At 37.7% G+C, this 137,675-nt stretch overlaps 1 protein-coding gene across 1 annotated transcript; it reads right to left on the reverse strand.

Moving 5' to 3' along the window:
- Positions 1 to 22,645: 22,645 nt before the first annotated feature.
- LOC139735737 (complement factor H-like) lies at positions 22,646 to 112,098 on the reverse strand. The gene is made up of 21 exons (XM_071646485.1): positions 111,901 to 112,098; positions 105,754 to 105,957; positions 96,378 to 96,587; positions 93,920 to 94,126; positions 88,762 to 88,980; positions 87,585 to 87,806; positions 86,894 to 87,103; positions 85,384 to 85,596; positions 80,976 to 81,203; positions 74,924 to 75,136; positions 72,920 to 73,150; positions 69,608 to 69,808; positions 69,059 to 69,256; positions 66,423 to 66,635; positions 65,475 to 65,696; positions 61,999 to 62,186; positions 43,063 to 43,165; positions 33,864 to 34,061; positions 30,746 to 30,931; positions 26,860 to 27,114; positions 22,646 to 25,296 (listed from the first exon to the last, which is right to left on the reverse strand). The coding sequence occupies exons 1-21, from the start codon at positions 111,968 to 111,970 to the stop codon at positions 24,968 to 24,970; spliced, it is 4,320 nt and encodes a 1,439-aa protein (XP_071502586.1). The 5' UTR covers positions 111,971 to 112,098; the 3' UTR covers positions 22,646 to 24,967.
- Positions 112,099 to 137,675: the final 25,577 nt, after the last annotated feature.

Here is a 137,675-nt window from a genome sequence, read left to right on the forward strand (position 1 = left end):
AAGGCTCAGTTGAACATTGAGGCAATTCCTCTTACAAAAATTAGTTTTTAGTACATAATTATCGTGTTTCAGTTATGAGTGACGCATTAAAATATCAATTTTCTGACATTTTGAGGTCATTGACCTCTGGAGGTCATCAGAGGTCAAAGATAGAAACCTGACAGGGCTCTGTGGAATATAAAGACAATTTCACTGTGACAAAAATTAAGTTTTAGTACATCATTACTGTGTTTTATCATTAACCAATGATGCAAAATATCAATTTTCTGACATTTTGAGGTCATTGACCTCTGGAGGTCATCAGAGGTCAAAGGTAGAAACCTGTCAGGGCTCTGTGGAACATAAAGACAATTTCACTGTGACAAAAATTAAGTTTTAGTACATCATTACTGTGTTTATCATTAACCAATGACGCAAAATATCAATTTTCTTAGATTTTGAGGTCATTGACCTCTAGAGGTCATCAGAGGTCAATTCAGACTTACCTCCCGATCTTAAAATTAATCTTATAGCATGTACTAACAATGGTGAAAGTTTCATGCCTTAGTCAAATTTTGCACAATTCTTCGGCTTATCTGCTCTACTATAATACAGGGGCCGCGGAACGTTTTTAAGTTTTGTTGTTGTTGTTGTTGTTGTTTTTTTTTTTTTGGGGGGGGGGAATACCCTCACAATATTTTCATGTGTGATGTTTTATGTGAAATTCGAAAAGAAAAAAAAAAACACACACACAAATGTTATTTTTAGGTAATACAAGTAAAAGCATGTTACCATGCCAAAATATATCTGAGGTTTCATCTTTTCTTTTTTTATTTCGGGTGGTTTTAAGGCAGGTTGTATATTCATACAGCTGAAATATGAGATTTTTATCATTTCTGGATGTACATGCGAAATGATTTAAGAAATTGTGAGAGCATGACAAGTCAACTTGCTGATATGAATATTCATAACGACTGGTCAAGAAATGTGTTTCCGAAAAATATGTGCAATTTCCAAATGTCAAATCTTATTTATTTCATTTCATTTTCATTTCATTTTTGTTTCATTTCCGGCCAAAGCATATAATATGACAATTTTATATACACAAATTAAGTACAATGTAACTTTTACATTTCCAAATGAAATTTGGATACACGTCCTTTGTTTACATGAATCAATAGAAATACTAGTTAAAGAAATACATGGACAAAATGTGACTGAATCATAACAAAGAAAAGGTCGGAAATGGAGGGGACTGCTATAAAGCTAAGCTTGTAGAATGCAGTCCCCTCGTGAGTCGTGAAAATTATAGTAATGATGCATTGAGACAATTTGACATTTCTTATCCGATTTTTGTCAGTTTTGTATCATTCTGTACTGAGGAAATATTCTTATCCTTCTTTTGAAGATTATTCAATTTTTTAGGTGGATTTCCTCTTTAAGACCATCGTCGAAAAGTCAACTATAGTTGTGCGAAATAATAAGACGGGTGAAATTTGCATGATATGCAACTTAGTTCCCACCATGATAGAAAATGATAAATGATGATTCAACTTCTACATCCTGTGAGGGTTTTGAGATATTCAAAATGGCCACCAAATCTAGGGTTTTCATATCAAAATACCAATGTATTTCAAGCCAGTGATATTAAGTATTTCAAGTATTTCAAGCCAGTGAGCTATCACCGAGATTTATTACTGCCACTGTTTTTTTTTTCTCATAGAAATGACTTCATAAAGCAGAAACTCTTATTTTTCTCAGGTTGTCACAAGGAAATAGATGCTAATTTATACGGGTTGGTTTTGTCTACCAGAAAAGATAGCTATAAATCTAGCAAGTTCATCTACTTTGCATACGGTATATATACATATATACATATATATATATATATATATATATATATATATACATACACACACACACATATATATATACATATATATGAAGGGTTTGTTTGCAAAAACCGATAAGTCCATTTTTGAAGATTTTGAAGTACGATCTCTGTCATAAAGTACAAAATGATACCTTTTAGATGATATATTGGTCACTACATATAAAGGTATATTTTTGAAGTTATGGTTAAAAGAAGCAAAAATTTTCTTATTATTCTCCTTATTTTTCTTAAACTTTAATGGCAAATATCTCCATTTGGCAAATATGGACTTATCGGTTTTTGCAAACAAACTCTTCATATATATATATATATATATATATATATATATATATTTGGACACATTGTGGATTTAATATCTGTAGTTAATTATGTATACTGATTTTATGTCTATGTCTATGTCTATGTTGTTGGTACTTTTCTGTTCCCATGGCTGCAAAAATACACGTCTATTTTCATTAGTACTCGAACACCAAGAAATTCAACCATATCTGTCTATAACATGTTTGATGAGGTAACATCTCAAGCTTCTCATGAAGCTTCTCAGTTTCCTTTTAGTCAACTCGACGATATAAGTTTTCTCAATGAATTTCAAACTCACACAATAGATCTAGATCGACTGCCAAACCTACAGTTCAATCCCTTTTCTGTATCTGATGGCTTGTTTGGGAGCGATGACCTAGATCCGGATAGGAAATTTGTTCTTAGTAATTTCGAAAATTCTAGTCGTTACTATGAACTCGAAAACTTTGCCAGTCGATTTAGCTCTTCAAAGAATGATACCTTTTCATGTATACATTTTAACTCTAGAAGTCTTCCAAAACATTTAGAGTCTATTACAGACATATTACATTCACTTGACTTTCCGTTTGATGTTATAGGGTTTTCTGAAACATGGCTGAAAGACACAAGTCCACCTGTAAACATACCAGGTTATACCATACTGTGTAAAAATAGAAGTAATAGAACAGGTGGAGGTGTCGCACTTTGTAAAATGAGAGATCCGATCTGCTGCTCCCAAGTAATTTGTGTTGTGATTCATTGTTCATTGAAATTAACTCTCCACAGGAAAGGAGTATATTGGTCGGCACTGTCTATAAACCTCCGAATGTAAATATCACACGATTTAATGAGGCTTTTTCTACATTGTTATGTGATCTTGTCAGAGAAAATAAAAAGATTTATACAATGGGTGATTTGAACATTGATCTTCTGAAATTTAATACACATTCAAATATTCAAGATTTTATGCATTCCCTGTCAAGTAATTGTTGTTTACCTTTGATATTTAGGCCAACACGCATTAGGCCTACTAGAACTTCTGCAAGTTTACTTGACAATATTTTCACCAACCAATTTGATTTACCTATTGAGAGTGGTATTCTATACTCCGATACAACTGATCATTTACCAGTTTTTCAGATAACATCTCTCAAATGTAAATCTAATAAAAGTAGTGAAGATGTGTATTATAGATGTATTACAAAAGACAGAATAATTTCATTCAGAAATGCCCTATACAGGATGCGTGGGGGGGGGGGGGCATCCCACGAGACCGACACCCACGAGTCATACGGTCCACGAGACCGACATCAATAATAGGTCCATGAGTCATACAGCCCACGAGTTATACGGCTCAGGAGTCATACAGCCCATGACTTCGACACTACGCACAAAAGGCTCATGAGACCGACACTAAGCAATAAAGGCTCATGAGACCGACACTAAGTAAAGAAAGCCCACGAGACCGACAGTAGGCAAAAAAGGCCCACGAGACCGACAATAAGCTAAAAAGGCTCACGAGACCGACACTAAGCAAAGGAAGCCCACGAGACCGACAGTAGGCAAAGAAGGCCCACGAGACCGACAGGATAAACAGCGCCATCTACATGTCAATCACCTGCGCAGGGTGTTCCATGAACGGAAAAATAACATACTGGCGGGTGTAATTTCGTAACGCTATCAATTGAAAGATGGTGACCGTCTACATAATTATGAACGTCATCAAATATGTATTTCTACATACTTCTAGGGAGGGGGGGGGGCAAGTGTGTCAGGAAGCGACATTGTTATCAAGTAGAAAAATTGAATTGTATTCTTCATGCCACCGCTCCCTCCCCTCCCCCCCCCCCAAAAAAATAGAAGAATTAGTATTCTTCACCCCCCCCCCCAAAAAAGAGACAAAAACACAAATGAATTTTACAGAGGACAATAACGATGTATGAATTAGTTTTAGAGTATTGATAATGCCATCATGCTATTTTTAATAGGCTTTCCCAGTTTTTAGCTTCAAAATGGACAAGATATAAATTTTAACTCTTCTCTTTCCCTGTTCACTAGTTACTTATTCTATTTTAGATATTCTACCCTCCTGCTTTGACGTTTTGCAGTAAGATCTATTTGTAATCTTCTCTGTAACTATAATGTAATTCTACTGATTAAAACGTTTTATGTCGCAGGGATTCACCTCAATTTTGTGGCTTGTGTTATTCTCCTCGGAACAGTACATTTTATCGTGAAATACAATAGCTGTTTTCATGGATGCATCTGTTTGTTTTTTCCGAATCCCTAACGCTACCCTAAGAGATGATTACGTTATTTTTCATTTTTGATTGATACTAAATCAACACCCTCGCAGGTTTATTGTAGAAAGATCTGTTACACACTTTTACTGAACTTTGTTCATTTTTTTTCACAACACACACCCATGCAAACACAATTAAAGATCCTGATCATTTCGGGGGGGGGGGGGGGGGGGGGGGGGGGGCAACTGATGGGGTAACACCCTGCCGGAGATGGCAACTCTTCTTTTCCACCTCTCATATCTTCCTATGTTATTATCAGGACACCTTATACAATTTATTGGTCTATAGGTGGCGCTGTTCATCCTGTCGGTCTCGTGGGCCTTCTTTGCTTAGTGTCGGTCTCGTGAACCTCTTTTGCGTAATGTCGGTCTCGTGAGCCTTGTATGCGTAGCGTCGGTCTCGTGGACCTTTTAAGCGAAGTGTCGGTCTCGTGGGCTTTGTTTGCTTACTGTCGGTCTCATGAGCCTTTTGTGCGTAGTGTCGGTCTCGTGAGCCGTATAACTCCTGGGATTATTTTACTTGATGTCGAACTCGTAGGCTTTATTCACTCAGTGTCGAACTCGTGGGCTGTATAACTGGTGGGCTGTATGACTTGTGAGCTGTATAACTTGTGGGCTGTATGACTCGTGGGTGTCGGTCTCGTGACGTGCACCCGATGCGTGTTGGGATGATATTAAAGAAACTGATGATATTGATATAGCTTATAATACGTTTGAATTAAGATTACGTGGTTTTTTTATTATGATGCATATTTCCCTTTTCAACGTATCTTCTAAAAAGAGACGACTGAAGCCATGGATGACTGATTGTCTATTGAAATTCGTACGATATAAAAATAAATCATATAAGATTTTTTTTTTAGATAAAGGTACGCTTGGTAGCGAGATTAAGTATAAAAGTGTTCGTAATATATTGAATTTTTTATTACGAGAGGCTAAGAAGAACTATTTTGTTCATTTATTCAGTATAAATCTGATATTAAAAACACATGGAATGTTATTAATTCATTGTTACCATTTAAACAGGGCAGGGATGGGGATATTAAACTGAAAAATAATGGTCAGATTATTGACAGCTGTGAAGGTGTAGCTGAAAGTTTCAACTCCTTTTTTGCTGGCATCGGGCCAAAGCTTGAGAGATTATTACCTGAAAATCATGGGAACTTCCGGTAATATCTCCGCACACCTGTACATGCAACAGTGTTTTTATATCCAGTAACTGAAAACGAAATTTGTGATATTGAGAAATCGTTTCAGAACGGTAAATCGTCTGGTGTTAATGACTTTAAACCTTGTGTTATCAAAAATGTTATATCATTTTTAAGTGAACCACTTTGTTACATTTTCAATATGTCTTTGAGTAAAGGTGTTTTCCCTGACAAATTAAAGGTAGGAAAATTAACCCCCGTATTTAAAAGTGGAGATAAAACTGAAATAAGTAATTATAGATCTATATCGGTTCTTTCATGTTTTAATAAAATACTTGAAAAATTATATTTACACGGGCTTTGAAATTTATTGATAAAAATAAAATATTAAGTAATAGTCCATATGGTTTCCGACAAAAATTCTCTACATCTTTAGCCTTAATTGATTTAACAAATAAGATTGTTGATGCCTTTGAACATGATAACATGTACACGTTGGGAGTGTTCATCTTGACTATACTGCAATTCCCTTCTTGTTGGTCTCCCTGCTTCAAGTACTGCACCACTTCAAAGAATTCAAAATACAGCTGCTAGGCTTGTGACCCTTACAAAAAGATCTGACCACATTACTCCAGTTCTCCAATCCCTCCACTGGCTCCCCATCCATCTACGTATCACTTTTAAAATCCTCCTTATTGTTTACAAGATATGCAATAATCTTGCCCCATCTTATCTTAAAGATTTAATTTCCTTCCGCTCCTCCACTTCAACCCGTTCTCTCCGTTCTTCCTCTACTCTCCAATTATTACGTGGTCCCCGCACCTGTACACGTTATGGTGATAGGGCCTTTTCAGTTATTTCTCCACTTCTTTGGAATAAACTCCCTTTTTATATTCGTAAAGCTGAAAATGTTGATATGTTTAAGTAATTGTTGAAAACTCATCTGTTTACACAACCTTAATTTTGCTGCTGTTGTTGTTGCTGTCGTTATTATGTACATAATGCTGTATTTTGTTTTTACGTTATATATATTTTTCCCCGATTTGATGCGCTTAGAAACATCAGTATTAAGCGCTATATAAATGTCATTCATTATCATTATCATTATCATTATCATTATCATTATCAAAGGCTTTTGATACTCTTAACCATGATATTCTGCTTTCTAAGTTACATCATTATGGTTTTCGAGGTACTGCCCATAGTTGGTTTTCTAGCTATCTAAAAGATCGTTATCAATGTACTAAATATAATTCTGTTGTTTCACAACTCAGTAAAGTTCAGTGTGGTGTTCCTCAGGGTTCACTACTTGTCCCCCTTCTTTTTATATTATATATAAATGATATGGATACTGTTTCTAATAAGCTTTCTTTTATATTATACGCTGGTGATACAAATATTTTTTCATGTGGTAAAAAAATGGATATCCTATGTAATGAAGTCAATAGTGAACTTCAAAAGGTATGTGATTGGTTTCAAGCTAATAGGTTATCTTTGAATAGTAAAAAATGTAATTATATTCTTTTCAATAACAGGAAAAAAGTTGATGTAAGAAATGTTAATATTTACTTAAAAAATGATGCAATTCCTAAAGTTGATAAAACAAAGTTTTTAGGTGTATTTATTGATTCCAAGTTATCCTGGAAATTTCATATTGCAGAAGTTGAGCGAAAAGTGACAAAAAAATATTGGTATTATTCGTAAATTTGCATATTTTTTTGCCTGTAAACATACAACGTATGCTTTATTGCACACTTATTTTACCTTACCTGACGTAGTGCAACATTGTCTGGGGAAATACATTTGAATCAAATTTGAAACGATTACAGGTTTATCAAAATCATATCATTAGATATTTATGTAATGTACGAAATATAGGTCCTGGTGGTGCTCGAACAGATACATTGTTTAATGAGTTAAAGTTGCTGCATTTAAAAGATATCAATACACTCCAATTGGGTTTATTTATGTATTTAGTGTACAAATAATCTTCTCTCTGATCATCTATGTCACTTATTTGAAGAAAACTCGGAATATCACAAGTACGAAACCAGATCATTTTCACTAATTCACATTCCAAAACATAAAAAAAGTCTCATTCCAACACAGAGTGCGTTTTTCTGGTCCCAAGGTCTGGAATAATCTCCCAGCTCATTTAAAATCTGTACCTTCTTTTAGTCTATTCAAATGCCACTATAAATCGTCTTTCTTTTTGGAATGACGGACTTCTTGTTGTTGCGGTCAAGTTTGTTCTCTGGGGGCCTGGCAGTGCTTGGTGTCGAGTTATTTTAGTAACCCGTGCACTATCATGGCATTTCAATGCTTGGAATCCACTTTGCACACACCAGTTGTTGTTGTGTTGAACAGGCCTCGTGTGAGCTTTCAGGTTGCTATGAGGAACAACTTTTGTTAAAATGATATGCATAAGATTTAAATTGTAAAGCGGTCTATCCAGTAAGTAAGAGTGTATTTTATTCATTGTTGTTACATCTGTGCAGATGTTTCACATTACTTGAAGTTATAAATATTCAACGTTTAACTATGATATATGCAACTTTTGCTATAGGCTGTAGCTTGTCACATATTAGCTGTGTTCAGACGGAGGCGGTTTTGGTCGGAGTAACTTCAGAGGAAGGGTTGGAGGAAGCTTGGTCGAAGTAACTTCGGAGGATAGGTCGGAGTAATGCCCGTCTGAACAAGGTCGTAAGGCATGTAAGTTCATAGATACTCCGAGGGCTTGTCCGCACGGGCAATTTACTCCGACCGGCTAGTCGTGGTAGCGAGATACTCCTGAGAAAACTCAAGAGTATCTCGTTTGGAGGAAGAGGTCGTGGTAAGTTCCTCCGATCGGAGGAAGTTACCACGACCTTGTTCAGACGGGCACTACTCCGACCTATCCTCCGAAGTTACTCCGACCAAGCTTCCTCCAACCCTTCCTCTGAAGTTACTCCGACCAAAACCGCCTCCGCTGAACACAGCTAATATGTGACAAGCTACAGCCTATAGCAAAAGTTGCATATATCATAGTTAAACGTTGAATATTTATAACTTCAAGTAATGTGAAACATCTGCACAGATGTAACAACAATGAATAAAATACACTCCTACTTACTGGATAGACCGCTTTACAATTTAAATCTTATGCATATCATTTTAACAAAAGTTGATCCTAGCAACCTGAAAGCTCACACGAGGCCTGTTCAACACAACAACAACTGGTGTGTGCAAAGTGGATTCCAAGCATTGAAATGCCATGATAGTGCACGGGTTACTAAAATAACTCGACACCAAGCACTGCCAGGCCCCCAGAGAACAAACTTGACCGCAACAACAAAAAGTCCGTCATTCCAAAAAGAAAGACGATTTATAGTGGCATTTGAATAGACTAAAAGAAGGTACAGATTTTAAAGGACAAGTCCACCTTCATATACATAAGGATTGAGAGAATGCAGCAATATTAGTAGAACACATCAGTGAAAGTTTGAGGAAAATTGGACAATTCGTTCAAAAGTTACGAATATTTTAAGTATCTGCACAGTCACTGCTGGAAGAGAAGACTACTACAGTGTATGATGTCACATGCGTACAACTATATAAGGAAAATAAAAAGAGAATTTGACAAAACTTTACTTTTTGAATAAAGTGCACATTTCTTCGACTTGCTACTGACCTATATAAGGGTAATATTATTCCCCCTGCCTTCTGAAAGAGAGAAGTCAAGTGTTCTTTTGTTATGCGAGAAAAATGGAAATATGTTGAATTTTCTTTATTCTTTCTTTATATCGTTGTACTCATGTGACATCACAAGCTATAGTAGTCTTTTCATCCAGCCGTGACTGAGCAGAAACTTCACAAATTCATAACTTTTTAACGGATTGTCCGATTCTGCTCAAACTCTCACTGATGTGTTCTACTAATGTTGCTGCATTCACTCAACCCACATGTCTATGAAGGTGAACTTGTCCTTTAAATGAGCTGGGAGATTATTCCAGACCTGTTTAATAATAGGACAGTAGGATGTTTTAAAACATTCATCAGTATCATGTTACGATGTAACTTGTGTGTGAATGTGTTGGTGTAGAGTTCGCCCGTTTTCAAGGGCAAATTCAGCCTTAATTCATACCTAGCATAAAGCAGTTGCCTGAGAGTTTGCCTATGAAAATCACACAAAGAAGCTGCACACAAAATTTGCCCACAGAAAATAGATAGGTAACTTCTTTTTTTCTTTTTCCTGTTAGAATTATCATTTTCAAGTGTGAGCTTAGACTCTAGTTCAATCTATACGCTCACTTGCTATACAGCTCATCTGATTGATATACCCGTGTTGTTTTTCATTCAAACTGACCGAGCCGCAAGATATTTTCCCGTACTCAATTGAGTCTCTTTTATTCCTTTTTTTCTTTCTTCATCCCTTCACCTGTATGTGAAACATTATGGTGTTATACTGTGTAAATCCCTCGTGAAGTCAGTCAGCCTTTCTCCATGGATTTAATCACCCATGACCGTGTTTGCACTGTGTACACAAATCTGTTTACATTGTGACACCCAAGTGTAATATACACATGTGGTGACTGGGTACGTCACACATACCAGTGGAAGGCTATCAACTCAGTACGAAATTTCATGGATGCTAATGGTAGATTGGATATCGTTTCGACTGATTACAAGAGATAACCGGTATTTTAAAAAATATTCAACGTAATGTTATTAATAGGATAGTAGGATATTTTAAAACATTCAATCAGTACCACGTTGTGACCGTGTGTGTGTTGACGAATGGTTTGCCCACTTTTCATGGGCATAAACCCGGCGCTAATACATACATTAACGTAAAGCATTTATCAATATTATGATAATGGGCTTGCCCATGAAGACGGGCAAAGCAGCTGCACACAGAGTTTGCCCACGGGAAATAAGTATATAACTCTTTTCTTTCCCATTCCTGCTAAAACATCATTTACAAACGTGTGCTCAGATTAGACTTCAAACTACGCTTATATATAGTTGCTAAGAAGAAGCTTATTGGATTAATATACCTGTGTTGTTGTTCTGTCAAACTGAACGAGCCACTCTCAATATTGCAAGTTATGAAGTCTCTAGTTTTTTCTTTTCATTGATTAACACACGTCGAGATCAATTTCCTTTCCAGATGTGTATTTACAAGAGATAACCGGTATTCAAAATTTGTAACATGATCCTATTACTAGGATAAACAAAGTAGGATATTTTAAAACATTCAATCAGTATCATGTTACGTTGTAACTGGTGTGTGTTTTGGCACAGATTTTTGCCTACTTTTCATGATCAAAGTCAGCGCTTAAACATTCACAACAAAAAGCAGTTACCTGCATATGATAAAGAAATTGCCTATGAAAACGGGCAAAGCAGCTGCACACAGAATTTGCCCACAGAAAACAAGTATGTAACTCCTTTTTTCTTTTCCTGTTTGGATATCATATTCAGGTGTGTGCTTAGACTCGAGTTCAAACTACGCTCTGACCGAGCCGCTCTCAATATCGCAAGTTATTTCCCCATACTCAATTAAGTTCTTTTCTTTTTTTCATACCTTCACCTGTATGTGAAACATTATGGTGTTATACTGTGTAAATTCCTCGTGATGTCAGTCAGCCTTTATCCATGGATTGAATTGCCCATGACCGTGTTTGCACTGTGAACACAAAACTGTTTATGCTACATTGTGACACCCAAGTGTAATATACACATGTGGTGACTGGGTACGTCACACATACCAGTGGAAGGCTTCATCAACTCAGTACGAAATTTCATGGATGCTAATGGTAGATTGGATATCGTTTCGACTGATTACAAGAGATAACCGGTATTTAAAGAAATATTAAACATAATGTTATTAATAGGATAGTAGGATATTTTAAAACATTCAATCAATACTATGTTGTATTAACATTATGATAATGGGCTTGCCCATGTAAACGGGCAAAGTAGCTGCACACAGAGATTGCCCACGGGAAATAAGTATATAACTATTTTCTTTCTCTTTCCTGCTAGAATATCATTTACAAACGTGTGCTTAGATTAGACTTCAAACCACGCTCATTTGCTATTAAAGATGAAGCTCATTTGATTGATATATACATGTGTTGTTGTTCTGTCAAACTGAACGAGCCTCTCTCAATATTGCAAGTTATGAAGTCTCTAGTTTTTTTTTTCTTTTCATTTGATTAACTCACGTCGAGATTAATTTCCTTTTCTGATGTGTCTTTACAAGAGATAACCGGTATTCAAAATTTGTAACATGATCCTATCATCAGGATAGTAGGATATTTTAAAACATTCAATCAGTATCATGTTACGTTGTAACTGGTGTGTGTTTTGGCACAGATGATTTTTGCCTACTGTTCATGATCAAAGTCAGCGCTTAAACATTCACAACAAAAATCAATTACCTACATATACACAGAGTTTGCCCATGAAAACGGGCAAGGCAGCTGCACACAGAGTTTGCCCACGGAAAACAAGTATGTAACTCCTTTTTTTTTTTCTTTTCCTGTTTGGATATCATTTTCAGGTGTGTGCTTAGACTCGAGTTCAAACTACGCTCTGACCGAGCCGCTCTCAATATCGCAAGTTATTTCCCCATACTCAATTAAGTTCTTTTCTTTTTTTCATACCTTCACCTGTATGTGAAACATTATGGTGTTATACTGTGTAAATTCCTCGTGATGTCAGTCAGCCTTTCTCCATGGATTGAATTGCTCATTACTGTGTTTGCACTGTGTACACAAAACTGTTTATGCTACATTGTGATACATTCCAAACACAAAGCAGTTGTCAGCATATGATAAAGAGTTTGCCTACGAAAACGGGCAGGTCAGCTGCACACAGAGTTTGTCCACGGAAAATAAGACTTAGTAGGTAATTCTTTTTTCCCATTCTCCCTGTTGGAATATCATTTTCAGGTGTGTGCTTAGACTCGAGCTCAAACCACGCTCACTTGCTAAGATGAACCTCATTTGATTAATACACTTGCGTTGTTGTTCTTCACTCAACTGAACGAACCACCCTTAATACCACAAGTTATGAAGCCCTTTAATGTTTTTATTTTTTTTAAATTCCTTCATCTGTATGTGAAATAGTATGATGGTAGAGAGTTGAGTAATGAATTTAAACACAAACTATAAATAATATAAAAGTGTTTAATTGATTTATCGTCTGTTGGGAGTGGGTGGGGCGTTGGGTTGTTTTGAACACTATGAGTTTTGTGACAGCTTAGCGCCCTTGTCGTTCTCAACGGGCGATATCAAAGGGTCATTGTTTTCCTCATTTGTATAGTATTTGTTTATGCAGGAATAATGTACATTCTTTATGATTTACAGTCTGTAACTTCCCTTTGGATTGAAAAACACATGCCTTAATGTCTGTGTTATATTGGGTCAGTTCTTTATAATGCCAGTCTGAAATTTCTTCTTGAATTGTATCATCCATGACCGCGTTTTACTGTACACAAAGCTGTGATACGCTTCTATAGTGACACCAAAGTGTAATTCACAGGTGATGACTATAAATATCATACATACCAGTGTATTTCTTTAACTCAGTATGAAATTTCACAGACGCTCATGGTAAATTGGACATTGTCTGTCCTTATCACTAGAGGTAAGCGGGAGTCAAAATTTCGTAACATGACGTTTTATAACAGGATAGTAGGATGATTTAAAACATACTTGTTTATACGGTGTACACAGAGCTGCATATTATGGTACTTGTGACACCTAGGTGTAATACATAGGTAATGATTGTGTTCTATTGTTTCATTAATGCAGTCCGAAGCGTGGCGCCTCCCTGTCACGTGGTTGTTAGTTGGCGCCTTTATTGAGGTACTGCTTGGCGGTCTCCTGCCTCATCGGCGGGGCGTGGCAGAGGGCACCATGCTGGTGGTTACTGACCTACGTTTCCCTATACAATTAACTCACTTTTTCTCATTCCTTCATCTGCGCGTTTATACTGTGTACACAAAGCTGAATATGCTGTATTTGTGACACCCAAGTGTAATACACAGGTGATGATTGCGTTCTATTGTTTCATTGTATATTGCAGTCCGAAGCATGGCGCCTCCCCGTCACGTGGTTGTTTGTTGGCGCCTTCATTGAGGTACTGCTTGGCGATCCCTTGCCTCACCGGCGGGGCGTGGCAGGGGGCGCCATGCTGGTGGTTATTGACCGTTCGCGCTGTGACCATACAATGGTGGGCATTCACCCATTCGCATTCAACCAGTGTTGTATCTATGTCATCCCATGCACATAAATTTGTGAATGTAAATCATTCAATTCAAGATGTCTGCATCTGGTATAGGAGAGGTGTTTTATTTTTTTCCTCTTTTTTTTTCTATCACTCTCTGAAAATGGTTAATGTAATACTCATAAATGTCAAGGGACATTTTACCTAGTTTATTTTTTTCTTTTTCCTTCTGTAACCTGATTTCTTAACTGGTGTATTCTAATTCCTATTATATAGTAGAGCAAGGCTGAAGACGCTCTTAGATAATTGTTAATACGTTATTCTGTAATATATGTGGTACCTCGTGTATGGGATTAATGTTACATTGACTCTGTTTCCAACTAAGATGTAGCATTTTCTTTTTTTTTAGTCTCGTACATCACAGACATTCTAGATGTCAAAATCCCCTGTGCTGCACTCGACAGGTGCCCTCGTGGACACAAGCAATGGCAATCACGCTCACCCTGTACTACACAATCCAATAGACACTGCATTCAATTCAATTACTGATGATGATTTTTTCGATACGGTAGGACCTTCTTTGGCAGAAAGAGAAGTAAATATTGATCAAAATAATATGTTTTTCGATAATTGTGTTTCAGATAGTTTTAATACATTGTCGAAAGAATTTCATTATGACTTTGATATAGAAAACCAATTGCAAAACCCATCTTCGGAATATCTTACTCTCAACCAGTTTAATAATGTTGTCAAGGAATATGATCACACCATTTTTTCACTCATACATCTTAATATTAGGAGTATTAATAAACATTTTGAAGAACTGAGGTTACTTTTAGATGATCCCATCAGGAAAAAATTTTCGATAATAGGTTTAACCGAAACCTGGCTTTCCAATGATTTAAGTCTTCCTTTCGCCCTCGACGGATATGATTTTGTAGTTAATAACAGGCAAATTAGGGCGGGTGGGGGCGTTGCTTTATATGTTTCACAAAAGTATGATTATATAGTTCGTGAAGAGCTCAACTGTATGACTGAAGTTATTGAATCTCTTTTCATTGAAATTACAGTCCCTGGCAGTAGAAATATAATCATAGGTGTAATGTATAGACCACCCAGTGCGAATATGAAATCATTTTTGGAATATTTTGCGAATCTAATGAAGGATCCAGTTTTTATTCATAAAAAATGTTTCATAATGGGAGATTTTAATATAGATTTATTGAAACAAAATACAATCTCACAAGATTTTATGGAAATATTTCTATCTGCTTCTTTCTTACCTTTGATATCTAAGCCCACGCGTATAGTTAATGAATCCGCCTCCCTTATTGATAATATTTTTTCTAATATTCTGCCGTCTCCTGATTCTCTTATATTACTTTCAGATATTACAGATCACTTCCCCATTTCGACTAGTTTCTTTTTAAATGACATCATTGATAATAAATCTAGTTTTTTATTTAGACGAAGAATTACACATGAAAATGTAGCCAGTCTGGGTGCTAGTTTAGACAGGACAGACTGGTCGTCTATTTTTGACTCAAATGATGTGAATTTGTCATTTGAATATTTTATGCATATTTTTACTCAACTCTTGGACATTCATATTCCAAAACGAAGAGAAAGTCACCCAACTATAAAAAGGTACCTAGGTTACCGTGGATTTCTAAGTCACTTTTGCGTTCAATAAATAGAAAGAATAATTTATATTACAAATTTAAAATGAAACCTACTGAGCAATCAAAACTGAAATATACTAGTTATAAAAATACTTTGACGAAAATTATACGTATTGAAAAGAAAAAATATTATACTAAGCAGTTACAATTTTATAAGCATGATATGCAAAATACATGGAAAGTTTTAAAGCAAGCAATGAATATATCAAATAACAAGTCGAATATTACTAAAATTAGATCTGATGATAAAATTCATGAAGATCCCCATTATATTTGTAATATTCTCAATAATTACTTTTCTTCCATTGGGGAAAATCTTGCAAGCAAAATTCCATCTTCAAATAAACATTTTTCTGAATTTTTAGGTCCACCAAATTTAAACTCAATGTTTTTTAGTCCAACATATAGTCAGGAGATAATCAATATTGTTTCTGATTTTCGTTCCAAAAAAAGTGCTGGACACGATGACATCAGTAATTTTCTGCTGAAGGGGGTAATATCTTCAATTGCGGATCCTTTATCTCATATATTCAATTTATCTCTTTTTTATGGTATTGTTCCTGAAAGTATGAAAATAGCAAAAGTCATCCCTTTGTTTAAAAAAGGTGACAAATTAGATGTTAATAATTATAGACCAATTTCTTTGTTATGTACATTGTCCAAATTTCTTGAAAAAATTGTTTACAAAAGAACTCTTACTTTTTTGAAATTCATTAATATACTCTCAAATACTCAGTTTGGTTTTAGAGAAAAACATAGCACCTCACATGCATTATTGAGTTTTGTTGAAAAAGTAGCACATGCTATCGACAAATCTTCACATCTCATAGGTTTGTTCCTGGACTTCTCCAAGGCCTTTGACACCATTAATCATGATATTTTACTTAATAAACTGCAACATTACGGAGTCCGTGGGAAGGCCTTGGAGTGGTTCAGGAGCTACCTCTTGAACAGGAAGCAATATGTCTCTTTAAATGGTTGCAATTCACAAATGTTAAATGTTAAATGTGGGGTCCCACAGGGAAGTTTATTAGGTCCGCTTCTGTTTCTTATATATATGAATGATTTCTGTAAATCATCAGATATTCTTTCTTTCATTCTCTTTGCGGATGATTCAAATTTGTTTTTTTCGCATAATAATCCTTTTACCCTAGTAAAGACATTAAATTTTGAATTAGAAAAAGTTGCTCAATGGATAAAGGCTAATAAATTATCTCTCAATCTTCAAAAAACAAAATATATGCTTTTCAGCAACTCCATTGAGGCACTACCTGCTGATATTATTTTTGATGGCACACCACTGGAAAATGTTTCTTATATCAAATTTCTGGGAATAACAGTTGATAATAAGTTTTCATGGAAATTTCATATTGATAGTATATGTAAGATTATTTCTCGAAACATCGGTATAATCAACAAGATTAAATTTTGTCTTCCTTTGTCGTCCCTGCTTACATTATATTCATCCCTCATATTGCCTTATTTAAATTACGGTATTCTTGTATGGGGAAATACATATCAAACTCTTTTGGATAAATTACTTCTGCTACAAAAGAAGTCACTGCGTATTATATGTCACACTGCATATTTGTCTCATACTGATCCGTTATTTTTTGAAAATAAAATATTTAAAATTAAAGATTTGTATTTGTTTAATTTAGGACAATTTATGTATAATTACAATAAAAACAATCTTCCATATATATTTGAATCAATGTTTTCAAAAAATCAATCTGTTCATAATTATCCTACAAGGCAATCCAACGAATTTCATTTACCATTTTTTAGGACTTTGCTGGCTCAGCAAACCTTCATCTACGAGGGGCCTAAGTATTGGAACTCACTTCCCAACGACATAATAACAGCACAAACTTTGAATTCTTTTAAGAACAAATTAAAATTCTTTCTGTTGAAATCTTATGATATACAACCAAATTAGTTTCGGTTTCATTCTCTCAATCAAGTCGTTTGTTTGTTTGTTTGTTTGTTTTTATAAGTATTAAGATATCACACAGAAATCATCTTTTAAGGAAAACAATCTGTCTAACATAAGTTTACCTCAGATATTTATTTTATTGTACCAGTAACAGTGAGTCTATTCTCTTTCTCTTTTTTTCTTATACCCGTTCCTATGCATTCATACCGGCATATGCACCCAATCAATCGCAATTTCAAACCAGGGAGCGTTGTATTGTTTTGTTATTGCATTTTAATCATGAAGTACAGTATGCTTGTGTCCACGATGGCGCGTGTTGTACCATAGTCTCATTTCCCCCTTTTTTGATCTTTTTTTTTTCTTCTTCTTTTTTTCCCCTTCCTAAGTTAATTTCATGTCAGTTGACATTGGTTTCTTTGACTTTGTGTACGTATTTTTTGAGGGTCCCATACCCTACAAGCAAGCTTTGCTTTTTAAGTGGGACCCTCCATTTCCATTCTAATCTTTGTATTAGGTATATACCTTAGAAACGAAATTCTGTTGTTACTCGTGACCACTTGTACGTTTTCTTTGAAATTGTTATAAATTTGTTCTGTAAATGTATTGTATATATTTTTTTCTGTTTATTCAATGGAAATGGAAATAAAAATTGAATTGAATTGAATTGAATTGACCTTGGGACCAGAAAAACGCACTCTGTGTTGGAATGAGACTTTTTTTATGTTTTGGAATGTGAATTAGTGAAAATGATCTGGTTTCATACTTGTGATATTCCGAGTTTTCTTCAAATAAGTGACATAGATGATCAGGGAGAAGATTATTTGTACACTAAATACATAAATAAACCCAATTGGAGTGTATTGATATCTTTTAAATGCAGCAACTTTAACTCATTAAACGATGTATCTGTTCGAGCACCACCAGGACCTATATTTCGTACATTACATAAATATCTAATGATATGATTTTGATAAACCTGTAATCGTTTCAAATTTGATTCAAATGTATTTCCCCAGACAATGTTGCACTACGTCAGGTAAGGTAAAATAAGTGTGCAATAAAGCATACGTTGTATGTTTACAGGCAAAAAATATGCAAATTTACGAATAATACCAATATTTTTCTGTCACTTTTCGCTCAACTTCTGCAATATGAAATTTCCAGGATAACTTGGAATCAATAAATACACCTAAAAACTTTGTTTTATCAACTTTAGGAATTGCATCATTTTTTAAGTAAATATTAACATTTCTTACATCAACTTTTTTCCTGTTATTGAAAAGAATATAATTACATTTTTTACTATTCAAAGATAACCTATTAGCTTGAAACCAATCACATACCTTTTGAAGTTCACTATTGACTTCATTACACAGGATATCCATTTTTTTACCACATGAAAAAATATTTGTATCACCAGCGTATAATATAAAAGAAAGCTTATTAGAAACAGTATCCATATCATTTATATATAATATAAAAAGAAGGGGGCCAAGTAGTGAACCCTGAGGAACACCACACTGAACTTTACTGAGTTGTGAAACAACAGAATTATATTTAGTACATTGATAACGATCTTTTAGATAGCTAGAAAACCAACTATGGGCAGTACCTCGAAAACCATAATGATGTAACTTAGAAAGCAGAATATCATGGTTAAGAGTATCGAAAGCCTTTGATAATGATAATGATAATGATAATGATAATGAATGACATTTATATAGCGCTTAATACTGATGTTTCTAAGCGCATCAAATCGGGGAAAAAATATATATAACGTAAAAACAAAATACAGCATTATGTACATAATAACGACAGCAACAACAACAGCAGCAAAATTAAGGTTGTGTAAACAGATGAGTTTTCAACAATTACTTAAACATATCAACATTTTCAACTTTACGAATATAAAAAGGGAGTTTATTCCAAAGAAGTGGGGAAATAACTGAAAAGGCCCTATCACCATAACGTGTACAGGTGCGGGGACCACGTAATAATTGGAGAGTAGAGGAAGAACGGAGAGAAAGGGTTGAAGTGGAGGAGCGGAAGGAAATTAAATCTTTAAGATAAGATGGGGCAAGATTATTGCATATCTTGTAAACAATAAGGAGGATTTTAAAAGTGATACGTAGATGGATGGGGAGCCAGTGGAGGGATTGGAGAACTGGAGTAATGTGGTCAGATCTTTTTGTAAGGGTCACAAGCCTAGCAGCTGTATTTTGAATTCTTTGAAGTGGTGCAGTACTTGAAGCAGGGAGACCAACAAGAAGGGAATTGCAGTATAGTCAAGATGAACACTCCCAACGTGTACATGTTATCATGTTCAAAGGCATCAACAATCTTATTTGTTACATCAATTAAGGCTAAAGATGTAGAGAATTTTTGTCGGAACCCATATTGACTATTACTTAATATTTTCTGAACATAGCTAATATCTCTCTCTGAGGAATATCTCATTTCAATATTGCCATGTCTATTTACGATCCAGTTGGAACCAGTGCATTTCATTCATTGTCTTGTTTACATCTGTGCAGAGGTTTCATATCATTGGCAGTTATAAAATAGGCAACGGATAATTCAGGTGTAATTATATGCGACATTTGCCATAGCCTGTAGCTCGTCACATATTTTCATACTCACTGTTGTCTCTGTTAGACTACAATATCTCCCTTTGAGGCATATCTCATTTCAATATTGCCATGGGAACTATTATTATGTTTTTGTTGCTTTTTGTGTTTGTGTTTGTGATGTAATGTATTTTGTAAGGTAGCTCACCACAAGCTCTGCTTTTTTGAGGTTCTGCCTTTCTTTACAATAATTTCATGCATGTGATTTCCTACATGAAAAAGATGGAAAATAAATGTTTCACAAACTTAAACTTGAACTTGAACTTGAATGTATCTAAGTATTGAAAACGTTTGCCCTAAAGTGAGAGGGAGATTGGAAGCGAAGTGATACAGCCTACAATATTCGTATTTGTACATATTTCAATTGAGTGAATTTGTGAAGTCAAACATAAATGATTAAGAATGACAGTCACAGTGGTAATATATAGGGGCCTACTAAAATGTCCCATAATATAAGCCCCATCAAGGGTATTTAAACGCATGTTGGAATGGGTGGTATGAATTAGCATCATCTCTATGAGACAAAACACTGACACGTTGAAGACGAAGAGATAACTAAAGTTTTATCAAATCATTCTGTGAATTTGACTGCACATTCATGAATTGGAAAAACAAAAGTATAAAAATGACCGGGAAAATTTAAAGTAAAACGCATGAAACAGGCGGGTCTTGTCAACATTCTAAGATAGTTAAATGCATTTAAACCAAGCTCTTTATTGAAATCGTTGATGAGGGTATTACGTATTAAATTGTGTGAACAAAATGCATCTGTAACGATAGCAAATAATATGAAACTGAGAAGATGTGACCCAAATGACCATGTCATAATTACACGCACACACATACAGAATACAGACACAGACACACACACACACATATTATATACATATATATATATATATATATATATATATATATATATATATAAATATATATATATATATATATAATCAGAAAAAGGACTATACAACCAGTCCTATATATAATAGAACATGTAGAACCCTGCATGGGGCACACCAGGTGATGAAACACCAGGGCCCTGTTGCATAAATCCCTTACCGCTGGAGTTACCGCTCCTTTCTAGAGGTATAGTCTTCAAATTAGTGGTAAATTTTATAATCCTTGATGCTGATTGGCTGTGATGCCTAATCTTGACGGTAGTTACCATTGAAATTCAATGATAAGTTTTATGCAACGGGCCCCAGAGCGGGAAGAGACTAGATTTTAAAATGCCTCCCGATGATCCCACTAGAATAATCACCGAAGGCTGATCTCTCTCTCTCTCTCTCTCTCTCTCTCTTTTTTTTTTTGGGGGGGGGGGGAGTAGGAATATAAAAAAGAGGTCAAAGGGTTAACATGCAAACGAGGGTGTCTTGGCATCTGTAAGTTAATGTGGAAAGACCTGTTGCACACTTTTACTGAATTTTGTTCACTTTTTTTTTTTCACAAACACATATCCACGCAAACACAATTAAAGATCCTGATCATTTCAGGGGGTGGTGGCAACTGATGGGGTAACACCCTGGCAACTCTTCATTTCCATCTCTCATATCTTCGTTATTATCAGGACACCCTATACAATTTATTGGTCTATTGGTGGCGCTGTTCATCCTGTCGGTCCAGTGCCGTATGTGTCGGTCCAGTGCCGCTATACGGCACTGTGTCGGTCTCGAGGGCCTTCTTTGCTTATACCCCTTTCAGGTAATCGCGGTTCAATTATCCGCATCCAAATAATGCGGATGAAGTAATCAAAATCGCGTTCATATATCCCATGAAGTGCGCACTACTTTTACGAGCGCCCGTTCATATAATGGTGCGAAAGACGGGAGTAATTTTGTCATGGTTACTGCGCACGCCTCTATATGACGTAATGTTTCCGGTGATATATCCTCAAGCGCGCGCGGGACGGGACTCACGTTATACGTGTATGCACAGCTCTCGCTCAAGCTCAATCAGCGGTTGTGCGGGAAATCGAGTGACCTTTGACCGAGCTGTGGAATGTTAGTGCGCATAAGTCGTAAAACGCGTTCATGTATTCTCGATCAACTCCTCATGATGCTGCAATAATGCGGATAATAGCAGCATCAAAATAATGCGCACTTTTTTACTCCTCTCCCGTTCATGTAATCAAAATTTTACGACTTAGTACTCCTATTATCCGCATCCACGATTACCTGAAAGGGGTGTTAGTGTCGGTCTCGTGAACCTCTTTTGCGTAATGTCGGTCTCGTGGGCTTTGTTTGCTTAGTGTCGGTCTCATGAGCTTTTTGTGCGTAGTGTCGGTCTCGTGAGTCGTATAACTCCTGGGCTTATTTTCTTTGATGTCGAACTCGTGGGCTTTATTTACTCAGTGTCTAACTCGTGGGCTGTATAACTGGTGGGCTGTATGACTTGTGAGCTGTATGACTCGTTGGCTGTATGACTTGTGAGCTGTATGACTCGTGGGCTGTATGACTTGTGAGCTGTATAAACTTGTGGGCTGTATGACTCATGGGCTGTATGACTTGTAAGCTGTATGACTCGTGGGTGTCGGTCTTGTGACGTGCACCCATAAAACAAACATAAATTATGGAGGCAAAAATCTAGTTGTAACGGATCGAAAGCAACGAATGTTTATTGGGAGGCTACATCGTTCATCATCGAAACAGTCACACATTTCGATCATGATAAATTCAGCTAGACTGGAGCAACTTACGAAGGCTATTTCATGTGAAATACATAGCATGACTGTTAATTTAATTCAAGATCATACACGACATAATTCTTACACCTTAGTCTACTGGCATATCTACCATAAACATAGAACAAGTTAGCACGCATGACTCTAAAGTATAAATATTATTCGTTCAGTTACTTGTGAAGAATGTAAATTGTCTGCTGACATGATTACAACAAAAATATGATTATTGTCAAAAAGGGCTGACAGAGTACATTTATGCAAGCATTACAAACACAGGAAGAAACAGATATAAATCTAACCGCTAATCGAATAAACTATGGAAACAGCATCTTCGCTTCCGCATATGTACTTATAGTAACAATGAAATTTAACGATACTATAGAAAACGTCTTCGCAAGTGACCTTTTCATCTAAGTAATTATAAATATAAGACTAAAATCCTTGAATTTTTACAGGAACTATCGCCTAAAATTTATGGATTATGTTACTGTTTTCGCTTTAATGATAAAAATCATGAGATATAAAGAGAAAATGGACACCACCCATTATCACGTTCATGGTAAAATAGATACGTGTTTCTATGTGTTGCAGTAACCATGATGATGTAACTGTATAAAATGTTATAGTTACTACACTTCTAGCGCCTTTTTTGTAAGAAAAATTATCAACACTTCACGAATTTACCTTCTAATGGTAGGTAGGTACTCATAAAGAGATCCAGACATTGAGCTTGCATGTCAGATCACATAGGCCCATTCTTTACTATGATGACATAAGACGCAGTCCTCAACTTTCTGATGCTTTTACTCTAAGCCTAAAGGAGTTCCTGGTTAGTGCATGTCTCATTTTTAATTTTGACCCCTACACCACAGACTTTGAAATAACATGGACATGTGTTGCGATCAAGAATTCCTTCTTGAAGCATGTCATTTTGTTCTTGTATTATGAATGTTGAGGAAATGCATGAAGAGATTTTGCTAAACAGTGTTGATGAATGACTTACACCTGTACGTTCTAATTTAGCCTGAAACTCATACATTGTCCTGACATAATTCAGATTCTCATAGTTGCTCGAGACTTCTTTACGTTTTAAAATCAGTGGCAAATACAAAGACATTCTCATTTGACCTTTGTTCTGCACATGCGCAAATCACAACCGTGAACTCCCTTATTGCATGGAGACGCGGCACACCACTCATTGGTATGCCTCTAACATGCACTGTCAAGCATGACTGTTGTTGACTGACAACGTATCACTTATAATAACGTACCAACTTATAGTAAATATACGTTACCCCCTCATTAACGCGTAGCCTACTTCTGTATAATGAACACTGGAATCGGGGTATTCATGACATTGACCCAGGTAAAGTTATCTTTTATTACTTTCATTAGTATCCTTTGTCACTATAGTTGCTGTCGCATACACTCTCAGAATATTGTTGTCAATGACTGTCATAGTCGATAATTTGAAGAGATTCAAGACATATGTTTAAAAGCCCCTAAAACAAAAACAATAAATTACGGCTTGAGTGTTATCTCACGAAGGGCATGCGTTTTGTCGAGGAAAAAAAAAGTTGGAGGAGGGAATGACATTAAACCAACAACAACAACAACAAAAACAACTCTCCCAGATAAAAAGATGGTTTCTTACGGTTCAGGACTTATAAACTCATCAATTTGATCATTATATCTTTCTTGTGAAGGCAAATTAGCAGCTGTGTACAAGAATAAGTAAATCATATTAGCTGTGTACAAGAATAAGTAAATCATATTAATGACAAATTAGAAAACATTAGTTTTGAAGAGGTCTTTAGTTGTAACGTCTGTAATTATTCACTGACACAATATTACAAATTACATTTCTTTGAAGCACTAAACTGATTCTAATTCACCGAGAGAGGCTAATAGATATAAGTTGCAAACTTTAATGAATAATAATCGGCATTTTACACCAATTTATTACAAACGTCACCAAAATATCTCATAATGAGCACCAAAGAAATGGTGGGGGAAGAAAATATATATATATATATTTTTTGTAATTGCATGCTACACAAAATTATCGGGCAACCTTTCGAATTTATCGCTGGCAATGCATAGTATAGGACGCATTAACCCATCGTCCCCCCTCCCCCCGATAAACCAAGAAGGACGATATTACATTGGTCAATGGATGGTTGCCGATGGTTGTGTGGTGCCACCTTTTTATTGTGTAGTTTCTCAACTCTCAGTGGTTACTTCCCAGTGAGAATCAGTGGGGAAGTTATCCCAAAGATCTGTAGTGGTATCCCAAAACAAATTACCCTCACTGCCTCCGCCATTAGCTGTTGCTTGTGGAGTCCTGGTCGCTTCGACTGATGCCGCAGCGCCAGTTACTTCCTGGGTTGGTTCGCCGCCGTCGCCTTGAGGAGGAGTTTGCTGATGAGCAACCGTGGGCGTTCTCGATGTATGCTGACCTTCGGTAACTGTACTATCACCCCAGGAGAAGGAGCCGGATTCCCAGTTTGAATAATCGTTGATCCTGTCTACTTCTTCACCCTCGGGCAAACCTTCGTCACAAAACACGTATTTTGACAAAGAGCATAAGCAGTATTTTTTTAAAGTAAGAACGACGACGATAGTTCGAAATGAAGCAAATATTCGAAATAATCCATGGTGATATCATGATAACTAATATTAAATTAGATTGTCTCCAACTTGCTACACAGCGACAAGATAATACAATTACCTAAACCCTGCCATCAATACATTTTGTAAAGATAAGAGGAGACGCTATAACACATGAATAATAATAAATTTTAAAAAAGAGTGTTTACTTCCAAAAGGCGCTAAATCCATTGAAAACTGATAGATACATATAGCACCTTTTGGAATTTTCAAATACAAAATGAAACTTTATGGGTAGTAATTATTTGCAAAGAGCTGACATTTTAATATTTTTCGAAACTTCTTCATTATTTTGAGGGCAATGAGAACGGTATTTCTTTCATGCCTGCAAAAGCAGCCAAATCCTTTTTTTTTTTCTTTCTTTTTTGTGGGGGTGGTGGGGGAGGGGGATGAGGCTTCAATTTCAAAGATATTTTGAGTATTGACTATTTGTTTTTATCTTCACTTGGACAAGGAATTTAATGAAAATAAATAACTTCATGAATGCATAAATATCATAGAATCAAAATGCGAGGAAGCGGACTATAGTTGGGGGGAAAACACAACTTACATAATGATTTTCTGTTTGGAAAGAACAAGTAATACGAGAAATACATGTATCTGTTAACTCATATTTGTCTTTATTTACAGCTAAAATGGGAAAATTACACATTCTAACTTTTTCATACTTTTTCATATTTGTTGTGCCAAATATACTTATATACATTTGTACATTGAATTGCATAGGCAGGTTTATGTCAAACAACAGTAATGACAGCAAGCGTTTGTAATTGCATAAAAAAAGAAAACAGTAACGCAACATTTTAAAGTTCCATGACATGTTTCCCCGAATGGTCATTTTTTTTTGCAACTACATAAAAGTATGCAAATTAGCCTATGTTGTATGATGAAATCAAATCGGTTTATTCACAAAAAAGTATCATAAAAACCAAGTCAGTCGATTCTGAGCAACATATAATCTATCCAGCCTTGTGGTAATTGTCAGGTGATTGCGACAAGATAAAACTTTGATGCAAACATTTATTTTAATCCAAAAATTTATCAATGGATTTTTCTGTAGATTTGTGGGACACGTGTGTAATAGCTATGATATCATACCACCATGTGATCTGACATGTGCTGCTAGAATAGGGAGGTTAGATACCTGCCTGTCTAGAATTACTAATATCCGTTGCAAGAACGTTACGTAAACAGTTCCGATCTTTATTATTTTAGGTTCAATTTGATGTGTCTGTCGGAGTGAGATTATTGACGTCGATTTGAACGCTGTGTTGACTGTACCTAAATGTTGGGTTTTAACAACCAGCCCTGGTATGAAAATTGGTATGAAATACATTCTAGACTAACAGACACGTGTATGTTCCTATGGCTCTAGATAAGAATTTACATTCGGTGATGTTCCAACTAATTTGTAAAGAGAGCAATGGTTTCTTTTTCAGACTCACCATAGATACAGACCGCATTGTCAGCAGCAACTTCAACAATGAGACGGAGCAGGCACGCCCTGGCTTTCAGTTGGCAAACACTGGTGTAGTTTCTACCGTCTGTTCCACAAATGACGCCAGCGTCAGGCTCGTACGGACAATCAAACGGATTGATGCAGGTACATGCGGCCTCTCCCGAGTACAGAACCGTGCACTTCTTCCATGAGTCCTCGCATGTCACAGATTCGCACGGCGAGCGGGGACGAACCGGTACAGCTTAAAATCAAACATAGATGTCAAAAACACACGTCAAAAAGAAACAAAAATAATTAAGATGTATGAGAAAGCTTTCTTTTTATATAATGCTTTGAATCACTAGTTGATGTGTGGAGAGAATATGGAGCGAATAGCAATCAGCTTCACGTGAAAAATATTCTGCGTGTTAAAGGAAGACTTGTTTGCTTGTTTGCATGAACATGGGTTTATAAGAAGGCAACTATTTAGGGAGTCAATAGCATGAGGGAAAATGTAAGACATGTGTATTAATCCGTATAATCTTTGGTCGGGAAGTGGGTCGCCTCTTCACTTGTTCCAATGGTATCATATAATACATAATAGAATTACGATATTCACACAAAATAATGTATGATTCATGACAAATCTAAACAGATTTTGCAATGCTCATCATGCCCAAAATCTGCTTTGAAATTAATGCATTTTCATTTTCTTAATGTAATTTTTTCTCGCAAATAAAGGAACACCGAGTCATCGTGGCTTGCTGATAATAAGGCTACTTTATTTTTTCTCATCTTATATCACGAAAGTAAATGTGTAGGCCTTTATATGTATGCACACATATGTATATTTTATGTATGTATCTACACTGTGTATATATTTATATGTACAATTATAAGAAGAATGAGTCTCAAATACGCCATCTGTACATCCAACAAGAAGGTTTTTATTCACAAAATTTTCAACTTGCCTGGGGCCTTTAATTCGTAAGTGTAGTGTAGTAAAATGATTAGTCTTTTCAAACATGGATCATAACAACATAACACCGTAACAATGCTCTGTGCGTATATATATGTATGTATGTATGTATATATATATATATATATATATATATATATACACTTGGTGATACTATCCTTCTATGAAGAGTGCTCGATATCCTCAAAGGAAGAGCTTTAGACAGAATTATTGCAACAAGTTCACTCGGTTGACATCAGGTACATCCGTATTTTATTGCTACTCGGAGTTTCATGCCACCTTCATTTAGGGTCAATCATCAGGCAATGATTGAATGAATCATTGCCTGATGATTGCCCCTAAATGAAGGTGGCATGAAACTCCGAGTAGCAATAAAATACGGATGAACCTGATGTCAACCGAGTGAACTTGTTGCAATACTTCTGTCTATATATATATATATATATATATATTAGTCAATGGGAGGATTGTGAAATGATAACGTCACAATATACAACGAACGACGAGGGGGGGGGGGGGGGGTTTACTGCGGGGGCTCGCCCGCCCCCCCCCCCCCACTTCTTTGTACCATACAAAGGAATATATAAGGTGTCCTGAAGAAACCTGTAAGTGGCAGCAGAAGTTGCGCTGAAGGCCATATGTATGTGATATATATATATATATATATATATATATATATATATATATATATGACAGCAAATCTTGCACATATAGACGTGGCTGGTGTTGGGTAGCACCCCTTTAATCATCAAGCTTTCGGGCGAAATGCCCTTCTTCAGGATCTACACAGTCAATGACATCAACGTATAAATAAAATCAACCTAGGCATAAAATCATACTAAACTTAACTAATCTTATATATCATACATTTCAAAATATACTCAACATAAAACATACCTCAATTCAGCGCATTTTGTAACAATAAACAAACCAACATACTATTACTAAATACAATCTTAAAACAAAACTTACTGTGTTGGTGCTGAGTGTGGTCTTGTAATGTTGTCTGTGTGAAAATTATGGAAAATTATGCAACTCACGAAAATGTAACCTTCACCAACACATCGTAGAAACTACAACATTCCAAAGCTCAACCACAGGTAGACAATTCAAGATCTCCTCACACATCAACTGCAAATCCACATGCGTCATATACCTCCTAACATGCTCGCTCTGTCATAAACAGTACGTCGGGAAAACAGAAACAACACTGAACACAAGAATCAACAACACACTATCAGAAATACGTAACTACCACAACCCACATCACAAAACACTCCCATACACCAAACATTTCAACCTACCCTCACACTCATTATCCAACCTACAACTTACAGCCATCGAAGCTATCGAGAGCAAATCACATACGACAACACTACACTAAGTTAAAGACCCTCCACCCAAACGGAATTAACATGGAATCTTAATGTCACCTCCTCACTTCTCCACAACTGATTGTCAGAAATTGATATATATGAGTAATTGTAGAAACAAATGTAAGTATGTATGTCTGTATATATATTATGTTTTGCAGCTGATTATTTGAATTATTGGGAAGTATTGAATAGATGTATGAAGGTGTATTATATAGAGATAGATGAGAAGAGATTAATTGAATATTAGTGTATAAAAATGTTATCTTTTGAGATGATTAGAATATTTGTTAGATTATTTGAATGTTAGTATATAATAAATATGTTATTGTTTGAGATGGTTAGAATATTTTTTAGTTAGATAGAATTGTAAGTAGTGATTGATGTAAATGTAGGTAGATATATAATAGGTAATGTAATAATGGTATATGTATTTTTGGGAAGGTTGAATTGTTGTTAAAGTAATGTGGGTTTAGGTATTTGGATAAATAGATTCATGTGTATGAATTATTTATGTACGCGGATGTGTTTGTTTGTATGTATTATAAGAAGTGTATTAATATGTAGAAATTGTAATTGTAATTTGGAAGTTTTTATATATTGTTGGATGATGAAAAAATTTGAGTATTGGTAGTTTATGATTGATTAAATGAAAACGAGCCTTAGTACAGAAACGCCCCCCCCCCCCATATACACAAACACATATAAGATACACCCGATCATAACTTTCACACAGACATTACAAGACCACACTCAGCACCAACACAGTAAGTTTTGTTTTGAGATTGTATTTAGTAACAGTATGTTGGTTTGTTTTTTGTTATAAAATGCGCTGACTTGAGGTATGTTTTATGTTGAGTATATTTTGAAATGTATAATATATAAGGTTAGTTAAGTTTAGTATGATTTTACATCTAGGTTGATTTTGCCTATACGTTGTTGTCATTGACTGTGTAGATCCTGAAGAAGGGCATTTCGCCCGAAAGCTTGATGATTAAAGGGGTGCTACCCAACACCAGCCACGTCTATATGTGCAAGATTTGCTGTCAATAGATTTACTGTCCGTGCACCGCCCCGCCATGTTGCGGTTAAGTCCTTTGATGTCAGTATATATATATATATATATGAAGAGTTTGTTTGCAAAAACCGATAAGTCCATATTTGCCAAATGGAGATATTTGCAATTAAAGGTCAAGAAAAATAAAGAGAATAATATTTTGCTTTTTTGCTAGTTCATGAAATCCGGAAGTGGACTTATCGGTTTTTGCCCCCTTCATATATATATATATATATTTATTTTTTTATTTTTTGCTAGTTCATGAAATCCGCTCCGTCGACCCTGCAACGTGCATGGTAAATAGTGGAGCTACTGTGTTTAAAGTCCGATTTAAATCCGAAATAACAAGCTCTTCGGGCCATAGATTTTGTTGAGCAGGGTTATACGACAATTACAATTTACGTGAAATTGGCAGATTTCTCATGATATTCATGCAGCGATATCCTCTTTACTATTTTGATTTTGATTTTGATTTTGCACATACCTTCACAAATTGGAAAATCGTCCGACCACTGAGCGTTACTTTCACATGCTCGCTCGTTGCTTAGGCCGACCAGATAGTAGCCCGAGTTGCAAAAGAATTCCAGTCGTGCGCCAATTAATCGTCTGCTGCTCGTCACCACGTGTATTCGTCCATTAGAGGGTACCACCGGCTCGGGACACATATAGGCTGTGATATGGAAAACGGAAACCAGCAATGCAGAATTCGTGCTTAATGATGGCAGAAAACATGTAACTACTACACTGCAAAAAGTCCGGTGTTGAATATGAAACACCGAGCTGGTGTTAAATTCCCGGTGCTCATTCATGGTGTTAGATTAACACCTCCGGGTGTCATTTCAAAATATAAAATTTTTGAATAGTTTCTTAGTTACTGCACTTATTTTTAATTTTGAACTTCAACAAGACGATAAAGAATTTTCCGATAAAGTACTTGATTTTTGAAAAAAAAAATGTGTAAACACATTTACACCACAGTAACACCAGTTGGTGTGGTCTCCTATTGAAGCTGGACGGGTTTTATACCATTGAAATTAACACCACCAATATCAAATCAACACCATGCGGTGTCATTATTGAATTAAATCTAGCGCAGTGTCAAAAATATCACCAGCCAGTGTCAAATTAACACCACGAAGTGCCAGGTGAACGCTTTTTAACACCGTCACAATATATTTTCTACACCTGTGGGTGTGGTCCTCTATTGAAGCTTGATCGGTGTTAGATTTAACACCTACAAGTATGGTGTTAAATCTAACACCGATGTTTTTACAGTGAAGAAAGTGTCATTAAATGATAAAGAACGTATCCAACAAGGTTAATGTGTGCGCTTTTGAGTGGAGACATCAATATACACATGGACAGCTTTCAAATTTCGAAGTCAGTTAAATTTTCTTCATTTACTGCCGGAGACATGAAATGGGAACAAATTTTTTCACTTCGTTTTGCATGTGTCAGATATATCATTTTATTATCTGTAAGTTTGGCTTTAATTGTTGAATTAAAGTAATGGACTGAGATGATGACATTGAGAGACTATTAGGCATTAGGTAAACTGTCACTTTACAGTGCACAATAGTGGTGTAGACCTAATTAACATTCAGAGAAACTGATACACGAAATTTCTTCCAATAAGGAAGGGAACGAATGTCGCGATAAACTAAAGCAAGCTAAGGTACCGTGTTTTTTTTTTTAACTTTCTTTTGTTCAGTTTTGTTTGTTTCTTAGAAAAGTAGGACGAGATGAAATTGATGTAGAAATTGCGTTCCTTTACGTCAATTGTAATACATTGATTTATTTTTTTCTCTTCTCTCCTCTATCTGTGGTTTGATGAGGGCGGGCTTTATCACTCCAGGGGGTGTTTCATCAACGCTTGTCAGCGCCGACAACTGTCGCCGCTGACCAATTTCAGCAAAATCCTTGGTTTTGATCGGCTGAGATGCTCTGGTCACTGACTGTTACTATGGTGATTCAAGTTGTCAGCGCCGACAAACGTTGATGAAACACTCCCCCCCCCCCCCCCCCCCCGGATTTGGGCTATAAAGGTGGTTACAATCTCATTTATCATGTATGCAATTTCCCGTAATTCCAATTCAAGGTCGTGTATTGAATGGCTTTAGACTATGTCATCTCGGGCTACATGTTCCATCTTTACACCTGTTTATCTTGCATGACAGACTGTTCTCAATTCACCAATGCATGAAGGCCTGCATCGTTCTTCATTACATTGTACACTCTTAAAACAGCCGAGTCAGAACTGACCCGGAACTGGGTCCGTTGGGGTCACACACTGTTCCGGGTCAAAAATGACTTGGAATTTGGTCATGAAGACTCCGAATGGGGTCACCCTGACCCAATTCATGACTCTGAATGGGTCATATCTGACCCCATTCCTTGTCATTTCTGACCCGGAACGATGTGTGACCCCAACGGTCCCAGTTCCGGGTCAGTTCTGACTCGGATGTTTTAAGAATGTATACTGATGTAATAATGAATGTGGCCCGACTTCTCTACCACCTTGCCTGAGTACCTTGTTTTGGCTACCTGAGATTTTCGGGATTAGTAGATAGGATATCGGCCACTCGACCCACATGACTTGTCTCGCTCTTCTCCCATCCCTGTGTCTCATCTCGCTTGTTTTCCTGTGTACATTCTCTTTAGATAAGGCCATTTGATATTAAACAGATGTCCAGTCATGTAAAGTCCTGAAGAATCAAACTTATTTTGTACGTGTTGACTGCCAGTCCTCAATAACACACATAAGTCGATGTATACTCCGTACACTATTCGTCTGCAGTTCTATTCACGTTATTATAAGATCCCTTATTTTGTCGTATATATTGCACTGAAGAATGGGTCATCCACCACATGCAACAACCATAATAATGTCTTATTGTTTTATTCAGCAACGCAGGTTTTCTCGGTTTATATTGAAAAATTGAGAAAACTTTATATACCTGTAATTTTTTTCTGGAAGCGAATCAATTGACATATTAAAATGATATCATATGATCTTAAATGACATCAGTGATATCAAATGAAATAAATACTATCAAATATCAAACGATTTTATGATATAAATGATATCAAATGATATGAACGTTATGAAATGATATCAATTATATCAAATGATATCAAATGATTTAAATATCAATATTGCAAGAAATCATTTCCCTTGATCTTATCTCTATAAAGCAGGACATACATGTATTCCTACTCTCCCTGTCCGCTTCTGGCGGAGAGAGGCGTGGTTAAAATCGTGGCAGGGTTAATAGGGACAAGACGGTTCGTTACACTATGCGTAAGATAACAAGAATTATACTATGTGCTAGTATTTGAATAGGTTTTGACTATTTGTTTGAATGTGCGTAAACATATGTTTATCTTTATAATATGTGTGCTGAATTACTTAGTAAAATACTCGCATGAGTGTGTGTGTGTGTGTCCCACTCCACCAACTTTGCCTTCATGGAGTACAGGGTTCACATCTCACCTAACCATAAACATGTGATAAAGACACCATGGAAATAAAAATGATGCTCCTAATGTAGTGAGTTAACAGATATCTCCCTACCACCCCAAATCAGGAACCAGATGCTCACGTTCGCATTGAGGTATCTCATCCGACCACCGGCCCAGGACACATGTATGATAAGGCGTGTAGACTCGAGATAGTGGTAAGCGGTATTCGTCGTCACACTCGAATGTGATTCGCTGTATGATAGGGTAGCGACCAGGAATCCACTCGAATGATTTCACTACACGGCCATGATTGATAACTGGTTCCGGACAGTACAGCTCTGTAGGAAGAAATGGAAGGAAAATAAGGAAATGTATTAACGTCTAGCAAAATGATAGTCAAGTTTCTCGTCATGACATTGTTTCCACTCAAATCATTACTCATACGTTTTAGATCAAAGTTGTTGATAACTTGCTATATATTTTATTATAAGGAGTGTTCACAAATGATTAAGATGACCCTGAGGTTAAAGGAAATCCAAACGAAAAGAGAAATGTGGATTGAGTGAAAGCAGCACTGAGCAACACTATAGTAGAACACATCCCTGAAAGTTTGAGGAAAATCGGACAATTGATGGAAACGTTATGAATTTTAAAGTTTTGTCTAACCGCTTTCAGGAAGCAAGGGGGATATTGCTTTACCCTTAACATATTATGTCAATATCAAGTTGATGTAATGTGCAATTTTCATGAAAAATGATTTGTGTGTGTGTGTGTGTGGAATTCCCTGTATATCTTCTTTATATTGTTGTCCACACATGACGCCATAGTCTCCTCATCAAGCAGTTCCAACACCAAAACCATCCAGCGATGACGTCCTATTCTTGAAATCCACCTACACAAAGTATTAAAAATCCCCAACTTTTGCAAAGATTGTCCAAATTACGTCAAATTTCACTGTTTCCTAATATTTTTTTTTGCGCTTACCTATTCCATATTTACGCTAAGGGGGGGGGGGGGGGGGAGGGGGATTCCCGCTTAAATAATAGTAATTTTATTGGAGATATTTCCTAATACACACTATCATCACAGTTTGTCTGCTACTATACGATGTATATTTAAGCTCCTTGTACTCATCGTTCTGTTCTGCACTTTGTAGTGTGGTTACATATCCTGATTCCACTATCTCATTGTTTTTACGACGTTTATTGGCGTTTATTGGGCATTTTAAATCAAAATTCTAGGGAAATAGATATCACTGTGAAGTACTATATGATTATAAAATGCGGGGGTACATTATGTGACGGTGTGAGATCCTCGGCGAGGGAGTGAAGCGAGGCAATTATTGGCAGCGAGCACCAGGCACAACTGCTATCATTACTGGCAGCAACATCAGGAGAATTGCATAGCAATTAATATGGGAGCGGGCGAAGCGAGCGAGCTTGAAAATTTTGACATTCTACAGTCCAAAAACTGCCGTTTGTAGCTATATTTTTTCGCTATGGAAATTATGGGGGGGGGGGGGGGCGAACCGGGCGCAACTGCTGGCAACTACTGGCAGCAACATGAGGAGAATGGCATAACGATTTGCGAGCGAACGGAGCAAGCGAGCTTGAAAATGTAGACTTTTTACAGTCCCCAAACTGCTGTTTATAGCTATATTTTTTCGCTGTGGAAATTAAGGGGGACGCACCGGGCGCAACTGCTGGCAATTACTGACATCAACATCAGGAGAATGGCGTAACGATTAAATGCGAGAGAGCGAAGCGAGCGAGCTTGAAAATTTTGACATTTTACAGTCCCAAAACTGCCGTTTGTAGCTCTTTTTCTCGCTTTGGAAATTAAAGGGCGCGCACCAGGCGCAACTGCTGGCAATTACTGGCAGTAACATCAGGAGAATGATATAGCGATTAAATGCGAGCGAGCGAGCTTGAAAATTTTGACATTATTTTTACAGTCCCAAAACTGCTGTTTGTAGCTATATTTTTTTCGCTGTGGAAATTAAGGCGGACGCACCGGGCGCAACTGCTGGCAATTACTGGCATCAACATCAGGAGAATGGCATAGCGATTAAATGCAAGCGAGCGTAGCGAGCGAGCTTGAAAATTTTGACATTACAGTCCCGAAACTGCTGTTTGTAGCTATATTTTTTCGCTTTGGAAATTAAGGGGGGCACGCCGGGCGCAATTAACTGCTGGCAATTACTGGCATCAACATCAGGAGAATGGCATAACGATTAAATGGAAGAGCTAGCGAAGCGAGCGAGATTAAAAATTTTGACATTTTATAGTCCAAAAAGCTACCGTTTGTAGCTGTATTTTTTCGCTTTGGAAATTAAGTCGGGGGGCGCAACTGCTGGCAATTACTGGCAGTAACATCAGTAGAATGGCATGGCGATTAAATGCGAGAGTGCTAGCGGAGCGAGCGAGCTTGAAAATTTTGACATTTTGCAGTCCAAAAACTGCCGTTTGTAGCTATATTTTTTCGCTTTGGAAATTAAGGGGGGGGGGGGTGGCGCCCGGTGCGTCCCCCCTGGAACCGCCACTGGTAGTCAAGGGTGTCGGTTTATGTTCATGATCGGGGGAGGTATGACCAGCAAGGGGGCGTCGATGTGACCAAGCGGGGGAAAGATGTCCAAATCTGCACTTTAGAGCATCCCCTCATTGTTTGTGTTTGTGTGTGTGTGTGTTTTGTATACATGGAAAATTAAGGAAATAGGCCAGGTCAAGTCTTATTATTGTAAATTCAAGGCATTTTAATATAAGACTTATATGTAAAGCACAACTGCAAAGTCAATGATCTAGCTTTGATATAGCGAAGCGTTAGGTATAACAAAGGTGTACATTCTACATCTCATTGCGCAACATTGCAGAGACTCTTTTTGCAGTTCGGATGTTCTGAGTACACTGCGCACACAACGGCGTAGCCAGGATTTCATCTTGGGGGGGGGGGGGGCGGTTAGTCTGCGAGGGAGCGAAGCGACCGAGCCCGAGCGAGCGGAGCGAGCTAGGGGGGGGGGAGGGTGTGGGAGGGGGGTAAAGGGTACAATTTGATGCATGTTTTTGCGCGTTTTATCGACGTGAAACAGTCCCACTTGTTTATGGTAGCAGTTTATTTTGATGTGTAAAATGGCATAATTTAGATATACTTCTTGTATTAATTCTTTTCACTGAATATCATGAACGCGACTGAACCCGAGCGAGCGGAGCGAGCGAGGGGGTAGGGGAGGGTGTGGGAGGGGGGTGTCCGCCCTCCCACGGTAAGAACTTTTTGCATTTTGATGTTGCAAATGGTGCAATTTGATGCATGTTTTTGCGCGTTCTATCGACGTGAAACAGTCCCACTTGTTTAAGGTAGCAGTATATTTTAGTGTAGACTATTATTGAACAATTTGCCTATAAAATGGTATAATTTAGATACACTTCTTGTATTAATTCTTTTCACTGAATATCATGAACGCGACTGAACCCGAGCGAGCGGAGCGAGCGAGGGGGTAGGGGAGGGTGTGGGAGAGGGGTGTCCCCCCTCCCACAGTAAGAACTTTTTGCATTTTGATGTTGCAAATGGTGCAATTTGATGCATGTTTTTGCGCGTTTTATCGACGTGAAACAGTCCCGTTTGTTTAAGGTAGCAGTATATTTTAGTGTAGATTATTATTGAACAATTTGCCTATAAAATGATATAATTTAAATACACTTCTTGTATTGATTCTTTTCACTGAATATCATGAACGCGACTGAACCCGAGCGAGCGGAGCGAGCGAAAGGGGAGGAGAGGGTGTGGGAGGGGGGTGTCCCCCCTCCCACGGTAAGAACTTTTTGCATTTTGATGTTGCAAATGGTGCAATTTGATGCATGTTTTTGCGCGTTTTATCGACGTGAAACAGTCCCGTTTGTTTAAGGTAGCAGTATATTTTAGTGTAGATTATTATTGAACAATTTGCCTATAAAATGATATAATTTAAATACACTTCTTGTATTAATTCTTTTCAATGAATATCATGAACGCGACTGACCCCGAGGGAGTGGAGCGAGCGAGGGGGTAGGGGAGGGTGTTGGAGGGGGGTGTCCCCCCTCCCACGGTGAGAACTTTTTGCATTTTGATGTTGCAAATGGTGCAATTTGATGCATGTTTTTGCGTGTTTTAACGAGTTGAAACAGTCCCACTTGTTTAAGGTTGCAGTATATTTTAGTGTAGATTATTATTGAACAATTTGCCTATAAAATGGTATAATTTAAAACACATGCACTAGTCTTCTTGTATTAATTCTTACACTGAATATCATGAACGCTGTCTGTTCAGCAATCAAACAGAAAAAGCATGCACACGAGGGTGTCGGATAGGGGCATATCCCCTCCCACACGAAGGTGATTTTGCGTTTTCAGACCTGAAATTCAGCGATCTGGTGCAAATTTTTGGTGCAATACTTTTTTATCGAAGTGTTAAAATCACGGAATTTAGCTCTTATTCCGAAAGTGCACCATCTGTGTGTATGTATAAAGTCTAGTGAGGTAGAGCTTAAGAGCTTAAAGGGGATGGCTAGTAACCGATCAGTGGGAATCAGTGGGAATGCTGAGGGATGATTGTTCCAATCCTTGTGGGATTTATTTAAGAGTACATTATATATCTACTGTTGTGTGAAAATTATTTGCTTCAGAATGGTCTCATATTCAAGTAATGTGCAGATTAATGCTCCGTCACTGACCAGGGACGCCTACCTGGAAACATTAAACTGCACATTACTTGAATATGAGACCATTCTGAAGCAAATAATTTTCACACAAGAATAGATATATAGTGTACTCTTAAATGAATCCCACAAGGATTGGAACAATCATCCTCCAGCATTCCCACTGATTCCCACTGATCAGTTACTAGCCATCCCCTTTAAGGGAAGGGGGATTCCCCCTCCCGCTTGCGGAGCTTTTGTGTTTTTAGAATTGAAATAAAGCGATTTGGGTATGTAGCCACAGTCTACTTCTATGTAGGCGGGGGGGGGGGGGGGGGCGAGTGTTATCTCCACCCTTCCCTTCCGATGGAGCTTTTGCCTTTTTAAGGTTGAAATTGAGATATCTCGTATACGCATATTTGACGGAATCAACATTTGGGAAATCACACACACACACACACACAAAAAAAAAAAAACTGATGGGGGGGGGGGGTGAGGGAGGAAAGGGTCGATTAAAAGGGGAAATTCCCCTTATACATGCTATGAGGGAACCTTGAGTTTTCGGAATATAAGTGATAAGTCTTGTGCACTCAGAATTATTCATAATTTTTTGTAAATCTAAAAAGTGTACTTAGCTAGGGAAAGAGGCACAGAGGGGGAGGGTATCCCCCTCCCAAGCACGAGAGATTTTGCATATTTTGAATTGAAATTCAACGATCTGGTGCACACTTGGAGTGAAATACTAAAAAGAAAAATATCTTATTTGATGAAAGGTTGCAAAGGACACCCGCTTCATGTGCATGCATATACAGTATACACGCATTTTTTTTTCCGCCTCCAAAATCCCCGGTCCAAATCTTAGGGGGGGGGGGGGGGCGACCGCCCCCATCGCCCCCCCCCCCCTGGCTACGCCAGTGTGCGCACATCCTGCTTATATTCAGAAAACTTTTTTTTTTCTGTAAAAAAGCAAGAAAATCTCATCTCGGGAATCATTGGGGGAGGGGGAAGGCAAAATTATAATATGCTTGGCCCTCCAACAATTTTATAAGGCTAAGGCTCGCACTGGGTTTCGCATCTTCAATTTGGATTGGTCAGAAATAAATTGCAGTAGTAGACACTACATCCTTGCAGCACACATACACGTACACGCAAACGTTAACGTGCTCCGTACCGTACGATAGTAGGGCCTACTGTACGGTCGATAAATAGTGAACACTGCAAGATTAAATCAGTGCTGCCAGAGCCCGGGGTGCGTTGTTTTTTTCCCACGAATTTCTTGTCCCTGGTGGAGAATTAAAAGAAAATAATAAAAAGAAATAAAAAAAAAAATCATTTAGCGTCCGGCGTTGAGGTCGCTCGCAGACTGATTTTTTTCTCTTTTTTTTTTTTGTGGTCTGAAGGGGGGGGGGGGGGTGCGTTCGCACCCAACGCACCCCCCTGGTGACGCCCATGGGATTATGCTTTTGGACAAAACACGTTTGTTCCATTCTTATTAACAATTCATATTTGACATGTATGATGTCCTCACACGCAGTCGTACTGTGCATTTCAAGAATGTGCATTTAAACAAGTAGTCAAGGCGCTAATTCCTGTAAGGGGCTTAATTAAGGAGTTCGTTCAACCCACAACGCAGAAAAGGTTTGACCAGACAGGGTGGTAGATGGGACCTCCATGAACATCCCCAGGTAGTATGTGGTTCCAAATTGTGGTATCAGTAGAATTTTACAGGCCACTTTTCATCATTATTTGTTGGAACAAACGTAAGAGAGTCTGCGCACGCCAAGACTACTACACGCACCACTGCACACTGCTACAGGCGCCAGCGCCAGTGCTGCGGGTAGTAGTCTTAGCACACGCAGACTTTTTGTTCGACAAACAAATGTTTTTGCCTGCAAACTAACTTTTCACGCCAAGCTGGGGTCGGTGTAGTGTAGTTTCTAGCCGTTTTTATTTCGTCTTTGTATAGTTCTCCGAGTTGAAGCAGCCCGCTGTATTGCGCTATTAAAGCCGAGTGAGGGCACATACCCAGTGATTGCGACGCCTGAACCGTTTTTTGTTGTTGTTGTCGCAATCACTGGGTATGTGCCCTCACTCGGCTTTAATAGCGCAATACAGCGGGCTTCTGCAATCTGCACAATACACAAGCTGCAACTCAGAGAAATAAAGACGAATAAAAAACGGCTAGAAATTAGACTAGGGTCGGTGACGCTTGTCGCTATTGGGGCACTGAAATGACAAAATTATCACAGTTTTTGCATATATTTCATGAAGAATTCATCAAAACTCCATAAAACTATATGTACATGTTGCTAGTGATGTCAGCAATACAGTGGGATACATTGTAAGGTATAATATTGTGCATGGTTACCATGGTAACCGGATGCCTACAGGTGATTGGTAATCCCCCCAATGCCTCCTACTGCTACAAACTTTAATATCTTTTTTCATTTTAGAGATGCAATAAGAAAAAAAAAATTATTGATCATAGTTTAAAAAAAGTTTTCTCCTATTGCCATGGCAACCAGTATTATCCAATCAGGACTCCGCTGTCAATAACTTAAAAACTAAAGCCCATAGTTTAAAAAAGCTCAATAAGAATGTCCTTCCTTCTGCATAAGTGTACCACATAATCATGTGAAGAATATATTGAAGCATTCTCAAGTTACAGCAAAATTTGTAAACACAGGCATAATAAACGGCCATTGAAAGAAAGATATCATTTTCGAATAGTAAAATGCATGAAAAAGTTGCATCCGTCGTACTTTCAACACAAATTTGACTTCAAAGTATAGGCAAATGTAGTTTTTAGTAATGTATGGACACAAATTTCCCTTAAAAATATAGGTGATTACAGAGAGCAAAGCCAATTATATTCTAATGTTAGCTCTTTTGAGTATTTACAGAGCAATGGTTATTCGAAACAATCCTGGAAAAGAGCAGAGGAAAGCAATTGATTGTTCATGTTCTTAAAGGAAGTTTATTGAAGAATGCAGATAAATTCCTTTCTAAAGAAGGAATATACACGTACGCTGTATTATCCATCAAAGAATTAAGCGTACAATTGTGTTTGTTAGCTATTGTAAAAAAATGATAGAATAAAATGAAAAATCATGATATGTAAATTTGTATCAAAACGTCCAGTAATGAATTAATGCTAAGGAGAGAATGAGGGCAAAATCTTGGGCGTCCTTTCCCTTTTATCTAGGCTAATTTTATAGTGTTGAGGTAGGTACTTTAAGATCCGATCTACAATGGGTGATGTGCACGAAAGGCAAAAGAAACAAACCTGTCTAGATTCCAGATATTTTATTTATTTATTTATTTATTTATTTATTATTATTATTATTTTTTTTACCATGGTAACCATGCACAATATTATACCTTACACTGTATCCCATTGTATTGCTGACATCTCTCGCAACATGTACATATATAGTTTTATGGCGTTTTGATGAATTCTTCATGAAATAAATGCAAAAACTGTGATAATTTTGTCATTTTCAGTGCCCCAATAGAGACAAGCGTCACCGACCCTAGTCTAATTTCTAGCCGTTTTTATTTCGTCTTTATTTCTCTGAGTTGCAGCTTGTGTATTGTGCAGAAGCCCGCTGTATTGCGCTAAGCCGAGTGAGGGCGCATATCCAGTGATTGCGACAAAAAACGGTTCGGGCGTCGTAATCACTGGGTATGCGCTCTCACTCGGCTTGCTTCAACTCGGAGAAATAAAGATGAAATAAAAACGGCTAGAAACTACACTACACCGACCCCAGCTTGGCATGAAAAGTTAGTTTGCAGGCAAAAACCCTTGTTTGAAAAAGTCTGCGTGTGCTAAGACTACTACACGCACCACTGGTACTGGCGCCTGTAGTAGTGCTAGTGGTGCGTGTAGTAGTCTTAGCGTGCGCAGACTCTTTTTCGAAGAATAAGGTCTTTTCGCAACTAAAATGGCCTGTAAAATTGTATTGATACCACAATTTGGAATCACATACTACCAAGGGGTGTTTCAGAAGGTCCAACCGACCGCCCCATGCAGTCAAACCTTTTCTGCGGGGTGGGTTGAACGAAGTCAGTTTTTCTGGGTCCCTGCGCCTTGACTAAAGAGAGTTGCGGGAGAACCACATACATCAAACTAGAATTGCAGGACTTATTTTGAGGGCATATTATTATAATAAACACACACACACACACACACACACACACACACACGCACACACACACACAATTGTATAAATCTGTGTTATCATAATTATGTGTGTGTGAATGTTGGTTTTTTTTTTCTCGGGTGTTTCTTTTCCCTTTGAGTCGCCTTTTCGTAACACGGTTAGACTTTAATAGATTTTGCATGAGTTGGCTAAAGACAAATATACCTATGTCAATGCGTTTTGATATTCATAAATTAAGCAAAAAACAGTGTACGTCTGGTCCGTATGATAGTTAGCCATCCCCATTCTTGGACAGAGGGAAACTCTTTGTCGGTGCTCAGTTTCATTGTGCACATGATATACTCTTTGTCACCACTTTCACGCGTTGCGAGATTTTTTTTTTTTGCTTTTTTTTTAAGTCTTCATCAGCAATTAAAAGCAAGCAGAATAAATGCTGCTACACACAGACACACAGACACACATGCTCTCGCACACAGAAAAGTTGAAAGTAACTATGAAAGATGCATATACCATTGAAGAGTACTTCGACTGTATGGGAACTGCCACTACGCGTACATGTGAAGTTTCCCGAATCCCTCCAAGTGGGCGATCGCAAGATGATCTCTCGTTGATTCTACACGTGAGGGATATTGGATGAAAACATTCGAAGCACTTGATATAGGAGGTGAGCCATTCAGAAAGATGTCAGGCACTTCTACTGTCAAAAAAAGAATTGTCTTCTCATTTCCCTTTAATAAACGCGCACACACACACACACAAACAATATAATAAAATTATATATATATATATATATATATATATATATATATATATATATGTCACCGACGGGACAAATAGGCGTCCACTCGGTATTTAAGTACATACAAAAGAAATATAAATATCAAAGTGGGAGAGCAATTTTCTAAATCTGTTGTTCAAATAAGAAGACTGGGGGAGAAAGAACGACGCATTATTAGCAATTCTTTTAAATTGAATAGTCAATTTATTTATTTATTTATTTTTTAGATCTGAATAACAATTACAAACAATATAGTGTTGGAATACAAGAATACAAAGAATGAAATTAAAATTTAAACCTAAAACAACGCAACACTGTGTTCAAGGTAGAGAGCTAAACCATCTCCATCGTGATCCAAGCGTTAAAACAGGAGACAGACAACAAAGTCCTGACAAACTCCGTGATGGCGAGAGTATGCCTCAGCCACCGATATTAACTGGTGTTCAATGTGGATTAATTATCCACAAAACAAGCGAGAGTGCGGGGTGTCCGGTAACGTTGGACTCGGATCAGCTCAGTGGATGAAAGCGTTCTTTTGTTATGATTTCTTCTATGACAACAACAAACGATTGCGCATGCGCATTATCAAAAATACACAGAAATAAGCAGTAAAGGGGGCATACGTGTTGAAATATTTTGTATCATAATATATATATATATATATATATATATATATATATATATATATAAATATATATATATATATATATAGAGAGAGAGAGAGAGAGAGAGAGAGAGGGAGAGAGAGGGAGAATTGTTAGAAGATGCTTCGGCAACGTAGATGTGTTGAAGCAATGAAAGGAGTGAAACAGTGAAAATCGATAGTGAAACTATACCCATCTTTTTTAACAACCCAGTGACTGAATAAAATTTCTATGTTGGTTGCAAAAAAAAATTACCTAAAGGGGCGATCACACATCACACATTGCCGGTTTAGATGGCGGTTCATGGCGGTTCTCAAACCGCCGTGTACCGTGTCCCAACGGTGGCGGAAAGCACTTAAACGCGATGTGACAATATATGTTCTCAACACGTTTTGAACACGGCGCTAACGCGGATTGGTGCGGTAGTAACACGGATCTCCCCGAAAGGTGGAGGAGTCCATACTATAAGCCCTTGTAGTTGAATGCAATGAGAGCCCTTTCACTCGTCTTCGATGGGTTACAACAAGGAGGTATTGGTTTGTTAGGTACACACAATTCAAAAGAAATAGCGAAACGTTGTAACACCCTGTGTATTTACAGATTGACATAAGTGATGCAATAAGCCATTGTCTTCAGGTTTTAACATGCTTTTTTTTCTCTTTTCACTTGTAAAATATCTGTAACTGTTATAAAAAAAGACATACATGTCAAAGCAGAATTCAACATAATTTACAAATTTCCTGTTCATTTGCACGTATTAATACATATCAAGTGATGTAGAAGTATTCGCTTGTTTTAACATCTCTCTCTTTTTTTTCCTTTCATAATTACGTTTTCACAGTCATAATATTTATCTATCATCTAAGGTGCGATCAGACATCGCCGGTTTAGATGGCGGTCCATGGCGGTTCGGTAAATCGCCGTGCTCCGCCAAATACCGTGTTCACACCGCACACAAACCCTGGTCATCCGCCATAGACCTCGAGAACCGTGGAGAACCGCCAGAAAAATTAAACATGTTTAATTTTTCGTGGCGGTCTTGGCGGTTTGAAATGGACCATATTCAAAACGCCGTCCACCGTGTAAAGAACGGCTCCTCCGTGTTTGCACCGCAAGATCCGTGATAATATCGTGTCAACACCGCCATAACTTTTCATGCAAAAACAAATGTTGAACTTAAAAGAGAATAATGCCTCCGGCGACAGGCAAGTGGCGGAGCAATAAAGAATGGGAAAAGGTAAAGATAAACCCATAATACTAGATCGGGTAAATATTATATTGAATGCTAAAGTTTCATTACTTTTTTATTTCAACACATATAGAGTAAAACAGAAAATTTGATATTCAAAAATTTGGTAGGTTTGTTGAATAGTACATCAGTTACTTTAAAAGGCGTGTTCATAATTTTGTTAAAGCTTGATAGCTTAAAAGATGGCCAGCTGCGTAAACCTGTAACACAGAAGACTTATGTAAATATGTTGGCTTCTGTTTCTTGATTGCCTCTTTGTAAGTGTACATGTTGATACAGATGGGAAAAACGATATTGAAACTTGAAAAAAACCCCACTATTATTATGTTACGTGAACCTGTAAATAAATAGGAAACTATGTAGATATACAATATTCTTCTTTGACACGTATGTCATTTTATTGACTGTTGTTAAAGATAATTTATGTGAAAACTTGATTAAGAAAGGAAAAAAGATAGATGTTGAAACAAGCAAGTACTTCTACATCACTTGATATAAACCTGCAAATGAACAGGAAATTTGTAAACTATGTTGGATTCTGCTTCGCATGTATGTCTTTTTATTAACAGTTATTACAAATATTATAAAAAATTAACAGAGAGAGAGAAAAAAAAAGCATGTTGAAACTTGAAGACAATGGCTTAATTGCATCACTTTTGTCAATCTGTAAATACACAGGTTGTTACAACGTTTCGCAATTTCTTTTGATTGTGTGTACCTAACAAAGCAATACCACCTTGCTGTAACACGTTGAAGACGAGTGAAAGGGCTCTGATTACATCCAACTACAAGGGCGTGGTATGAACTCCTCCACCTTTGGGGAGATCCGTGTTACTACCGCGCCAGTCCGCGTTAGCGACGTGTCAGAACGTGTTCAGAAGGTAGTCACGTCGCGTTAAAAGTGCTTTCCGCCATCGTTGGGACACGGTTCACGGCGGTTTGAGAACCGCCATGAACCGGCAACTAGACCGGCGATGTGTGATCGCCCCTTAAAGCGGCGATGTGTGATCGCACCTTAAGGGCGCGTTTACATGTTTGGATAGAAACATTGGTTTCAAACCGTGTTTTGTGGTCTTGATTTTGCCATTAACGGTAGTCATGGTTACAAAGACGCTTTTGAAACATTGCTTTGAAACACGTTGTGAATGTGTGGTTCAAAATCGTTTCACAAGAAACGATGATTTGCAAGTCTTATAAAACGCAGCCGTGATTATATTTCGGTTTTTGGAGGAGCTGAGAATAATGAGATGAACAATAATGACGCGATCCGTGTAAATAACACGTGCAAATAACGAACTTGGAACGTTTCAAGAACGTTCAGAAAACGTCCAAATGTTAGCTGGGTATGCATGCTGTAAAACCCGCCGCACACTATACGACTCGCGTGTATCCGGGCAATTACCCCCAGAGGGCAATTACCCCCGGCTAAATATTGGTTAGTGGTAAGGTTTGAGTAAAGATTAGGGTTAGGTTTAGGGTTAGGAGCTTTGGAGGGTTAGGAATAGGTTCAGGATTAGGATTAGGATTAGGACCAGGGGAGGGTCCGGGGTAATTGCCTAGGGGGTAATTGCCCTAGACCCGACTCACGACTATACGACCTTATGACCAAGAGGCTAGGTCGTATGACCTGGTAACACACACTATATATCATACGACCTGACTTACAACTAGGCTTACGGCTGTTTTGACTTTAGTAGGCATCTATGAGTATGGAAGCGCACGCAGTGCGCGTTGCGTTCGCTTCTGTACTCTTCACTTACGACCGGTGGTTATACGTAGAAACTCAACATGTCAAATCTTTACAACTGGCACTAAGACTCAGTCGTAGGACTGAAACTGGCAAGGCTGGTGACGTCAACCGGTCGGATCGTTTAGTGTGCGGCCGATTTTTGGCGCTCGATTTCCCAACATAAATGCCTTTTGTTACGTCCGCAATATTCAGTTCCGCGTCGCGTCTCGCCCTAGCAGCAACAAAAGCACGCACTTTAGCGCGCGTAACTATGACCCCCCCCCCAAAAAAATGATAATAATAATAATAATGCGCATATTAAACTCCTTTAGAAGTTCATCAGATCCTACCTGCCAAAATATCGAAAATCCTTCATAAAATCCCCAAAAATTCATGGATCACTACCAAAATTTAATTATTCGTTACTGGTGTCATTCTCAATCTTTCATGTAAGTGTCGTCCAAATCCGTTCACAACTTTTTTAGCTATTTTGCACACGGAAAAACAAATCCTACAATTTATATAACACCCTTATCCTTCCGCGTATGTCTTATGGACTAGGGGTGGTATTCTAAAATCCTTCCTAGTAAGAGTATTTCTTCCTAAGTCAGGATTTTTCCTAAGTGGTATTCCGAAAATCTTCCTAAGTTTCTTCCTAATTTTTGTTCCCCTAAACTTAGAAACTTCGGGAGATATATAAATGTGGATGAGATATACACATTTCTGACTTAGGACGAAGTAAGATTAGAATTCTAGAATGGACTTAGGAAAGAATTTTAGGAAGATTATGTAGGAAAGCCCCACTCCTGTCCTGGTTGGTTTGCAGATATATTTACGTCTTATAGTCGACAGTTTGCACCAGAACAAGACGTGAAATAAGACTTCATATTCTGAATCTTTATGACGTTTTAATGGAAGTCATATTCACGTCATATATTAGTCTACAGTTTGTACCAGCACGAGATGGAAAATAAAACGTCATATCCTGACGTCTGTATGACCTCTTATTGGTTTAAAAATGACGTCATTATGACGTCTTTACGACGAGATTTTTGCGTTCACATCAGTAAAAATCACGTCATATTCACTTTTTTTTTTTGGTCGTGTTGCCGTCATCCCAGCTAACATTTGGACGTTTTCTGAACGTTCTTGAAACGTTCCAAGTTCGTTATTTGCACGTTTTGTCAAAACGTTTTCAGAACGCCTTTTTTGTGGAAGGTTTTCGACGTATTTAAAACGTTTCAAATGGACGTTATAACATTGCTTTTTAAACGTTGAAGAAAACAATTCAGAACCTTTCTGAATTTTTAAGGTCCTGCAGCAGAAAACCTTTTGGACGTTATAGACGTCGGTAAAACCTTTTAGGAATATTCAAAACGTTCTGTGGACGTTCTGCGGACGTCCAGAAAACCTTTGGAAAACCGTGTAGAGCATTCAAAAAACGTTTCAAAAACGTCTAAAAATCTTATGATCTGTTCCAGAACGTTTAGAGAAGCTTTCATATCCGCCTACAATGTCCAGAAAATCTTAAAAGAACGTCTAATGTTTATTTGTTATTGGGCATTTGAAAAAAAAAGTATAGTTATGAAATTATGCAGGCACAATCTTGGATTAATGTACTCTAATCCTATATAATCGTATCCTAACCTGTTCCAAATGTCCTGCCACCTATGCCTATACTATATACATTCTATTCCCAACTGATGAATCTGTATTCTTTTATATACCAGCAAATGTTGTAATGCACGAAGACATGGTAATTAAAATTAAATCACACACACCTTAATTAGGCCTATTAACATATGAAAATACCGCTTCATAACACAATTTGAAATTGGAATAACTGAACAATAACGTAGGTACAATTGTTAACGCAGAAAGTTTGATACCAGCATAAATCTTTAGATTTCAATGTCTTCTATCTTTTTCAACTAGTTTTCAAATGTTATGTTTTCTTAATTGAATATTCATAAATAGGTATAACATTCATAACGAACTAAATAAACTTTTTTAAACGTTCATTAAAGATGTACTCTATGTCTACGTCCTATTTCTAACTACAATCACAATGCATCGCATGGTTTATATACAAGATTCCATTCTTTCCTGGCCAGCTGAAATATGAAAATATATCCTGAAACACTAGTTGACGTTTGAATAATGAATATCACAATAAAGTATACAATTTCTTACACATTTTAAGTTTGAAATCAATAAGAATACCTTCTAGGTTAAAGGGGATGGCTAGTAACCGATCAGTGGGAATCAGTGGGAATGCTGAGGGATGATTGTTCCAATCCTTGTGGGATTAATTTAAGAGTACATTATATATCTACTGTTGTGTGAAAATTATTTGCTTCAGAACGGTCTCATATTCAAGTAATGTGCAGATTAATGCCCCGTCACTGACCAGGGACGCTTACCTGGAAACATTAAACTGCACATTACTTGAATATGAGACCATTCTGAAGCAAATAATTTTCACACAAGAATAGATATATAGTGTACTCTTAAATGAATCCCACAAGGATTGGAACAATCATCCTCCAGCATTACGTATTCATAGACGTCATTTTTACCTCCGCCAAGGGAGGAGGTTATGTTTTCGTTACCGTTGGTTTGTTCGTTAGTTCGTTCGTTCGTTCGTTCGTTTGTCCGTGTGCAAAATAACTCAAAAAGTAGTTAACGGATTGGGATGAAACTTGCAGGAAAGGTCAAGAATGACACGAGTAATAAACGATTAACTTTTGGAAGTGATCCGATAATTTTGGGGGAATTTATGAAGGATTTTGATATTTTGGCAGGTAGGGTCAATGAACTTGGGAGTTCAGGCTGTGCGTATTTGAGGTTTGCATGCGCGCACTAAAGTGCGTGCTGCTCTAGTTTCTGTTGGGGAGAGGCGCGCCGCGCATCTGAGGGTTTATGACGTAACAAAGGCTTCTATATTGGGAAATCGGGCGATTTTTCAGTGGGTGAAAATCACTTATCTCTATGGAAGAGCAAGATCATTAGTGGAAAGTAACTGCTTGGCGGAGGTCTGCGCTCTCTGAGTGCTTCTCTAGTTATGTCATATATTTACGTTTTTTGACAACAGTTTTCACCAGCGCAAAAGGTGAAATAAGACGTCATATTTTGACGTCTTTTTGACGTATTTTTGTCACTTTCCTACGAAAAAAAAAACCCCCGAATAGTAAGTGTCAAACGTCATATTTAGCCCGATCCATAATGCACAACCAATGATGATGTAATGTCAGCCATTGGAATATGTAAATGACCTATCCTACATACCCTAGTATTCTAGACTCTATGTCTACGTCCTATTTCTAACCTCAATCACAATGCATCACATGGGTTGTATACAAGATTCCATTCCATTCAGGCCAGCTGAAATATGAAAATATATCCTGAAACACTAGTTGACGTTTGAATAATGAATATCACAATAAAGTATACAATTTCTTACACATTTTAAGTTTGAAATCAATAAGAATACCTTCTAGGTTAATGTATTTACTTATTGTCACTAGCGTTTTGATATTAGATCATCTCTCATGAATATTCATGATCGATATAGAACCTAAACCTATGTCGACTTTTGATGACTTTATGACGTTTTAACAGTCAGGGAGACTACCTATTTTGAGGGAAGATTGAAATCCCCCAAAAGAGGGAACATTGAACCGCGAGTAGATGTTACGTAACGGAGCGACGCGATATGGTCAGAGCGAACCGTTACAGATGTTCTTTTTCCAGTCGCTATGAGAATAATTCACCGAGAGGGAGAGAGAGAAACACGTACACACACGCGAGCGTACACACACGGAGGGTCATCCGCATCGAGTTGGGTAGTCTGGCTTCCAGACCCTCTGCCCATACTATTTCGCTATCCATGATATTAACGCCCTCAACGTCGAAAACTAGTATAGTTTAAGTTGATTTTCTCGCGCAGAGGGTCTGGAAGCATTCGTCTTGGAGTTAATGGATTCCGCCCGATTTTGGGCGGAATCCATAAATCTGTCAGCACTCCCGTCCTCTGAAGCGCGAAATTCGAATTATCCTGCTCAGCGTGTTATCAGAGCCGGGTGGTGGGAGGACTCTCCCTACTACCTGTGAGTTGGCATTGCGGCGTGTGTGTACCAATGGTGTGGATGCTGTATACTGTAGTATGCAGGATGAGGGTGATGGTATACATTCAGGGAGGCGTATGATTCTACCTCTCTGCACACGAACATTCGGACTTTTCTAAGATCTAAAGTAAGGTCGGATGGAAGAATCGGTATTCGTAGACAGTGTGTACTCCATGATGTGTATTCCTAAAAGTTTTCGATGTTTTTGATTGTTACTCACGTTTTTTCCTGTTTACTACTATAGATGCGCACAATGGTCAAGTGAACTATGTTTCCAATAAAATTAAAGCAGACCATTTTGTGTCATTGTGTCTATCGACGAAATCAAAAATCACATATCCTTGTTACTTATGTTATAAGCTCAATGAGGAATAGGTGTCCAAGGAAGATTTTTTTTTGTTTGTTTCTTCATTTGTGCTAGGTTGTTTTTTTTTTCAACTAATGTAGGGCCTATAGTGCAATACAATCAGTAAAGTTAACAATTGCGAACCACATTTCCCTTCCTTCCTTTACAAAGTATCTCAATCACAGTATTTTAATGCATAACCATCTGAGTCGTTTTCTCGTTTCCACCATGTTGTCTAATGGATTTCTTTTGTAGGCTCGACTTGGGGAAAACCAGCAACATTTTTTTTTAACCTTTTTTTTTTTAGTAGGCCTTATGAGTATGAATGTAAAAACCGGTCTAATTTGACTACTAGTATACTGAATCCTACAAATAAAGCAAAATTCACGGATCTTTGACCGATGAAAAAATACAAAATGGATGCATATTTTGATAGAAACTGGCAATTTCAGATACACATTTTTTTTTTTCTATATGTGATATTGAGTTCACTTCAATGATTTAATCTTAAAGGGTGTGTACAGTTCTGGTCGTGGTGAGGATATAGCTTTTAACGTTTTGCGAGATATTCAGAAACCTTCTAAGTTCTAAGGGGTATCAAAAGTTTATTCGATGAAAATCGGTTTTGAAATGGCCGAGATAACCAAAAACAAGGTGAAACAAAGAGATCCTAATAAAGTTGTGGCATGTCGCCTTTTATTATTAGCACTTTTTTTTTGGATATCTCAGCCATTTGAAAACCAATTTTCATCAAATAAACATTGAATCCTTCTTAAAATTACATGCTCTTTCATATTTCATAAGAGGCTTTTCATTATCTCACTTAGGAATGTTCAAAAGATGAATGCCCACCTCAACCAGTACTGTACAGTCCCATTATAGGTGCTATAGACGTGAAATGCAATCATCAGCTCAATGTAAATGAACATTATCTGAGGTCCCAAATCTTTCCGACATTCATCAATGTGCGAATTGTTGCTCAAATATCCAAATGAACAGCATCAACAGTGAAGTATTTTAATTTGTTGCTTTTTTTTGGGGGGGGGGGGAAGGGGGGATGGTTTGGGTTTTTCAGAGAGAAACAAGTTAACAATTCATGTAGACATTATTTGTTGTTGTTGATGTTGTTTTAAAGAACGAAAGAAGAGAGAGAGAAAATGGGGCCCTATACAAATAATTTGCCCCGACAGCACTTAACAAAAAACAAACATTATAAATCTTAGAGAGATATAATTATTGTTCTCATGATATCAATGATCATTTTCGACGAACAATGAAAACTCTAAAGAGGTTTCCCAAATCAGGTATCCGGAATTGTGAGTTTCAAAATCAGGCATCTTTGTGGATGAAAAAATTGAGGCCCTCTAAAAAAGCAAAACAACAACAACAACAACAACAACAAAACCCTGCAAGTATAATAGACTTGATTGTGGCGATATTGATTGATGCACAACGCCTTCCGCTGTATTTGTTCGTATAACGTTAAACTCATAAGAGTCAGAACGATGAGATACATTACAAAAACACACACAATTTCTCCATCTGAAAAGCATAGTGCTTCCACATGCTCTGTAAAATATGTTGATGACAAGCTATTATTATTGCATAAGGCAGGCTAATATTCGGAGAAGAGCTATGATTCAATATGACCTGTGCACGGGAAAAATATAAAAAAAATTTATTCAAGCTAAAAGTATCTGAATTGGACATATTATATTCTTTAAATTTTTGTCAACATACGTATAATTCTCATTGTTATAATTCGTTACGTTCCGAACAAAGTTCGCTAATGCGAATGATTAAGTTCATTATTCCGAAAGTTTGTCAGTGCTAAAATGTAATAAGTTTCGTGAATCAAAAATGTATGATTAATCCCAAAATGAATGCAGAGTCGTAATTCTTCAGAAGGTTTGTTGATCAGATCATGTTTTTCGGAATGACGAACATTATTCAATATCATCAGATGATATTGAATAATGTTCCTTATTCCGAAAAACTTAATTGGGTTCTTTATTCCAAAGTTTCGTTTATCCCAAAATGAATGAAGGGTCGTTATTCCAAAGGCGCGTCAATCTGGTGATGAAATAGGATTCGTAATTCCGAAAATAAAATATGTTTTATTTTTCAGCGAAATGCGGTGAAATGAAATGAAACGCAATGAAATTTAAGGGAAGAGCGCTGGAATACAATTGGAATTTTGGATTGCATTATTGATAGCAAACGAATATTTCCTCTTTCTCCTCCGTATCCCACCTTTCCCATATACTCTATAGCCAACATCGTCATCGGGATGAACCATTCTTTGCCACATTCACCATTCAATTATCGGAATCAGGAATGTAACAACATCAATATTTACAAAAGGTCACACAAGTGCTCGGTTTTCCCACCTCCCTGGTTATACCACCTATGTGGCCTACATGCTTACATCCTATAAGGTCCAAGGAGCATGTCAACTAAAGACATGCATATGGTGAAATGGAGAAGTTTGTCGTCGAGGGATTAAAAAGCAAAAATTACAGGATGTAGACCAAAATTAATAATTGGTTGTGGTGTGCCATATAGGACCGAACTTATTTCTGTTCTCTACTTATCTACACTCAATTTTCATTTTGCATTGAATGAGGTAATAAAAGCAGCCAACTTGCGTTGCTTCTTATATATAGAAATTAAAAAAAAACAATTAATAGTCTTACGATGGGGTGATAATTGTCTCTAAACATATCATTTGCCATAAACTTGGCACCTGTTTATTTTATAGAAAGTTTATTATGATTAACTAATATGGACGGGTCTCTGAGCATATGAAAAACAATGAAAAAAAAAGTACATGAGCATCTTTTGAGAATTTGAATTGAGGCAAAATATTCCACAAAACCGATACTTTCCTATATAATACAAGTGATAAATCTGCAATAAGCCGAAAAAATATTTGAGTTACATGGACAAATCTATATCAAATGCTAGAGCTTGTCATATCTTAATTATGTGAATACAAAAACTGTAAGTCAGAGTCTATTATTGTTTGTAACGTTTGGCCGTTAATTTTGTTGCATGATGACCTTGGGAAATGAAGTCTTTCAGCTGAAAATATCCAAAACCAAGCTGCAATGATAATTCATTATGATTGCACTGTATACGTCCACTTGATATATGCCAGCAATGAACCATGTTAATTGCGACTTAAACTAAATAGTTAGTATTCCTTCTTGCATATATACCCATGGATGTTCTTAGCAAAACAAAGCTTTTTAAGGGGGGGGGGGGGGGGGGGGGGCATAATTGCCCCGAAGCGCATCATGCTTCAAACAATGGCCTTCTGTCAAAGAAATATTTTTTTAATTATTTGTTTCATTATACAGTCATAACCACTTCAGACAAGGTTTTTATCATCAAGTGACTTTACGAAAAATAAATTGGAAATGAATAGATGTGGCTCTTATCGCGCGTTCTTTTAAAAACTGGTCCCCCTATAGATGCTATAATTGCTAAATGAATGGATGTTGGAGCATATAGTGGTAAGAAGTGACCTTGTACGGCTATCAAGCGGGCTATTTCAAGGGATAGAAGATGGTGTATGAAGACATCTTATGTTGAGGGGCCACAATACCCCAGCTCACCTATATATGCAAGTGTACTTCATTTTTCTTGTGTGGGTTCATACATATCCCGATGTTATTATCTTGGTGATTATCATATGTGTGAGATGAAGAAATACTAGTAAACAATATCGTTATATATTTAAGTTTAGTCAGTTGCCGCAATGTTTCCACGAGAGGGACACAATATTATGAAAACAAGAACTGATCGGAAGAGCACGTTGCTAATCATCTGTTTCTTTTTTATTCACTAGCTGCTATTAAAGGACAAGTTCACCTTCATAAACATAAGGATTGAGAGAATGTAGTAATATTAGTAGAACACATCATTGAAAGTTTGAGGAAAATCAGACAATCCGTTCAAAAGTTGAAGTTTTTGTGCAGTACCCGCTGGATGAGAAGACTACTGCAGTGTATGAATAACTTAGATGTCACATGCGTACAACAATATAAGGAAAATATAAAGAGAATTTCACAAAATTCCATCTTTTGAAAAAAGTACACATTCCCCTGACTCGTTACCGATAAATGTTATGGGTAATATTATTCCCCCTGTCTTTAGAAAGAGGCAAGTCAATTGCTCTTTTATTATGCGAAAAAAGTGAAAATATGTTGAATTTTCTTTTATATTCTCTTTATACTGTTGTACGCATATGACTCACAAGCTGTAGTAGTCTCCTCATCCAGCGGTTCCAACACAAAAATTTAAAAAATTCATAATTAACTTTTGCATCGATTGTCCAATTTTCCTCAAACTTTCACTGATGTGTTCTACTAAAATTGTTGCATTTTCTCAATCCTTATGTTTATGAAGGTGAACTTGTCCTTTAAGTTATAGAAAGAAGGGTCTCAACTGAACGTATTCATCAGCAAACACGAACGTAAAAAATACATGTACATAGAATAATACATTAGGGCCTATATATCACATGGGCCGCCCACCCACAACTCATCTCCACATACAAAGTTTTTACAAAAAATTTTGCACAATACTCCGCTGCACTTTTTTTTTTCGACTTCATTTTTTCGCTCTTTGGATGCCATGTGTCTTGGGCATGGTGTATAGCTCCGTGCATAGTGTGGATATAGTGACTAAATAGGCCCTATCAGAAACAGGATTATCGCACCAGAAAACCTTTCCATGCAGTAAACAGTGCATGGAAATACTCCACGGACAGTGGATGCATGCATGTAATGTATATGGAGAGTGTCCTTGGGACCTCTGGGTGAGGATGCAGGGGTCACTAACGTGACCTCTTCCTTATTACGTAATGACAGAATGATCGCCCTCGCTCACTGGGGGTAAATTTAGGCTCCTCCCACTTGAAGCGAATGTGCCCAGACCCTTTGCCTTCGGCAAAGGCGGCGACTTCGTCGCGGGGCGGCGACTTCGTCGCCGCGGAGTCCAGTTGGCAAAGGGTCTGGAAACCAGACTACGAGTTGGGGGACGGATCGTTGTGTGTAGCTATTTTTAGCGCTCCTCTCTCTCCCCCTCTCTCCCCCTCTCTCCTCCATCGTTCTGTTGCTGCGTACCCGTGATCAGTGATGATGCTGATAAGCAAAATCCCCAATCACTTACCTTTCGCGACCCCCATGGCAGAAAAAACAAAACAGCAAGTGAATTGACCATGCACATCGACATTGTGTTGTTGGAAGGCGGAGCATGGTCGTGCAGACCTATGTTTTGATCGAAGTTAGAGCACGAGGAAGAGACATGCAAGTTTGAAGAACAACAAAAACCTTCACAAGACAAGACTAATAGTGAGAGGTAATTATCATCTATTAACTCTATTTCAATTTCAACTATTTTAGTTAAAAGCCTTTAAAAGCATATGTGATTGTGACGTGTTGATCAAACATTTCTAGAGACAAAGTGAGGGTGGATGTCGCAATATAGTTCCCTGGTTCATTACCGTGATAGTGTACGTGTGATGTTGCGATGATCTAGATGAGGTAACCTTGTGGTTGCATGAGGCTTGTAACTTTTAACCCAGTGAGCATGATCGCAAGAGAGCAAGAAAGTATGAGGACACTGGTGGTCATGTAGCAAAAGAAAGAACCCCGGAGCTCCGGCGGTCCGCAGTTGACGTTCGACGGCTGTGCGAGAGCTCCAGCGTCATGCAACCTATTAGAACACCTACGGTGGCGGTCCTCTCTTGCTCTTTTCATTCGGACATTCCACAGAAATACGGGCAAACCAGGAGTTTAGGGGACCGGACTATCTAAGTTCAATACCAGTTCTCACCAATTCTTGATCATTTGACGAAAAAATAACTGAATTGTTGATAGAAATATCGGCAAAAGCATGACAGGCTACCACAATTCCCACAGACGTTGAAGCTCAGCGGTAACAGCGCTCACGTACGCACGGTACGTGCGTGCACTGTGTTAACGCGATTCGTGCATAGCGCATTGCAGACACACACACAGTCCGTCCCTGTGTTTCGTTGAATAAGAACGCCTTGAAAGAAACTATGACACGGAGATTCAAAAAATACACTTTGGATTCGCGTTTTCATCCTTCAATTACAAATTTTCCTCACTATATGTGAATATTGATTTTTGGAGGAGATAAACTTTATTTATTCATCTTTCATTGGGTGAAATTTTAATATCAACATTAAATGAGGATTTTTTAAGGTGAATTTTTAAAGACATGCATGTCAAAACGATGCAGTGATAGCCATTGACTTTGTACGCGTCGAGCTTCGGCCAGAGACTGCGGAAAGGTCATGAATAATTCATTAAGTCCAACTTTCCCGATTTTTCGCGAATATCTCCATTCCCTAAAAATCGGCTGTTTCCCTGACTGTTTAATGACGTCTTTATGACCAAAACACACGCATTTAGACAGGTAAAACTCATGTCTTATGGAAACATGAAAGTTAGCCAACAGCAACAGCAGTGACGCTTCAACTGGAATCACATTGATTTTTGTTATTTGTCCATGGTCTCTGAATGAAATTGCATGATCGATATAAGAACCAACAGAAATTACGTTCAAACTGAAAACTCGCCCTTTATTTACGCACACACACACACACAAGTTAATTTCATTTCTTTTCATTATCTTATTGTCCATAAAATGGAAAGTCGTTATTTTAAAGCGGCATACATATAAATACACATACATCAAGCACACATTTCAAAATAGACACAGAAGATAACAACAAACATGTCATTAGTTTATATATAAATAACACAGAATAAAAACTTATTGTTATGATATAAAAACAGTTATACAATGAAATAAAAAAAGATAAGGCTTGTAAAGTATGTACACAAAATATTGACATGTCATCCTATGAAAATTTGGAACATTGACAACACTGTCAATAAAACTACCTGCATAAAATTTCCCATGAATCTCAATGACAAATTTGAGTAAAATGAGAAAGTGGCTTTCGCTTTCGATTCTATATCTTAGTATTCCAGTTCATTAAATAATCTATGATGAAATAAACTGGTGAATCTGCCACTTTTGACCAGTACCGTGCTCAGAGTCCATCTGGTATGAATTTGCCCATTTTGGTCTGTTTGATTGCTTCAAGGAGTCAACTGGTATGCTATTTAGTGTGCCAGTCCGTTACCTTGTTTTCAAAGGCGAATCAAATAGTAAATATGTAATTTCTTTCCAGCCGATTGCAATTGATATCGAACAATATTTTTATATTGTATAGAAATGACGTAAAAACATGCCATAGTCTTAACGATCAAAGAGTAAAAAAAGCAAAAAAAAAAACACACCAAAGAAAACACATCTTACTTTTGACTAAATTAGTCGTAAATAATTGGTTGAATAATTGACGTAAACCTTCCGCAAAATATGATCATGAATGTAACTAGAAGAAAGTGGTTGTTTAATTCAAGATGTCATATATATTGATTTTACTCACAAATCCGTGGCTAATATAACTTAATGAACATGTCACAAAACTGACGTGAACTATACGTCATCAATACGTCACTGATATGACGTGATAAACACGTCACCAAACTGACGTGAAATTTACGTCATAAATATATCGCTAACATGACGTGATGAGCACGTCACAAAACTGACGTGAAATCTACGTCATAAAAACATCCCTAATATAACGTGATGAACACGTCACAAAACTGACGTGAAATCTATGTCATAAATACGTCGCTAATATGACGTGATGAAAGCGTCACTGAAATGACGTGAACTATACGTCATTAATACGTCGCTAATATAAAGCGATCCTAAATAGTCATGAAACTTACATGAAATTTACGTCATAAATACATCACTAATATGACGTGATGTAAACCTCACAAAACTGACATGAAATTTATGTCATAAATACATTGATAATAATGACGTAACGAACACGTCACAAAACTGACATAAAATTTATGTCATAAATACGTCGCTTATATGACGTGATGAAAACGTCACTGAAATGACGTGAACTATACGTCATTAATACGTCGCTAATATGACGCGAGCCTAAATAGTCTTGAAACTGACATGAATTTTATGTCATAAATACGTCGCTAACACGACGTGATGAAAACGGTGACAAGACTGACGTGAAATTTACGTGTTAAATACATCCATAATATGATGTGATGCACACGTCACAAAACTGAAGTAAAATATACGTCATAAATACATCGCTAACATGACGTGATGAACACGTCACAAAACTGACAAGAAATTTACGTCATAAATAAATCACTAATATGACGTGATGAACACGTCACAAACCTTACATGAAATCTATGTCATAAATACGTCGCTAATATGACGTGATGAAAACGTCACTGAGATGACGTGAACTATACGTCATTAATACGTCGCTAATATGACGCGATCCTAAATAGTCATGAAACTGACATGAGATTTACCTCATAAATACATTACTAATATGACGTGATGTACACCTCAAAAAATGACATGAAATTTAAGTCACAAATACATTGATAATATGACGTGATGAACACGTCACAAAACTGACGTGAAATTTACGTCATGTAAAAACTTTGCTGATATGACGTGATGCACACGTCACAAAACTGACGGGAGCTATACGTCATTAATACGTCGCTAATATGACGTAATAAACACGTCACAAAACTGACGTGAAATTTACGTTATAAATACATCACTAATATGACGTGATGAACACGTCACAAAACTGACATGAAATTTATGTCACAAATACATTGATAATATGACGTGATGAACACGTCACAAAACTGACGTGAAATTTACGTCATGTAAAAACTTTGCTAATAGGCCTATGACGTTATGCACACGTCACAAAACTGACATGAAATCTATGTCATAAATACGTCGCTAATATGACGTGATGAAAACGTCACTGAAATGACGTGAACTATATGTCATTAATACGTCGCTAATATGACGCGATCCTAAATAGTCATGAAACTGACATGAATTTTACGTCATAAATACGTCGCTAACATGACGTGATGAAAACGTCACTGAAATGACGTGAACTATACGTCATTAATACGTCGCTAATATGACGCGATCCTAAATAGTCATGGAACTGACATGAGATTTACGTCATAAATATATCACTGTAATATGACGTGATGTACACCTCACAAAGCCGACATGAAATTTATGTCACAAATACATTCATTGATAATATGATGTGATGAACACGTCACAAAATTGACGTGAAATTCACGTCATGTAAAAACTTTGCTAATATGACGTTATGAACACGTCACAAAACTGACAAGAAATTTATGTCATAAATACGTCGCTAATATGACGTGATGAAAACGTCACTGAAATGACGTGAACTATACGTCATTAATACGTCGCTGATATGACGTGATCCTAAATAGTCATGAAACTGACATGAATTTTACGTCATAAATACGTCGCTAACATGACGTGATGAAAACGGTAACAAAACTGACGAGATGAAAACGTCACAAAACTGACATGAAATTTACGTTATAAACACATCAATAATATGACGTGATGCACACGTCACAAAACTGACGTGAAATTTACGTCATAAATACGTCGCGAACATGACGTGATAAGTACGTCGAGTAGCTGAGGTGAAGCTTACGTCATAAATACATGGCTTATATGACTTGATGAATACGTCACAAAACTGCATGTGACACAAATTGTCGCCCCCTGAAACAGGCGACAATTTGTGCATGGAGGTGACGGCACAAATTGTCGCCCATCACAAATTGTCGTCTGGCGACAATTTGTGATGAGGGCTGACGGCACAAATTGTCGCCAAACAAACCACTACCACTACACAACCACCACACATGCACAGTTTCTACATATTGTATTATTATACTCCAAACACACACACACACACACACACACACACGCAGCTATGCGCAAACGTGTACATAAGTCATATAATACGCACGTACAAATCATACACAGCACATACCATGCAGCCCCCCCCCCCCCCACACACACACATACGCAAAACTTACCCGCCATACCCACCCAACCAAAGCCTAACACCGGAGCAACCACCCCAACCATACAAATCACAGTGCATGGCCGACGGCAATTTGTGCAGCTACGTTTCATTTTGCCAGCACAAATTGTCGCCATCGAAGTCAAAAATTGGGAACTGCACAAGCATCACGAACTGTCGCCAGGTAACAATTTATGCAGGGGCGACAATTTGTTCCACCAACTCCGTCACAAATAGTTGCCCCGAGCTGGGGGCAACAATTTGTGACGGGGCGACAATTTGTGCCGTAACATACGTAAATTATGCGTCATAAATACGTCGCTATTAAACATGATTTGATAAAAACGTCGTAAAAACTGACGTGCCACTTGCGTCCTTACGCAAAATTTGACTATTTCTTATTATGATTCTTGGTATGGAAATTAGATGACGATTTACCAGCCATTGAGTTATTACCAGAACAGCCATTTCAATGGAGAGAAAAACTACTACTAGATTACTTTTATTCCTTACCTGCGTTGTATTTACGCCTGATGCTGTGATAACCGGTGGTGGCCATGTCCATCTCTTATACGGGCAAAAGACCCTGAGTCTGTCACCCCAATTACTGCCAGGCTTGTTGGTAGGGAATACTACCACAGTTCCGTTTGATGCCACTTCGCGCTGCAAACCGCGGAATAGGACGTGAGACGCAACATTCACTGGCAAGATGAACAGGTAGAGAAAACGAAAATCGAAACAAACTCCAAGGATTCGCAATATTTGTAGTAGAGATCCACTATCGCACATACTACGAAGGGCCACGTTTCTTGCAGACTTTACTTATCCTTGGTTTGGCGTCATGTATCATGATAACAACTATTGCCAATATTATGATAACATAGGTTTTCCCGGTCAATTTCATACCTTTGTCACTCAAATTCATTAATGTGCATTCAAATTCACACAGCGCAAGCACGCGAAAATTTTCGGGCATTCAAAATTCAGAATCCGAGCGATCAATTTCATTTATGGGCGTTCCATTTCGTTTTCTTGAAATCAAATTCACGATTGGGCGTTCAATTTCAAAATGCAAGCACCGACTTTCCTACTCATGCATTCAAATTCATGCGATAGTCACGTGATAGTCCCAATGAGCTTGTTTGGAGCGTTCAAATTCATTTTTAGGCCATCAAGTTCCTACTTCGTGCAATCAATTTAGCGAGGAAAATGGAGTAGACTTTTAAGAAAGGAAAAAGGGCCAACACAACCAATGAAGGCTTGCATAATATTATAATGTAATTATGATTGTTTACAGGTTCTACATTGTTCTCTGTTCATGTATTCTTTGCTTTTCATCTCAATAGATTTCAATTTGTAATGTCCAATCAGCAGTGCATCCAAACAACACAACGACAATTTAATCATTTCTTGATGATACTGCGTGCTGACAATGCCCCAATACCAACCACATAATGACAATTCATCAATTTAAAGACAAACTGACACACAATGATCTCACATAGTCCCGCAAAAGTAAATCAATAAGACAGCAATGCACAACAAACAAGACGTATAAAATGTTCATATATCAGTTTCAATATAGTCGAAATTGTTTTTTCCTCGAAAGTATCAACCAGCTTGACATGAATTTGAATGCTCATAGATGAAATGCGTGCTCCTCTCTTAAATTTAAATGCCCCGATAGTAAATTTGAATGTTCCAATAGTGAATTTGAATGCTCCGACAGTGAATTTGAATGCTCGGATAGTGAATTCGAATGACCGGATTTTGAATTTGATTGCTGATTCAGTGCTGCGAGCGTGGAAATTCGTGAAATCGAATGCTCGGAATAGGAACTTGAATGACAAAAGTATAAAATTGACCGGGAAAACCTATAGTAACGTATTTTTTTTTTCACTGTTGTTATCATCAAAGCCGATTTCAAACAGCTACAGCAGTTATAAGACTTCAAGTAATCACTTTATCTTTGAGGTACTTTGACTATTAAATTCAACTATGTCGTCACATGCACCAAATTGATCAGCAACCCTTTTTCATTACTGGATTATACATAACAGTGATGCCAAGGGAAATTTGAGAGATGTCTTATGTAGACAGTAATGAACTATTAATTTCTCGTTCATTTTTTTTGTCTTATTGACGCAAAGACTGAGTATGTACATAACCGAAACTTGCTGTAATGTATGGAAAACATTTAGACGGAAAGGTTTAGTTTAAACAATATTTCCACATAATCAGTATTGATAAACATTGGAAAATATGGAACTGAATGGCAGTATTGAAATTGGGGGAAAATACATGGCAATTCAATGTAAAAAGCTTTATTAAAAAGTATCCAAAGAAACGGAACTTAAAGTTGATTAGTGAAGGGATGAGGAGAAGCCCTAGGAATTATTTTATAAATGCAGCAAAACAAAGTCTAAATGCAGCAGACTTGATAATGGAACTTAGTGTGTTAAACAAAGGCTCATTAAAGATTATACACGAAATGAAGCCCTGTCGGGCATTGTGGAGAACATTAATTGATGAATATTGTCCAGCAGTTTATTGGGATGTAATGATGTATAGGAATCTGGTTCTTATATATTTTTTTCTTCTGGTCACCAATTTGAGTTACGACAACCGCTTCTATACAGTGCATTCCCGTTACAACGAACACGGTTATAAGACATTTTCGTCATAACGAAGTAAAAATTAAGGTCCCAAAATTATCGTCATTAAAGTCGATAAGGAAATTCGTTATAACGAAATCTTTTCCGAGAGTCACAGATAAAAAAAACCCCAAGATAACTGTGCTACGTTATAACGAAAATCAAAAACAGCTTACGAAAAATGCATAGTGGAACAAGCGTTTGCAAGAGCGTCTCTGCAAGGCAGGACGGAGACTCTTCACATCACTCTTGCGTGTACTCTCCGTGTGCCACGCACCGTTTCTGAGGAGAACTTTCATTTAATACCGTAATACGTTACTCCAAAAAATGAAGTAAGATTCACTGTTTTGAAAGTTCATTATTACGAAAAACGTAAATTCAAATATACCTTGACGTTCGTTTATTCGAAAATGAATAGGGTACGTCATTACATACACAGTAGCGTTATCCAAAAGGTTCCTTATTCGTGAAGTTCGCTATACTCTGGCGATGAAAATAAAGGTTGTTATTACCGTTAAGCAGAAAATCTTCGTTATTCCAAATATTCCTCAATGGGAACATGTAATAACGTTTGTCACTCACAAAGTGTAACAAAATGATTTTTGTATACAAATTTGTATACAAACAAAAATTTGGAATTACAAACCTTATCGTCTTTGGATAAACAAACCTACGAAATAACGAACCTCATTTCATTTTCGGATAAACGATCCTTCGGAACAACGAACCTCTTTTATTTTGGGATTAACAAACCTTATTCAATTTTTAGATCAATTAACCAATCGTCGGAACAACAAAGCTTAATTTCATTTAATGAATAAACAACTTTCGAAATAACGAATCTTCGAAAGAATGAAGCTTCAGAATAACGAACCTTATTTCATTTTCGGATTCCAGAACCTTCGAAATTAAGAATCCTGGGAATGGCGAACCTCTGAATAAGAATCGTTTGTAACGACGGACTTTAGAATTACGACCTTTGGAATAAAGAACTCTAAACGAATCAAAAACAATCACTTTTTATGCGTGTATTTTCAAATTAGGCATGAAATAACAAATTTATGCTCCCTTAAATATAATGTTTAAACAAAATTAATGAGATAGCATCACGTTTTACATAGCTTTCCAGCGTATGATGAGCATTTAATACACAACATAGCCCTACAATATGCGCATATGTGAGTGTTTTCACAATTATATTGTATTTGTTCGGTCATGCCGAGATTCCGTTATGACAAAACAAACCTGACCGTCCCGAGGATTTCGTTTATAACGGGAGTGCACTGTACGCAGTAACTCGCATACAGAATAAATTGTTTCCTGCTATTAAGTTACCACATCTCGGTGCTTCCCCGAGCCACTCTCCAAAGTCGCATTGCCTGCGGGAGTCACCGAGCAGTCGAGCTTTTCCTGGGTCAGGGCACCGGGCCACCAGGAAGGATCCACCGGGGACCGAATCACCTTGTTGGAGCTCTCTGGTCTCTTCACCATTCAGAAAGAATTTCATTTGGATATCGCCTTCACTCTCCGGCACCGTGCAGGGTTCCTGTTGTCTCACTGTCAAAGAGAGGGAGAGAGTCTTACCTTTGATACAATCAATCCTGTCAACACTGTGGTGCTGTAACACCAGGAATTAAGACTTGTTATCATAAAGCCGTACAAGTAGCTAACTGTGAATCTTTTTAAATGTAAATATCTTGTGCTCATTTTCTTTAAGATATGAAACTTTCAGGAGATAAAAATATGTTTCGATAATTTGGAACGAAAAGAAAAGAGTACCGACAGCAGTACGGAAAATGTCCACCATGAGAATACAATTGATCAGTGAATGCAGTCAAGATGTTCATCATTTTGAATAATAAGCCTTCTGTATTATTATGTTGAATCAAAACATCAAAGTAGCATGCTTTGGAACAATAAAAACAAACAAACATTGAAAACAAAGCCGCACAATTCGAGGTTCGAGAAGTAAGAATTTTGTTCTTATACAAGTTTCCGTATTGCTTCAAAATTTAATTTCTTCGCCTTTCTGTATAGAAGTTTGTTCGCATCAGAGGAACCATCAGCTCACAAATTGCATTATAGACTCTGCCTCCCTTGACAACATAGATATATCTTTAAACAAAGGAACTTATTTCGCGCAACTTTTCAACTGGCAGTCAATCGAATTGTTCCTAAACACAAGTTTGAAGCCTTAATTATAGTGTATCTAGTATCTCAATGCCTTGCCGGGGACGAAAAGAACAGAATAAAATGATATTTCCTTCATTTTCGTAGTCTCACCACACGCTGGCCATGGTTGGTTCCAATTGCCGTTCTCACACGTCGGCCTCACGAATGGTTCTGCAAGATAGCCGGGATTGCACGTGACGGACACTCTCAGCCTGGTGTTGTGCGCGTAATTCCCGTCCCAGACGCCGCCAATAGTTCCCCGTAGAATATCAATGGTGTACTCCCCGTTCTCAGTGGTAACTGGAATACACCGTCTCACATCCACTACGGGAATAATTGGCAGTCAGTAAAAGAATGAGGTAACCTAATACCAAATCATGTTATTATAAATATTTAATGTTCTTGTCCCTGTTCTTCTTGTGTTTCCAGTATTCCATACTACTATATGACAATGCCATACTTAGTTTTGCCGATCACCGTACAGGACAGGTACCCCACCCACCCAGACAGTTACCTCCGGCTATAATAGTGGTTAGTGATGAGGTTAGAGTAAAGATAGGGTTAGGGTTAGGTTTAGGGTTAGAGTTTGGGTTAGGGTTAGGATTTGGGGATCAGGATTAGGATAAGGGTTAGGGTTAGGGGATTGGTCTCAGGTAATATTGCCCAGAGGGTAATTGCCCCAGCACCATGAATGATAATCAGATACGTTATACGAACATCTACAACTTCTCCTACGTTTTTTTTTCTTTTTTTCTTTCTTTCTTTCAGTCTAGCATACCCACATGTACATTTTTTTTTTTGTAAGAGAGAGAGAGAGAGAAGAAAAAAAATACCCAGGCCATCACTAGTCCTATAAGGGCTCAAATAAGGGCTCATATAAGGGGTCATACAGAATCCCTATATAATGGTCCATTACAGCTCTAGATACATACTCCTTAATGTACAAGATACAAGATTCGCTAAATTTTGCAAAACAGTTCTTGATCAATTGATTTGAATATGTAAGTATAAAATTTAATGAGTGAGCTACTGATGTCATCACCTTACAATTCAACATTTGATTACGCTAAACAATATGATGATATTTGTATTTTCTGCTATAAAGGTTTTAAACAATGTTACTCCTGCGTGGTTGAATAACTTCAAAGCATATATCAGTCAGATACTCTATCAGGATTTGTGAGTAGAACATAATTGCTTTTGCAATTTAACATGTTATATGCCAACTGTGTGGCAAGTTGTGAGGGTGTGGTATCATCAATTCACCACTAACATATCCATATCGACTTTTCCAGAAATGAAATTTAGCAAACATCGATAATTATATAGCTTTTTAATTTTCCTTCAATTTTGATCAACCTTTATGGTTTATATTGTTGAGCTCAGGGATTTTCACGCTTTCTTTAAGACTAACTTAAAACTGCTTTACTAGTTTTCTTTTTGAACAAACAGATGTTACTCATCCCCCTCTCCCCCTTAAAAAAAAGCAAAAACAAAATCTAGGAGATAACCTCCATACCAAGACATCATGCAATGTTTTCTTCGCTACAGGGGGAAGATATTCACAGTGGTTTAGCACTTAAAACGTTTTAAATAACAGCCTATATTAACCCTTTCTGTGCCGGGGAAAGAGTAGAATGTGCACAAATTCCACGCACAAACCTTTGGACATAAAGAAATAAATGTGACACAGAAAGGATTAAAGATTTATTCTACACGTTTACATTCGATTTGATTATTTCGAGCGTCATCTGAGTAAAGCTGCAAAATGATCTACGCTGCATTGCAGTTGAGCACGGAGCTAACTTTTGTAAGCTCTGAGGTTATCGTGTTATAGTTATCGTTCCCACACCATGCACACAATTACGTTTCTTTGTTTTCGAGTGTTCTGTCACTACAAAACAACAACAACAACAACATCAAACCCCCCGTTCTGGGATTACCTTCAGGGCCGGCGGAACGTTTTCAAAAGTGTGGGGGCCCACTTCCGGGTTTCAAGAGCTAACAAGCAAAAAAGAAAAAAAAAGGTCCTCAGGTCCCCTTTCCCCTTCCATTTCAGGGTTTCTTCATCTGACAAGCAAAAAAAAAAAAAGTGGAAAAACATAACCTTTCCGCGCTCACTTTTCAAGATCTTTATCTATTTACTTACGTACTTGCACTTACGTACTTCCGGGTTAAAAAAGTGTGGGGGCCCAAAGTGATGACACCTTATGTATTCCTTTGTATGGTGCACAAAAAGTGTGGGGGCCCGAGCCCCCACGGCCCCCACGGTTCCGCCGGCCATGGCCTTTATATGAATGACTTGAAAATTTCATGCACTAGCCAGGTGAAGGATTTTTTTTTAACTAACCGTTGGGAATCTCATTCCAAGACTTGTAAGGGTTAAAATAATCATTCGAATGTTCATATTATTATCGCGCTCTATCCACTGTTCTGAAGAACTTCTCCAAATGCCAGCAAAAGCTTGCAAATCCAATCATATGTGATTATACTTCTCTTTTTAAGAGAAGAAGTTTAATTTTATTGCGCTATATTCTTCTGGAATTATTGTAATTTTCTTTCGTGTTCATCGAGCCGTCTTTACCATTTTCATCTTTGCGTGACAATTAAGAAAGGCTAATTAAGATTGCAAATACATTTCACATGGCACGGTTTCTACACAGGCCCTCTTCATTGTAGAATACAAATATAAAAGAAATCAACAATTAACATTTTTTTTTTTTTTAGTTCTGTATATCGATAATTACCACACTGAGGCCAGGAAACAGACCAGTCGCCATTTCTGCAAACTATGTTCACCGGCTGAGGAGGGTGTGGGCGATATCCATCGTCACATGTCACTGAAACTCTGACTTCCGTTCCATGGGGGTAACCGTCCTCCGATACCGGGTTAACCGTGTAGCTACCCCATCGAACGACTCGTGATGAACATGGTCTAGCCTCAACTGTTGCAGGAGGCAAATATGAAAGTAAGTTGGAGATAGCTGCATACCAATTTAACACGCTATCTGATAAAGTAGTGACAGACACGCATATGTTGATAGCCATAATCACGTAAGTTAACTATTAACCGTAAATTCCTGTTCTTTTGATGAATTACGTAATTTGGCGTTACCTTGGAGCTCTTTCAGCTTTAACCATCATCTTCATTCTTGTATTTATGAAATTTCCTTCTTTTTTTTCTCCACCCTGTTTTCTTGACCCTTTGTTTTCTTTGAGTTTCTTTTACAAAAAAACAAAAACACCAAATCGTTATCAAAAGTCCATGGCACAGATATTGACCAAAGCTGATGTACCACATATAGGCCAGGACTCAGACCAGTGTCCATCGTCACACTCCGTCCTCACAGGTTCCTCGGGAAGAAAGCCCGATGGGCAGGTGACTTCGATCACGCTGCCATGCCGATACTCCCCATTGGTACCAGACAGAGAAGAAGCGATGTCATTCTGTGGCTGCACGGTAGAGCCACTCCGTCGCGAACATCGTGCCAGCTCAACTGAAAGGAGAAAGAAAAATAACATGAGTGTGAACTACAAATTATGATATTTTTTTGTATCTACAATATTGTTTGAAGATGTGTGTTTCTAAACACCTTAATGATGGTTTTAATAATATAATCCTGGGAGCTGGGATGGCCTCTGCTCCAGGGGTCCTATCGGGACTCTCTTCATCCTTACATACTTGACACTCTGACACTCTGCCTCAGCTCGAAGGATAACTGAAATCTCTAGGATAGCGGATAAATCTCGCTAAAGAGACAAGTTCAACCAGATACATGTTGCCTCTTGATTGAATGTAGCAATGACTACCGATATATAATTGGTGAGCTGTTGATGTCATCACCTTATTTTTCGTTACAAAATCGTGCAAGAGAAAATGACATTTTTTTTTGCTATAAAAGTGGAAAACTTAATGTTTATATGAATCGCCTCTTTTAGAAAGCAGGAGGAACAATATCACCCACAGCATATTGTATCAGTAGCAAGTCGTGAGAATGTGTACTTTTCCTTAAAAAAAGAAATTATGTGGAATTCTTTTTATGTCGTCTTTATATCGTTGAACATACTATACAATGTGGGTGGCATCACGAACTTCAGTAGTCTTCTAATTCAGCGATTGTAGCGAAGAACTTAGTCATAATTTTTGAACGGATTGTTAGATATCCCTCAAACTTTCACGGGATTGTTTTCTGCTGATATTGCTGCAGTCACCTAATCCACACTAAACAATTTTAGTGAACTTATCCTTTCAGGGAAGAACTCTAGGCTGAGTAATGGGTGTGCTACAAGGATTTGGCCACCATGACGTTAGTTACAACGTTACTGATGTTAATTTTCTGTGAAGACCGATCTAACGTTGCGACATAAGACATACAATTGCAACTAAGTGACGGGAGAAAATATCATCCCGTTCTCTGCGAATGAAGTTATCAGTTCATCCTGCAAATTGGCCAATTTTTCTATAATTGCTACCTCCACCAACCGTGGTATCATGGGTGATGTTCATGGAAATGACTTCCCAATTATCTCAATTAAGAAAACAACAATAACAACAAAAGAACAGTGAGTAATTATTTCTTTATTGATTCTCCCAGGCAATCATCGAAAAGGCACCAATAAAAGAAACAACAACCATTTTACGACTATCGCTTTGAATTTCTTAGATGTATTCCACTTTCTGTGAACATTATCGAAGTGAAAACCTCACTGTAATCACATTCTCTGTCACTTCCCGCGCTAGGCAACGCACTGCCTCTCTTGAGTCCAATGCATTGATATGCATGTTATAGGCCTACCATGAAGCATTGGATGCCGCATCCCAAGATGAATATACATTTATAATGTCGACAATAAGAATTACCACATGTGTGCGTACACGAAAAGTATTTTGCATGCTGGTCCTTTTCCAATCAACTCTTGCATGAGCCTGAAGTAATTTGTCACAAGACAAAATCATGAAACATGGCGTGGTTGGACACGACGGAATGCCTGATCATTAAAAACAGGTTCATAACCCACTAGAATGGGGAAACACGCATCAAATATTATTAGCTAGGGCTTTACTGTTACAAAAGAAGGCACTTCGAATCTTTCGTAATGCCGCTAGTGGCCGTCATACAGCTTCTTTGTTTTTTGAAAATAAGATTTTGAAAACTAAAGATTTGTTTATATTTCATTTAGGACAATTTATGCATAGTTATAATAATAACTGTTTCCGCTTATTACATTTGATTCCATGTTTCCTCGAACCTGACATACCACAGCTACCCAACAAGACAGTCTAATGAATTTCATTTGCCCCTGCTTAGAACTGTGTTAGCTCAGCAGACATTTATTTATACAGGTCCAAGATTCTGGAACTCCCTTATTCCAGACATAAGAAACGCTCCTTCTTTGTATTCGTTAAAAAAATTGAAATCACACCTCTTTAAAGGGTGTGTACAGTTCTGGTCGAGGTGAGGATTTAGCTTTTGACATTTTGCGAGGTATTCAGAAACCACTCTATGAGATGTCAAAGAGCATGCAATTATAAGGGGTATCAAAAGTTTATTTGATGAAAATCGATTTTGAAGTGGCCGAGATATCCAAAAACAAGGCGAAACAAAGAGATCCTAATAAAGTTGTGGCCTGTAGCCTTTTTTATTATCACGTTTTTGATATCTCAGCCATTTGAAAACCAATTTTCATCAAAATAAACGTTGAATACTTCTCAAAATTACATGCTCTTTCATATTTCATAAGAGGTTTCTCATTATCTCACTTTGGAATGTAAAACACCTCAACCAGTACTGTACAGTCTTATGATATAACAAAAAGAAACTAAGTTTGTTTGTCTATATTTTTTAAGCACGTAGGTTTTGTAAACACCACAATGCTATTGATTCTTCTTAGACACTTCATATTGCTTATTTTATTGCAAACTTGTATACTATTATACGTGCCTTCACAGAACAGATAATAATTGATGTTCCGCTATCAGCAATTCCATTTCTCTGTGTCACTTTCTCGGTCGCTTTCAACGCTCTTAACTTCTAATATGGCTAATAGTCTCTGTGGGCTTGATCTTTAACGTATCGATTGATCTCGGCTATCTATTTGTAATTGTTTCGTCTCTTTACTTCTATTTTTGTTTCCTCTCCCCCCCCCCCTTCCCCTTCTTTTCTTATTTCCCGCACACATGTAGTAAAGTTATTCACCTATTTTTTCCCCATATGAGGTCCCTACATAGTATAAGCACATTCTTTTGAGTGGGTACCCCCACTTTTTTTTTCTCACAGAATGTATAAATATCTTAGTATGAAAAATGTCTCTCACTTTGTAATGACTACTGACAAATGTTATTCTTCGCTATCCATGTATCACTCCTTCAAACGCATGTCGAACTTATACTTTTCTTACATTCTATTGAAAGAAGTGAAAATAAAACCTTTGAATTGAATTGAAATTGACTATAGTGAATGTGTCCATGTATAGTCATTCACACAATTACAACCCCCCCCCCCCCCCCCCCCCCGCTACTTGAATTCAAGTGCAAACACATTTCCATATCTCGGAAACATTTTATTAAGTTTGGAATTCTGTAAAACAAAATTAATCATCTCTCTTACCGCACGTCGGCCACGGTGGCGACCAATCACCGTCTTGACATAACACCTGCACCCTGCCCTGACTTTGAGTGGATTGAGGGCGATAACCTTCGTTGCACTCGATGCTGACCCAGCGGTCTTCGTCATGTCTGTACCCTTGAGCCGAAGGTGCTTGTTCGTACCACGCATATCTCGAGGTCGCAACACTGTACATTCCAGTAGATGTCATGCGAGGCATGCATCTCAAAATCACTACAAAACATACAAAAACAAAAAAGCAATACAATGGAGAAATCAACTGAAATGAACGTGAAAGGAATGCTTTCATAACATCAAACATATGGATACTTTGAGACGATGGTGTTTTTTTTTTTTTTGTTTTACCCAACATTCTCATTTAACCGCTTGGAGGACCAAGTGGAAAGAACAGATGAGTGGATGGTTGAGAAAACGCACTGGAAATTAACACACACACACACACACACACACACACACACAAAATGCGCATGATGAAGGAGGTGGACAGAGAAAGTGAGAGAAAGTACGTGTGTGTGTGTATGTGTGTGTGTGTGTGTTTTTTTGTGTTTGTTTGTATAACAGAGTACTCTCTGGATAGTACTTACAAAAAAAATGTGTAGTTCACAATTTGGTCCTCTACTTGTCGAGATTATTGTAGGTGATATTCTTATCATAATTGATTATTGTTTATCTGTTTATTGTGTTATACCTAATAATTGTTATTTGTCATTAGACCAAAATCTTATCGTTATAGAGATCTATAAAATCCCAAACACAGAAAGCTTTAGAATTTGTCTTAACTATTCAAACGGGGTAGAGATACCTTCAGTAATGAGTGAGAAGAGACTGAAGTGAATTCGGCTGCCTTAGATCCTCTCTTTAACGAAAGCCAGTGCCTTGGATCATTTTTTTTTCCTCCAGGAATATCGGAAACATTCCTCGCGCCTTTTTATGTATTATTTTAAGGCCAGGAGACAGTCTCATCAAGATCCAAAAATTAACCCACTTCTTACGAAATTGTTCAATCCTTGTAGACATGACTGATCTTATTGCGCAGGATCAATTACGTGACCGTTTACAGAGGACTCATACCAGACGATATGACATGACTATAATATACTCATAAGAGACGTTTTTAATACCTCTTCCTGTCATCTTGCAGATAGTGAACCTTGCCATATTTTGTCTGAATGAATTTAGATACTTTGCTATATTCCATCACATCCTTCAATTCTTCATACAGTGCCATGTACTGTGACACCCTTCCTGTGGCGGATCCAGGCGAGGCGCACCGGGCACGTCCCCCTTTATTCATTTGTGTGTGTTTGTGTGTGTGTGTGTGTGTGTGTGTGTGTGTGTGTGTTAAAAAAAGATATAAGAATTAAAAAGAAAATGGGATGGGTGCGTGCACCCTCCTTTTATTTTTGTAAAGGCGTCCCCTCTTTTAACTTCTTGTATCCGCCCCTGTCCTTCTGTCAGAAGTACTTCGCGGATGCTCCGCTATTTTTTTTTTCTATTTTTCTATTACTCAAAAGGTCCAAATCAGTCTTGAGTGCAGGTGTGGGTTATAATGTTGTAGTGAATTTAGCATTGTGTTTTCAATTAGAATGTACAGGGTGTAGGCATTGAAATGTACTTCGCATAACAGTCCTTAATCTCTACCCACTGTATACTGTGAGAAATATAGCCCCTCGGTGATTAACCGAACGTGATTATAATTCAATATCATCAACTATATGTACAATTCTGTGCTTCTTTTGACGTAGAATATGAATCAAAGTAAGATATGCATATTTGGAACATAAATTTATGAACGTTTCCAGGGAGTTATATTTGCAATCAGCTGCTATATAGAGAAGTAATTAAATTTACAATTGGGAGAACCATTTTCAAAGTTACCAAATATCAATACAACCCATATACCATCTTCAGTGACTTGATGTTAAACAAAACAACCCCAAAGAGTTGTCCAAAGTCCCTGACATAGAAAGGGTCAAACTGACTCACCACATCTTGGCCAGGACCCAGACCACTGCCCATCGTTACAGACCATCCTGACCCGGTCTTTGGGAGCATAGCCAAATGAGCACGTGACATCGATCTCGCTGCCATGTCGATAGTCCTCCCAGGTACCAGACCGAGAAGAAGCAATGACGTTTCGTGTCAGCACAGTGATGCCACTTGTTTGTTCATTTTGTTGCGAACATCGTGCAAGCTCAACTGAAAGAGAGAAAACGATTCTGATCAATAGATTGTAATATTGTATTGATAATATGTCTTGGTTTAGAAGGAATCATCCCAGGAGCTAGACGTCACGAGTCATATGGTCCACGAGCTAGACGACCACGAGTCATACGGTCCACGAGCTAGACGACCACGAGTCATACAGTCCACGAGCTAGACATTGAAAAAAAAGTCCATGAGTCATATACCCACCAGTCATAACGCCCACGAACTACACACCAAGCAGGCCTACAACATTCCCACTATAGCTAGGACACTAGGTAAAACAGGTTCATGATCTAGACACTATTTGTGGCAAGTAAGGCCAACGAGCTCATATAGGCAAAAAAAAAAAGGTTCACGAGACACAACTTATATTAAAGACACTCAGTCGTGGCGAGTGGTTTGTGCGGCACGGAGACGAACGCAACACGCTGCCTCCTCCATTCTGTATCAAATGTAGTGACCCCCGAATGAGAATAGCGCTGGCTCAATGGGTCAGCGAAAGTACGGTAGGCTACAAGAGAGCTCCCTGTGCTTATCTCCTAACCCAAAATGGCTGTCAAAGCGAGCCACGAGAGCTTCCGAATGGACGCACACTCTCAGTGCGCATGCACATGAAGAGAGGCCGAAAGAGCCACGCGTCTTCTGGCCTCTCTCCTCCAATCACCGCAGCTCGCGGTGACAATATTTGTGTATGATGCGTACACGCACACACACACACGCCGCAGCGTCTTCTCTCCTCTCTCCTCCAATCACCGTAGCTCGCGGTGACAATGTTTGTGTATGATGCCTACACACACACGCACACACACACACTTGTCTCAGTGGTAGCATTGCGCAATTGCATGCACAAACTTCGGTCGTTCGGAGTTTACGTACCATTAGGGATGGCGATCGGCTGCCTTTAAACCTCGTGATGTCATGTCGAGCTCGTATTTGTATAGTGTCGAATTCATGGACCTTATATTTGCATAGTGTCTGTTGCTCGTGGACATTACAGCTCGTGGGCCTATCTTAGTTGATGTCGAGCTCGTGGGCCTCATTCTCTGCGGCCTCGTCTTAACCAATGAGTATAGAAGCTACGTAGTGCGCTCCTACCCATGGAGCGTTCTCTGGTGTAGCGGTACATAGCGTTCCGCGGCCTATTTTACTTTTAAAAAATGGACAAAAACTTATCGTTCTGGCGCAGAACAATATCGGCCGCCACTAATAACGACAGTTGATAATACCGCGGCAGATTTTGTCCAAGCTGTAAGCACTACTTAAGTGTATTGCTGATTTTTTTTTTGTTCTCTCTCTCTCTCCCTCCTCCCTCCCTCTCTCTGCCACACTCACGTGGTGATGGTCAGTGACTGTCAGACAGTGGTTCCGAGGGTTAGAAACCAGAGGAAAGAAGCACATGCTGGTGAAGCGCCTGTTCCGATATGATTTTCTCACCACGATTTGACAATTTCCACAGATCGGGAAAGATCACGTAATAAATGAGCTGATCTGGACACAGTACGATGTTAGAACGTTCTAAGAACGCCATATTTACGACAAGCCATGCTTGCTACGCTCTTACTGCGATGATCGGGAATGCGACACTATATAATCTCTCCCGCTGCATTTACGCTTTAGAACGATGCAACTACACTGTTAATGCGATGTTGCCGATGTTATCTGATCTATGCACGCTTTATTTACGCTCTGAACGATGTACACGATCTTATCACGCTGTTCCCCCGTCCAGAGAGCTGAAAAGTGCCAGATGAGCCCCGAAATACCCCGATTCGACTGCCGAGCATCAGTCTGTCAACTTGTTAGCATGCAGAACCAAGGAGACTTACTGTTGACCTCGGAGATCCTCCGAAACTCAGCAGTTCTTCAGCAGCAATTTATTATTAATCAAATACGTGCTGAATTCCTCGCTTTTATAGTCTGTCTTTTTTCCTGTTGTACATTATTACACCTTCAAAAGTATATCATGCCCTCTTCTTCCTCCTCTGCTAGCACCACGTACAGTCTCTCTTTCTTCACCTTGGGGGAGCTGCTTTTCTGCTTTCTCTTCTTCTTTGTCTTCAACTCTTCTTCTTCTTCGTGCAAACTTTACTCTCCTTCTCCTTCATATTCTGCCTCGACAGGTGCAGCGACAACGTCCTCCTCCTCCACAACAGTTTTCCTTTCGATCTCTTTGATTTTCTTCTGGCAGACATTTTGACTGCAAATTTTTCAGCGTTTCGGCTGTGTCCCTTTGAGAGCGGCGAGAGCGGAAGACGCGCAGTAGCGGGACCACATCGGTGTCTTATAGTTTACTTTCCCAATCTGTACCAACAAATACGCTCAGAACGAATATATAACGCCTATCCCCCTGTGTTTACATACTCATCATGATCTCCCCTCCACTATGATCTTGCTTCACGACTTAAAATGGGACAATTCTCTTCGGGGAGATCGGAAAAAAATTTTTTGAACATGTTCAAAGTTTGTTCCCAATCTGAAAAGATGCCCACTTTAACCCCGATCCCCAAAGGCTGCTGCTACGATGTTTCCGATTTAAACCGATCCCTGTACGTTTGTGCCGTGTGTGTGTGTGTGTGAGTTTTTTTTTACATCTTTCCCGGACTTGATTGTAATAGTTTTATTTTTCCATAAACTTGTGATGTATAAACGTTTCATTAAATTCAGTAAGGTTTTAGAAAAAACTTATTTACAAGAGAATGATCAATTTTTCGAAGGTACATGAAGTTTTTACGAATTCTCAGTTTGTTTTTCGCGAAAAACATAGTACTTCGCATGCTCTTTTACATTTCATTGATAGAGTAGTTCATGCAATTGATAATCATCCTCATTTAGTTAGTATTTTCTTGGACTTCTCCAAGGCCTTCGACACCATCAATCACGACATTTTACTTTATAAGTTATCGCATTATGGAATACGTGGGAAGGCCTTGGAGTGGTTCAAGAGTTATTTAGTTGACAGAAAACAATTTGTTACAATCAAAAATAATGATTCAGTTATCAGAGAAGTCAAATGTGGAGTCCCACAGGGAAGTCTTCCAGGGCCGTTACTGTTCATTATTTAAATATAAATGATTTTTGTCGTGCATCTGATGATCTCTCTTTTATTCATTTTGCAGATGATACAAATGTATTTTTTGGCCATAATGATATTGATTTTCTCGCTCACAAAATCAATAGCGAATTGAATAAAGTGACAAACTGGGTCAGAGCTAATAAGTTATCACTCAATGCTCAACGAAATATATGATTTTTTGTAATACTGTTGACAGTTTAAACACAAATATAATCTTAGATGATTCTCATCTACAAGGAGTATCAAATATTAAATTCTTGGGGGTTATTGTAGATGATAAACTTTCCTGAAAATTACATGTTGATAATGTTTGCAACATAATATCGCGTAATATAGGTGTTATGAATAGATCAAAATTTTATATTCCACAAAAAAAACATTACTTATAATGTTATATTCGTCGTTAATATTGCCTCATTTGAATTATGGAGTTTTAGTTTGGGGCAACACGATTCAGAATTTACTTGAAAGAGTGTCCCTCTTGCAAAAGAAAGCCCTCCGCGTTATCTGCCATTCCCCTGTACGTTCTCATACAAATACGTTGTTTGCCTCTAACAAGCTCTTAAAAATTAAAGATCTGTTTTTGTATAATTTAGGGCAATTTATGTACAAGTATAGCAACAATTTGCTTCCGTCCATTTTTTATTCTATGTTCCTCAAAAATCAATCATTTCTCATGAATATCCCACGAGGCGTTCCAATGAATTTCATTTACCCCTTTTACGAACGATCCTTGCTAAAAACACACTTATTTAAATAGGCCCAAATTATTGGAATTCTTTGAATCATGATATAAAAAACGCCCCATCCAGATATTCTCTCAGGAGGAATCTGAAGTCCTTTCTATTGCAATCGTATGACTCTGCAGCTCTGAACTAGCCATTTGGTCTTCTTTCTCACATACAGACTTACTCACTTTTTCTCCTCTTTGAAGAATAAATTGTAATCTTCTGGATGTCTGTTGTCATCTATGCTATTGCTCAAAGTGTCAAAGAGTAGAATTTCCTTCTGTTACTCCTGTCCATACGTCCTTCTATTTCATTGTTTTTTCTCTTTTCAGGCATTACAATATCACTTTTTTTTTTCTCCACAACTATCATATGTTTCTCTTGGCATGCTTCTGCGAAAGATCGCTGTCTCCGTTGTGCGTTTTTATTTGCTATTTTGTCTTCTGTCTGTTAGTCTTGTCTATTCCGTTTTGTTTCCGTACAGCCTTTCCTTCAGTAGTTGTTTTGTTGTCTAGTCCTGTTTCATGCTTGTTCGCGTTGTTAGTCTTGTCCATTCCGTTTTGTCCCGTACATCCTTTTCTTCAGCATCTGCTTTGTTGTCTAGTCTTGTTTCATGTTTGTTCGCGCCTATGAAAGTAGTGTTAATTATCTGTGAATCTAATTCTCAGTGGGCTTCCAAATTTCTTCCTCTTCTTCCTTCTTTCCTTTTGTATTTATGATGCTCCAATTAATATTCCCATCGATGTTTTTTTTTAGAGGGCCCCACATTCTACAACCTCTGTCTTTTTAGTGGGTCTCTCCATTTTTCGCACTTTAAGCAAGGTTATACTTGTACTTCGTTTCGACCACTTCTGTTTTCTTTTTTTCTACAATGTATGATTACTATAAGGTCCTCAATTATTGTACAGTCTTTTCATTGCATAACCTTCTGTTTACCTTATTCTCTGTTGTAAAAGAATTGTAACATATATGTTTTGTCGAAAAATGAAATAAACTCTGAATCGAATTGAAAAAAAAAAATGTTTATTATACAGTATTAGTCTGGGTGCCAAAGGCTGAACCTTGTGTTACCGTTCACCTAATGTTTTTTTTTAATGCTTTTACCCTATTTCGGGGGTGCTGAATCCGAATCTGGATAATGCAACTCTTACATCCTTGAGGGTGTTAAGATATTCAAGATGCCCGCAAAAATGGCCGCCCAAGCCGGAAATCCCCATGTATTTCTTTCTATACATAAATGGAGAGTAATTGAAATCAATTGATTATTCTACCCTATTTCAAGGGTGCTGAATCCGAATCTGGCTGTGACCTTGGGGATTCTGGAGGATTTTGAGATATTCAAGATGACCACCAAAATGGCCGACCAAACCGGAAATTCATATGTATTTCCTTCTTAATGGTGAGTAATTGAAAACAATTGATAGTTCTAAGCTATTTCGACGGTGCTAAATCCGAATCTGGACGATGCAACTCATGCGTCGTTAAAGGGGTCTGAGATAGATGACCGCCAAAATGGCCGCCAAAATCGATAATTCCCATGTATTTCCTTCTAAATGATGAGAAAACCTCATTGTGATCTCTGTCACTTCCCGCGCTAGGCAATGCCCTGCTTCTCTTGAGCCCAAATAATTGACATGGATGATATAGGCCTACCATGAAGCATCAGAAGTAATCCAAGATGAAATATAAATCAATTTTGTCGCCAATAAAAATTACATGTGTGCGTACAGGAAAAGTGAATTGAAAAAAAAAATGCATGCTGGTCCTTTTCCAGTCAACTCTTGCATGAGCCTGAAGTGATTTGTCACAAGACAAAATCATGAAACATCGTGTGGTTTGGACACGAAGGAATGCCTGATCATAACCGACTACAGTGAATGTGTCCATATACAGTATAATGTGGTCATTCATACAATTACAACCCCCTCCTTTGCTACTTGAACACAAGTGTGCGCACACATTTTATCCATATCTCTGAAACCTTATATTCCGATTGACAATCTGTAAGACATATACGCCTCTCTCTTACCGCACGTCGGCCATGGTTGCGACCAATCACCGTCTTGGCATGACACCAGCGTCCTCTGACTTTGGTAGGATTGAGAGCGATAACCTGCGTTGCACTCGATGTTGACCCCAAAGGCTACACCATGTGTGTACCCTTCAGCCAAAGGTGTACTTCGGGAGTATAGAGATGTCAAAGATGAAATGCTGTAGTGTCCAGTAGGTGTTGTGGGAGGCATGCATTTCAAAATCTCTGCAAAACATACAGAAACAAAAGGTGTACTACAAATGGCCAGAAATTACTGAAATGAACATGGAAGGAATCCTTCCATAACACCAAACATGAATATTTGGAATCGATTTGTTTGTTTGTTTGTTTGTTTGTTGTTGTTGTTTGCTTAATTGTTTGTTTTGCCAAACATTTTAGTTCAAGTGCTTGAAGAACCGAGTGGGAAAGAAATTAGAAAACTAAATGCAAATGATGAAGAAGGTGGAGAGAGAGAGAGTATGTGTGTGTGTGTGTGTGTGTGTGCGTTTGTGTGTTTATGTATTTGAATGACAATAATTATGCTCTGTAGATTCTTCTTTCAAAAATTAATGCGTAGTTCAGAGTTTGGTTCTCTACTTGTCGATGTTATTCTAGATGACATTCTCATAAACTATTGTTTGATAATTTCCTTTTTGTTTTTAGACAACATCTTGTCGCTATTAAAGTATAAATTCTCAAACACATTATGCTTTAGAATTTGTCCTAGTTTTGTGAGCACATCAGTAGCATTGGTGATGGAAATATGTGAAAGTGATCTTGTAGTTGTGGTTGAGACCGAACTTCAGATTTCTAATATAAGTATAGCATTTTGTTAGATAATGAGAAAACTCTTATAAAATGTGAGAGAGCATGTAATTTCCACAGGAATTCAATGCTTATTTGCTAAAAATTGGTTTTGAAATGGCTGGGATAGCTAAAACAGAGCAATGATAATGGAAGGTGGGGTCCACCCTTTACTACGATGGCTTTGTTTTTACCATGGACCCCTAGGGTCCACGGTTTTATTTTATGTCTGGATTTCTCAGTTATTACAACAACAACAAAAAACGATTTTCATCGAATAAACTTTGAATTCCTTTAAGAATGGTATGCTTTGAACTAGGTTTCTTGGTATCTCACAAAAGGTTAAAAGCCCAATCATCTCCACCAATCCTGTACCATCTTATTAATGAATTTTTAGATGGCCAAGTTATAGATACCTTCAGTAATAAGTGGAAAGAGACTGCAGTGAATTCGTAGGCCTGAAATCCACTCTAACAGAAAAAAAAAACACGATTCCTTGGATCACTTTTCTGTAGGATTATCGGAAACATTCATCATACTATTTTTTTTGTTTCAAGACCAGGAGATACATCAAGAAACCAAAATTAGAATACTTCTTACGAAATTTCCTGTGTTTTTTTGTTGTTGCTTGCTTGATTGTTTGTTTTGTCATACATTTTAGTTTAAGTGCTTGAAGGACCGAGTGGGAAAGACCAGGGGTGGAAGACGGAGAAAATCCACTCTTTTAGAAATTAGAAAAATAAATGCAAATGATGAAGGAGGTGGAGAGAGAGAGAGAGAGCGAGAGAGAGAGAGTGTGTGTGTGTGTGTGTGTGCGTTTGTGTGTTTATGCATTTGAATGACAATAATCATGCTCTTTAGCTTTATTTTTGCAATTTAATTCATGTTTTTATTGTGTTAAATTTGTTTTTTTTTTCGTATTACATGGAACAGCGCTTATGAAAAGCAAGCATGAATTACAACTTGTTCATTTTTGCAATTTTTACTATTGTGCCTTTGAAAAGTAAAACGAAGGTGTTCACTCATGCGTAAAGTCTACCTTCTCATTGAAATTCCATCTTGATTAGCTGATGATTGGCTACCTAAATTACTTTTTATATGATAATACATTAACTTTCAGCCAAATATTTTATGAGAAATATAAACTTGAAAAAGTGCTTAGGGCCTACTTTCTTTTCTTTTCTTTCTGTTTGTTTTTGCTGAGTGTAATATAATGATAAGAGACGTTATGAATACGACCTCCAGATAATGAAACTTGCCATGTTTGCAAAGTCATCTCATTTTGCCTGAATGAATGTAGATACTCTGCTATATTCCATGACATCCTGCAATTCGCTATCCAGTGTCATGTAAGTGACACCCTTCCTGTGGCGGATCCAGGCGGGGCGCACCGGGCACGTTCCGCTTTATTTTTTTTTTTGTTAAAACAAAAAATATAAGAAGTAAAAAAAAAAATGGGATGGGTGCGTGCTCGGAGCACCCTCCTTTTAGTTTTGTAAAGGCGTCCCCTCTTTTAACTTCCTGGATCCGCCCCTGTCCTTCTGTCTGAAGTACTTCGCGGATGCTTCTCTAATTTTTTTTTTTTTTTTTTTTTTTTTTTTTTTTTTGCTTTCTATTACTCAACGTGCCAAAATTAGGCTGGAGTGGAAGTCTGGCTCTACTGTTCTAGTGAATTTCACTCTGTGTCTTCAATAAGGTTGTTCAGGGTTTAGGTCTTGAAATGTACTGCGCATAACTAGTCCTCAATATCTACCCACTATTATATACTGTGAGAAATATGATCACTCGGTGATTAAGCGAACGTGGTTATTATGCAATATCATCAAATATATGTGACCGTGCACCACAAAACGAACAAAAAGTCGCACCCCTTGATTTTACGTGAGGACTCAAAAAAGGTGAAATGGGTCAACCAAGTCAATATTAAGTTTTTCATATTTTCTGAAAGAACTACTAGTACCCTTCTTCTACATTATTCTTATAAGTTTGGGATCATAACAATGAATAGGAAAGTGCATTTTCAGCTGTTTTTCTAAGGCCCTTTTTTTGTAGAGTAGCGAGATCAGGTATGTCTTAGAGGCCCCTTTTCATTTCTTGATAATCTTTTGCACACTCTTCACTTTCAAGTTTGATAACTTTTGAAGGGATAATACTACTGCTTTGAAAGTTGGCATTAATCATGGACAGAATGTGTTGATAGAGCATGCTCAATTTCAACTTAACCGTAACTAGGCCGGGGGGGGGGGGCCTCCGAGCCCCCCCCCCCCCCCCCCCCCCCCCCGCGACGTTTCGCGCGATGTATCACAATCGCAAAAAGCTATCGCCACGACGTTTCATAACTTTTTTCTTTTGAGTCTCCCGCATCTTTTGACACCAAATTTGCGACTCCCGGGCGCGCGGTTTCGAAGTTACGCATAAATGTGTACATGCATGTGAGACCAAAAATTGCTCAAAATCGTGAATTTGTGTACAATTTCAATGCAAACTGTACTTACGGGCAAATTTCATAAAAGCATGACTATTTTGGTGTTTTATTGATTAAAATCAATGAATAACATATTTTCTTGTTTGGAGCGATGTCGCGGACAAATTTCATCGAAAAAACAATGAAAAACATAAAGTTGAAAAAACAAAGAAATACATAAGAAATAAAAAACAATAAAATACTTAAGATTTTTTCTGATATCACAACTTTTTTATTACATTTGCTAAGGACACTAAAAAGAATATTTACACAAAAAATGTGCCTGTTTTGAGCTTTATTTTGTGATTTATACCAAATAGTCTGATTTCATGCATCATTATGCATAAATTAGCATGATCAATAGCATAAATGATAATTTTTTTGAAAAATTAACTTCATGGTATTTTAGATTACATCATAGGCAATGTGTGCCAATTTTCATCGAGATCGCGCGGTCGACGGCCGAGATCTGGGGGGGGGGGGGGGCCTGGGAGCCCCCCCCCCCCCCCCCTCCCCGGCTCTATCAACTACCTAAATAGCCCGGCCTAGTTAGGGTTAATTTGATAATCTGTTCATTGTTGTTTCTCCAGTGGTTTACATCCTGTTTTTTGTCCGATTCATCACACAGCTAGCACGATTTGGAAGAGATTATTAAAGCGCTTGAATAGACAGATAGACCATGTATTTCAGAGCCATTTTTCTCGGTTCACACATTTCCAGAGTGTGTGCTATCTTTCCAATATTTAGAAAGGTTAGGAGAGTCCATTTCAATTGACCTATACATCATTTTAAAGCTTAGAGTCTGCTCTGCCCTTAACTAAAAATCCATTTCTGGTGACTTTTCGTTGGTTTTGAGATGCAGGGTCAAATAATATGTACTTCCACTTTTGACGTAGAACATGAATCAAAGTAAGATATGCATATTTGGAACATAAACATATGAACGTTTCCAGGGAGTTATATTTGCAATCAGCTGCTATATCAAGAAGTACTTAAATTTACAATTGGGAGAACCATTTTCAAAGTTACCAAATATCAATACAACCCATATACCATTCTTCAGTGACTTGATATTAAACAAACCACCCCAAAGAGTTGTCCAAAGTCCCTGACATAGAAAGGGTCAAACTGACTCACCACATCTTGGCCAGGACCCAGACCACTGCCCATCGTTACAGACTATCCTGACCCGGTCTTTGGGAGTATAGCCAAATGAGCACGTGACTTCGATCTCGCTGCCGTGCCGATAGTCCTCCCAGGTACCAGACCGAGAAGAAGCTATGACGTTTCGTGTCAGCACAGTGATGCCACTTGTTTGTTCATTTTGTCGCGAACATCGTGCCAGCTCAACTAAAAGGAGAGAAAACGATTAAGAAAGCGATTATGATTATTTATAATGTAATTTGAGTATTTTCATGTCGTATATGAAGATAGATATGTCTTGGTTAGCAGGAATCATTACACGAGCTTGATACCCACGAGTCATATGGTCCACGAGCTAGTCACCCACGAGTCATATGGTCCACGAGCTAGACATTAGTAAAAAAAAAAAAGTCCATAAATCGTATTATATCCACAAGTCATACAGCCTACGAGCTAGACACCAAGTATAAGCCTACAACGTACATTCCCGATCTAGCTACACACTGGGTAAAACAGGCTCATGATCTAGACACTATTTGTGGCAAGTAAGGCCAACGAGCTCATGACTCATTTAGGCAAAAAAGAAAAGGTTCTCGAGATCCACACAACTTATATTAAACCCCGTGATGTCATGTCGAGCTCGTGTTTGTATAGTGTCGAACTCATGGACTTTATGTTTGCATAGTGTCTGTTGCTCGTGGACATTACAGCTCGTATGCTTATCTTAGTTGATGTCGAGCTCGTGGGCCTCGTTCTCTGCAGGTGCTCTAATTCTACGTCTTTCTGAAAAAGAGTTTTACAGTTCATTCGGACAGTGAAGATTGCCTTGGTGCTTCAGAGTTCTTTTTTTTTGTGGTGGTGTAAAAGAACAGGGAAGTATTGGAAGGTAGAGCCAGAGGAATTACCCTGATGTGGGGTCCGATCTCTTTATAACGAGGTTCCACTGTCCCTTGAACGTCAAATTTCATTTATACTATTATGTTTGATATGGGTATATGTGAACAAATCGGCTTGTCTTGCCTTCCCAATTACCTTCTCTTCTTTTTTTTTTTCTACCCTTCACATTCCCCCTCGTTTTCTCTCTTTCCTTCACCCCCTTTACTGGAAACATATGTGTGTATGTTTCCGTGTGTGTGTGTGTGTGTGTGTGTGTATCTTCTTGTAAAATTTGAGTCATACACAGTATAAATATATAATTTTGTATGTGAATTTGTGAAATTATATTTGATATGTAAATATATATGTATACATTATATATATATATATATATATATATATATATATATATATATATATACGTAGGTCTTCTTTATCCAGAGTAGCCTCTTCAGTGTTGCCACTGTTCTACCAGACGGCCCTGCCATTGTTATTACCCTAGCGTTACCAGGTAACCATATACACCAGGGTCGAGAGGGACATTATAGGTAAAAACGTCTTATCCAATGGCATTATATTTTATTTTGTGCACGATAACAAAGTTGAATTTGAATCTGAATGGTCTTACCACATGTCGGCCACTGTTCCGACCATTGACCATTGTTACAAGACGACCACACACTGGATTGACTTGTGACAATTCGATAACCTGGATTACATACGATCGTGACGGCGTATGTCATCCCGTGTATGTACTCGTTAACCTGTTCGTTGGAGCCACGTTGAGAAATACTGTAGAGTCCTGATGGTGTACTCGGTGGGGTGCACTTAAGAATCTCTGCATTAGACAAAACAAAAATGCCGTTATGAAATCATGTAAATTTATTTCAGTTCATTTCAGTTTAATCTAGTTCACTTTAACTTCAATTCAAAAGAATGCCATGCAATTCAATTCAAAGGTGTTTTTCCACCCACCAAATGGTTACAAATACATTTCACGATTCATTGTTGACAATTAGAAGTAATATATATAACTCAAAGAGAAACGAAAATTTCACGTCAAAGTCTTTGCTGTAAAAACTATGTCTTATAAGTAGGTTGTATTGTAATGTTTCTTAGAAAATTGATATCAACGATGGTTAAAAGTATTAACAGCACAGGCAATTAAAAGTAAAATGATAGAAAACAAAAGAGTACGACATAACACTTCAAACATTTCTTTAAAACATACATCAAAGATTAACAACTTGAGGTCGAAACAAAAACGCTTGAAGAAACAATTGCCAAAGGGGTGATTGTATCGAAGATGTATGTTTTACCGCATGTTGGCCATGGAACCGTCCAGCTACCATCTTGACAAGACGTAGAAACTGTGGGCTGATTAGGCTGAATGCGATAACCGTCGTTACACACGGTGCTGACATGGAGGGCGTCCCCATGTCTGTACCCTTCAGACGAAGGGGTCCGCAATGTGTTGTTACCAATGGGTGACAAACGGTAGCTTCCTGATGGGTTAGCAGGTGGCAGGCATTCCAGAACCTCTGCAAAGATAAAATGTGAACATGACTGAGAAGGTTGAGAATAAAGATTTTTTTTTTTTTTGTGGGTCCCTCCTTTTTTCACACAGTGCATATTGACAACTATTTCATTTTCGTTACCTCAGCAACCATTGCAATGTATCACTATGCTGTAATTCTTAACAAATTGTTGTTCTCTCTGTACAAATTTACACGCATTATTTCTGTCACAGAAGAAAGTGAAATTTACACTAATATACTACACTGTGTTATTTTTGCTGAGGAAAAACAAAATTACTAATAATTTGAACTTTGATATAGAGGAAATATCTGTAAATTGGTAACAAAAAATCGACGCAATAAAGTATTGAAACTAAAAAAATTAATGTGCTATTATCGTTGCTATGCATTTTTTTTCCTTCTCGTTAATGCATTATTTCTCGAAATCCCTCTAATCCGAGATCTCGTCTTCTCGACTACTCGAGATTGCGTGATATGATTATAATCATGAGATAACCAAAATGGTAAAGAAAAGAAATTATCTGTCTCCTTATACACCAGCCTCTCTATTTCGCCCTGGTGCAAAGTCAATTTATTCGATTGAGGTATTGAGTAGTGAGCCTATTTGTTACTTCTGTCGAGTTTTGCTTGTTTGGTGATTCGTGTATCTAGGCTACACAGGAAGCTGCCCAGGCTTTCGGTGTTATTCAGTGTGTCTACTTGATACACCATTCTGTATAGAGTCGTTCAAATCTAACTTCTACGAAGCATGTAGGCCTGTAAGAACATTCCTTTTGCAATTTAAGGTTTAATTTTGTTTTGCTGTTTTTGTCAGTTGTTCATGCTCGCAGGATGACAAACAGCCCCCAAATAGGATAGTACCTTGTACGTATGCTGGTATTACTTCATGGACTTTGTACGGGGGGGGGGGGGGGGGGGGTAAGTATGAATAGCCCAGATGGCGCAAGTTACTTCTTACCACACGTCGGCCACGGTGCAGACCAATTTCCGTTTTGGCAAGTTGTTCTGCGAAGTTGCTGACTACGGTAACCCACATTACACGTGACTCGAACCCTGAGACTACTTCCTTCAGTGTATCCTTCTTCATCCGGGGCAGTCGAAAATTGGTCAGACCCTCTCACCGTCACGGTGTACCATCCTACCGTCGTACTCTGTGGCATGCACTTTGGAATGGGACCTGAAAAGAAAATGGAAATATAAAACGCATTAAAGGGACATTCCAGACGATTTTCATAATTTCACATCATGTAGTACATAAATCGACAACTCCATGTACATATTTCTGGAATTTATTGTCGTTCTTGAGCGGAGAAACAATACTTTGAAAAACCTTAAACAAATTACACTGAACAAGGATGATGACATAGGAGGTTCACATATAGTTCAGAAATGTAGCAGTGTAATTTCATTACAATACCGCTTGCGACAATAAAAACCGTTTGCGAACTATCTTGCAACTGTTAACGAACCTTTTGCAACCATTTACGAACCCTGGCGAAATCCCAAATTCGCTACGTTCCCAAACGTTCGCCGCTCAGTGACTCTAGTATTACACACTCAATTTCAAAATCAAATTTAACGACTCTTCTGTGCCTGCTAAAGTGAGGTAATAGTCCTGCGGTTTTTATTGTCGCAAGCAATTTTTCTTGTCGCAGAGAAATTTTGAACATGTTCAAAATTTCTTTGCGAATTTGTATTTTCGCTAACAGTTGCAAACATTCGCAAAGCACTCGTAAGAATTCGCAAACGGTCGTAATACGGTGTCGCTAACATTTTTATTTGATTCGCCACTGCTAGCGAACAAGAATTATGGTTCCTATATAAAAGCTCCTGAAACAGGCAAGGTTCCACTCGAAGAAAGATCTTGAAGCTCTTGACATCTCCATCATAACTGTAATTGCTGCAAAAGCTTTTCATATTGACCAAAGTCTGTCCTCTGCAACAACCACTCCCTGACCCAAACAGTCTTTCTTTTCTTCTTCCTTTTTTTTCTCTTCATCTTCTTTCTCTTAAGCTGCACGAAAGCTGTAGCAGCAGCCAGAAAGCAGCTCTTCAAGGACAGCTGCACGTTGATCCTCTCCTTGGCAGAAATTCATTTCCATATTCTGGAAATCAATGTTGAAAGGTGGCCACAAGAGATCTGAATGCAGTGGAAGGTTGTACGTTCGTTTTATGGGTCTGACTATACATAATCGCCTGGTACTTTTCCAGGTCCCAAAACATTCGCAAATTGTTGCAAGGGATTTGCAAACAGTTGCTAATATTTGCAAAAGTGCCGCTAACATTTGCTAACAGTCGCTAATAGTCGTCGCCTGTGTTTCGCAAACACTTTCGCAAACATTCGCTCAAGTGTTGCTAATTGTCGCTAAACAACGCTAAAAGTCGTTAACTGTCGCTAATGGCAGAAACGAACCTTGACTTTTCGCAACGATTCGCTACATTTACAAACGTTCACCGCTCAGTGAGATACCAGCTTAAAGGCCCCCTCACACCTGAGCGAATTGCCTGAAATATGACGCGATGGCTGGCGAAAGTCATTTTTGGAAAAATCGTTTTCAATGGTAATTGATAGTAAGTCATATTTACCCTTCGTGTGTGGGTTCGTACACCTTCTGAACTAACAGTTGCGATTATTAAAATTCGCACGGGATTTTTGAACATGTTTAAAATTTCCCGACGAATTGAAAAATCGTCTGTCATTCGCATCTCTTATTTAATCTACGGTAATCGTTCGTTTACCGTTCGTGTGCTATTGTCACGCATAGTCCCTCATCGCGCTTTTGCCAAGGTGGACCGATCTCGAAAGAACTGTAAACGAAGCAACACGATGACTAAATATGACTTGCGCATAGAAACGAAGATACTATGACAAACGTATTTTCGCTTGCCATCTTCTATGCAAAGGGAAACTAAGATTGACTTTTACTAAATTTGAAAGGCGATGCATACACGAAGGCAAGTCTAAGAGATACTATGACAAACTATGGATTGCGAAGTGATACGAATACGAGCGAATGACCTGACGAAAAAATTGGCGAATGCTGAGCTGCTCTATGTGACCAGCCACTCACCACGCAACTCATACATTTTTTATAAACATTCCACCTGAAAGTTTCAAAGTATCTTCAGAAAAATGGAAGATGCAGCCCGCCTCAGAGTCCAGTATTTACTGGCAATGGCTCAGAATGATATTATACATCAGCAGCTGAACCTACACCAGTTCATCAGAGGCCGCTTCAGATGGAGACGAGGCTTCAGACGACGTCGTATCTGGGGAAGGACGTGGCTGAACCCTGCCAGAAGAAGGGCTTTTGGAATCTACGACCAGCTGTTGGTTGAGCTCCGAAGAGAAGACCCTTCGACTTTCAAGAAATGTCTCTGCATGCCCCCTGAACTCATACGATGAAATCCTGGAGAGGGTCAGAGGAAGAATCAGGAGGCAGTACACTTTGTACAGGGAGCCGCTGGAAGAAGGTCTCAAGTTGGCAGCTACTCTCCGTCATCTGGTGTCTGGCACCAAGTACTCCGACATGCAGTATGGGTGGAGGGTGCCTGAAAACGCCCTTTATATCTGTAGTGGCCGGGGAAGTGTGTCAGGCCATATGTGACGAGTATGCAGATGAAGTCATGACAGCCCCTTCAACCCCTGATGGATGGAAACAACTTGCTGGAGGTGGATTCTGCGAGCGGTGGAATTTTCCCCACTGTGTGGCAGCTATTGATGGCAAGCATGTGGCCATCAGAAAGCCTCCTCTGTCTGGCTCGCTATGCTGCAACTACAATAGCTTTTTAGTATAATCCTGTTGGCTATAGTGGACAGTGACTACAAATTTATCTGGTGCGATGTTGGTGGTAGGTATGATACAGTAGGGGAAAGGGGGTAGGTCGAGTCAATTTAGGGGTACGTCAGATTTGTTATCACCTCACCTCCATTGTTTCTGTTTCAATATTTATTTTTATTTTTTGCTAAAATGATAGCAATTGGGGCAATTCACTTCAGTTTTTGCTTGATACCTTTTTCTTCTTCAAAAACGTGCTTTAAGAATGATTAATAATATTGGATATCTATTTCACACAAATGATCTTTTGTGTAGAAGCAAAAATCTGAAACTGATTGATTGATGTTATTATTATTATCATTATTATTATTATTATTATTATTATTATTATTTTATTTGGCAGAGAACATGCAATACATAATCAATTACAAAGCTTAAAACAATCAATCAATACAATAACACAAAAATACCGTAACACTGACTGAACCTTACAGGGCTGCCAGGCGTTGGGCAAGTTAACTAAATAACTGTAGTCCGCGGACCGCCCTAACCTATATCCCTTCCAGATGCATCCAGCGTTACAGATTTATGTGCCACTGATTATCATAAAATATTCATAACTGTACTTTTTAAAATCTCTTGCAAAAAATACAAACTATGTAAAAATGTGTTTCATTATAATGTTAATATTTTCATGTATAAATCTTCAATTGATAAGCTTCCTGACATTTTTGCACTTATGTTCATAAGAAATAACTCTTTTCATATCTACCCAACTCGTCATCGTGATGACTATCACCTTCCACGTACTCGCACAATTTTTGCGAAAAAAAGCCCATTAATGTTTACAGAGCCAAACATACTGGAATCTTCCGGCTGATTTTACTGTTTATCTTTGACGTCCTTTAAATGTAAATGTTGCGTAGATGATTTCTCTGGCCGCACTGAAATCTGGACTGACCTGGTCGCTTTTATACTCCCCGAGGAGTGCACACACACGTACGAGAACGCCTGATCTATATTCTTTTGTCTCCGTTTCCAATCGCACCTCATATCAAACCATTGCTCATTGTTTGTTCATGTTATCGGGTCATATCAGCTCTTCGCTCGCCTTCGGCCGCAATTTACTCAATGAAGTGAACCGAAAAATCGCTATCCTTCGCATGTCATATTTATCCTTCGCTTACCGTTCGTTAATCATATTTGACTTTAGTTTATAATCGGATGATTTGAAGGCAATTTTATTTGAAATCGTTGAATTCGCGCGCATTTCGTGCGTTTTTCCCATTCGTCCCCCTTCGTCACCCCTACATTCGCCCAGGTGTGAGGGGGCTTTAAGGAATTAAAACCGTATCGACCCAAACTTAATCACCGAGGCTCGAGGCCTTCCTCCCCGACCAGTGCATGCACCCAGAATCATCATCAAGCTAAAACTGTTACAAGCAATAGCAAACAGTGCATTATTACACAAAAGAAATGTGCACTTTAAATGCCATAAATACAAAGGTAACTATAACTATCACTAAGTGTGATTGATACCCCCACCTAAACCTGAGGGTGTTAGCTCGTAACCAAAACTGGAATTTGATGTTTCTTAAAAAAAGTTAGCATGACAATACATTGTCATGTTTGATTAAAGGTGTGTTCTGCTCATTCAAAATTGATCACATTTTGCTGAAAGCTTATTTAGATGCTCAAAGACTAATGGAGTGAGCAAAAATCCACTGCTTATTGATATTTTTCTCTTAAAGAATGCAGTTTCCGTGTTAACACATTGTTTGATAATGACAAAATATGAAGTTTGCGCATACTCATAGCAAAGCAGTCACATGTATCAACTTTCAAATCATAAGCTGAAAACTGAGGAAGTTGCTCAATCCACATTTATCTGCATTTTTTGATGTTAAGAAATATGATGGCCATGGCAACGCATTGTTTAACACTGAAGAGTGAAAAAGTTCACACATCTATACATTGTAAATTGTTCTGGTCATACATACCAAACCTCAAGTCAAATGTACAAAGCTGAGCTAACTCAATCCGCAATACAACTGTACTTCTATATGCTCTACATTTAAAAAAATACTGATTTCATGACACACGTTGTTCAGCGTTGATGTTACCGCATTATGAGTAATGCCGGAGAGAGCTAGAGAGAAAAAATAGAGGGAAAGAGAAGATAAAAAGTATATAAGATATGAATATAATCTCAAAATATTTGTGTTTCAGCATGTTCAGGGAAAGGAGACGGGAGGGGGGGGGGGAGGGATCTCTTTAATTCCCACCTTCCTGACGATATCTTCCCTCCCCACTCGCCTGGCAGCAAAGTTAACTTACGACATGTTGGCCACTGTACGGACCAAGCCTCATTCACACACGTGGCAAATCGCTCACTCTCAGGGCGGAAACCGGTATCACACTCCACTCGGACGGCAATCTCGCTTCCATTGGTGTAGCCCACTGCTGACGTACTACGGAAATCCCCATTCTTCGGGAACGCTACTTGGTAATAGCCATTTGTCGTAGATTTCGGCATGCAGCCACCTGTAGAGATCATTATCAATTGAACCAACATTTTAACACAGTCATAGTCTTATCATTACGAAAATATTGAAAAAATGACTTACGTAAACGTGTGTATACAAGACAAACACTGTAGATATATACATGAATATACATAAAGAAACAAACTAGTTCAAAATGCATTTCCAGTTTGTTTGTTTGTTTGTTTGTTTTGTGGAGTCAGCAATGCCATATATATATATATATATATATATATATATATATATATTTATGCACTGTGAAAACCTTTAGTAAAGAAATTCTAAAAATTGAAATTATTGTACTCCCTCAAAAAGGAGGAGGGAAATTCGTTTCCACAACTTCCTCAGCCATTTCCACTAACATGAACTATTTACACACTGAAAAGACGCAAGGGCAGAAGTTTAATCTATTGTCTGAATGGCCTCAATAGTTGTTTCTCAAACCTCTGATTTAAAAGTTTCTTAATATTTCCCCAAATATGCCTCATATTGTTGAATTTCAGTTCTATAGATATAAACGCTCCGTCGTACTGGAGGGGGATACCCCCTCCAGCATCCTCCCCCTTCTGACCATCTCATAAGACTAAGTCTATACACAATATAGTGAAAAGATGCACGCGCGGAAAATTTATCAATTGGCACTCCTTGAATATTCAATTTTCTTACTTGGGATTGACAAGTTTCAATTCATTCCCCTAAAAGTGTGCACCAGGTCTTTGAATATCAGTTTCAACCTTTGTGCAGAAGTTCAACTCCTTCCCCTTTGTTCCAGCTCCATCACAATGAAAACGCACAAAAAAAGTGACAGATACCTTAATGTAGCCACTCGCAATGTCCTTGAATATTCATATTCTCCTCTTTTTGATTTAACTTTTTCCGAATATTCCCCCAACTTAGGCAGCGGATTATCACGATTATTGAATTTCAGTTCTAAAAATGCGACAGTTCATCGTGTGGGAGGTGGATACCCATCTGTGCTTTTTCGTGTCTGAGTTAGCCACAATGAAAGACTCAGGTGAAAAAAAAAAAAGATACGAATACCTCATCAGCCATTCATATTGATTTGTTTGTTTATTTTTGCTTACTTTTGAATTCGATTGGCAATTTTCCAGACCTCTCAAATAAAGTGTGCACCGAATCGTTAAAAAGTTTAGATTTAGAAGTGCAAAAGCTCCACCCTCCAGGTGTCAACTAGTATGATATTTAGCGTGCCAGTCCGTAACGTTGTTTTCAAGTCGGATCAACTAGACAATGGCTGAATGTTCTTTCTGCCCATCCGATTCCAATTGATATCAAATATTATTTTATATAGAAATGACGTGAAAACATGGCATAGATAGTCCTAACGTTGTTCAAAAAGAAAAAAAAGTATTATAGAAAATACATTTAACTTTAGTCTTAATTAGATGAATGTAACGAGAAAAATGGTCGTATAAAGACGTCATCATACATGCTATCGGGAAAGTCATTAAGATACGTCGCAAAAACTGACATAAATATTACGCCAGATATCTCGCTAATATGACGTGATAAATACGTTACAAAACTGGCGTGAACTTTACGTCATAAATACATCTCTTATATGACGTGATGGACACGTCACAAAACTGACGTGATATACGTCATGAATACATGGATACAATATGACGTGATAAATAGTCACAGAACTGACGTGAATTTCACGTCATAAATACGTCGCTAAGATATATATGACGAGATAAATATGTCGAAAAACTGATGTGAAATTTACGTCATAAATACGTGGCTAAAGTGACGTGATAAATACGTCGCAAAACTGATGTGCAATTTACGTCATAAATACGTCACTAATATGACGTGATAAATACGATTACGAGTCTGACGTGAATTTTACGTCATTTAATGGTCTTTATATGACTTCCTACCAGTTTTTACCACTTATTGACTCCAGTCTAGTGTCAGGGTACAGCTCTACTTGTATATTCTATTCTGTATTACCTTAAAAAATAATGTTTTCATGACACACGTTGTTGAGCGTTGTTCTCACTGCATTATTGCCGGAGAGAGCAAGAGAGAGAAAACAAATAGAGAGAAAGAGAAGATAACAAGTATACACGATTTTACATAATCTCCAAATATTTGTGTTTCAGGATGTTCAGCATCTATGTTCAGGGAAAGGAGACGGGGGGGGGGGGGGGGGGGGACAAATCTCTTTCCCACCTCCCTGACGATTATCTTCCCTCCCCACTCGCCTGGGAGCAAAGTTAACTTACCGCATGTTGGCCACTGTACGGACCAAGCCTCATTCACACACGTGGCATATAATCGTTCACTCTCAGGGCGGAAACCGGTACCACAGTACACTCGGACGGCAATCTCGCTTCCATTGGTGTAGCCCATTGTTGACGTATTCCAGAAATCCCCTTCCTTTGGGAAAGCTACCTGGTAATAACCATTTGTCGTAGAGTTCGGCATGCAGCCACCTGTAGAGATCATGTTTAATTGAACCAGCATTTTAACATGGTCATATTGTTATCATTGCTAAAATGTTAGAAAAAATGACTTACGTAAAACGTGTGTATACAAGATATATATATATATATATATATATATATATATATATATTGATATATTTATATACATAAAGAAACAAACTAGTAAAAATGCATTCCAGTTTGTTTGTTTTTTCTTCGTGGAGACAATTCGTGTACTATATACGGTATATATGTGTATGTATGTATGTATATACTAGGTGTTTCAAAAAACATTTCCCACTTTTGATCATAAATATTTCAAAAACTATTCATTCGATAAAACTGTCATTGATATGAGTAATAGCTGGATAGTGTACACTTTGGTTGAAGGTAATTTGCACGTGAAAGCATAAATCAGTTTCATTAAATCTAAGATTGATTTTGAAGTAAGGTTTCAGATTTTGGTCAAATTTTGACCCTCTGTACAAAAATTGAACTTCGCACAGGAACCAATGATGTGTATGTGAGTGTGTACTGACAATGGCCCTGAACAATGGGCATACCTGAACCACCTGTTGACTAGGCGTCAGTCTGGCGCTCCCTGTCACATGAATGCTTAATCAATAATTCATGTGGATTGCCCTGGGCACTGCTAGTCTGAATTCATGCACGGTAAAGTGCTTGCAAACACCATATTTCATTCCAGCTGGCAATCATTTTCAAATTTTGCTTCACATATCACTAAATTTGGGATATAAATAAGCATAAATGATCTAAAGTTCCTCATTTCAATAGAACTGTCTACTAATTAGATAGTCTGACAAATTTTTCGCTTTTTCGATAAAAAGAGATCATTTTTGGTATAGAGTTCAGCAGCATTTATCATTGGGCGATTTGTTTCAGAGTTTAATGCTTCCAGGTTAGCGTCCCTGGTCAGTGACGGAGCATTAATCTGCACATTACTTGAATATGAGACCGTTCTGAAGCAAATCATTTTCACACAACAATAGATATACAATGAACTCTTGAATGAATCCCATAAGGATTGGAACAATCATCTCCCAGCATTTCCACTGATTCCCACTGATCAGTTACTAGCCTTCCCCTTTAAGGCTCTATATACACAAGTGTATATTTACTCTAATTGATTTTCTTTACTTCCTGTCACCACGTTTACGATAGAACAGAAGGTATTCATTGTAATTTTGTTTTTCAGAAGTAGGGAGAGCACTGACGCGACTCAACGACAGTATCGACAGGCGTTTGACTTTACACAGATACTGCCAGAGGCTGAATAAAGACTAGCTGTGATAGTGGAATTTCTCATAAATGAATAATGAAGCGTTCAAACCCTGGCCATTGTTCAGGACCATTGTCAGGGTGTTAACCACACACTCCCATACACACCCATTGACCCCTGTGCAAAGTGAAATTTTGTACAGAAGGTTGAAAATAGAGCAAAGTCTGGAACCTAACTGTGAAATTAATCATGGATTTCATGAAACTTATTTATGCTTTCATATTTAAACCACCTTCAACCAAATTGTACACTATTCAGCTATCACTCATATCAATGAGTGTTATCTGATATATAGTTTTTTTAATTATTAAGAATCAAAAGTGGAAAATGTTTTTTGAAACACCTAGTATATGAATGTATATGACATCGACAGCCTGCTTAACAACCACACACGCACTCCTCACGACCTCCTCCGCAACACCCCACAGCATCCAATCCACCTTTGTATGTCCCTGCCAGATAAGCTCTAAGACCAGAAAAATACATCCCTAACAGCTTAGAAATCGTTTAATGCATCTTATCCTCAAGATCTGGGAAAACAAAATCCTTTCAGAACGACTCCCATGACGTCACTGCCATCACCATCTTCATGAAGGGAGACAGAGAAGATAACAATAACCGCGGGGATATCTCACTCCTGAATATTGCATGTGAGATCTTTACTTGTATTCTCTTTAATTTATTGCCTCCTTATCCTTGAGGAAGACACCTACCCTGAGTTCAAATTGCGGATTTCGACCCACTCAAGTTAGAATCGATATTGTCCTCTGTGCCCGCTAAATCCGGGAGAAGAGTCAAGAACAAGTGCAGCCTGCAATGTTCATCTTCGTGGATGTCAAGAAAGCCTTCTCCAAAAGACCGTCCTTGCTCGATTTTGAAATCCAGAGGGATATTACCCTGGCCGGCGCCTTCATGCCGGCAAGGTGGGTATGTCATCAAAATGTTCACAGACCCGTTTCCCGTCACTGGGAGTCTCAAGCAAAGATCTGTCCTGGCGCCATCTTGCTTCTCTCTAAACATGGCTGCAATATTGAAGACACCCTACCAGACTTCAATGAACATGCCCTATCGCTTGGATGGCGGACTCTTCAAACTCTCACGTCTCCGTGCAAAGACAAGGGTGTCCACCATCTCAGTATGTGTGAGATGCAGAATGCTGATGACGCGCCGAGTAATTATACTGCACGTGACCTACACAGGACGGCTGAATTTTATAATGCGGCTCACGAACGCTTTGGGATGTAGGTGAACACATCGCAGACCAAGACCCTGTTCCAGAAGTTAGTCAGAATTACTACTCACCCACAAAAATAAAGTCTGCATCAACAACCAAGCCCTAGAAGAAGTTGAATATAAGATTATCTCATATCTTGAGAGCATCCTTTTAAAGACAGCCACATGTGAAAAGGTGAGAACTAGATCAAGGCAGCCCACTCCGCCTTCTGTAAATTGAGTATAGGTAATTTCCTCAATCACGCACTGATCATCCTGACAAAGATCATGATCTTCCATGTAATTGTCCTGCTTTACTCTTTTCTAAACGCTCATTACGCTTGAGACCTGGACGCTGTGACAGCAATTTCGAAAGCTAAGAACAATGTAAACTACGACAGGTCGGTAATATTTGACGGGGAGATCACATTGCCAACAATGAGGTTGTCGCCGCGCCTCACTACCAAGCGAGGAAGCCACCATTCTTCGCAATCGTCTCACTGTAGAGGTCGTGTTTAGCATACGTTTCAGGTCCCCCCACATCATGTTCTGCGGAGAACTTGGAACTGGGACCAGAGGAGGACCGAAATCCCGTTTTAAAGACCAGCCCAAATGGACCCTGGCTCAAACGAACATCCAGCAATCCACATGGAAACAGATTGCCATGGACAGGACAGCGTGGAGAACTAGCATCCGTAGAGGGACCAACTCCTTGGAACTGAATAGACAAGAGAATGAGGAGTTTTAAGAAGGGAGCCGCGTCTCCAACAACCTCGAACTCCCGTGCAAATTCTGCAGGGACCTCTTCCATAACCGGCTTGGACTAAACCACATTCGACATAGATATCAGCCGGGGAGACGAAGAAACCCAATGCTTGGATACTGATTGGAGAAGGCTGCACTCGTAACAGTATTCTGACTAACGTGAGTCTACAATGATCATGTCATCAATGAATTCGTAGTTATATGACAAACTACAATAATAATATACATAATCAATTTCATATTATTACGTGCATTTCATCAAAATGTAATCATATCCAACTGAGCATTCAAGTGTTATTGGTTATTTTGGGGTGTACAACAATAGCACCAATTTAATATCCTCCTGTTGTGTATTGTATAACATAAGACTATAATAATATAAAACTTGACATTTTTATGTTGCCGACAATAATACAGAGCATTTCATTTCATTTCATTTCATTCATTTATTTATGCACGGCACATACTTCAGCCCGTAGGCTGTTCTTCCGCAGGTCCGTGCGGATAAAAAATACAACATAGACATACATTTTATACAGAAATGATCAAAGAAACCAAACAAACAAAAACAAAACTCATACTTAAAAACCGAAAAAAAAAACATATAGAAAAAAAAAACACAATAACATGTTGATGAAACTGCGGCACACATTTCGACAGAGACAAACATGATCAATCAAAGATAACCATGTACAATTATACAAATGATCGCCGTAGTTTAAAATGAAATGAGTTCAGGAGAGAGAGAGAATGAGGGAGACAGACAGAAAGAGAAACAGAGAGAGAGAGAGAGAGAGAAAGAGAGAGGAGAGATAGGGAGAGAGAAGCACATACAAAGGGGGAAACTGAAAAAGTTGTCAATTAACAGTTTCGGTCAAGTGCGTTTTTAAAGCTTACAAACGTTGGTTTTTGTTTCAATTCCAATGGTAACTTATTCCAATGCATTGATCCAGAATATGTCAAACTTTTATGTTTGAAACAAGTCTTAATCAAAGGTAACACAAAATTTAACGATGAATTCCTTACGTTATAGCTGAAAACTTTAAGTTGAAACATATCAAGCAAATATTTCGGACAAAACTTGTGTGCAATTTTATACATAATTTGTAGAGTATGTTTATGTCGCCTCTTATCCAGTTTATCGATGGGGAGTGCTGTGTATAATAAATCAGTGGGGAACCTAGCTTGTACGTTCAGTACTGCACGCAGTGATCTATTTTGAAGAATTTGGAGTCTTTGAATATGAGATTTCTTTATATTCCTCCACACAACATCACAGTAATCTAATTTACTTTGAATAATTGATTTATAAAACAAAAGGGCTATATCATCAGAAATAAAAGACCGAATTCGTTTCAACAAGTACAAATTTTTCACTGTACTTTTACACAAATAATCAATATGTTCATTCCAGTCAAGTGATTGGTCAACATAAACGCCAAGATATTTACAACAAGAAACTTGTTTAATGGTTGTATTGTTAATTACTATATTGATATGTTGCTTTTTAACTCGCTTATGTGAACCAATTATCATAGCTTCACATTTATTGGAATTTAGAACTAAATGATTACACTTCAGCCATTTAGATACATATTCCAAATCGGTATTAAGTTTGGCTTCAATCTATGTTCTGTATTATTATGAAATTAATTATGTATATCATCATTGTATTTTGTTATAAAACTACAAATCCATTGATGACATGGTCATTATAGACTCATGTTAGTCAGATTTATCGAGTGCAGCCATACGAGTGAGTCATTTTGTATATCATTTCACAGCCCTGATGAAGGTCTTAAACAGACCGAAAGCTTGGTAATAAACGACACACGTCTTCTCGCACTGAATAAATAATGAAGGAGCTACACTGGTTCTGTACAAGGTCGGAGACCCTTCTCTCCCTCTCTGTAATATATATATATATATATATATATATATATATATATATATATCATATATAGTCGCTGTGGTGACAAGACCTTGTATCTGCAATTTTGGTGAAAATGACTTTTTTTAATCAATAGTCAAATAATGGGTTAAGTGATGTCCTGTCCCAATCCCAACCGTCTTAGTCCAAAAATGAAGCCACCACGGTATGTCAAAGGAAAGGCTATCCCATTCTCTATAGTGCTTTGGCCGCCATGTTTTTTGGCTCTCCTGAACATTGTACATTTCGTAGATACGAGGTCTTGTCGCCCCAGCGACGACAGTGTGTGTGTGTGTGTGTTATGTAATGAGATATGATGAAAGAGAAAATGACGCATAGGTTTGCAATTACTATACATTTGTATTCCTCCAAACAATTCCTCCCTTTTTCAGAAAAAAGCGCACAAGTTGAAAAAATATGTCTCTGCCGGGAATGGAACTCAGGTCTTTGGCGTGGAACGCCAACGCCTTATCTGCTCGGCCACGGAGACTTCGAGGCAGTTCCCGTCGAATACAAAACTTAAACCTTTTTATGCGTATTTCTTATAACTAACATAATGAAATAATATACAAAATAATTTTCGCACTAGAGTCAAGGCTGTATCAATGGGTGACAGCTTTTACATCAAAATAATATGTGTCGTGCTCGACGAAAATGTTATTTTGTGGTACCCCGATTGGACTGCTAAAATTCAAAATTGATCTGTCAATTTCCTCTTCTTTCTGGCCACTGCATTGCTTTATCAAGCCACCAAAAATTCACATCTCAAGAATTTCAGTTGCTGGAAGGAGCCTCCATAAAAAATGTTAGATATAATAAGTCTCCTGTTGAGAGTTAGCACACATGAAACAACAAATGTTATTTCTTGTTACAAATTTGATGGGAGCGATATTATGCCTGCATACCCGCATGTATCCATTTATTATACCAAGTATCCGGAAATCTTCCCCCATGACGTGAAGGGTTGGTCTACTCTATAACCGACATATTAGCAATTCTTGATAATTCCTGCTCAGTTCTATTTTGTTTTAAGTGTGGACTGTCTTCGTCACTGGCTGCGGGGCGTGTTTAGTTTGGGATGGGGGAGGAGTGGCTGCTTCGGGACGGGGAAGGGGTCTGCGGCCAGCTTCCCGGAATAACCTCCACAAGGAACCCTCTGAAAGACATGGGTTTTGTCGATGTTCTTCAATTATTTTCGTTTTTTGTTTGATTGGTTTGTGTGTGTGTGTGTTTTCTTCTTTTTTTTTTGGGGGGGGGGCATTTTTTTTTCTTTTCAGCACGAGCTAAAAACGTGCTTGGACCCTATCAAATCATTTGTTTAATCGATGCTTTATTGCAAACATTTACAGGGATCATGAATACTCCGTCTTTCTATCTCTCTTTTACACACACACAGAAACACACACACTATTCACACCATAATTATCTGCGATCTATTCATCTGTTTATCTATTAATCTATACATGTACGAGCGTTGGTCTTTGTGATATCACAAAATACATTCCTAATACTGCACTCAAGCCTACGGAATAAAACCCATATATCTTATCAGGGTGTTTGGAAACTTACGTCGGTCATAAACCTACAATTACATGGGTGACTTTTCATCCAAATTGTGCTATATAATGCTCTCATGGTTTATACAACTTGCCCCTCTCAGCGTTATCTGCCGTCAACAGTAACTTTTTTTTATGCCTCCGCCACGAAGTGGTGCCGGAGGCATTATGTTTTCGGGTTGTCCGTCCGTCCGTCCGTCCGTCCGTCCTTCCGTCCGTAATGAATTTTGTGGACAGCGTAACTAAAAAACCTTTTGAGGTATCCTAATGAAACATGGCATGTATGTGTATTAGGGGGTGAAGTTGTGCCTATCAACTTTTGGGTGCACATGCTCAAGGTCAAAGGTCAAAAGGTCAAGGTCAAATACGTAAAATTTCACTATTTCCACCATAACTATGCAATGCTTAAAGATATTTTCTTGAAACTTAGTGTATACATGTATTACCCAATTAAGACTCTCTAGTGAAAGTTTGGGGTCATGAGGTCAAAGGTCAAAGGTCAAAAGGTCAAGTAAAAATATTAAAACTTCACTTTTTTCTCCCTATCTTGGAAATTGTTCAAGGTATCTTCATGGAACATAGTATATATACATGTACTGACTGGCAGTGATTATCTAGAGAATTTAGGGTTCATGGGTCAAAGGTCAGGGGTCAAAGGTCAAGGGCAACACTTCGAAATTTTACTATTTCCCTCATATTTATGCAATGCCAGCAGGATTATTATTTGTTTACACTTGGTGTATGCATGTATAACCTAATAGAGATTCTCTGGAAACTTTCTTTTTTCTTCTTTTTTTTTTTGTTTGCCTCAAAGGTCAAAAGGTCAAAGATCAAGGGAAAGTGCTGAACTAACTTTTTCCTCCATATCTCAGAAGTGGCTCAAGTTATCTTGAAACTTACTACATATTTATGCATGTTGTGCCTGACAGTGATTATCCTATGAATTTTAGGGTCAAAGGCCAGATGAAAATGGTAACAATGAACTTTTCAATACAGAAATTGCACTTTTTCTCCATACATGGAAAATTACTCAATGCATTGTAAACTTATGAATGGGTCAAAGTCAAGTTAAAGTCCTTAAATCCCCAAATACATGCTCTCCTATTCATCCAATTAAACCTACAAATGTAGATCAAGGAAGGTGAATATTCAACATATTTGTGACAAACTTGTCATTTTAATATTTTGCCAATTTTGTGACAATGTAATCACACATTGTCTACATGTACTATAGACCTATTAGGAGAATCATGCATTATGGCGGAGGCGTACCAGTCGCCTTAGCGACATTTCTAGTTTAAATCTGAAGATAGTGGTTAATTGGAATATACGTGCATTTTATACACTCAGCAAAAAAGAGGAAGTAAACACTTTTTCAAGTTTACATTTCTCACAGAATATTTGGCTTAAAGTTAATGTATTATATACCATATTGAAGGTTATTTTATTGGCTATCAGCCTAGTAGGTCAATAAAATTGGTAACTTTACGCATGAGTGAACACCTTTGTTTTTCTCTTCCAAGGCACAAAAGCAAAAATTGCAAAATTGAACGAGTTGCCATCCATGCGCAAGTGCTCCTCCATATAACAGTAAGAACAAAAGACAAATCTAACACAACTAGACGCAAGAATTGAGTTGCAAAAATGAAGTTTGATCTCCATAATATCTTTGAAGCCAAAATATCAATAAAGGCAAAAAAGGGGAGAAAAATGAAGAATCTTGGGTCAAGCCAAAATTCAAATGGAATAAGAGACGAAGAAATATTAATGAAAATGGTTGAAATTTCTTTCTTTTTTTCAAATTAGGGGAATTGTAAATGATATTTGGTTCTTAAATTTATCTCAGGAATCTTTGACTTACTTACTGAAAAGAGTAAAATAAAGAAATTCTGTTTATGTAATCATCTTTATGCTATTACTCCCCATGACGTTTGAAATTTAAGCTGACAAGAAATTCTCATTTTTCTCCTTTATTTTCCCATTTTGTTTCTGTTTAATGTTATAAAGAGATAAAGAAAACAAAAACTTGTTTATGGTATTTCAGTTATGTCTCTTATTGTTTTAAAATGGCTTTTTGTTGTCATTGGTATCTTTAAGGGCATTACCAAATGAAAGACAACTTGTCAAATTTCGCAATTTTTACTTTTGTGTCTCATTCAAAAATGAATGCGTTCACTCATGCGTTAAATTTCCTTTTGTATCAATCTACTTACGTGATAGCCAAATTACCTTTAATATGGTATATTATACATTGATTTTCATCAAAATCTTCTATAAAAAATATGATCTCGAAAAAGTATTAAGTTTCTTTTTTTTTTTTTTGCTGATTATATGTATATATACATTTGTATTTATGTTTTATATACAGTATATTTTATTTGCTGCAGAGAAGGGAGAGAATGCTTTATTTACCACATGTTGGCCACGGTTCAGACCAAGTTCCATTTCGGCAGACAGATTTTATCCAGGGTAGAAATGGCAGACAAATGACCCAGATGCCGGTGCCGTCACTGTATTGTTGGGTGCTGCTAGGCGTGTAAATACCATTACTGCCTTCAGAGACGGAGTAAGACCCTGATGACGAGCCTTCGACAGAACACTGGTTGGTTGCACGGGCTGGAGAAATGAAAAATCAGAAACATCTTCCACTCTTGCTATTCATTTAGCACACACTATATGTCTACTATAGTTTGTTACTCGACTGCTTTCTTGTAACAAAAACGTGTTCTTGTAATTCAGTAAGTTGTGAGCATGTTTTATGTACACAAAAACCAAGCAAAATCAACTTGCAGCACCAACAACCTCCCCCAGTTCGTTGCACAAAAAACAACAACAACAAAACACGCACACACGTTAATAATTTTAATAGTGCTGCAGTCTTGAAGTGTAAACTAATTATAAACTTAAAATAACTTTAAAGTTTAAAAGGCAATGCCTAAAAAACAAGAACACATAATTTAGAGAAGAGATTGAAGAAACTATGAGTAGGCCAACTTGGCGTTGAAATTCCCTAACTTGAGCAAAACCACAGTAAGTGTTGCGAGAATAATTTAACAATATTTCATTGCACTACTGATGATAACACCAATACTACGAACAGAAATCATATGGAACTTGAAAGAGCTGTAGCCACCTACACAGCTGTTCACTGTCGAAAGACAATGAAGAGATTTTAACGAGAGTAGTAATTTACATTGATTCCATTACGTCCATTGTCACATTATTAGTACCAATACTATTGTTCAATTCCATTCCATTCAATTCCATTCAATTCAATTCAAATCAATTCAATTCAATTATTAATTTCAAATCTAACAAAGGGTAAGAACAAAATACAAAGCAAACGTTACACAAATTATTGATTCATCAATTTGCATGAAATATAATTACGGAGTGAATCATAACATACAAAAAAGCGAATTATAAAGTATCATTATGGGAAAATTCGAAAGGCAATGCATATACATTGCAAGGTTGACATAAAAGTTACTGTTACGATGGAAAAGAATGATGTAATAAAAAAGAGAGCATGCAATGGACAACTCAAAACGTATATAGTGTATAAGTAACGTATCATGCAGGGTAACAAACGGAAAGGTGTTAAATCAGCCAATGCCAATGGGTCGTCAGCAGCACACCAGGGATCACCAGTGTTTCGGCCATAAGTACTGGGCACTTACCCCTGGCTGGCCGGTGCTGCGTGGGATTCCCTTGACAGCGCCCCTATGGCATCTCAAAGAACACTTGGCATCAATTACCTCCTTTCACTCCAGATTCCAAACACTCTCTCTTCATCCCCCTATTCGATCCCACCACGCCCCCAAGCCTTCCCAACTATCCTTTGCCCCACAAGTCCTATTAATCCACCTTTCTCCCTCCCTACCACCTACTCCCATCGCTCTGACCCACCTCCTTACCGTTCGTCAAGCAAATCCCCTGCACCCCACTTCCACAGTATGCACCTCTGCTCTCCACCCCCTTTTTCACACTCCTCTCTCAACTCAGAATACCTATCCAACTTTCTTTCCCTTGCCTCATCCATCCTCGTCTCCCATCCTCGCCTCCACCATTGCTAACCTGTGCACAGACCCAGCCACCAGTACCATGTCCGGCCGAAAGGGCAGTCACCACCACCTCCTCTGGCACTGTACGGTCCTCCTCGTCCACCACGCACATCCCAATAGTCCCCCACTACCAAAATCCCTGCAACATCTTCCCCTTGGCCCTTCCTTCTCACACTGCATCTCACCCCCTCCTTCACAAACCGGATTCCCCTCACCCTAGGAGGCCCATTCTTCTTCCTCGCCTCCACTGCCACCCTTGCCACTCCCGCCATCTCCTTCAACACCTGTGGCCCGTTGCATAAAACTTACCATTGAATTTCAATGGTAACTACCGTCAAAATTAGGCGTCACAGCCAATCAGCATCAAGGATTATAAAATTTACCGCTAATTTGAAGACTTACCGCTAGAAAGGAGCGGTAAGTCCAGCGGTAAGGGTTTTATGCAACAGGGCACTGGTTGTGCAGAATGTATTCTTATTCATAATATAACTGTTAGATGTAATGCAGATAAGAAAAAAACATAACTATTGTAAAAAGTACTAGTAATCATCTTAAAAAGTACAGAGAAAATTTAAATTGAGACCAAGCTATCATTGTTACAACCTGTAGACACAATGCATTGAAACATATGTTCCCAGAAAATGACAAAAACAATGATACATGCATACACACAAACACGCACACATACTAGGTGTTTCAAAAAACATTTCCCACTTTTGATCTTTAATAGCTCAAAAACCATTCATCCGATAAAACTGTCATTGATATAAATGATAGCTGAATAGTGTACAATTTGGTTGAAGGTAATTTGAATGTGAAAGCATAAATCAGTTTCATTAAATCTAAGATTGATTTTGAAGTAAGGTTTCAGATTTTGGTCAATTTTTAACCCTCTGTACAAAAATGAACTTGCCACAGGAACCAATGATGTGTATGTGAGTGTGTGCTGACAATGGCCCTGAACAATAGACATGCCTGAACCACCTGTTGACTAGGCGTCAGTCTCGTGCTCCCAGGCACATGAATGCTTAATCAATAATTCATGTGGATTGCCCTGGGCACTGCTAGTCTGGATTCATGCACGGTAAAGGGTAAACTGCATGCACATGGAAAGAGGAAGCGCACGTTTCCATGTGCTTGCAAACACCACATTCCATTCCAACTGGCAATCATTTTCAATTTTTGCTTCACATATCACTAAATTTGGGATGTAAATAAGCATAAATGATCTAAAGTTCCTCAATTTAATACAACTGTCTACTAATCACATAGTCTGACAAAAAAGAAATCATTTTTGGTTAAGAGTTCAGCAGCATTTATCATTGGGGCGATATGTTTCACACTAGATTTATTTAAGGCTCCATTCACACAAGTGTATACTCTAATTGATTTTCTTTGCTTCCTGTCACCATGTTTACGATAGAACAGAAGGTATTCATTGTAATTTCATTTTTCAGAAGTAGGGAGAGCACTGTCGAGACCCAACGACAGTATCGGCAGGCGTTTGACTTTACACGGATACTGCCAGAGGCTGAATAAAGACTAGTTGTGATAGTGGAATTTCTCATGAATAAATAATGAAGCATTCAAACCCTAACCATTGTTTAGGACCATTGTCAGGGTGTTAACCACACACTCCCATACACACCCATTGACCCCTGTGCAAAGTGAAATTTTGTACAGAGGGTTGAAAATAGAGCAAAATCTGGAACCTAATTGTGAAATTAATCATGGATTTCATGAAACTGATTTATGTTTTCATATTCAAACCACCTTCAACCAAATTGTACATTATTCAGCTATTACTCATATCAATGACAGTGTTATCTGATATATAGTTTATGAATTATTAAGAATCAAAAGTGGGAAATGTTTTTTGAAACACCTAGTACATACATCCACTCGTATTCCATATCGTCACTTTATCATTTTCTTTTTTAAACCTGGCTTCCTGGGAGCGGACAAGACGCTAAAAGCAAATTAGTAACTCCGCGTTCATTCCGCAGCCCCTCCTCATGTTCTTGAAAGAGTCCCATCACTGTCTTTATCATTCCTAAACAACGTCCGGGCGGTTCAGCACCTTCGGGAGAGAAAGAAATTTCCGCGTCCAAATTTTGATCAAGTCCCAAATCTGACGCGGACATCCTGCCTTTCCGTGACACTGCCGCCATTTCCGCAAACGCTCCTCATAGAATCCTGCGGTTTGGGCAGCTTCGCGAATGAAAGGAGAAAACACCCGGAATGTTTTCAGCGCGATGACGATGCAGATAGAATGCACGTACGCGAAGCCGCTGCGGACATGTGGTCAAGACACGGCAGAATCGACAAGTTTCAACTAGCGAAAGGATTTTGAAAGTAAAAAATGAATGCAGTATTATGCCTTTGAAACACAGGAAGTCAAAAAAGAGGGCAAGGTCCCTTACCGTAGTTCACAGTACTGACCTCTAAGCTTGAATGTTTTTTTTTTTTTTTTACTTATCTGAATTGGACCATCCAATCTCATTCAACATCAATTGAAATATTGAGAGAGTAAGGAGATGCAGTTTCATAGAGTAAAAAAAAAAAGAGAGAAAGATTGGGATCGCTTAGGCATGATCTACAGAAGCGTCAAAGAAAACATATATTATTTCACGGCAAAGGAAGCACATCTCTGAAAAAAATATATGGTTCAAGAATTGTGCTACTATCTCAATTTTGATTTTGTTTCGATTTTAAAAGTATAGGTAGAGAAAAGACTACTCTCCCAGATGAGACAAACCTCAAAAATTTGAAATGAGTGCTAGTTGAGCATTTCTTTCAGCTTGTATTTGAAGCAAAGGCAATGAGAAAACTCGAATGTCACCGCCAAATTTATAACCTTGAATATTTCCTTATATTGTCCGCATGTCTAACTCACGTTATGGAAACGTCACCCTGATTGTAATAATTATAAGGACTCTACCACTCTTGTGTGATCATTGTGTCTGCGCTGTCCGACCACGATCACCATATTCCTGTAGCATTGATCTCGCGCCCTTCCAGAGTGATTCCTAGAACACTCCCAGGAAAGTCTGCAGTCACGTTGCAGAAATTCCTAGGAGTCTCCCAGGACAAGCCGATTCGCACACTTTTTTTTTCTGCATCTGACGCGGAAAGAATGCCGAAATGACAGAATTTGCTTCTGCAACCCTGCCTGGTCTTTTCGGGGCCCTAGAAAGTGAACGTCATCCCTAATTACTATCTACACTCTTGCTTTGTATTCTTTTCTTTTTTTTGCTGGTACTCGTTACACTTTACTCGCCCCTTGTATAGGCTTAAGTGTTAGAGGATCCATATGTGGGTGAACGGTAAAAATTGTTCGAATTTTAATTTTGATTTTCAATTCATATGAATTTATTGGGTATTTTCTGCATTGAACATATATTACAAATGAAATAAAGTCAATTTTTTTTTTTTGGTATTTTCGAGACAATAAAGCATACAGTGTGTACATCCGGACATAACTGAGACATACGTGTACAGATTGAAAAAAAAATGAATGTTGAACTTGAACAATTTTTTATGATCGAATATTTTTTGATTGCAAAACAGCAACAAAGCAAAAATGCACCAAATTCGAAAAAAAAAAAAACCCCACAGAAGTTAGATAAAGGCATGCACCAAGTATTCAAGTCTAATCCTGCTACAAATTTCAGGTCCCAGATTAATTCTTCATCTTCTTTCAGAGAATATGTTTTGATGGAAAACAGGAACAAAGCAAAAATGCATCCAATTTTTAAAAAAGGAAGTTATATAGATAAAGTATACACCAAGTATTCAAGTATTCAAGTCTAAACCTAGTACAAATTTCAGGTCGCAGAGTAATTCTTTCTCTTATTTCAGCGAATATGTGTTGATGGAAAACAGCAACAAAATAAAAATGCACCCCATCAATAGACATAATAAGTTACACAAAGTCATGCACCAAGTTTTCAAGTCTTTCATATCCTGCTGGAAATATCACTTCGCAGATTGATCTTCCTCTTCTTTCAATCTTAAACAAATCATGCTCATCAAGCATGCATCATCAAGTTCATGCGTCCAGATAATATGTTGGTAATAAGGGGACGTGATGAGTGGAAAAAAAATACATATGTATCCCAGCAAACATATAACGTTTTTTAACGTTTCCTAAACTATTTTCTTTTGTTCAGGTTCCATAATGGACGTTTTTACAATGTACATATACATATGTAATGTCAACGTGGAGACTTAGAATTTACGGCATATCACAGGCTTTTTTGTTTTGTTTTGGAAAACGTTTAAAAAAACGTCAATAGACCTTACAAAACGTTTTTATTATGTCTGCTACGTCTTCGTCATTTGTAAAGGTTCACAAGACGACCTTAAAAAAAACCTTTAAAAATATTGTATCTACGTTATAGGCCTTATGCACAAGAAGTGTCAAACACTGCTTAAGTCGATATGACAGTAATATTATTCACAGTATTTTTTATTAAGTCTAAGCCACACTTACCGGCATCAAAAACCAGGAACCAGACGACGGAAAGACCGCACAGCACTGTAAGACTGAGATGCCTTGCCATAGTGGCAGCTAAATGCCGCAGAGTTGATAGTTGTCCAATACCAAGGAAAGTGATTTCACGAAAGCGGCCAAGGATATGTCAGCTACCAGAGACAAATAAGCATGAACTGTATAGTTGCCGAAAGAAAATTGCCAAGTGGTGGGGTGGGAAGGTAGTCAAATGTTGTTGAACAGCAGCCCCCGTCCAGGATTTCCGTCTTCATTTAAAGGCAAAAGCCCTTGTGGCCAGATGTATCCAATTACAAATATCACGAATCGTCAGAAATCAGTGCTATGATATTCTAAGCTGTAATAATGATAATGATAATATGATAATCAATATCATTATTATTATTGGTATTATTATTATTGTTAACATTATTATTATTAAGTGTCATTATTATCACAACTATTATTATTAAAGCATTATAATTGTTATCATTATGTTTATGATAATGATTATCATTATTGTTAGTAGTAGTAATAGTAGTAGTAGTAGTAGTAGTAGTAGTAGTAGTATCATTGTAATTCTAAGCTTTTATCATGAAGACTGGGATTCAAAAGGAGTTAACTTGATCATTGAATGGTTTTGATAAATGCTACATTTCTATTAAGGCATAATGCATTGTAATTATACTGTCATCTATTTTAACGTAATTTCATTTATTTCAAACAGTCAAGACCTAGAAACAACGATTCAGTGCGTTATTAACAGTATCCTGTTTGTTTTTTTTTTCTCTTACCCTGATTTTCTGATTATTATCATTCATCTTATGTACTTCAGAAATGAACTTCTGTATATTTGGGTCCAGGTTTGGTCATAAATAAATGTTGCTATTTCTTTATATATATTGCCGCAGAATTATCAAAAGACCTTTAATTCCTAAGGTTTACTAATTCCGAAAATAACGAAGCGAGAGTTAACCGAATGCTCCACTCTCAAAATGACGAATGTTGGCATCTATCTGAATTTTTGCATATATTATTGAAGTCCAGCCAGCTTAATATGTAATCTGTCAGTGATATAGAAAGCACTCTAAAATCAATGATTGTCTGTCAAAAAAAGTGACAGTTACTTCTGTAGCAGAATCATGCAAAAACTTGAATGGTTAAATGAGAAAAAGAAGGATACGTTTTAACATTCATTTTCGTTTAATACAGTACAACTACTTTAACCTAAGTGCAAAATACTGGGGCCCTAAAATCAGGTAAAACTGAAAGTAACTTCAATGTAGTCCTTTCAATTTAATTGAAGAGGAAACGTCCGCGAAGTACCAGTAGAAAAAAAAACTGACCTCATTTTGAAATTTAAAGATAGAGAGAGATATGAGTAACTAAGGCAATAAAATATAGCAAGTGTGCAAAGATATAAGCTTCTTTTAACCAACAATCTTATCCTTTTCTTCACTACGCAAACCCGCCTACAACTTTACCATAAACGATACACTTTCGTCTGTCCATTGTTAAGAACTGATTTATCACTTTCTTTTAATAGCATATCGAACATTTGTATATTTCTCGGTATAAATGCACAACACAACGAATAGAACATATATTTGTTAACGGTTTTTAGAGGGTAAATATAAGAACTATACAGAAATACAATGATACAAACATTGACTTTTAACGGACTTAGAACGTTTGGACGGTCAATTTTGATATGAAAGATATTTCATTCCTTTGAATATAGATGCTTAAATAAAGCAGGAACGTTATAAAATGTCTTACGTTGTGAAAGAAGATCAGGAGGATGGCAATGCACAGGGTAAGAAGCCGAAGCAGAAGCATATTTGATACACATTCGACAAAGAAGAGAAAGCTTAACCCTATAAAGCCCAAGGGGGGGGGGGCACATTGTGCCCCCTACCGTATTTTATTTGCCACTCCTACACCCTTTACCCGATTTCAACGAAATTTGGTGACTTTTCCTTAAATCTTATTGCAAACATTTTGATATATAATTTAGCTATGTCCGATATTGCTGGTTGCCATGGCAATCGTAAACTGACAACCATGTTCATCAGATTTTGCTTGATTTTCTGTTCCAATTTCAGTTAACAAAATAATATTGGATGAAAGGGCGGTTTCCTTGGCTGTAATTTGCTGAAGGACAAAAATACGAAGTGATTATGGTTGTGAATTACCCCGAAATGGTCTTCTTTTTATTTCCTTTATTTTTATATAATATAGGCATCAAACAATAGATATAATAGAAATAATCGAAAATACAGCATTTTCCAAAGACTTCCCTTTTATTTTGTGTTATCTTCACACAAGCTTTGCCGGGGATATCATTTGTGTATCATATTATCAATCTACAAACTCAAAATTTCAATATTGTGGAAATATGACATATGATACCAATATATGTATCCATTCCAAGCAATACATCATAGGTTTCATATATTTCTTTATATTGCAATGAATAGCGCCCCCACATGTTGACCTTGAGAAAGTTCAACCATAACAAACAGTGAAGGTTGACTTGCTTTTCCTTTGTGGTAAATATGAAAATGATTGATATAAAAAAACCCATATATACTGGGGATAAAGAAATATAAAGAAAAACCCTGATTTTAGCGTATTTTCTATGTATTTCTTTATATTCTGGTGAATAGCGCCCTCAATGGATGACCCTTAGAAATTTCAAATATCGGGTCATGTATAGAATATGAGTTGCTCTACTCATGTACCAAATATGACGGTCATACATCATGTAATAAAAAAGTTATATACGGGGCACAATGTGCCCCCCCCCCCCCCCCCCCCCCTTGGGCCTGGAAGGGGTCAAAAAAGCTTTAGTGCTTTATAGGGTTAATGCAAGACTTACAAAAAAGACAAACAAACGCTTGATGTGTAATTTGAAAAGGCTATGAGCTCGGGTATCCCAGGATAAAATTCAGGCATATCAAAGTGCATTTTCTAAGCGCTTTTGTTCCTTCGCTTGTGTTTTGAAAGCACATGTAGAATGTTTCCTTTAGAAATCTCTATGCGATTGCGCTTTTGCTGTCTATATGTGATTTAGCGAAATCTTGTTATGTCATTATTTCTCTTGGGATAAAGGAAGACAAATGACAGCACATGCAAAATTCAAACTAAGGAAGGTGAGATGACATCAGTATCTAACATTCACAGGTTCGAAATGCTTTCTCATGTTCTTCTACAAAATCACATCGCATCTGTCAGTACAGTTGAAGTCGAACTTTGGTGGTATACATTCGCAAGGGAGTATTGGTCTGTATGACAAAATACTGCGATATACACTGGTTGTATTAGCACATCAATATCAGAGGAAATTCACTTTAATCCCGAGGGTGAGATGGCCCCAGGTTCTACGGGCACTCTTCAGCAAAAGGGATTTTCCCTTTTTGAACTCTTGGCAGCGGATCCGTGTAAGGTGACCCGACTCTTTTCCGACAACAGGAATTCAGCAAGCGGAACATTATACAATGGTGGGAAGACTTCGACTTTTGGTAGTTTACAATAACAGATATCCAATTATTAGTAATTTATGTAGTCGATTAGAAATCATTGCTACATTGCGAAAGAAGAGTACTGCCTATAGCACAGGTGATAGCACTATCCGCAGGAACATTAGATCTGTTGTTCTTTGTCTATCTAAAATTGTTCCAGTGAATATGTACTTCGTATATATTATGATGTCAATATCGTTAATGTCCGACTTCAAGCAAAATATAAGTTGTCGGATTCTTTTTTCCGTAAAGGGACTGTACAGTACTGGTTGAGGTGGGGATTCATGTTTTGAACATTCTTAAGTGAGATAATGAGAAACATCTTATGAAATATGAAAGAGCATGTAATTTCGAGAAGGATTCAACGTTTATTTGATGAAAATTGGTTTTCAAATGGCTGAGATATCCAAAAAAAGTGATAATAATAAAAGACGACAGGCCACAACTTCATTAGGATCTCTTTGTTTCACATTGTTTTTGGATATCTCAGCCATTTCAAAACCGATTTTCATCAAATAAATTTTTGATACCCCTTACATGCATGCTCTTTGACATCTCATAGAGTGGTTTCTGAATATCTCGCAAAACGTTAAAAGCTAAATCCTCACCTCGACCAGAACTGTACACACTCTTTAACCTGAATAGAAGTGTACATAAGCACATAAATTGAACGGTAATGATTTTCCTCAAAACACTCTAAAAGACACACACCCCAAAAAAGGAGAAAACAAATCAGCACTGCGCTTTCTTCTTGTCATTTCGTAGTCTTCTGACTCTTTGGATGGTTGTGATATTCTTTAATCTAAAAATGAAATAAGTTTCGTCATACGAAGATTCGTAAATCCGAACATAAAACAGGTTCCGAAACACACAACTTTCATATACCTAGAGGTTTGTCAATCTGCAAATGAAAAGGATAAAATTAGATATTAATAAAAAAATGGAAAAAGAATTTAAAAAAAGTTGTGGCGTTATTCCATCAGTTCGTTTTCCGAGGGTTCGTTAATCCGAAAATGTAAAGTGGGTGACGAACGTTCGAAATTACGAACCTTCGGGATAACGAAACTTATTTCATTCTCGGATTGAATAACCTCCTGTATTCGAACTTCTTCATGTCAAATGTAATGCGTTGGGTGTGCGATACATGATTCAGGCATATATATATATATATATATATATATATAATTTATTGGGGGGGGGGGATGGGGAGAGGGGAGGGCAGGAACATGTACTTGTATATATAGGATAACTTCAAGATGGCCTATGACCTATTAAGGAAGGATGTTATTACGCTGAATCTCTTGTTCGTTATGTCTCCAGGGTTGCTGTTTATTCCTGATTCCTGAAGCCATGCTCTTTGCCCGGAAGGAAAGTAAGCTTAAACGCTATGCCGAAGTTTTGAATTGATAGCTCTAAAGACGGATTTCATTTCAGGACATGATACTCCTACATCCTAAACCAAAAGGACCAAAATGTTGCAGTTTAAGAGGTCAAGCTATGAGAAACCTCGCACACAAAATGATGGATATAGCAGCGATCACTGTACTGCCGAGGAGTTTGAAGGGATGGAGTTCCAACTTGCTGTAATTATTCAAACAATTGTCAGTTTTCTATTGATGAACATATGAATTCCACAGGTGAATTTGTCCCTTTGATGATCGATGTTCGATGCCGCCGTCTTGCTTGGTGATCTGAAGATTCAGTTTGAAATTTGTGCAAAAGTGTAAATTGGATCTTTATCATGTGAAACTGTTTAAAAAGGTACCATCCTGGGAAGCCAGTTTTATCACTTTTCCACTTTATTTCTGCAATCAATACTGATCTGGGATAATTGTCGAGTACAATTCTTTATTGATATATACTGTATATGAGATTAGTGTCCGGGCATGCCAAGTCGAGTAATTTCCTTTTTCATTTCATCGCTTTTTTGTGTGTTGGGGGGGGGGGGGGAAGGGGGAAGGGGGGAGGGGGGGGGGGCGCAATTCTATTCGTACAAATTGGTTATCCTTGTGTCTATGCAATTATACACCACTTACATCTTATAGATGGCGAAAAGGAATTGCTATCAAAAAGACATAATCTTCCCTAGAAAGTGGCTGGTAATTAAGCGCATAGAGACACCACGGTAGTGATATGCGCTATATAAGCACTGTGTTATATATATATATATATATATATATATATAATTATGCAATGAAACACAAAATTAATTTTCTGCCTATTTGCGCGGCAGATCAAGTTTTGGCACATGCTTCAAATATTTTCGAGTCGCGGTATCGAACATGTAGCAAAGGAAATAAAACGGTTGTGACTCGATTCTCTTGAACCTCCTTAGTACCAAGTTACTAACTATCCGTAATGTTCGAAATACAGGTCATTCCTATCCAAAGGGCACATCAAAGTAACTTTGCATATAAAGAAAAAAATGTTAGTTTGCCAGATAAGATCAAGTTCTGCAAGAAAACATCATCTTTTTCAAAGTGGTGTATGAAACTGTGATCGTAATTACAGTAGGTCCCCAACCGACTGAAATATATATAAATGATTAAAAATCAACGTGGAGGGAAGCTATCGTTGAGAAGTGGTGTTTCGAAGTGGTTAAGAGTTTACTGAGTATTCAACTCAATTTAGACTGCATGCGTGTAGATCGAAACGTGGACGTCCATTAAAGTAAAAGAAAGTTTGATATTGACTTCAAACGCTTTGTTATATTTTTGGAGCCCACATCCTACAAGCTTTGCTTTTTAGTGGGTTCCTCATATTACACGTCAATTATAAATGTCCTAATACATTCGTGCATTATTGGTTCAAACTGACCATTGTGTGAAAAACATTTCTGTTTCAAATCAAATGGAATATAAAACTTGTATTAATGTGGAATATGGAACATGAATTAAAAAAAACCGTGATATAATCGTTAGCAATGTTCTCTTCAAAGTTATATGCAGACTGTGCCTGATGGATTTCATTTGCACCTTCGCATGACTAAAGGAGGGGGCGGGAGGAGAAAACTAACCTCACAAGATTAGAAAAACTGTTGACAATATACAACGTTTATGACTATAAAGCACATGCTCCTAAAACTTCGATTTCGGGGGCACAAATAAGTCTGCAAGAAAACACCGGATATCCGAAAACAGCTACACTGACCTATAGAGATGTAGTTTCAGCTTATTTATAAAACTCATCAATCCACACGTCTTTTTTTTTTTTTTTTTTTGGAGGGGGGGGGGGGGGGGCTTCTGATGCAGGGCCTCAAACACTGCAGTGAAGCAGGAAAGAAATCTTGATTCCGTGCAAGTACAAAGTCATCAGAAAACAGAAAATCGGTATACTGGATTCGGGAAGATTCGCCGGCAAAAGCTACTACCTATTAACTCGTCCATGACATTGCTGCATGTTGCAATTGTACCCAAATTCCCTGGTTTAGTGCGTTCTCTTTCCTAATCTTCACACGTCTTCATTTTTGCCCTTGGTGATTCATAATTCCTCATTCTATACAACCCTCACATTATATGACATCTGCGCCAAAATGGCAAACCACCTGGGTCTCGCTGTACTGTATTCTCTTTTCGTTTGGCTCTCTACTGTTGCTTCTGGTAAGTGTACTATGAGTAGATCCCTGTTTACACATTTTGCGTGCGTGCATGTGTGTGTGTGTGTGTGTGTTTTTTTTTTTTGTGTGTGTGTATGTGTGTGGGTGGTAACTCTTAACAAATCCTTACATAATTTATCTCCTTACAACCAATATGTTACAATCTCTATTGTGGAGGACTCTGAGTTGAACCAACCACATTCACCTCACCATACTCACGGTAAAGTACATTGAAAGGGACGTATCAATGTTGAAGATTTAACTACTATTTACTGTTAGACGTTGCATTATATAGTGACCCCTTTTCACTTTGAAGCTACCAGTTGTTTGAGAGTGGGGACAGCAAGAGCGCTGTGATCTTTTCTTTTTCACGAAGATAAAAAACAAAGCTTTTCATGATTAAAAGCTATGACATGACATGATAATTGGACAAGGTGACACAAGTTTGTACGTCCCTCTGAAAAAAAAAAAATATCCATAAATGTTTTCAATGGTTACATGCGATCCATATTTCCATATTTTCGAACATTTTTTTTTCCATATTATCCAACGTAGAAAATAATGAGTTTGGTTGGATGCATACTTGATTTTATTTTTCCTTTTTATATTGATTGCCACTGATTTTGATGTTAAAATCAACCAGTGTATACTCGAGATAATTAATCGTAAATATTATTAGTTTGACGTTATCGAGTAGGGTAACACGCCAAATGGCTCGAAAGAATTCAGTAACAACGCCCAGATCTTTGTCAAGTGTAATCTCTTTCTAGCTTGGACGAAATCAATCTGTTTAAATGGAACGTGGTCCCCATCGTGACCCACATGCGCTTGATATACATTTGTTATTATTACTATTGGGTTTATTTAGGGGGTGTTGCTGTTTCTCTCCTTCTGGGAATGAGATACCTTTACGTGCCCGCATGTTTGCCAACTCAGTAAAACAACACTGTTTGATGACATCGGTTTAAGGCAGTGACACGATGAACCCGGAACAACAGCTGAAAGAGATTTCTTTTTTGTAATAATACTCTCTTCCCATTTCTCTCTCTCTCTCTCTCTCTCTCTCTCTCTCTCTCTTCCTCTCCAAACTCAGATGATTCCTCTCTTGTTTAACTATAGACTGCCTTCCGAGAAACCCATGAATTTGATAAGGTCAAAGGAAAAGAAGAAGACAGTGATATTTGTTCGTATTCTCCTCAGTCATTACCAAGGGAAATTTCCCCCTCCGTCAATATGAAATTTCATCGCATATTCCGAATCTCCTTTTTTTAAACAGATGCAGAGGCTTGTCAGACAAGGTGTCAGACAAGAGACTATATTGTGATGAATTCAAACTGAAAAAAGTGTTGAGTGTGAGAGATTAAAAAAAAAAGAAGTCACGATATGAGGGAAGTCGTCATGTACACTCGTTTGACAAGCTTTCATCTATATGTCTACCACTCAAAAAGTTGAAGCAATGTCGGAAACATGAGAACCGCTAACTGTCTGAACCAGAGTATTCATCACCACTGCGATTGTTAAAGGCATCTGAAATGAGAAAAAAAATATGACTAAAAGAATATAACAGAATGTGTCTGCACATATCTCTTTCTTTATCTCTGTTTATCTGTTTGCCTGTTTGTCTGTCCGTCTGTCTCTTGCTCTGTCTTTCTATGCATATGTATGTTGTATATAAATGGTATATTTTTAAGCTTTATATCGAAAGGATGACAGTGTTCAGAGTCAATGTCAGTTACAACAGTCAAAGGTGCGTCAATTTTTAACATGAACGAGTTTTACATTGTCATGGTGTAACAAAGATATTGCACTTTAGTATCGTGATCCAAAGACAGGAAAAGAAAAGTTCATTTAGGTTTTTCCTCTTTTTCTCCGGGCAGCTGCCAGACAGTAAAAGTTTCTGATTCTGACCAAGGCGACTGTTTTGCGAATTACTGGAAAAATGACTTAGCAAATCCATGTTTTCCTGTTTTGTGGCATTATCTCAGCAAAGTCATCAGTATAATTTGGCCTGTTTTGGCTTTAAATTTTGTTGTTTGTAATCTTCATCCTTCTTTTGAGCCACATCCGTCTCTGGAAAGACTTCCAACGGGAAGTTACACCAGGATGACGCGGATGGAATTTCAGAATTTGCCATAAAGGACGTGTATTTCGTACGTAGGCTACATATAAAATTCTGTATTCTATTGGGAGATATGAATTTGTGCATCTTATAAGGCTGCGGTCACATAGAAGTATACTATTCGGGTATTCGGGGCTCGTTTTCGAGGGCACGCGAATAGCTTGAATCGAACGATAGGATTTCCTCACACCGGTTCACATATTAAAGAGGGCACTATTCAAAAGTACCGAATAGCTGCGAATAGTATAGCAAAGTGGGAATCGAGCTTGTTCGATTTTCTTGCAGCGTATACCGTCTCTCGTTTATGACATAATGACAATTTTGATCTGGATTTGCCCTCTAGCAAAAATAAACATGTAGACTGACATTCTGATGCAGTTTAGAAATTGTTAATAAGATTTGCTGGGATGTAGGAGGAAGAAATCCTCACTGCATGGGATGGTGAGTTGACGGTGCGGGTGATGGTGTACTCTGTGCCCGAATAGCGAATAGCGAATAGCGAATAGCGAATAGCGAATAGCGAATAGCGAGTAGCGAATACCGAATACTTCTATGTGAAAGCAGCCTTAGGGACCATCTACCCAGGACAGAAGACCTCATGTGGAATCTTTGCAAGTTATGATATCACATACAGTGCACTTTCAACCACTTGCAATCAGCATACAACATACGATTTAACCACTACACAAACTACACGATATCATGGAAACTGTCATGGTCACTGTAAGTGAACAAGGCCCATGATTCATTCCATTTGAATTCAATTCAATGTATTCGGCACAAAAAAAGTACTTTTTGTCCAAAGTAAAAACAAAAGAAATGCGTACACATGTATAATAACGTTTGATGATTCAAACGCCAGGACCCTATGAAGCAACTAGAGCTGGTTAGTGGGGACCAAAAGAAGATTTTATTCGAGGAAGTCGTGGGCTGTTTGTACCTATAGTGTCGATCTCATGGGCTGTATGACTCGTGGGCTGTATGACTCATGGACCTTTTTTTTCAATGTCGAACTCGTGGGTAGACCCCGTGCATTCGGTGACGTGACATTGCACCTGCGACAATTGCTCCGGTCTTCTCAAAGGACTTAGGGTTAATAGGAATAGGGTTGTGATGGCGATTTAGGTTTAGTTTTATGTAAAGATTTAGATTATAAGGTAATGTTTGTGGGTAGGTTTTATGTTTAGTTTAGATATCTCATGGGAGAAATTGTCTGAAGGACAAATGTCACGGAACCAATAGTGAACATTCTATCTTGAAGACACCACCAATTAAATTAGTATGACCGTAAAACTAAACAAAATATTACTGATTATCATATCCAATCCGGCAATCTCCCATTAAAATGTAAATACACACCTCTGGCAGAATAGACCAATCCATTATTTTTGTTTTGTTAACATCAGCCTACAACCAATCAGCGACGTGTACAGATAAGATAACCTCCTATACGCTTTGTAGAAATCTAGGGTAGTTGTTCCAGGCACCTATATTTTTTTTCCCGCAGGAGTTTGCTATATAGCGCAAGTTCACCTCCAGTATAGGGCTTCCATCCTACGAAGGGCGTGCACGACGCCACTTTCATATCTTGTGAACTTCCGGCAGAATTCACATATGCCTCACTCAAAGACGCAAAGCTGCTGAAAGCAAATTTCTGAGCGAGGGCAGAATTCCTTGGACAAGAGAAAGAGAGAGGGTGAGAGAGAGGGTAAGAGGGTGAGAGGGAGAGAGAGAGAAAGAAAGAGAGAGAAAGCGGGGGGGGGAGGCGAAGAAAAATGATTGAATGTAAGAACTTCATTTAACTTGTAGACTCTAAAATCGTTGGATTAAAAAGTAATCTAATATGACCATGAAGAGGGAAAAATCCATATAAGATTACAATTTTTTGTCTAACTGATTTAGAAAGTAAATCCATTAGATATGAAATTAATAATCTTATTCGGATTATACTTTCAGTTGGAACCACAGCATGAGACAGTCCTATCAATACACAAGACATTTCCCCTAATTGATAAGTATCATAATAATATGTATGGTCCTAATGTGTACCCACATACACAAACACAAATACATACACACACACACACACACTTGTGTGAGTGTGAGTGTGTGTGTATACATACATAAACGAAACAAATCCGAAACACATACATAAAGACGGCAAGATGGAGTGTTTTAAAATAATATAGCACGTAAATGGCTATGACAGATTCTATAATGTGATTGTGTATCTCAAAACCAATACAAATCGCAAGAACTGATTTCGTGCGAGGACTGAAATATAGGTGCAATTGGTCAACCCAGCAAATATTAAGCTCTTCATACTTTCTGAAGGGACTAGTCTTCTTCTACATTATGCTAACGTTAGGGATCACAAAACAGGATTTTTTAAAAAAGAATAATGTGATTTAATGTAAAGTCCCCTTTTCATTTCTTACAAACCCTCTACACACTCTTCACTTTCATCTCTGATAACTTTAGAAAGAATGATGTTAATGCTTTGAAAGTTGGCATTAACCCCTCATGGACAGAATGACGATGTATTGATAAGCATATCAATTTTAGCTTAATCTGATAACCCCTCATTGTTGGTGCTCCGATGCGGTTTACATCCTGTTAGTTTTGTTTGTTTGTTTCTTTGTTTGTTTGTGTGTTTGTTTGTTTGTTTTTGTCCCATCCATCGCACAGCTAGCATGGCTTGGTAAAGATTAAAAGCGCTTGAATAGATTCTGTATTTCGGAGCCTCTTTTTTTCAGCTCACACTTTTCCGGAGTGTGCGCTTTCTTTGTAATATTAAGATTCGTTAGGAGAGTTCATTTGAATTGAGTTATGCATCATTTAAGAGCCTGAGGTCTGCTCGTCCAGAATCTCCTCTTAACTAAAAATCCATGTCTGGCGACTTTTTATTGGTTTTGTGATGCAGGGTCACATAACTGTATAGGAGGTTGCCAACATACATTGTAGATAGAATGCAGTGGGTTTATGTCAATGCAACAGAGAGGTTGAAATAAGTGATGATTGACAGCGAGATTTGGAGGGCATGACGTCATTGCTTTTTACGGCCACCTTAGGTAACTCCTGGCGAAAATTCATGTAATATCCCACTTCAGACATGTCAGAAGAAATGTATCAGATGTTAACAGCATGAAGAAGCTAATTCTAAGATTAAATTCGACTTTGATTAAAAGATAAGAGAAACGGTGATCTGTTCTCCCCTCGAAAACATGAATAATTTCTATCATCTTTCCAGTCCCCGATCCGAGATGCATGCCGCATACTACGACGTCGGGTTGGTATACGCTACGAATCTGGTCCAGCAACTTATTGGTGACGCCCTCTGTTGACGGGTACCCTGACGGAAGCCGAATTCGGGTTTCAGTCTCTTGTGACGTCGGTTACCGCGGCCAGCCATCTCGTCTGATGACCTGCAACAATGGCAGTTGGTCTCAACCGTGGCCGATGTGTGGTTAGAAAAGACGCCATTCCTCCGTTGAGATCGTTTCGATTTTCAAGAGATCGTATAGTTTGTGGACATAATGAGCAATCTTTTATGAAATATGAAAGAACATGTAATTCCAAGAGGAATTCAAGGTTTATTTGACAAATGAAAAATGGTTTTGAAATAGCTAAGATATCCAAAACGGAGCGGTCCTAATAAAAAGGTGGGACTTCCCCTTTAATAATAAGATTGTTTTGATTAGTTTGTCTAAATGTTACATTTCAAAGTTACTGTGTCAAAAGAACCCAACATATTTCACTCATTTATTCTATGCCCTTATACATTTGGATGTCACGTATCGTCTTGAAAGGGTTGTATAGTTTTGGTTGAGACATAACTTCAGGTTTCTAACAGTTTTTGGTTAAAGATACTGAGAAACCTCTTATGAAATGTGAAAGAGCATGTTATTCCAACAGGAATTCAATGTTTATTTGATGAAAATTGGTTTTAAAATGGCTGAGATATTAAACACAGAGCGATCCTAATAAAAGCTTTGTTTTTACCTTTTTGGGGCTGTCTCAGCAATTCCAAGACCGATTTGCATCAAATAAACTTTAATTCCTCGTAAAATGGTATGACCTGTACTTTTTCATAAGTTGTTTCTTAAAAAACCGACAATTCTCATCTCCACCAATAATATATCATCCTCTTAATATTTCACTTGCGTAGCATGATGGCGTCACAGGCCAGAAGTTGACACAAGATGGGAATAGGAACATTGCATTTTCAATTCTGCTAGTTGACTCTGAACTTGGTAATAAGCCGAAGCAAATATGATGCATACAGAATGTAGCATGATGACTCCCGAATTAATATCAGAAGTCTTCATCATAATGTGAATCTCTATCATTAAACAGAGCTTCGTTAGACCTTCGGGCTATTTTTCCTTTTTTTTTTTTTGGGGGGGGGGATCTGGCAGAGGGTTTTCTACCTCTCTTGAAAATGCTGCGGGAGGCTGAAGAACTCCCTCAGGTCAAAAGGCCAAAGGTCAAGTGAAAATGCTAAATTTCACTTTTCACTCACTTTTCAATCATGAAACTTAGTACTGTACATATGCAAATACTGCCTGACAGTGATTCTAGGTTCTTGGCCATGGGATCAAAGGTCGAGGGTCTGAGTTCAGGTTGCTAAAATTCTACTAAACGATATTGAAATGACAATTTTTATCCGTAATTCGAAAATTAATCAATGCATAAACGAATATAAAATGGTGAAGGGTCAGGTGAAGATCTTCAAATCCCAAAATACCTGCTCTTTTAATCATTTCAGCTACACATTCAAACTAAACCTATAGCTTAAGGAAAGTTTAACGTTCAATACAATTGTGACAAATGTGTCATTTTGATTTTCTTTTTGTCAATAATATGTGAAACTGTCGTCTCATATTGTCAGGAGGTTCTATAGACCTACTAAGAGAACGATGCATTTTGGCGAAGGCATATCAAGCTTCCACAGGGATATTTTTAGTTTAACTGAACTCTATTTTCTTTACACACTTACTGCAGAAATTGTGAAATGCATTCCACCTCCACCACCAGTATCAGGACGCCATAGTGTTTCGCTATATGGTACCATCATAGAGGAGGCCCCTACAACTGACGGGTACAGACACGGAGTCACTCTGGTAGTCAGGATCGAGTGTAACGCAGGTTACCGAATTCAAGCAAGTCAATCCACGGTATGGTCATCTTGTCTGGACGGACGTTGGTCAGTACTCTGGCCGACATGCGGTGAGACGGAACTCAAATTTTTGTACTTCGAAGATGTGCATTTTCCGCAAACGTATGTTCCTAGATTAGGCTAAGAGTTATTAATGGTCTCGGTTCTTTCACTTATTCTCTGTATTTATTGTCACTTCGTCTGTTCGTCTGTAATTTTGTCTTTTTCTTGCTCGATTTGTCCCATTTTCTTGATGTTCAGAGGTGACGGTCATATATTTTATCAATGTAGTTTATTTTTTTTTCTGTTTCATTACATTTGGCCTCGCACGCTTTGCCTTTCCGTTTGTTCGGTTTGTTAACTTTGTTTTGTGTACCTGGCCATCCCCATGAACTATGAGAGTTTAGTATGCTATCATGTATGGATTCGTAATGGACTAATACGAACTTTGAAGAAAAAATCAGAACAGCACGTAATACTTGCCAATGTTTGGAAGGTACTCAATTACATACATCTTCTGACACTTCACCATTATAGTCTTGAAATATTTAATTACTACAGTAAGTTATGCAGTAAGGATTAACTTACACATGTGATGTCAAACTTTAAGAACATTTATGAATACATATATGTATTTCTGTAAAGCTGACAACCAAATACACAAACACACAGACAGACAGGCAGACAGAAAGACACACACACATCGAGCTCATGTAAACAAAATGACATTCTTACCCGTTGAACAACTTTTAACAGCATACAGTATGTGACCCCCAGCTCAAAACTCACAAAAAGTCGCAGATCAAGACTCTTTGTAATGGACCAAAATGATATAATCATTTTTTCTTGTTTTATAACCGTTTGTCTTCCTGACAGAGTTTTCTCTACTGTCAAAATTTGGCAGATTAAAACGATGGAGAAAGCAAAATATAAGCACCTTTTCTGTCAGGTGTACTTTCAGATGTACTTTCATTGTGGAAGAGACTTTTTTTTTTCATCGATACTCCTGATCAACACGATTAAGTGATCTTGCTATCTATTAATCCCGTTCTCCCGATTTTCTTTGACACTGCACCTCCTAATTCCCTCTTATTTGAGTCCCTTTGGAATGAGTTCGGATGATCCAGTACTAAAAATATAATATATAATTTTAAATCTGAGAGGCTACTCTTATAGACTGTGCAGAAAGGTGGCATTTTATTTTGTGCATTTTTTTTTGTGGGTTTTGGGCTGGACTTGCACACATCATACGATGAATGAAAATTACCAATACCTTCGTTTCAGAAACATATACATGGGCAGCTCACATTGACTGTTTCGCTTGCTTTTCCCCTAATCTTTTCAGAGATTCATAAGTGTATTCCACCCACCACACCATCAGGGCTCTATAGTGTTGCTACAGGGGATTCCAACGTACGGGGGAACCCTGAAACTGACGGATACAGACACGGCATCACTCTCGCCGTCACGATCGAGTGTAACGAACGTTACCGAATTCGTCCAAGTCAGTCCACGTTGTGGTCGTCTTGCCAAGACGGTGACTGGTCGGTTCCGTGGCCGACGTGTAGTAAGACAGACCCTATATCTTTACAGAGATTTCTAAAACATTTTAATCGATGCTTAAATTCAGGAGCAACTCGTAATTCAAGAAGTGGAACTAGAACTTAGTATTTGGGCATCTCTACTTTCTTTCTAGAATGCTTTTACCCTATTATATGTTCTGCCTTATTACCTTGAATTGAGTATAACCTTCTTCGTACAACTCATACTAAAATGTGTTATCTGACGAAGAAATGAGACGATGAGGAATACAACAGAAACCTAAGATAAAATATCCATTGGCTAACAGACCCTCATTACGGACATATTCTGTCACGCGTGTGAGTGTGTGTGTGTGTGTGTGTGTGTATGTGTGTGTGTGTGTTTGTGTGAGTGTGTGTGTGAGTGTGTGCGTGTGTGTACATCAACCGTCAAGGTTTTTCGCCCATATTCTGTGCCTACTTAATTATCATAGCGCTTTGAATTGTGAAAAAAAATGTCAAGGTAAGCTGCATTCAAAAAAAAAATTCAGTCTGATTAGATTAGATAGGGGTTAAGTCGTTTACATATCGAGTATAAAATCATTGACAATAACATTAAAATGTAGTCCACGCAGTCAGCGAAGCTCCAGCAGAGAAGTATCAGAATGTCACCTTGATCGATTTCTTTTTTCTTCTTTATTTTTCCGGCGGTCAATTTAGTGTTAGTACAGAGGTGTTCCAAACGCAACAAGTCATGCCTTTTAATTCGTTAATCTTGCTCTGAAATTCTGTTCCAGTTGAACTTGCACGTTGCTCACGCCAAAGCGGTCAGACAAGCCGCGGCTACTCAGTCCTCTTGGTAAACGGGAATGCCACCGTTCCGTCGGGCGGGGAATACTGGCACGGCAGCCAGATCTCTGTCACCTGTTTACCGGGCTATGTTCCAGAGGAACCGGTTTGGACGGTCTGCAATGAAGGACGTTGGTCTGAACCATGGCCAACATGTGGTACGCCAGCTAAGGGAAATAGAGAAAGAGAAAGATAATGGTGGGCGAGTAACTGAATAATAAAAGCAAAGAAAATGAGAGCACTTAATCTTATCATGATTAGTATTTGTGTATTATGTAGGGCCTATACTTACATTCGTGAAAGACAACTGTTGGTTATCAACCCGGTATGTTAATACAAAGGGAAAATCCATGCATAAGTGAATTAATTCTTTTTGTCTTTCAAGGCACACAACAAATTGCAGCAAAATGATTGACGTTTGCGCATGCCTTTTACGATAGCATCGATTAAAAAAAGACCAATTCAGCACGATGAGAGACATGAATGGGTAGCAGAAATAAGTTTTTGTTGCCTATTAGCTCTTTATTTCCTCAAAGAAAAGTGGGAGTCTATAACGGGAAATCAAGATTTTTATTTTTCAACCCAAATTTAACTGACATAGAAAGTAAGCCGTCAAGGTGATAATAATCTATTATGGTAAGAATGTCTATATTTTTTCTGCTAATTCAGAAATTGAAGAATTCTTGAGACAAATTTAAGAACCAAATATCTAACATTTCCAATTTGAATCAATTTGTTAATATCGGCTCTTCTCAAATTTCATTTGAAATGGATATGACAAAAATTCTTTATTTTCTCTTAATTTTCTCCATTATTTTTTTTACCATTCTTTATCCTTAGGGGCTAGGAAGACATAGATCTATATCAATAGTTTATTTTTGCAAATTAAATCTTAATAAGTCTTTCATATTGTGCTAGATTTTCCTTTTGTCGTTGTTGTATGGAATAGCACGTATGCATGAATTAGAACTTGTGCATTAGTTTTGCAGTTGTTACTTTTGTGCCTTGGAAGACAAAAACGAATGTCTAATGTCTAATGACCTAGCAGGTTGATAGCGAATTAAATTACCTTTAACAGGGTAAATGAAACATCAATCTTTAAGCCAAATTTTCAATGAGAAATATGGACTTTGGAAAAGTGTTTACTTTGTTTTGTTTTCTTTTTTTTTGTTGAGTGTGTATACGACTAAAGTATAATCATTAATGACCTCCAATTGAAACAGTTGAGGCCGCAGCATGTTCGTCCCATGCTGCTCCGTCGGGTAATTACTCCTTCCAACAAGTGACGTCAAATGGTAGCTTCACCCATGGTACAGAGCTCAACATTTTACTGACTTGTGATCCTGGATATTACGCCCATCCTCGTCGGTCGGTGAATACTGTGTGTAGAGACGGCAGGTGGTCGGTGCAGTGGCCATGGTGTGGTAAGGGTGACTTCAATAAAGTTACAGAAACTGGGTAAAAAAAAAAATCGTCAAGGGTGTAAGTGGCAAACAGGGCGCGCTTGACAGGGGATGAAATGTCGACTGTAATTGTTGCCGGTTTAATGTAAAGGGCACTTGATGGATTGCATTAAAAAAGATAAATGTAAAAAAAAATGTAAAAACTGTAAAAAACAAAAAAGTGATCTCCTGCCAAACATAAAACAAACAATAATAATGAAATAAACACAAACACACAACACACACACACACATAAACATAAAAGAGGCAATAATCAACAGTATAGCACTGATTTGAAGATAAATTCATGTATCGACCTGATAATTCCTTCTGGTGAAAATATCAAATTTATGAATATTTGTGGTACGGTATTTAAGATAGGAAAGGATAGAAGATAATGATATATCATAGAAGGATAAAATAGGAGAAACAATAAATGATTTGTCTAATATGATATTGTTTTATCGTTGGTATTACAAGAAGATTTAAGTCCATTCCTCGTTTCTACCAATAGAGAGAGAACAGCTTCCCTGTGAGCTACCAGAAAGCCGAGGAGATGTTACTTTTTTTTTGAATGGTGACGAGACGCGCGAGGTCCATCCTCGTGAGTCGGTGCCCGGTGGATCAGTCGTGGTGGCCCGGTGCTCGGACCCGGGAAAAGATCGGCTGGTCGGCAACTCGCGCAGGTCATGCGATTACGGCGAATGGCTCGGGGCTGCGCCAAGATGTGGTAAGTTGGTTTGGCATTTGAAAATAATATTTGACTGCCTACGCATGAACTTTCGAGACGCTTCACAAAGCAGACGACTTCCAAAATTAACATTTCGGAGCTTGGGTGTTTGTTCCATGTTTATCGTGTCACTGCCGGCAACCAGGGGCAGCCTGGTGCTAGTGTCGCTGCCCAAAAAATGTAGTAGATGACAAGTTCGAGTCTCATTGGTTCCTTTTTTTCCGACATGTTTGTAAATCTACAGATCAGCGTTTGAATTCTTAACAAATGTAATCTGTAGAGGGAGACAAATTAAAGAAAATCACACCTGAAAAATAATGTTCTTTCTCTGGAAGGGAGTGGGAGAAATGCAGACAGCCACAGAGACAGAGGCACACAAGCATAGAAAAAAAAAAACAAGGAAGGAAAGAGAGATGGGGGTGGGACGAGGAGGAGGAGGAGGTTGCTCTTAAAGGGGGATTCTAGTTCAGTCATAGATTACTTAGTAGTCTGATAAGAATGGGTAAAATCTTTCAAGTAAAACATCTAGTGAAAATTAGATCAAAATCGGATATGAAAATGGGAAGTTGTGAAACTGTGAAGTTCGCCGATTTGCGCAGTACAATTCTCGTACTGTTGATTTGACTATGCAAATGACTGAGCTCATGATATCATCACCTCAAAATAGATTATTTTACATTGATAGTGCACACAAACAAAAAAAAAAATGACGAAAACTGTTTTTTTTTAATATTCAAGTGTTAATCATATTACCCCTGGCTGAATATCCTAAAAATACAGATTAGATAGAAAATTCAAGATTTGAGACTAGTGCTTAATTGCGTTTAAATGAAAAACTTCAAATTTTACGAAATTCATTTACAAATTATCAGTTGTGAGTCCCTGACATCATAACTTCACGATTTGCACATTCATTTCGGCTGTTTAAAAACTGTTTCACGAAAAATGAGTAAAAATTCAAAGTGTCATAACTTCTTTATTGATGTCATCCGATTTTGGTCAATATTGTTATTGTTGTGTCAAGAAAAAATGTACTCCTTCTTTTCAGACTTCTTTTAACTGCACTTGAATACCTCCTCCCCCCCCCCCCCCCCCTCCATGGTGTCGGTTAGCATGATTGACATTCAACCATCGCAAGATGGAGCTATTTTCTCCCCTTCCCCTTCCTCAGTGTGATAATTCATTAACGAAGAAGGATTATTTATGCAGCTATACTTGCTCCAGTAATTTTGTGACATCTTGGAAAAGAATTCCGAGATCAGGTTTCCAAACCTATTGTTAATACTTGATGTACAAATACCACTTAATCTGTCTAGCAGTTGCTCATGGTCGATGTTTGCAACAAGTCGCAATACTCATTCGTCTGTTCCACAATCACCAAAAACAACTGACACTCAAATAAACTATTGTCACGATGTACTGCTAATTGTCATCTCACCGTCTGTCTCGTTAGAAAAGGTCCTAGTCGCCGTTCTGTTCCACGGTTTACATCGCGAGGTTGCATCTAACGGGACTGTGGTGGTGTTCCCTATCAGCCGACCTGATAGTCAATGGGGCCAAAATCTTAGGATCTTTTGTCGGAAGCAGTTTCGAGTCAATGGATCGCCAGTTATATCAGCATCACATATGAATACATCTCAGGTAAGTAAATGTGAAAGCAACAACACACCTCTCTTTTCACGAAGCTACCTAACTTTTATTTTTGTTATTTCATTCAAACAGTGAACTTTACTCATTCGATACATTCTGCTATATATGTACTGATTGGGCGGCTACAGTAGATAATTTGCAGAATAGAACAAGACTTTATGCCTGAAACAGATAATGTGGATATCCTAGATGGTTAACTTCTGAAAAAAGGTTGAAGTCCTAAAACAAAAAAATGTTAAAGCCTGCCCCCCCCCCCTCCCATGGAAAAAAGAAATCGCAAACAGTTTTCGTTGTTCCAAATAAATTTGGGATATGTTCAAAAAGGAATATTATTTTGTTGCAATGATGCTCCTGTTACTTATGTAATAATACTTAAAGTTATCAAAAAATTTTCATCCCCATGTTTGCCCAATTTCCTCAAATGAAGACTGAGAGTGACATCACACTGGATTCGCCTACTGCACTCAATTCTGGAAACTTCACATGTACGCTCAGAGGTCGTTCCCATACAGTTGAAGTTCTTGTTACCGGTGAGCATCGTCCGAAATGATATTTTTACAATAGTTTGGTCAGATGCGTGCTGGCTGCGGGGGATCCGTCTTGACAATTCATGAATTGTAAAAGGAAAAAAAATCTTTCAGAGGTATAACTGCCTTGGATAACAAATCCAGAAGTGGCAATCAATATGTGACATCTTCTGAAATCATGAATATCAATAGTTAAAGCTTTCAGTGATAAACAAAGAATAGAGAAGGAGAAATACATGACACAAGTCTTTGCGCAATGCTCAAAGTAATCCCTGCATCTCAGTCAAAGCTAGTGGGAACGGAAAGATCCACAGTAACTATTGTACTGATTCGAAATCTGTCATATTTAAGTTAGATTTTTGTTCCATTTTCTTTGACTCTTTGGTGGGACCCTTCCTAGCCTTACTATTGCGATATAAAACAATATTTAATGAGACTGTTATAATTTTGTATTCATAAAAAAAGCATCTTCTACTCTTTTTTTTTCTTTCATACCTCTTTATAACTGGTCCCTATGGAAGACCAGCGGCACCAGAAAGGTGCAGGTGATTACTGGATTATGGGCTATCCAGCCGTTATCTTTCTATAATCCTACATTCTATTCTGTTTCGTATGTAGATGATGTGTCACACTATTCCTTTGCTATGTAGCTCTGTTTCGCTTTATGCATGAGGTGTCATTTGTTGTCTTTTATATCTGTATGTATATGTTTATGACGGAAATAAAACCAAAAAAATAAAATACATTTTCTTTTTTCATATTGCATGGAGTGATAACATTTTCACAGGGAAATGTGATACAAATGGTTTCATTTCACACCTTGCCATCAATCCCAACCTCTTTTCCTCGACATTCTTTTTGTGTTCCTACTCTTAGTAACTTTCCTGCGTCTTTTGTTCCCTCGATTTATAATACAAGCTTATGTCCGTAAATCATTTCTGTTCACATACATACACCCACAGACAAGTAATGCGTTCCTGTAGATGAACGAAGTAGAATATCTTATTCATTTGTATGCCTAGAGTGATTTCAGGAAAAAAATAATAACACTTGATGCTTAGATTAATACTGATACTAATACTATTATACTAATACTGATACTAATACTATTATACTCGATTATACTAATACTTATACTCATACTGATACTAATAGTAATACTAGAACTAATAATAATACTGATATTGATACTAATACTTATTATGATACTTATACTAATAGACTAATACTAACACTAATACTAGTACTAATACCACTGATAATGATACAATTACTAATGCTTCTAATTCTACTCATACTATTACTGACATTATTATTATTATCATTAGTAGTAGTAGTATTTATTCAGCCAAATAAATTACAATAACATTAACATAACAGACATTCACATGGAAATGACACAGTTGATGTATACCACACACACAGTTGACGTATAACACAATGTATGCAATACATGGGCTAGGGCTCACAAAGTAATTATTTTACTGTTGCCCTTAGGCATATGAGCTCTCATGTAATGCATTCTCCTACACATATCCAATAAACTCGTAAAAATAAGAATACACATTATCATCAAAACAGACCATGATAAAAAAAAAATCACATTAAAATATAGGAGATGAGTGAAAAAATACCCCGTATTATCCGATCATCATTTCAAAATCCAGTTCAAATTATGTCTTTACTTTATGTAATAAGAACAAAATAAAAAAGAAAAGGGGGATGAATTACACAACAGTATAATCATATTGTGATATAAACAAACAAAAATTATGTCAGATTCAACATTATATGTCAACGTTACAATCTGTATCATAATATAAACTCCCCAAAAACCAAAACAACAACAATAACAACAAAACTGTATTTACTTTTAGGCAATAGTATAAAACCTCCGCCTTTCAAACAGCATCAACAACAACATCGTAATTCATCTGAATATATCAAAATGTGTTTGCTCCCTCTTACGTCACATAGGCTCCTACATGAAAATAATAGAATGAAGTATTGTGAAAAGAAAAAGAAGAAAGAAAATACATGTGTATCTAGTTTATTACTGTAACGATTGTATTGATAATATGGAAATGATGCCAATAAGAAATTAAAAAAAATCCAACATGGAGAATCATGAAAATAATTATAGACTGCTACATTTCGTTAATCAGAAAATGGAAACAAAAAAGTTCGTTTGTGAGTCAGAATACAAAGAAAAATTCTACACTAATTTGTACGCATTTCCCCTTTTAGATTAAGGATTTCTATCCCATCTCCAGATTCAAGTACATCTAAGCATTGGAAATATATGTATTTCGGAATTTCATCTGACATTAGGATTAATGAATATTCGGAATAGCAAACATCACCATTTATGAAAACCAATCACTTATAGACCGTGACATTAACTGACAGAAGGCGTTTATTTATTGAATTTATTGCACCAAAACTACGTGAAAATTTTATTATTTTCTTTTTCATTCAACAACCGTTTCAGGGACGCAGGATGGCTTCAAGGACAATATTTACTCTGAAACTTTGATACTAGCAGAAAACCAAACTTTTGTTGTCTTGAGTTGTGATTGCAACCATGAAAACGAACTGCAAAATTTCTGAAACCTAGATCGGTGGAATCTTCAACATTTTGAAATTGATCAGATTGTTATGTTTATCAAACTCTTTAATGAAAACAAAATCGTGTTGAAATGGTAAAAAGTAGGAAAATGCAACCAGTGACTTCTTAAAAGTCTAAAAAAGGGTCATTTAATTGCTACAGCTAATCTCCAATCTTCAGCTAGAATGTGTATAGCCATTCGTAATCACTATTTCTTGCTTAACAATTATGGGTAGACGTTGTAACCAATTGACAAACTATGCACAGGCCCGAAACAAGATACAAAATGATACACATGATACCAGAAGTCTATTTCCATGTTTGACAATGACAAGAGATAACATATCAAATGCTCCCAAACGGTAGAGAAACCTAATTGTGTAGTTACCTACTGTACGAAGCATACCATGAAAAAGAAGAATGAAAGAGGACGCTATTACAATGAGCAGTGTTTGACTGAGATGGTGATCTTAGCCAAGATTCTGAAAGGGAATTTGTATCTTAAGCCCTATCATTTACAGAATAAATATCATATTTACGTTTCCTAAGTTATAAGGCTACATCTTGTTCGATCGGCTTTGTGTCTGAATGTCTCTGTGAGATGCATGTGAAAGATTTTGCAAACGCCATTGTGAGTGGTATTAATGTATACACTTATTTGTGTAAATGTTAGAATTTGTGAATTACTGTATTCATTTTTAGTATATATATTTTTAATTCAATTCAATGCAAAATTTATTTTCACTTTTTCTTTCCAACAGAATGTACAAGGAACAATATTATGAGTTTGACCATGTTCTTGAACATGTTCTTTGTTTGTTTCTTTTTTTTTCTCTGATTCTATAACAGAGCTCTACTGTCCCACCCCTGATATCGCTCACGGGATTGCAGTGAAAACGTTCGAGTGGATTCCAGATCGTTTCCCCATAGGTCAAGAAGTCACGTTCCACTGTGACATGGGTTACACTTTATCCCCTCCCATGGACACACCGTACACGTGCATCCTGGGCAGGTGGTCACGTGATCTACCTATTTGCATTCCTGGCTAATGGGCTTCATTCACATAGAATACCATGCATATTGACCCCACAAGATTACATGTCAGGTTTTACCTGTCTTTACAAGTTGGCTTGTCAATGCATGTAAATTTTTCTGTTTAAAGGGTGTGTACAGTTCTGGTCGAGGTGAAGATTTAGCTTTTAACGTTTTGCGAGATATTCAGAAACTACTCTGTGAGATGTCAAAGAGAATGCAGTTCTAAGGGGTATCAAAAGTTTATTCGATGAAAATCGGTTTTGAAATGGCTGAGATATCCAAAAACAATGTGAAACAAAGATATCCTAATAAAGTTGGGGCATGTCGCCTTTTATTATTAGCACTTTTTTTTGGATATCTCAGCCATTTGAAAACCAATTTTCATCAAATAAACGTTGAATCCTTCTTAGAATTACATGCTCTTTCATATATCATAAGAGGCTTTTCATTATCTCACTAAGGAATGTTCAAAACATGAATATCTACCTCAACCAGTACTGTACAGTCCCTTTAACTTTGGGAACAGTGATTTTAAAAATGTTCAAGATATAACTTTTGATGCATATGTGTAGGTCAGTTGTATCATAAAATATCCTACCATATACCATTTTTCGAATAAAGCCTACAATATAAAGAGATATCACTATTTTTCTCTTTAAACCATTACTGTAGACGGATAAGTCTGGAAGCATTTTTTTTCTTAATAACTATTGTTCACATTCTGTATATTTAACAATACTTAACATCGATAATACCAATTAAATTTTTTACATCGGTTGTTTCTACATGTATCGCTAACCCACATTTTAGAATTTAGGAAATGTTTTGAAGCACTAATGCTGGTTTTTTTCTTTCAACTGCAAATGGTAAATTATGCCTTTAAATGTAAGGCATACATATCATGGTTTCGCCTGACAGACCTCTTGTAACGATTTAACTGAACCTAGATTGGTCAACGGAAGCGATCGTGTTTTTTTTTTCTGAAATGAGTACAATTGTCCCAATCAACTACTATAAGACT

This window comes from Diadema antillarum, unplaced genomic scaffold (genome assembly GCF_040938485.1).
Source record: "Diadema antillarum isolate AM-2024a unplaced genomic scaffold, OU_Dant_1.0 seq00000596_RagTag, whole genome shotgun sequence".
Lineage (NCBI taxonomy): Eukaryota > Metazoa > Echinodermata > Echinoidea > Diadematoida > Diadematidae > Diadema > Diadema antillarum.

Coding starts and splice junctions, on each gene's coding strand:
- LOC139735737 (XM_071646485.1), bottom strand. CDS start 111,970: ATGGCAAGGCATCTCAGTCTTACAGTGCTGTGCGGTCTTTCCGTCGTC. Junction 75,137..80,975: donor GCAACCATGGCCGACGTGCG/GTAAGAGAGAGG, acceptor TCTCTCTTTCAG/TTGAGCTTGCACGATGTTCG. Junction 30,932..33,863: donor TGAGATACCTCAATGCGAAC/GTGAGCATCTGG, acceptor TCCATATCACAG/CCTATATGTGTCCCGAGCCG.